Source organism: Cajanus cajan, chromosome 9 (genome assembly GCF_000230855.2).
Source record: "Cajanus cajan strain Asha chromosome 9, NIPB_CcT2T_4, whole genome shotgun sequence".
NCBI classification, from domain to species: domain Eukaryota; kingdom Viridiplantae; phylum Streptophyta; class Magnoliopsida; order Fabales; family Fabaceae; genus Cajanus; species Cajanus cajan.
Window position 1 is genome coordinate 8,387 of NC_138525.1, and position 102,607 is coordinate 110,993.

Below are 102,607 nucleotides of genomic sequence, written 5' to 3' on the forward strand. Positions count from 1 at the left end.
CCCTAAACCCTAAACCCTAAACCCTAAACCCTAAACCCTAAACCCTAAACCCTAAACCCTAAACCCTAAACCCTAAACCCTAAACCCTAAACCCTAAACCCTAAACCCTAAACCCTAAACCCTAAACCCTAAACCCTAAACCCTAAACCCTAAACCCTAAACCCTAAACCCTAAACCCTAAACCCTAAACCCTAAACCCTAAACCCTAAACCCTAAACCCTAAACCCTAAACCCTAAACCCTAAACCCTAAACCCTAAACCCTAAACCCTAAACCCTAAACCCTAAACCCTAAACCCTAAACCCTAAACCCTAAACCCTAAACCCTAAACCCTAAACCCTAAACCCTAAACCCTAAACCCTAAACCCTAAACCCTAAACCCTAAACCCTAAACCCTAAACCCTAAACCCTAAACCCTAAACCCTAAACCCTAAACCCTAAACCCTAAACCCTAAACCCTAAACCCTAAACCCTAAACCCTAAACCCTAAACCCTAAACCCTAAACCCTAAACCCTAAACCCTAAACCCTAAACCCTAAACCCTAAACCCTAAACCCTAAACCCTAAACCCTAAACCCTAAACCCTAAACCCTAAACCCTAAACCCTAAACCCTAAACCCTAAACCCTAAACCCTAAACCCTAAACCCTAAACCCTAAACCCTAAACCCTAAACCCTAAACCCTAAACCCTAAACCCTAAACCCTAAACCCTAAACCCTAAACCCTAAACCCTAAACCCTAAACCCTAAACCCTAAACCCTAAACCCTAAACCCTAAACCCTAAACCCTAAACCCTAAACCCTAAACCCTAAACCCTAAACCCTAAACCCTAAACCCTAAACCCTAAACCCTAAACCCTAAACCCTAAACCCTAAACCCTAAACCCTAAACCCTAAACCCTAAACCCTAAACCCTAAACCCTAAACCCTAAACCCTAAACCCTAAACCCTAAACCCTAAACCCTAAACCCTAAACCCTAAACCCTAAACCCTAAACCCTAAACCCTAAACCCTAAACCCTAAACCCTAAACCCTAAACCCTAAACCCTAAACCCTAAACCCTAAACCCTAAACCCTAAACCCTAAACCCTAAACCCTAAACCCTAAACCCTAAACCCTAAACAAGCAGACTAGGCATAAATTTTTTTTATTTTTAATTTTTAATTTAAGGAAGAGGCAAGCTTATTTATAATCTCACTCACTCCAATCTTATTTATATTTTTTTGGCTTTATTTTTCTGCCTCACTGAGTGCCTGTCTCCCCCTCCCACATCGGTTAAGCATATAATGGTTGCGATGGTCTTTTTAATGACTTGTGTCATCCTCTTCCCTTCAGACAAGCTTTCAGAGTTGAGATGAACCCAATCTGTTCTCAATTATAATATTGTTTCCCATTAGTTATTGGTATTCTGCTTTACTAGTTTAACTGTCTGATGGCAGGTTGAATGTTTTTTTTTTTTGCCTTCGTAAAATCTCTCATTTTTTAAGGAATATCTTATCCTTATTTGTGTTATGTTCCTTCTCATTTCTTCTTTTATTAGAAAAGAGTGAATTGAGTTGTATATTGCAAAATCATAGCATCAGTTTAGTGCTCGTGAGAATGATTGGGGTTTCACTAATTTCATGCCTCTTGGTAACTTCTATGATGATCCTATTAGAGGTTTCTGGGTGAACGATAGATGTATAATTAAGGTTGATGTTGCTGCATGTAACACTCTTTATTACTGGTCACATTTCTCCAAAAAAGAAACTGATATTGTAAGACTGAAAAACCAACTACTTGTTACATGAATTCTCTTATTCAGACACTATCACAATCCTTGTCTTAGATTATAACTTTTTAACAAAATTATTATAAAATCTTTATAGCATAACTATTTTTTAAAATTCATATTGTATAATTAATGTTGCCTTTTTTTCTTTGTTTATAATTGATAATTAGGTAAACTAGATTAGACTAGGAATAAATGTCTTTTATTTTAAATTTTAAATTTAAGGCAGAGGCGAGCTTATTTATAATGTTACTCACTCCAATTTATTTATATTTTTTCGAGCTTTATTTGTTTGCCTCTCTGAATGCTTGTCTCCCCCTCTCACTTCTGTTCAAATTTGTTTGCTTTTTTTCTTTTCTTTTCTTTGTAATCTGAAATTTCTTTATTTCGCCGCACCCAATGCCTCCTTTGTCTTTTGTGTTTCTTTTCTTTTGTTTTCTCTTCAATTCAGAGATAATTGTGGAATGCTTTCGCTTCTCTGATTTTGATTTTGAGTTGAACTCGAGTCTTTTTTCAATATCTCTAATTCTTATTTTCTTATGTTTGGAGTGCAATGAGATTGGACTCCTTTGTTGTCCTTATTGCTGTTTTTGATTCCTCTGTCTGTGTCCAGGTTCTTTCTTGAACTTGTGTGTTCTTGTTTTCAAGACTGGGTGTTTTTTATTTAGGCATATAATGGTTGCAATGTTATTTTTAATGACTTGAGTCATCCTTTTCCCTTCAGACAAGCTTTCGGAGTTGAGATGAACCCAATCTGTTCTCAATTATAATATTGTTTGCCATTAGTTATCGACATTTTGCTTGGTTGTAGTTTAGCTGTCTGATGGCAGGTTGAATGGTAGGTTTTTTTTTTTTTGCCTCTGTAAAATCTCTCATTCTTTAAGGAATATTTATCCTTATTTGTATAATTAATGTTTTTTTTGTCTTTCTATGTTTATAATTGATATTAGGTAAACTACATTAGACTAGGCATAAATGTTTTTTATTTGAAAATTTTAATTTAAGGCACAGACAGCTTATTTATAATCTCACACTCCAATCTTATTCATATTCCTTTGATCTTTGTCTCACTCTGAGTTCCTGTCTCCCCTAATCATTTCTGTCCAAATTTGTTTGCCCGTTTTTTTTCTTCTCTTTTCTTTTTTGTAATCTAAAATTTCTTTATGTCTCCACATCCAATGCCTTGTATGTCTTTTGTGTTTTTTTTTTTCCTTTTTTTTTCTCTTCAATTCAGAGACGATTGTGGATTGCTTTTGCTTCTCTAGTTTTGAATCGAACTCGATTCTTGTTCAATTTATTCTTGTTTTCTTCTGTTTGGAGTGCAATGAGACTAGACTCCTTTGCTGTCTTTATTGCTGTTTTTGATTCCTCTGCTTGTGTCTTGATTCTTTCTTGAACTTGCCTTTTCTTATTTTTAAGACCTGGGTGTTTTTCTTTTATTTAATGATTTTAACAGGGATATTGATTGCATATAAGAAAAAAGATGATGTGGTCATATGTGACAAAGGTAAATATGCTCTGTTTGGGTCGATTCAGTTGCAGCGGGGTCTCTCTTCGAATAACAGATTCCATGGCGCCTATTCAAGGCCCAAGAGTCTGACTCTACTTTTGCACCCTCTCTCGACTCTGATGCCTCCGACAAAACCGCTGCTGCTGGGTCACTCTCACATCCTTTTATCCCTATCTTCTTCCTTCTTTTCCCCTGATTTCCCCTTTTCTTCTTCTCACCGCAGATTCTTCATCATAGAAGGTCCAGAAACGGTGCAAGATTTCGCCAAGATGGAGCTTCAAGAAATTCAAGACAACATTTGAAGCCGGAGGAACAAAATTTTCTTACACATGGAAGAGGTCGCAAACCACATCTTCATATTACTTCTCACCGCTTTTCTTGCTGCCTAGGGTTATATTTTTCCTGTAATGAAGATTATGTTGATTTTTTATTTTCTCTTTATTCACTTTCCAAATTTTGTACAAATAACTTGTTCAAATTGAAATTGCCAATCATGCATTTTACTCTCTGGGAAGTCCTATTTGCAAACAATATCCTCTTATTTTTTTGTAGGTTCGTAGACTTAGGATTCAGCAAAGAATTAAAAATGCTGAACTTGGAATTGTAAAAGAAGAGCAAGAGAATGAACTTCCTAACTTCCCGTCATTCATTCCATTTTTGCCTCCTTTGGTAAGTTTCTTGGAGTTTGTCTTAGTTCCGAATCATCTCAATTTTGCCTTTAATAACAGATCACGTGGATTTCTCATTGTTCTTGATGAGCACGAATAATTTACTTTTCATTGCAAGGGTTTGGCAAATTGGTAATAATACATTTATTATTTGCAGACTTCGGCAAACCTCAAGCAATATTATGCAACCTGTTTTTCTCTTATTGCTGGGATAATTCTTTTTGGTGGTCTCCTTGCACCCAGTGTAAGATTTCTCTGCATGTAGTTCTATGTTTTCAAGCATATATTACCAAATATGAAATTAGCCGGGAATTTCTTACTTGGTTGTTCCCTTTGCAATATTCTTTTGGATTAAATAACTTGGAACAAATTGACTTCATTTACTTTTGCATTAAAAAACATTTTTCTTGATTTGAATCTAAACTCATTGTACTGGTGCAAGAAATGTACCATTAAATATTCAACTCCATTATTACTTCTCATCAATAACAAAAAAAATGAACATCAGTAATTTTTTAAAATCCAAGAGACTTTTCAAAGAGAAAGGAACGAACTCAGGCAAAAATTGTAATATTTCACTCATTATCAATAAATAAGCTGACCTCTCTACCTCATTTTACGCTAATATTTCAAGTGTTTATTCCCTTTGCATTGGGTGCATTACAAGTAGTTAATTACTTAGCCTCATAGCACTATCTTTAACTATGTTCTTTGCAATGACAATACTATGCATAAGAAGTACTGTAAATAGATTGGTACTGCTTTATTTATTTATTTATTTATTTATGCACATGTTACTTTTAATATATCAATCTTAACATAGAAAGAGTTATTACCATGTGCACTATTAGAAATTATAAAATGATAACTGAGAAAATGAGAGAAAGTAGGAGAAAGAGAGAAAATCTCAGAGAGAATTTGATATACAACCTATTCTGATGCAGAGTGAACTATATATAGGACACGTAAAACACATAACTTAGGGTCTTTTTAGATAAACTTCTCTATCAACTTTTAAGAGAATAAAATAAGAATAAATGAAATAAGTTTTTCTAAAAGTTAAAACTAGCTTATGCTCAAGTTAATTTGTAGAAATTCTCTCATATTAATTTCTCCAAAATATTTTTTTAACTTATATATAATTTAATTTTAACTTGTTGAAACTTATTTTATTTTTTCATTTTTTGTCTAAACAAATAATTGACAGCTATAACAGACCGTGCTAACTAATAACAGATAATTGACAGCAAATTTTTTTAGGAAACATAATATCTATTAGTGTTTGTAATAGAGACTGTGTAAGGCACATTGTATACTCTAACATGCACGTATGAAAGTCATAGTTAATGATTTATACATTTCCTACTTTTATCTATCTTTTGTGGCATTTAGTAAACATGAATTTCATCTATTATTATTATTATTATTATTATTTACTTTTCATTTCAGTTGGAGCTTAAACTGGGACTTGGGGGCACATCTTATGCAGATTTTATTCAAAGTGTGCATCTGCCAATGCAGCTGAGGTAGTGCTCTTTCCTGATCCGCTGTTGTCATGTATACTTTCTTCTTGTAAGGAGCAACAGAAAATAGTATTTTTTTCTCAAAATCCTGATAATGTTGAAAATTTATGAATAGAGCTGTGTTATTTGTCTATATGGATATTTATTAGTGTTAGTTCATTACTGCTGAGATGAATATAAGTGCATTCTTATTATTATTTCCTAACTTAATTGAATTTGTTGGATATTGTAGTCAGGTTGACCCCATAGTAGCATCACTCCCTGGAGGAGCAGTTGGAGTAATCTCAGCATTAATGGTTGTTGAGATAAACAATGTAAAACAGCAGGAGCAGAAAAGGTGCAAGTACTGTCTTGGTACTGGTAAGATTTAAAATCGTCTCAAGTTATCTGCATTTTCTGAGTCAAACATCTTGATGATGGAATTGAAGGATTTTGTCATTCTTCTTCTCGTAGCATCCTCTCCTATTCTTACTGCACATTCTTTATACTTTCTAGCTGCAAATGAAGAGGCAGTGAAGCAAAAAAAAAAGATTGTCTATTTCGATTAGCAAGGGAAAACATAAATTATGAAATAAAATGAAGCTTGGAAGCTGGATGGGTTCTTGTGCCATTCCAAGTCATATTTACAATAATCCTTTTTTCTTCACAGTATTACAGAATTCTCCTGATCCATTGTCCACAATGTCATGTGTCAAAATGGGACGCTCTACTTTCTGTAATAATATAACTGCTGAGAATTGTGGCAAAGAATGCATACCTTACGTCCTTGTGAAACACAATGCATAGTCCTGGCAGTAACTATTTATTGCATATCACTCAACATCCAAAGTGTTTGGTTGCGTTTTATCAGGCAATTGGAGATTTTAATCATTTATCTGTTGAAGCTAACTGCTGGAAAGTTGACGTATGTATTATACTTTTGCTGTCAGGATATCTTGCATGTGCTCGCTGTTCAAGCACAGGGGCTCTTGTTCTGATTGAACCAGTGTCCACGGTCAAAGGTGGAAATCAACCTCTATCACCACCAAAAACTGAGAGATGTTCAAATTGCTCTGGATCTGGCAAGGTTAGTGGTTATATAATCGGTGAGTGTGTGTAGAGTGATGTAGACAAATGTCTTTATTTTAATTGATTTTTCTTTTTTATTTTTAAATTTTACAAGTGAGAATTGTGATTTGCGTCTATGTTTGGGATGAGTGGTATTTACAAATTTATTGTATTTGTGAAAGATTTAGGAAGCAATGACTTAATATGATATGGATAATTCTGTTATATCAATGCTGGCCATGTACTTTTAAATAGCTGTATTATATCATATTCATGTTCCTATTGGTATTTGTACTACCGAAAAACTAGCACATTCATAGGATTTCTTGTACACAGAACCAAATACATTAGTAAAGCCTCATGCATTACGTAAAACATTTTTCCCCATTTTACTCAAATTTATGAAGGGACCATTTTAATGCACCACACGCACCAATCATAGGCCAACTAAAAAATGTTAAACAGCCTATCATAACCGATATTGTAAGACTGAAAAACCAACTACTTGTTACATGAATTCTCTTATTCAGACACTATCACAATCCTTGTCTTAGAATATAACTTTTTAACAAAATTATTATAAAATCTTTATAACATAACTATTTTTTTTTTTAAATTCATATTTAATTAATATTGGCTTTTTTTATTTGTTTATAATTGATAATTAGGTTAACTAGATTAGACTAGGAATAAATGTCTTTTATTTTAAACTTTAAATTTAAGGCAGAGGCGAGCTTATTTATAATGTCACTTACTCCAATTTATTTATATTTTTTCGAGCTTTATTTGTCTGCCTCTCTGAATGCTTGTCTCCCCCTCTCACTTCTGTTCAAATTTGTTTGATTTTTTTCTTTTCTTTTCTTTGTAATCTGAAATTTCTTTATTTCTCCGCACCCAATGCCTCCTATGTCTTTTGTGTTTCTTTTCTTTTGTTTTCTCTTCTTTCTTGAACTTGTCTGTTCTTGTTTTCAAGACTGGGTGCTTTTTATTTAGGCATATAATGGTTGCAATGGTCTTTTTAATGACTTGAGTCATCCTTTTCCCTTCAGACAAGCTTTCAGAGTTGAGATGAACCCAATCTGTTGTCAATTATAATATTGTTTCCCATTAGTTATTGACATTTTTCTTGATTGTAGTTTAGCTGTCTGATGGCAGGTTGAATGGTAGGTTTTTTTTTTTTTTTTTTGCCTCTGTAAAATCTCTCATTCTTTAAGGAATATTTATCCTTACTTGTGTTGTATTTCTTCTCTTTTCTTCTTTTATTATAAAAGAGTTAATTGAGTTGCATATTGCAAAATCATAGCATGAGTTCAAAGCTCGTGAGAGTTGATTGGGTTTCACTAATTTCATGCCTCTTGCTGACTTCTATGATGCTGTTAGAGGTTTTTTGGTGAATGATTTATGTATAATTGAGGTTGATGTTGTTGCGTGTAACACTCTTGATTATCGGTCACATTTCTCAAAAAAAAGAAACCGATATTGTCGGACTGAAAACCCAAGGAGTTTTTACATGAATTCTCTTATTCAGATCACAATCCTTGTTTTAGAGTATAACTTTTTAACAAAATTATTATAAAAATCTTATATATAACTAATATTTTTTTAACAGCATATTGTATAATTAATGTTTTTTTTGTCTTTCTATGTTTATAATTTATATTAGGTAAACTACATTAGACTAGGCATAAATGTTTTTTATTTGAAATTTTTAATTTAAGGCAGAGACAGCTTGTTTATAATCTCACACTCCAATCTGATTCATATTCTTTTGATCTTTATTTGTCTCACTCTGAGTTCCTGCCTCCCCTAATCACTTCTGTTCAAATTTGTTTGCCCTTTTTTTTTTCTTCTCTTTTCTTTCTTTGTAATCTGAAATTTCTTTATGTCTCCACATCCAATGCCTTCTATGTCTTTTGTGTTTTTTTTTCTATTTTTTTTTTCAAATCAGAGACGATTGTGGATTGCTTTTGCTTCTCTGGTTTTGAATCGAACTCGATTCTTGTTCAATTTCTCTGATTCTTGTTTTCTTCTATTTTGAGTGCAATGAGACTAGACTCCTTTGTTGTCCTTATTGCTGTTTTTGATTCCTCTGTTTGTGTCTTGGTTCTTTCTTGAACTTGTGTTTTCTTGTTTTCAAGACCTGTGTGTTTTTCTTTTATTTAATGATTTTGACAGGGATATTGATTGCATATAAGAAAAAAAGATGATGTGGTCATATGTGACAAAGGTTAATATCAACTTGATCACTAATGTTTTGCCTGCATTTGTGTGCCCGTTATTTCGCTTTTAGGAGTGTTATTTGGTGGTAATCTGGATTCACTCTGGAGCTCTCTCTGGTACAAAAAAGCAAAAGAAAACAAAAAGTGGATCAATGATTTTTAGAGATAGAGTGAATGGAAAGAAGAATGATGGAGAAGGATACAAATCTGCTGTATGCATAGTTCTTTTAATTCTCTTTGAATTGTGGATTTTTTATTTTGTTAGCATAATGTGTATTGCCTTAGCGATGATCATGTTTATGTAGTTTTTCAGGTGTTGGGACTTGGGTTTGATTTTGCATCTTGACAACAAGTATAACAAGTGCAATCAAATATAAAATAACTTTTGAAATCGTCAAAAATTGGGTAAGATTACGTTTTTTGTTATTGATTATTCTTTGTTAATTGGTGTGTTGATCATAATTTTATAAAAAATGTAGTTATCTTAATTTTTGTTGAAATATTGATTTTTTAAAATATTAATATTGATTAAAATATTACTTCTTTTTTAAATTGAATTTATCTTAAATTATATATTTTAATAAAAATAAAATAAAAATGATAAGTTAGTCCATATAATGAACTAAGGGTGAAGTAAGTTGATTACTAAAATGAATTAAGTTAATTTTTAATAGTTGAATTTATTATTTATTTAAAAAAATTAGCCCATGGACTTACCTAGCCTATACGGTTTAGTGGGCCTTTTGACTTTATGAATTTTTTCATCCATGAACTTTTAAGGTTGTGGGCTTTTTTGGCAGTCTCTTTCGATATAATGGATTCACTTGTCTAAAACACTTAACTGTCTCTCTGCTTTCTTAGGCTTTCCTACCTGTTTCCGAGTTCTCTTGTGTAGCGTCCTCTGCTTCTTCTCTCTTCATAGTTCAAGAGCGAAACTCAAGAAGCCAAAGGACATGCAAAAGTACTAGTAGAATCTCCCCTATGTTAGGTAAACGCTTCTGTCTCTACAACCCTTGTAGTCATTGTCTTCTTCCTCTGCTAAGGCTGCCAAAGGAAAGTTAAGAAAACATTGTTCAACAATTCAATTCTGCACCCCTTCTTGATTGAAATTGAAAAGCTATTCGATGTTTCTAAAGTTGTAATTTCTTTTTTTCCTCAAAATTCAAGAAAAGCCGTTCTTGGTGAAATTCTTGAATGTCTTATTTATTTTTTCTTTGTTGAGTTGCTTTTTAACCACATTTATAAAATACACTCTTCCTAGCTTTTGGTGTAATTGGGAAAATATGGTAAAATCATATTTCAAATATTTTTTCTTTATTTATTTTTTATTTTCATTGTTGAAGTATTTTTTTTAGAGAAGTCGGTTTTTATCTTCACTTTGTGTTTTTCCGCTTTATTTCAATCAGATGCAAGAATCCAAAATTCTTTTTGTCATGTCGAAGAGATGCGAGAGGAAGAAGCAGCCGTGGCATTGCAAGATGCCATCCTACAAGACTGCCTAAGGTTTTGTTCATATTTATTATTCCAATTTCTTTCATTTCTTATATATAATGATAATTATTTTATATTATGTTCTGTGAATGTATTATTTGTGGGTATAACTATACCAGCATACTTACATTTAATGTTAACAAGGTAAAAAGAGGGATAAAATGTCTATAATTTAAATCAGTTTTAACTTGATTATCGTTTCAAACTTGTTTTTAAAACTATTATAATTAAAATTTAGTTTTAAAATTGATTATAGTTTACAACTGGTTTATGATTTGAAACATATTTAAAATTGTTGGTAACTTTGATATTCCTTGCGGCAGAAGCTCAATTTCCCACCAATTGATTTTTTTTTTCCTGCTAGATCATGATTTTCATAAGCTAAGCTTTCGGTTTCGGTCTTTGTGCTAGTAGCCCATTATTAGTTGTACTAGCAAACTGTAACCCATTCTTTATTTCTTTTACACCTTTTTGTCATTAATTGTTTTTGAAGTGTATGTGTGCATGTTGTTTGTGACTCTAGAACTTGATATGTTTTGTATTCTTTCTCACTTTTTTCTTTCTGATTATGTTTAAAGTATGCAAGTCTGTGCCCTATCTCTTTTGTTTATGTCTATGCTCTATCTTTGTGTGTTTTGTGTGTTTGTCTTTGTCTTTGTATGTTTATGAGTGTGCCTGCTTGTATGTCTTTGTGTGAGCATATCTATGCCTTGTATTTGTGTTTGTGTATGCTATGTCTTCATCTCTTTGTTTATGTGTATGCTTGCTGTTTATGTTTGTCTGTGTTTCTCTTTACATGTGATGTGTTTGTGCTGGTGTCTATCTATGCCTATGCCTTGTCTTTGTGTGATTTATCTTGGTCTCCGTGTTTGCCTTTATTTGTGTATGTGTGCTTTATCTGCCTGTTTTTGGATGTGTCTTTATCTCTATGTGTTTGTATCTCTCTCCCTCCCTCTTAAATGCAAAATCACGAATCTTGATGCTATCTATTTTGTGTATTGGTTTCCTAAATATTAAGAGGTCAATTTGTAAAGTTTTATTTTATATTCAGTGGTCATGACTTTTCTTATTTATCACGTAAAAGTTTTAGTGCCTATACATGTCAGTGACTTTTCACTTGCATTACTAATTTATTTGTAGTTTCCTTTTGAGTTGTCTATGAGACTACTAGTAGTAAAAGGCCTTTAATTTAATTATTTGTAAATGTCAAATATATTTTGAATATAGACAGTTTTATGTGCATATCATTCATGTATTTCATATACAATAATAATTTAATACATTTCAATTAATGATATAATATATATCAAAATAAATTTAAAAACTTGGATTAAAATAATTTTTTTATTACTAATAATCATTACATATATGATGGACAATTTCAAATTTATTACGGATAATAATTTAAGGCTAAAAGTTAAATGATTTTTAAAAAAATGAGAAATTAGTAAATTTATTTTTGTTTCAATTATTTACTGATAATTATTTATTAATTAATTGTCATTGATTAATGTAATTAATTACTGATTTTTAAAATAAAAAGTTTTTGAAAATATTGATTTAGGATATCATTCATATATGGAATGAATTTGACTTCTTATATATATTTAAACATTTTCTATAGTAATTTATTGCCAATTGCACTTTTAGCGAACACAAACTTCTATTTAATTATAATATATTATCATTACTATTTCATTTGATTTGAGAATGAGAATATATTATTTCTTGTGTAAATGCTTCTTGACCAGAGGGTATGAAGTTATTAATACCTATATCTCCTTAAATTTTTCTTTAAACTAATTATAGAAATTTTATTCTATTCTTTTACATGTACAAGAAAACAAAATTCAAACCTTTGTTAAGAAATCATTAATCAACAAGTTTGATAACAAGTTTAATCAATTACTTGAAGAAGGTTTTATATCTCATTGAAAACATGTTACTAACTCAAAATAAAATAAAAATTAAAGCAACATTACTTTTAAATAAGATTTTTTGGATGTAAACAAAGAAAATATCTTGATTTATTAGTTGATTTCATATTATATTTCTTAAAATTATTTATCTTTTATATTATATTTGTTAAAATTATTTATATTCTTTATTTTAAATTATAATTTTTGTCACTTATTTTGTTTTTAGATACTATTGGACATGTCCTACAAAAGGATGTCATTAAGGAGAATGAAAAAAAATACAAATTGATGTTCTTGTTCTTCAAGATTTAAAGTATTGATTTATTTATTTGTTTAAATTATATAATATTAATTTATTTAATATTTGACATTTTACTAATATGTTCAAACTTCATATGTTTTGTTCAATAATGTTACTAAAGGTACGTTATTTGGGAAAGTTACATTGATAAAATGCAACATGTATTTGATGAACATAATCTTAATGGTCCGATTATATTAATTTTTCAATAGTTTACCAACAAATACAATATTCATGTTAAGTTTGGTAAATTCTAAATTTTGTTTAGTTTGTTGATATATGTATTGTATTTATGATAAAAAGATATAATTTATTTATGTAGGAGAAAATCATGTGTTATTGTAGAAAAAGTAGAAATTATTTAATGAAGTTGAATATTTGATTTCTTTTAAAATTTTAATTATGTTTTATTCATTTTATACATTTAAATATAAAAATTATAAAAAATAGTTATAAATTTTAAATGTTAATTTTAATTATGATAATGTAAAAATTGTTATTAAATATTTGGTTTAATTTATAAAAAAATTATATCCTTAATTTAATTAATGTGTTTTAAGTTGGATTGAAAACTTTAATTTTTCCCTTTTTATCCAGAATTTTTTATTTTAAAATAAACAAAAAGTATTAGTATAATATACATCATGTTATAAAATACATTAAAAAGTAGTTTTAGTTTTTAATTTAATGATCATATTTTGTAATAAATATATTCATTAAAATGGATCAAATCAATTTTAGAGAATTTAAAAATAAAATTGAATGTTTTATAAAAGTGTTTAATATTTCTATAAATAAATAATTAAAATAAACAATATTTTAAATTAATGAAAAAATTATATGTATTAAATATTAAGATTTTTAATATTATTTTTAATTTATTCTTAATGTCACTATATTTTATATTTATTGATGTAGTTTATATTTATTTATATAATTAATTAAATACTATTTCATCAAATTTATTAAAAGAAATAGTGAAACGTACGGTTCTATTTTTTCAATTATAAAAAGATTTGGCGGGATTGAGAGCTCGAACAAAACAAACACTGTAGGAGGGGATCTTACTTTCTTAATTCTATTTTGCTTTTGATTTTTCTTTTTCCCTCGTTCCCGAAAGCAAAAGGGGATCTTTCTTTCTTAATTTTAATTTATAGCAAGAAATGCGATGGACGACATCGACACATGTTCGGACCAGGTGATTGCAGAAATGATTGAAATGGGTTTTGAGTATTCAAGTATCGTCGAAGCCATAAATGATTGAAACACTGAATGCATAGTTCTTATTAATTCTCTTTGAATTGTGGATTTTTTTTATTTTGTTAATATAATGTGTATTGCCCAAGCAATGATCATCTTTATGTAGTATTTCAGGGGTTGGGACTTGGGGTGTGATTTTGTATCTTGACAAGAAGTACAATAAGTGCAATCAAATATAAAATAACTTTTGATATCTCAAAAATTGGGTAAGGTTAAGTTTTTGTTATTGATTATTCTTTGTTAATCGGTGTGTTTATCAAAATTTTATAAAAAATGTGGTTATCTTAATTTTTGCTAAAATATTAATTTTTTAGAACAAAAATATAGGTTAATATATTACTTATGTTTCTTTTTATATAAATTCATCTTAACTTCTATATTTTTTAATCTATACTAATATATTAAAGGGATACCCTTTTCACTAACCACCTTGGTCTTCACTTTTCTTGACCATTATACTCTTTTATTTTAAAAAATTAAAAAAAATATTTTTAATCAAATTTAAGAATTTAAAATTAATGAATTAATCATAATACCAATTAGATTAATATATTTTTATTATTTAATATTTATCTTTATTTTATTTTTAAAAAAGGCACGAAGTGCCTCAATCCCACTTGTAAAAATAAAATAAAAATGATAAGTTAGTCCATAAAATGTAGTAAGCATGAAGTATGTTGATTTCTAAAACGAATTAACTTAATTTAGTAGTTGAAATAATTATTTATTTGAAAAAAATTAACCTATAAAACACATTCGTATAAGACACCCTAAGGTTTTGCTTATTCGTCCTTGTGTGATTTATCTTTGTCTCTATGTTTGTTTAGGGTTTCTGTTTAGTGGTGTGGTGATACCCTTCTGTTTATGCAGGTTCACATTTGAATTCTGGAATCCAGTAAAGAGAATACATCTACTTTGCTTTTGGGTGTTGAATATCTTATCAACATCTCATATGTAGATGATACCGAAGATTTTAAGGTATAATGATGTTGACATTCATAACTTATAGTTGTCTATTTCTTATGTTATGATTATGATTTATGATTGCTAAAACTTGTGTTTTCAAAGTGTGATAAATGATAGTATACATAGCTAATACATATAAAAATATAACTAAAATCCAGTTAAAAATTTATTTTATAGGTAATTGTATTTTGTTTTAATAAAAGGCACACTAGAGAAGATATAGGCCCGAAGAACCCGACTCCTTTGGTTTTGGAAAATTAAAAAAAAAATTAAGAACACCACAGGTATCTTTGTTTATCTTTTGGTTGTGATTTTTTTGAGACAATTATTACCCACATCATGTTTATGTGGCAGGAATACATACTTTTTGTCATGGTCATTTGGGATGTATTATATCTCTGTGAAATTACAATGGGAAAAGATAACAAAGTTGTTATTGCACGACAGGTATCTTTGTTTATCATTTGGTTGTGATTTTTTTTTTTGAGACAATTATTACTCACATCATGTTTATGTGGCAGAAATATATACTTTTTGTCATCGTCATTTGGGATGTATTATATCTCTGTGAAATCACAACAGGAAAAGATAACAAAGTTGTTATTGCACGTAATATCATGTAAGGGATGTTTTTGTATTGATTTGCTCGATGATAAAGGTTGCTATACCTCTGTTTAATAATATTCCATTGCTTTTGTTGGCAGGTATGTTGTGGGACAGTATCCTCGATTTTTAAGAGCTCATTGGACGTTTCTAAAAGCTGTTACGAATAAGTTTCTTGACTTTTTGCATGAGACTTATCCTGGAGTTCAGGTTATGTTTTCTTTCTAAGTTTTCTGTCCTACTTTTTCCTATATCAACAACTTAGTTTATGTCCTGTGCGTGTGCCTGTGTTTGTGTGCTCTGCGTGCTCATTTCTATGTGCTCTGTGTCTGTACTCTATGCTGTGTGCCTTTGTTTGCCATTGAGTCCTTGTGTGTGCATGCTGTGTTTTGTATGTGTTTCTATGTGCGTGTATCTGTCTTTTTTGTGTTCACAGGTGGCAGGAATACATACTTTCTGTAATGGTCATTTGGGATGTATTATATCTTTGTGTAATCACGACGGAAAAGATAACAAAGTTGTTATTGCACGTAATAACATGTAAGGGATGTTTTTGTATTGATTTGCTCGATGTTAAATGATGTTATACCTCTGTTTAATAATATGCCATTGCTTCTGTTGGCAGGTATGTTGTGGGACAGTATCACCGGTTTTTAAGAGCTCATTGGACGTTTCTAAAAGCTATTGTGAATAAGTTTCTTGAGTTTTTGCATGAGACTCATCCTGGAGTTCAGGTTATGTTTTCTTCCTATGTTTTCTGTCCTACTTTTTCTTATATCAACAGCTTAGTTTATGTCCCTGTGCGTGTACCTGTGTTTGTGTTCTCTGCATGCTCATTTCTGTGTGCTCCATGTCTGTGCTCTGTGTTGTGTGCCTTTGTTTGCCTTTGAGTCCTTGTGTGTGCATGTTGTGTTTTGTATGTGTTTCTATGTGCGTGTATCTGTCTTTTTTGTGTTCACAGGTGGCAACCCTTCAGTTTTGCAACTCTACCAATATTCTTGAGGCATATTCATATGGTTCAAGTGAGGAACAAGTAAGTCTCTGTATTATGGCAAAATTGAATCCGTACATACTACCAAGTTACTTGTGAAGCATCTCTCACAAAATTTTCCCCTTGTTTAGGGTATCATCAAAATTTTGCACTGTTCTTCACCTCATTTTGCAAGGCAGGTTTGTTTTCTTAGCTTTATGTCTTTCTGTGATTGTATGTTGCAAGTATATATTCATGAAATTTTATGGGATCAGGTGAAATAGTGTGACATAGTTATGAGATTTTTTATGCTTTGTGTATGTGTACCATATCATGCCTGTGGCATGTTTGAGAATGGACCCACCTTGCTAGATACTGAATTGTCATGTCAATTAGTTTTTTTTTTCACATCTGTGTAACACCTCTTCCTCTGTTTCTTGCACATAGTTTTTCATTTTGCTTGATTAGTGTTCAAGTCTGTTAACATCTTTATTGGTGTGGTGATACCCTTTCGTTTACGTAGGTTCGCATTTGAATTCTAAAATCCAGTACATGATTGTATTTTGTTTTAATAAAAGACACGCTAGAGAAGATATAGACTAGAAGAACCCAACTCCTTTGTTTTTATAAAATTAATAAAACAAAATTGAGAACACGACATGTACCTTTGTTTATCTTTTGGTTGTGATTTTTTTTGAAACGGTTATTACTCACATCAAGTTTATGTGGCAGGAATACATACTTTTTGTCATGGTCATTTGAGATGTGTTATATCTCTGTGAAATCACAACGGGAAAAGATAACAAAGTTGTTATTGCACGTAATATCATGTAAGGGATGTTTTTGTATTGATTTGCTCGATGTTAAATGATGTTATGCTTCTGTTTAATAATATGCCATTGCTTCTGTTGGCAGGTATGTTGTGGGATAGTATTCTCGATTTTTAAGAGCTCATTGGACATTTCTAAAAGATGTGAATAAGTTTCTTTAGTTTTTGTATGAGACGCACCATGGAGATCAGGTTATGTTTTCTTCCTATGTTTTCTGTCCTACTTTTTCTTATATCAACAACTTAGTTTATGTCCCTGTGCGTGTGCCTATGTTTGAGTGCTCTGCGTGCTCATTTCTGTGTGCTCTGTGTCTGTACTGTGTTGTGTGCCTTTGTTTGCCTTTGAGTCGTTGTGTGCATGTTGTGTTTTGTATGTGTTTCTATGTGCGTGTATCTGTGTTTTTTGTGTTCACAGGTGGCAGCCCTTTAGTTTGGGAACACCACCAATATTCTTGAGGCATATTCATGCGGTTCAAGTGAGGAACAAGTAAGTCTCTATATTATGGCAAAATTGAATCCCGACATACTACTAAGTTACTTGTGAAGCATCTCTGACAAAATTTTCCCCTTGGTTAGGGTATCATGTAGAATTTTGCACTGTTCTTCACCTCATTTTGCAAGGCAGGTTTGTTTTCTCAGCTTTATGTCTATCTATGATTGTATGTTACAAGTATATATTCATGAAATGTCATGGGATTAGGTGAAGTAGTGTGACCTAGTTTTGGGATTTTTTACGCTTTCTGTATGTGTACCTTATTATGCCTGTGGCATGTTTGAGAATGGACCCACCTTGCTATATACTGAATTGTCATGTCAGTTAGTTTTTTTTTTTCACATCTGTGTAGCACCTCTTCCTCTGTTTCTTGCTCATAGTTTTTCATTTTGCTTGATTAGTGTTTAAGTATGTTAACATTTTTATTGGTGTGGTGATACCCTTCTCTTAACGCAGGTTCGCATTTGAATTCTAGAATCCAGTAAAGAGAATACACATGCTTTGCTTTTGGGTCTTGAATGCCTTATCAACATCCCATATGTAGATGATACCGAGGATTTTAAGGTATGATGATGTTGACATTCATGTCTTATGGTTGTCTATTTCTTATGTTATGATTATGATTTATGAATTCTGAAACTTGTGTTTTCAAAGTGTGATATATGATAGTATACATAGCTAATACATACAAAAATATAACTAAAATCCAGTTAAAAATTTATTTTATAGGTAATTGTATTTTGTTTTAATAGAAGGCATACTAGTAAACATATAGGCTCAAAGAACCCGACTCCTTGGTTTTTTGAAAATTAAAAAAACAAATTGAGAACACGACAAGTATTTTTGTTTATCTTTTGGTTGTGATTTTTTTTGAAATAATTATTACTCATATCATGTTTATGTGGCAGGAATACATACTTTCTGTAATGGTCATTTGGGATGTATTATATCTTTGTGTAATCACGACGGAAAAGATAACAAAGTTGTTATTGCACGTAATAACATGTAAGGGATGTTTTTGTATTGATTTGCTCGATGTTAAATGATGTTATACCTCTGTTTAATAATATGTCATTGCTTCTGTTGGCAGGTATGTTGTGGGACAGTATCTCCGGTTTTTAAGAGCTCATTGGACGTTTCTAAAAGCTGTTGCGAATAAGTTTCTTGAGTTTTTGCATGAGACTCATCCTGGAGTTCAGGTTATGTTTTCTTCCTATATTTTCTGTCCTACTTTTTCTTATATAAACAGCTTAGTTTATGTCCCTGTGCGTGTACCTGTGTTTGTGTTCTCTGCGTGCTCATTTCTGTGTGCTCCATGTCTGTGCTCTGTGTTGTGTGCCTTTGTTTGCCTTTGAGTCCTTGTGTGTGCATGTTGTGTTTTGTATGTGTTTCTATGTGCGTGTATCTGTCTTTTTTGTGTTCACAGGTGGCAACCCTTCAGTTTAGCAACTCTACCAATATTCTTGAGGCATATTCATATGGTTCAAGTGAGGAACAAGTAAGTCTCTGTATTATGGCAAAATTGAATTCGTGCATACTACCAAGTTACTTGTGAAGCATCTCTCACAAAATTTTCCCCTTGTTTAGGGTATCATCAAAATTTTGCACTGTTCTTCACCTCATTTTGCAAGGCAGGTTTGTTTTCTTAGCTTTATGTCTATCTATGATTGTATGTTGCAAGTATATATTCATGAAATTTCATGGGATCAGGTGAAATAGTGTGACATAGTTTTGGGATTTTTTATGCTTTGTGTATGTAATCATGCCTGTGGCATGTTTGAGAATGGACCCACCTTGCTATATACTGAATTGTCGTTTCAATTAGTTTTTTTTTCCACATCTGTGTAGCACCTCTTCCTCTGTTTCTTGCACATAGTTTTTCATTTTGTTTGATTAGTGTTCAAGTCTGTTAACATCTTTATTGGTGTGGTGATACCCTTTCGTTTACGTAGGTTCGCATTTGAATTCTAAAATCCAGTACATGATTGTATTTTGTTTTAATAAAAGACACGCTAGAGAAGATATAGACTAGAAGAACCCAACTCCTTTGTTTTTGGAAAATTAATAAAACAAAATTGAGAACACGACATGTACCTTTGTTTATCTTTTGGTTGTGATTTTTTTTGAAACGGTTATTACTCACATCAAGTTTATGTGGCAGGAATACATACTTTTTGTCATGGTCATTTGAGATGTGTTATATCTCTGTGAAATCACAACGAGAAAAGATAACAAAGTTGTTATTGCACGTAATATCATGTAAGGGATGTTTTTGTATTGATTTGCTCGATGTTAAATGATGTTATGCCTCTGTTTAATAATATGTCATTGCTTCTGTTGGCAGGTATGTTGTGGGACAGTATTCTCGATTTTTAAGAGCTCATTGGACATTTCTAAAAGATGTTGTGAATAAGTTTCTTTAGTTTTTGTATGAGACGCAACCTGGAGTTCAGGTTATGTTTTCTTCCTATGTTTTCTGTCCTACTTTTTCTTATATCAACAACTTAGTTTATGTCCCTGTGCGTGTGCCTATGTTTGTGTGCTCTGCGTGCTCATTTCTGTGTGCTCTGTGTCTGTACTATGCTGTGTGCCTTTGTTTGCCTTTGAGTCGTTATGTGTGCATGTTGTGTTTTGTATGTGTTTCTATGTGCGTGTATCTGTCTTTTTTGTGTTCACAGGTGGCAGCCCTTTAGTTTGGGAACACCACCAATATTCTTGAGGCATATTCATGCGGTTCAAGTGAGGAACATGTAAGTCTCTGTATTATGGCAAAATTGAATCCAGACATACTACTAAGTTACTTGTGAAGCATCTCTGACAAAATTTTCCCCTTGGTTAGGGTATCATGTAGAATTTTGCACTGTTCTTCACCTCATTTTGCAAGGCAGGTTTGTTTTCTCAGCTTTATGTCTATCTATGATTGTATGTTACAAGTATATATTCATGAAATGTCATGGGATCAGGTGAAATAGTGTGAGCTAGTTTTGGGATTTTTTATGCTTTGTGTATGTGTACCATATCATGCCTGTGGCATGTTTGAGAATGGACCCACCTTGCTATATACTGAATTGTCATGTCATGTCAGTTAGTTTTTTTTTTCACATCTGTGTAGCACCTCTTCCTCTGTTTCTTGCTCATAGTTTTTCATTTTGCTTGATTAGTGTTCAAGTATGTTAACATCTTTATTGGTGTGGTGATACCCTTCTGTTAACGCAGGTTCGCATTTGAATTCTAGAATCCAGTAAATAGAATACACATGGTTTGCTTTTGGGTCTTGAATGCCTTATCAACATCCCATATGTAGATGATACCGAGGATTTAAAGGCATGATGATGTTGACATTCATGTCTTATGGTTGTCTATTTCTTATGTTATGATTATGATTTATGAATTCTGAAACTTGTGTTTTCAAAGTGTGATATTTGATAGTATACATAGCTAATACGTACAAAAATATAACTAAAATCCAGTTAAAAATTTATTTTATAGGTAATTGTATTTTGTTTTAATAGAAGGCACACTAGTAAACATATAGGCTCAAAGAACCCGACTCCTTGGTTTTTTGAAAATTAAAAAAACAAATTGAGAACACGACAAGTATTTTTGTTTATCTTTTGGTTGTGATTTTTTTTGAAATAATTATTACTCATATCATGTTTATGTGGCAGGAATACATACTTTCTGTAATGGTCATTTGGGATGTATTATATCTTTGTGTAATCACGACGGAAAAGATAACAAAGTTGTTATTGCACGTAATAACATGTAAGGGATGTTTTTGTATTGATTTGCTCGATGTTAAATGATGTTATACCTCTGTTTAATAATATGCCATTGCTTCTGTTGGCAGGTATGTTGTGGGACAGTATCTCCGGTTTTTTAGAGCTCATTGGACGTTTCTAAAAGCTGTTGCGAATAAGTTTCTTGAGTTTTTGCATGAGACTCATCCTGGAGTTCAGGTTATGTTTTCTTCCTATGTTTTCTGTCCTACTTTTTCTTATATCAACAGCTTAGTTTATGTCCCTGTGCGTGTACCTGTGTTTGTGTTCTCTGCGTGCTCATTTCTGTGTGCTCCATGTCTGTGCTCTGTGTTGTGTGCCTTTGTTTGCCTTTGAGTCCTTGTGTGTGCATGTTGTGTTTTGTATGTGTTTCTATGTGCGTGTATCTGTCTTTTTTGTGTTCACAGGTGGCAACCCTTCAGTTTAGCAACTCTACCAATATTCTTGAGGCATATTCATATGGTTCAAGTGAGGAACAAGTAAGTCTCTGTATTATGGCAAAATTGAATCCGTGCATACTACCAAGTTACTTGTGAAGCATCTCTCACAAAATTTTCCCCTTGTTTAGGGTATCATCAAAATTTTGCACTGTTCTTCACCTCATTTTGCAAGGCAGGTTTGTTTTCTTAGCTTTATGTCTATCTATGATTGTATGTTGCAAGTATATATTCATGAAATTTCATGGGATCAGGTGAAATAGTGTGACATAGTTTTGGGATTTTTTATGCTTTGTGTATGTAATCATGCCTGTGGCATGTTTGAGAATGGACCCACCTTGCTATATACTGAATTGTCATTTCAATTAGTTTTTTTTTTCACATCTGTGTAGCACCTCTTCCTCTGTTTCTTGCACATAGTTTTTCATTTTGCTTGATTAGTGTTCAAGTCTGTTAACATCTTTATTGGTGAGGTGATACCCTTTCGTTTACGTAGGTTCGCATTTGAATTCTAAAATCCAGTACATGATTGTATTTTGTTTTAATAAAAGACACGCTAGAGAAGATATAGACTAGAAGAACCCAACTCCTTTGTTTTTGGAAAATTAATAAAACAAAATTGAGAACACGACATGTACCTTTGTTTATCTTTTGGTTGTGATTTTTTTTGAAACGGTTATTACTCACATCAAGTTTATGTGGCAGGAATACATACTTTTTGTCATGGTCATTTGAGATGTGTTATATCTTTGTGAAATCACAACGAGAAAAGATAACAAAGTTGTTATTGCACGTAATATCATGTAAGGGATGTTTTTGTATTGATTTGCTCGATGTTAAATGATGTTATGCCTCTGTTTAATAATATGTCATTGCTTCTGTTGGCAGGTATGTTGTGGGACAGTATTCTCGATTTTTAAGAGCTCATTGGACATTTCTAAAAGATGTTGTGAATAAGTTTCTTTAGTTTTTGTATGAGACGCAACCTGGAGTTCAGGTTATGTTTTCTTCATATGTTTTCTGACCTACTTTTTCTTATATCAACAACTTAGTTTATGTCCCTGTGCGTGTGCCTATGTTTGTGTGCTCTGCGTGCTCATTTCTGTGTGCTCTGTGTCTGTACTGTGCTGTGTGCCTTTGTTTGCCTTTGAGTCGTTATTGTCGCCACCTGCCCGAAACGGGCTTTCGGCATTCGCGAAGGATGGTTGGACTCTTTTATTTGTTTAAAAAAATATGGTTTGCTAGAATGACTTATTCTCAAACTGAGACCTCGTCAAACGAGCAATTTTATTAAAATGATTCACCAATCCATATTAATCCCAAGCGGGACTCTCCATGGATTAGTGGTTTTCGCAAAAGGAGGGTTCTTTGGAGTCGCCACCAATGTTTTACCCAAAACATTGGAAAAAGGGATAAGGCAATCAATTCAAAAATCGACTTCGGCCATTACAACCAGAGTCGGGTAAGGGAGTCGGTTACGCGTGGGGAAGGTGTTAGCACCCCACAGCGCCCCTCTCGGGTTCCCTATGACAGATTATTTCTAAAATAACAGTGTAAAATTACTAAATTACCCCTATTTATTCTAAGCAATTATAAATTAACTATCTACATGATGACAGTTAAATATGCACCAGTAAAAGGAAGGATTTTGAAGAAGAAACCTTTGAAGCGTGCTTTTTATATATTTCGTAAAATTGGGAAGCTTTTTGGCGTTCCCTCGCTCTACAAGCCCGCTCGCTCCCTCCTATAAAATTTTAACTATGGAAATCCGGAGGATTTCCCTTCGACTAGGTTCGATCCTCAAGCAAAATGGCTCGGGGCTCAAGAACTTCGTCGGATCAACTCTCCGAGTGATTTCTAGGGCAGAACACTGCTCAAAAACCCCAGAATACTCAAGGAGAGGGTTGAAACTATCTTCCAAAGTGTGGAATGACGTCAAAATGACGCCATATTTATAGGGAATAGGCGCAATACGGCCTATGAAATCAATACGGCCGTATTGAAATTTTTGAACTTCAATACGGCCGTATTGAGTTCAATACGGCCGTATTGAAATTCAGAAATTTCAATACGGCCGTATTGAGTTCACTGCGGCTGTATTGAAGCTTCAATACGGCCGTATTGATTTCAGTACGGCCGTATTGAAGTTTCAGAAACTTCAATACGGCCGTATTGAGTTCACTGCGGCCGTATTGAAGCTTCAATACGGCCGTATTAAGTTCAGTACGGCCGTATTGGGCTTCATTCCCTCCACTTCCTTATTTTGAGCTATTCTAAGACCTCTAGACCTACAGAGAACCCTCCTAGGGCCTTCCAGGAGTCCTTCTGGCTGATCTTCCTTCAGTCTTCGAGAGTCTTCAAGCTTTATTTCCGACCCGGACAATTTTAGGGGTCTACAGCTGCCCCCCCTTTACTTAGTCAAACGGTCTTTTGGTGTACCGGCTGACAAGTAAAGGAGTTGACCCAATTGTCCGGGTGATGTGCCAACCTTCTGACTTGTAGCGTCTTCCGGTGGAAAATTGTCGAGTAGCCTCTCCAGGTTTTGCTTTGCTTGCTGCCCAAGCTGGAAGCTGTGAGTACCCGCCTCTCCAGGCTTAGCTTCACTCTTTGTTCGAGCCGGAAGCTAAGTACCCTTGTGACAACGGTAGCAGTGTGAGTTTCGCCTCTCCAGGCTTAGCTTCGCTCTTTGTTTGAGCCGGAAACTAAGCACCTTTGTGACGACGGTGAGCAGTGTGAGTTTCGCCTCTCCAGACTTAGTCTCGCTCTTTGTTCGAGCCGGAAACTAAGCACCTTTGTGACGACGGTGAGCAGTGTGAGTTTCGCCTCTCCAGGCTTTGCTTTGCTTGCTGCCCAAGCTGGAAGCTGAGTACCCGCCTCTCCAGGCTTAGCTTCGCTCTTTGCTCGAGCCGAAAGCTAAGTACCTTTGTGACGACGGTGAGCAGTGTGAGTATCTCCTTTCCAGGGATAGCTTCGCTCATTGCTCGAGCCGGAAGCTGCATACCTCCGTGTTTGTGACGACGGGGTAGCGTGAGTATCTCCTTTCCAGGGATTTGTGATGATTTTGTCTCCACAGTCCACGATGCTGCTTCGACGGTTGTTTTTTGATTTTTGTGCCACTGAGGGCTGGATAACGCAGGGATCCGTCTAGGGGATGTGCAGTTACTCATAGGTTCTTGTGTCCCAACTTTCCATTGCGTAGTTGGTGCCCACTGGGGAATTTCTGATTCCTTAGGGGTGCAGACACAAAGATGCTCTTTCTGATGTGAGCGGTGCCTTATGATTGGCTGACGTCCTTTCGACGTTGGTGGAGTATCCCGGTTATCCTTGTTCGGGTGTCTCTTTTGGTTTTCTGATTTTGCTGCCTCTGTGTAGGCTGTTATCCACTGGGGGATTTTGTCGTTGATTTTGATTAGCCTCTTCTGTTAGGCATATCACCTTGATGTTCAATGATTGGCTGAGAACCAGATTCCACTTGGGGAATGATTATTGATTTTTTTATGATTTCTCCTTTTGAAGGAGTGCCTCTTGTGTAGGCGACTGGGGATTTTGAAGTTCAGTGTTCGACTGAGCGCCGGATTCCGCTTGGGGAATATTTATTGATATTTTTTGATTTTTCTCCTTTTGCAGGGATGCCTCTGAGTAGGCGACTGGGGAATGGGGGATCTTATGTATCCCAGAGTATTTTTAGGAAGCCTCTGCAGGCTTAGCCTCACTCAACGCCTGAGTTGAAGAGCTATCTTCACTGAGGAAGTTTTAAAGTCCTTTGACTTGGATATTCTTCTTGGGCGATCGTGTTTCCATTAGGGATTTTGACGATCTTGCTTGATAGCTCTTGCTGGGGATTTTGAGTCCAAGAGCGTGAGTTGAGGTTTCTCTGGGGAGTATTATTTCTGCGAGCCTCTCCAGGCTCAATTATTCTTTGATGTGGAGGATGAGGAGTATTTTGGTAAGCCTCTCCAGGCTCAGTTATTCTGTACAAACTGTTTGTTGGATTTTCTGTATCCTTGCCTTTTTTCATTTTCGGCTTTTTCTGTATTTTGCCTTTTCTTCTGATTTGGCTTTTTCTGTATTTTGCCTTTTTTTATGTTTTTGGCTTTTGCTGTACAGAATTTAAATTGCTAGAGAATTTAAAATCAAACAGTGGAAATTTTCATTAAATAGAAAATAAGTTTGTACGAGAGAAATCAAAAGAAATCAAAAGATGGGACACAGCCCAAACAAACTAAATACATAAAAATTAAAGGAAGCAATCCGGTCTTCACTCATCGGCCGGCGGATCCTGAGGAGGAGTGGGGTAGTGGCTATGGAGCCAGACTGAGAGGTTGTCGAACCCCTGCACCAAGCTGTCTAGTCGTGTATCGGTACTCTGCTGCCATGTACTGACACTATGCTGAAAAGCATCGAATCGCGTGTCGATGCTCTGCTGAAAAGCATCGAATCGCGTGTCAATGCTTTGCTGCAGTGTGTCGAAGCGGGCGTCAAAGTATCCCCTGTCCGACCGTGATGTGCTAGCCTCTGGCTGCGGGGCGTCGCCTCCCTCAGAGTCGAGGTTGTTGAGGAGGTCGTCGAAGGTCTCGAGGCCATCTACTCGCACAAACCCCCCTCCTGGCGATCTAGCGATGATCTTCATGTTAATCAGGGTGGAGGCACCAATCAGCTTCGGCGCCAATGCCCCTGGCTCTGCACCATCGGGACATCCCCATGTCTCCGCCAGCTGTGAGAGGAGTGGGGCAACCAAGATGTACCCCTGTCTGGACTCTCCTCCCTCTCGTACCCCAAGCTTCTTCACGTGCTCGAGGAAGAAATATCCAGGATTGGCTTTCCGGCCGGTGGCCATGCAATATAAGGCCAGCAGATCCGGCCGTGTAATCGACTCCGGACTCTTGGACCTGCCATGAATAGTACTGGTGAGGATCTTGTGACAGATCCTAAGAGCAGTCGGGAGCCGGGAGCCCTTCACCCCTGAATGATAATCCCGTCGGCCAGTGAGCAAACTCCACATCTCAACCGGAGTCCACTGATCAGGCCACTCGCATATGGCATCTCGGAATGCCAGCTGATCAGTGCGGCTGAAAAACCCTGCCTGGACGTTGAACTCGTCCAACGTCAGCGAGCAGTATCCTTCATTCATCCAGAAATCCACCGCGCAAACATCCTCCCCATAGCTGTTAGTCGACTCCGTGACGCCGACTGTAGCCAAGAACTCCTTCGTGGCCGTCAAATATAGCTGGGATGGTGGATTAAGGAGAAATCCCCATCCTATGGCGTCGAAGTAGCTCCTGACATCATTCTCCAAGCCCACTGCTCGGAGAAGCTCAAAGTCGAGCACCCTTGACGGCTCGATGGTGAACGTCTCTATAAGCTGTAGCCGGTCCCGGTGTCGATCTGTCATTACACGTCTGGCCGGGGCTCTCTGCCTTTTGCGAGAAGATTCTGCCATTTCTGATAATCTTTGTAGGAATGCACTCACAAGCAAGGAATGTGGAGAATGAAGAAAGGTATGCAAAATGAGGGAGGGGAGGTCTTATTTATAGGCAAAATTCCGCCAATACGGCCCGTATTGGATTCAATACGGCCGTATTGTCCTTTCCATTGATGTACAAAGTTTACAATCAATATGGACCGTATTGGATTCAATACGACCGTATTGGGGTTCAGTACGGGCGTACTGGATTTTAATACGCCCGTATTGGAGTTGAAACGTTGTACTTAACGTCAATACGGGCGTATTGGATTTTTCGTTAAGTACAACGTTTCAACTCCAATACGGGCATATTAAAATCCAGTACGCCCGTACTGAACCCCAATACGGTCGTATTGAATCCAATACGGTCCATATTGATTGTAAACTTTGTACATCAATGGAAAGGACAATACGGCCGTATTGAATCCAATACGGGCCGTATTGGCGGAATTTTGCCTATAAATAAGACCTCCCCTCCCTCATTTTGCATACCTTTCTTCATTCTCCACATTCCTTGCTTGTGAGTGCATTCCTACAAAGATTATCAGAAATGGCAGAATCTTCTCGCAAAAGGCAGAGAGCCCCGGCCAGACGTGTAATGACAGATCGACACCGGGACCGGCTACAGCTTATAGAGACGTTCACCATCGAGCCGTCAAGGGTGCTCGACTTTGAGCTTCTCCGAGCAGTGGGCTTGGAGAATGATGTCAGGAGCTACTTCGACGCCATAGGATGGGGATTTCTCCTTAATCCACCATCCCAGCTATATTTGACGGCCACGAAGGAGTTCTTGGCTACAGTCGGCGTCACGGAGTCGACTAACAGCTATGGGGAGGATGTTTGCGCGGTGGATTTCTGGATGAATGAAGGATACCGCTCGCTGACGTTGGACGAGTTCAACGTCCAGGCAGGGTTTTTCAGCCGCACTGATCAGCTGGCATTCCGAGATGCCATATGCGAGTGGCCTGATCAGTGGACTCCGGTTGAGATGTGGAGTTTGCTCACTGGCCGACGGGATTATCATTCAGGGGTGAAGGGCTCCCGGCTCCCGACTGCTCTTAGGATCTGTCACAAGATCCTCACCAGTACTATTCATGGCAGGTCCAAGAGTCCGGAGTCGATTACACGGCCGGATCTGCTGGCCTTATATTGCATGGCCACTGGCCGGAAAGCCAATCCTGGATATTTCTTCCTCGAGCACGTGAAGAAGCTTGGGGTACGAGAGGGAGGAGAGTCCAGACAGGGGTACATCTTGGTTGCCCCACTCCTCTCACAGCTGGCGGAGACATGGGGATGTCCCGATGGTGCAGAGCCAGGGGCATTGGCGCCGAAGCTGATTGGTGCCTCCACCCTGATTAACATGAAGATCATTGCTAGATCGCCAGGAGGGGGGTTTGTGCGAGTAGATGGCCTCGAGACCTTCGACGACCTCCTCAACAACCTCGACTCTGAGGGAGGCGACGCCCCGCAGCCAGAGGCTAGCACATCACGGTCGGACAGGGGATACTTTGACGCCCGCTTCGACACACTGCAGCAAAGCATTGACACGCGATTCGATGCTTTTCAGCAGAGCATCGACACGCGATTCGATGCTTTTCAGCATAGTGTCGGTACATGGCAGCAGAGTACCGATACTCGACTAGACAGCTTGGTGCAGGGGTTCGACAACCTCTCAGTCCGGCTCCATAGCCACTACCCCACTCCTCCTCAGGATCCGCCGGCCGATGAGTGAAGACCGGATTGCTTCCTTTAATTTTTATGTATTTAGTTTGTTTGGGCTGTGTCCCATCTTTTGATTTCTTTTGATTTCTCTCGTACAAACTTATTTTCTATTTAATGAAAATTTCCACTGTTTGATTTTAAATTCTCTAGCAATTTAAATTCTGTACAGCAAAAGCCAAAAACATAAAAAAGGCAAAATACAGAAAAAGCCAAATCAGAAGAAAAGGCAAAATACAGAAAAAGCCGAAAATGAAAAAAGGCAAGGATACAGAAAATCCAACAAACAGTTTGTACAGAATAACTGAGCCTGGAGAGGCTTACCAAAATACTCCTCATCCTCCACATCAAAGAATAATTGAGCCTGGAGAGGCTCGCAGAAATAATACTCCCCAGAGAAACCTCAACTCACGCTCTTGGACTCAAAATCCCCAGCAAGAGCTATCAAGCAAGATCGTCAAAATCCCTAATGGAAACACGATCGCCCAAGAAGAATATCCAAGTCAAAGGACTTTAAAACTTCCTCAGTGAAGATAGCTCTTCAACTCAGGCGTTGAGTGAGGCTAAGCCTGCAGAGGCTTCCTAAAAATACTCTGGGATACATAAGATCCCTCATTCCCCAGTCGCCTACTCAGAGGCATCCCTGCAAAAGGAGAAAAATCAAAAAATATCAATAAATATTCCCCAAGCGGAATCCGGCGCTCAGTCGAACACTGAACTTCAAAATCCCCAGTCGCCTACACAAGAGGCACTCCTTCAAAAGGAAAAATCATAAAAAAATCAATAATCATTCCCCAAGTGGAATCTGGCTCTCAGCCAATCATTGAACATCAAGGTGATATGCCTAACAGAAGAGGCTAATCAAAATCAACGACAAAATCCCCCAGTGGATAACAGCCTACACAGAGGCAGCAAAATCAGAAAACCAAAAGAGACACCCGAACAAGGATAACCGGGATACTCCACCAACGTCGAAAGGACGTCAGCCAATCATAAGGCACCGCTCATATCAGAAAGAGCATCTTTGTGTCTGCACCCCTAAGGAATCAGAAATTCCCCAGTGGGCACCAACTACGCAATGGAAAGTTGGGACACAAGAACCTATGAGTAACTGCACATCCCCTAGACGGATCCCTGCGTTATCCAGCCCTCAGTGGCACAAAAATCAAAAAACAACCGTCGAAGCAGCATCGTGGACTGTGGAGACAAAATCATCACAAATCCCTGGAAAGGAGATACTCACGCTACCCCGTCGTCACAAACACGGAGGTATGCAGCTTCCGGCTCGAGCAATGAGCGAAGCTATCCCTGGAAAGGAGATACTCACACTGCTCACCGTCGTCACAAAGGTACTTAGCTTTCGGCTCGAGCAAAGAGCGAAGCTAAGCCTGGAGAGGCGGTACTCACAGCTTCCAGCTTGGGCAGCAAGCAAAGCAAAGCCTGGAGAGGCGAAACTCACACTGCTCACCGTCGTCACAAAGGTGCTTAGTTTCCGGCTCGAACAAAGAGCGAGACTAAGTCTGGAGAGGCGAAACTCACACTGCTCACCGTCGTCACAAAGGTGCTTAGTTTCCGGCTCAAACAAAGAGCGAAGCTAAGCCTGGAGAGGCGAAACTCACACTGCTACCGTTGTCACAAGGGTACTTAGCTTCCGGCTCGAACAAAGAGTGAAGCTAAGCCTGGAGAGGCGGGTACTCACAGCTTCCAGCTTGGGCAGCAAGCAAAGCAAAACCTGGAGAGGCTACTCGACAATTTTCCACCGGAAGACGCTACAAGTCAGAAGGTTGGCACATCACCCGGACAATTGGGTCAACTCCTTTACTTGTCAGCCGGTACACCAAAAGACCGTTTGACTAAGTAAAAGGGGGGCAGCTGTAGACCCCTAAAATTGTCCGGGTCGGAAATAAAGCTTGAAGACTCTCGAAGACTGAAGGAAGATCAGCCAGAAGGACTCCTGGAAGGCCCTAGGAGGGTTCTCTGTGTCGCCACCAGCCCGAAACGGGCTTTCGGCACTCGCGAAGGATGGTTGGACTATTTGTTTAAAAATATGGATTGCTAGAATGACTTATTCTCAAACTGAGACCTCGTCAAACGAGCAATTTTATTAAAAGGCTCACCAATCCATGTTAATCCCAAGCGGGACCCTCCATGGATTAGCGGTTTTCATAAAAAGGAAGGGTTCATGGAGTCGCCACCAATGTTTTACTCAAAACATTGGAAAAGGAAGTTTAAGGCAATCGATTCAAAAATCGACTTCGGCCATTACAACCAGAGTCGGGTAAGGGAGTCGGTTACGTGTGGGGAAGGTGTTAGCACCCCACAACGCCCCTTTCGGGTTCCCTATGACAGATTATTTCTAAAAATAATAGTGCAAAATTACTAAATTACCCCTATTTATTCTAAGCAATTATAAATTAACTATCTACATGATGACAGTTTAATATGCACACAGAAAGCAGTAAAAGAAGGGATTTTTAGAAAAGAAACCTCTTGAAGCGTGCTTTTTATATATCAAGTAAAACTGGGAAGCTTTTTGGCGTTCCCTCGCTCTACAAGCCCGCTCACTCCTTCCTAAAAATAATTTTTGACTTGGAAATCCGACGGATTTCCCTTCGACTTAGTTCGAGACTCAAGCAAAATGCTCAGAACTCAAAAACTTCGTCGGATCAACTCTCCGAGTGATTTCTAGGCAGAGCACTGCTCAAAAAAACCCAGAATACTCAAGAAGAGGGTTAAAACTGTGTGTAAAAAGTGTCCAATGACGTCAAAATGACGCCATATTTATAGGGAACAGGCGCAATACGGGCTATGGAATCAATACGGCCGTATTGAAATTTTTGAACTTCAATACGGCCGTATTGAGTTCAATACGGCCGTATTGAGTTCAATACGGCCGTATTGAAATTCAGAAATTTCAATACGCCCGTATTGAGTTCACTGCGGCTGTATTGAAGCTTCAATACGGCCGTATTGATTTCAGTACGGCCGTATTGAAGTTTCAGAAACTTCAATACGCCGTATTGAGTTCACTGCGGCCGTATTGAAGCTTCAATACGGCCGTATTAAGTTTAGTACGGCCGTATTGGGCTTCATTCCCTCCACTTCCTTATTTTAAGCTACTCTAAGACCTCTAAACCTACAGATAGCCATCCTATGGTCTTCTAGGAGTCCTTCTGGCTGACTTTCCTTCGATCTTTGAGGGTCTTCGAGTTTTATTTCCGACCCGGACAATTTTAGGGGTCTACAGCTGCCCCCCCTTTACTTAGTCAAACGGCCTTTTGGTGTACCGATTGACAAGTAAAGGAGTTGACCCAATTGTCCGGGTAATATGCCAACCTTCTGACTTGTAGCGTCTTCCGATGGAAAATTGTTGAGTAGCCTCTCCAGGTTGTTGCATACCTCGGTGTTTCTGACAACCTCGGTAGCTGAGTTTTACCCTCTCCAGGGTCAACTTCACTCGACGCCCGAGCCGGAAGTTGAACATCGACGTGTCTCTGACGACGCTGATGGTTGAGTACCGCCTCTCCAGGCCTAGCCTCACTCGACGCCCGAGCCGGAAGCTAGACACCAGTGTTTTAACATCACTGATGATTGAGTACCGCCTCTCCAGGCTCTGCTTCGGTTGTTTCTGACGACCTAGGCAGCTGAGTTTGCCCTCTCCAGGGTCTGCGTCTTAACATTCGGCAGTTGAGTTTACCCTCTCCAGGGTCTGCGTCTTAACATTCGGCAGTGTGAGTTTACCCTCTCCAGGGTCTGCGTCTTAACATTCGGCAGTTGAGTTTACCCTCTCCAGGGTCTGCGTCTTAACATTCGGCAGTTGAGTTTACCCTCTCCAGGGTCTGCGTCTTAACATTCGGCAGTGTGAGTTTACCCTCTCCAGGGTCTGCGTCTTAACATTCGGCAGTTGAGTTTACCCTCTCCAGGGTCTGCGTCTTAACATTCGGCAGTTGAGTTTACCCTCTCCAGGGTCTGCGTCTTAACATTCGGCAGTGCGAGTTTACCCTCTCCAGGGTCTGCGTCTTAACATTCGGCAGTTGAGTTTACCCTCTCCAGGGTCTGCGTCTTAACATTCGGCAGTGTGAGTTTACCCTCTCCAGGGTCTGCGTCTTAACATTCGGCAGTTGAGTTTACCCTCTCCAGGGTCTGCGTCTTAACATTCGGCAGTTGAGTTTACCCTCTCCAGGGTCTGCGTCTTAACATTCGGCAGTTGAGTTTACCCTCTCCAGGGTCTGCGTCTTAACATTCGGCAGTGCGAGTTTACCCTCTCCAGGGTCTGCGTCTTAACATTCGGCAGTTGAGTTTACCCTCTCCAGGGTTCTGAGATGATTTTTGTCTCCACAGTCCACGATGCTGCTTCGACGGTTTTTTCTGATTTTGTGCCGCTGAGGGCTGGATAACGCAGAGATCCGTCTAGGGGATGTGCAGTCATTCACAGGTTCCTGTGCCCCAACTTGCATTGCATTGTTGGTACCCTTGGGGTATTTCTGACTCCTTGGGGTGTAGACACAGATGCTCTCTCTCTGAGTTGAGCGATGCCTTATGTTTGGTTGACGTCCTTTTGACGTAGGTGGAGTATCCCGGTTGTCCTTATTCGGGTATCTCTTTTGGGTTTTCTGATTTTTGTCGCCTCTGTGTAGGCTGTTTATCCACTGGGGATTTTGTCATTCATTTCTTGACAGGCCTCTTTTGTTAGGCAAATAACCTTGATGTTCAATGATTGGCTAAAAAGCCAAATTCCGTTTGGGGAATTGTTATTGATTTTTTCTTCTTTTTTTTTGGTTTTCCTTTTTGAAGGAGTGCCTCTTGTGTAGGCGACTGGGGATTTGAAGTTCAGTGTTCGGCTGAGTGCCAGATTCCGCTTGGGGAATACTTATTGATATTTTTGATTTTTCTCTTTTTGCAGGGATGCCTCTGAGTAGGCGATTGGGGAATGAGGGATCTTATGTATCCCAGAGTATTATTTAGGAAGCCTCTACAGGCTTAGCCTCACTCAACACTTGAGTTGGAGAGCTATCTTCACTGAGGAAGTTTAAGTCCTTTGACTTGGATATTCTGCTTGGGAGATCGTACTTCCATTGGGGATTTTGACGATTTTGCTTTGATAGCTCTCGCTGGGGATTTGTTCCGTGAGCTTGAGTTGAGGTTTCTCTGGGGAGTATTATTTCTGCGAGCCTCTCCGGGCTCATTTATTCTGTACAGTTGGGGGGAGTATTATTTCTGCAAGCCTCTCCAGGCTTAGTTATTCTGAAAGAGTATTATTTCGGCAAGCCTCTCCAGGCTCAATTATTCTGTATGAGTATTGTTTCGGCAAGCCTCTCCAGGCTCAGTTATTCTGTATGATGCGGAGTTTTTGTCTTTTTTGTCGACTTTTGACTTTTTCTGTATTTTTTTGCCTTTTCTGTTGACTGCTGTCATACACAAGCAATTTTCTATTTTTTTCTATTTTATGCAATTGCCTCATGATAAGGTCTTTGAATGTGCAACTAATGTGTGTGTGATGCACAAATGCAAGTTTGATTATTTTATTAACGCTTTTTAGAAAAATGAATGGCTCTCCCTATCCTCCTCTTCTTGGAGGAATTTCTGTCATCGACGTGAGGGAATATTTTTGTGAGCCTTTTATGCAGGAGATTACGGATTTTAGGAACCCCTCCAATTTTCTTTATTTGACCGATTATTAAGAGAGTTTCGTACAATTTTTGAAACATCAATTTAGAGGCATAATCACATGGTCAAGAGAGAAAAGAAACAAATGGATATTTTATTTGATATTCAAAAATATTTTTACAGAAAGATTTGCAAAGGGAAATTTATGAAGAATGGCTGGCCAGGGTAGGCTATATACATTGGGCTTAACAATTATATCTGTAATTGTTGCTCTTTACGTTCCCTTAACTGCTTCGGCCTGAGCCAGGAGTGTAGATGCTGCAAGACGCTTGCTTCTAGAAGATAATCACTTGAACCGCCTTTCGGTTTTCGATTCAAGAGATTGTTGCTTGCTTTGCTTTTACATCTTATTCTTTTGCCCCTAACTTTTGCCTAGGACGTATCCTAGCGGGGACGATTTTGCCTTTGTTTTGCCTAGTACCCTTGTACTGGCGGGCTTTTTATTTTGCCCTAACTTTTACCTAGGACGCCCTTTTCGGGTTTTCATCCTAGTGGGCCTATGCAAGCAACGTCTTCAAGCATAGTACTTCTTTACCACGTCAGCGTTGGCTGGGTATCGAAGTTCTTCTCCACCCATGTCTGTGAGGATTAATGTTCCTCCTGAGAAAGCTCGTTTTACCACGTACGGTCCTTCGTGATTTAGGGCCTACTTTCCGATTTTGTCCTTTTGAGCTGGTAGTAATTTCTTCATTACCAGCTTTCCCTCATGGTAGACTCGAGGGTGGACTTTCTTGTCAAAAGCCTTTTTTGATCTTCCTCTGATAGGCTTGACCATGGCATATGGCGTTCAGCCGTTTCTCTTTGATAAGGTTCAACCGATCGTATCGGCTCTGAACCCTTTCTGCCTCGGAAAGTTTTGCTTCCATGATTACCCTTAGAGGAGGTATCTTGACTTCGACAGGTAGAACTGCCTCCATCCCATAAACGAGGGAGAATGGAGTAGCTCCTGTAAATGTACGTACTGAAGTCCTATAGCCCTGAAAAGCGAAGGGTAACATCTCGTGCCAGTCTTTAAATGAGACAACCATCTTTTGCACTATTTCCTTGATATTCTTATTGGTTGCCTCGACTGCCCCATTCATCTTTGGCCGATATGGGGAAGAGTTGTGGTGTTGGATCTTGAATTCTTGGCACGGTTCTTCCACCATTTTGCTGTTCAGATTAGATCCATTATCAGTGATGATTTATTTCTCCATGCTTCCACTAGATTACTCTAAAATCTTTTGGGACAAGAGAGAAAAGAAGAGAAAGATATTTTTGTTTTGAAGTTTGTGTTTTAGAGGGGATTTATTTTTCAAAAATGGTTTTTGTAAGAATGTCTTGGCCAATGGTAGGCTTATGTGTTTAGGCTTGTTTGATTAAACACTTATGAAGTTAAGAAAATCTTTGTTTATTGACGTTGTGATTTTGACAACTTGGATAGCTTCTCTTGAACCTTTCTTTTTGAATTCGGTTCATGGTACCATCATGGATTTCTTTTACTTTTGATTGTCTTTATTTTTGCCTAAAACACCCTTTTGTGGCGTTTTAGCGGACTTTTGTTTTTGCAACCCTAACTTTTGCCTAGGTCACCCTTTCATGGGATTCCTAGCGGGTCTTTTGCTCTTATTTTTACGCAGCCCCTTTTTTGGGGTTTCCTGCCGAGCTTCTTTTATTTTAAAGGATTTCTTTTTATCCATGATGGCACTTGTCGAGGCCAAGGGAAGGTGCTCCAAGTTGTCACACATACTTCCACATAAAAATGATGTGGGTTTATTATTATTAAGATGATTTTAACCTCATTCATGTTTATTCAAACAGGGTTAAAAAAAAATGTGGTTTAGAATTTTATTATAAGCAAGAAAAGAAGCAATGAGAAAGAATGATTTTATTATAATCATAGTGGAAACATATGTCCTCATTTCATCACTGATATGGGTCCCAATATTGACCTCTTTTATTTCTCGGCCTTGCCCCAAATTCACGGTCTCTAATTTCTCTTGACACGGTTGGAGTAGACGAGTTTCTTGATCTAGCAGTCTTTGCAGATCCGGAGAGATGGTCTCCTCATCACTGTCCAACTCAACCCGTTTATCCTCAACTTTCGGATCCCGGTCAGAGCGAACAATTACAGACATAATTATTTTATTGGTTCTGTTTAGGTTTAGAATTATTAATGTTAATGAGGAAAGAGAGAAAAGAACAAAAGAGAGAGTAATGTATGAAAAATGCCTCTTTATTGATATATGTATGTAAAACTGTACAAAACCCTTATTTACATGAAAAGGTCCTCATGATCTCGGGTACTGATCATGAGTCCCTAAAAGAAAAAAGTGGAGGGACCCTATCATGGCTTGTTATTCTCTCTAATCCTGCTTTAGCCGAGGATTCTTGCTCACGTCGGGCGCTATCGAATCAAAAGTGATCCACCCGGCATCAATAAGGTCTTGTACCTTATATTTGAGAGCTCTGCAGTTCTCCGTTGAATGCCCCGATGCCCCCGAATGGTATAAACATTTGTCTTGTGGTTTGTACCAACTGGGATGAGGTGGATCAATCTTCTTTAGTGGAACGTAAGCTAGAAGACGTGCTTCCACTAGCTTCGGCAGGATGTCGCTATATGTGGTCGGAAGTTTATCAAACTTCTTCACAGGTTTGAATTGCGATCTTCCTGACTTCGAAGTGGAAGAAGACGAAGAGATGGTTATGGCACTGACTTCTCTCTCCTTCTTCTTCCCAAAGGTCTTCTTAGCTTTAAATGATTGGGAAGGTTTAGCTAGCTTCCCGCTTTTCAGCTCTTGTTCCACTCTTCCTCCAACATGATGGGACTCATGGTCACTGTGCTCAGCCCCTTGTATGTTGTGGTGACGCATGAGTTCCATCATTTGCGCCATTTGCTCTTTGAGCTGTGAGAGCTCGGCTGTAAGCTCCTTATTTCGTTCCTCCAACGCGTCCATTTTCTTGTTGAGCTGAGAGAGCTCGGTTGTGAGCTTCTTATTTTGCTCCCCCAGCGCTTCCATTTTCTTGATTTTCTGCGCGCGCGTGAGGACAGAGAGATGACCAGCCACTTTCTAAAATGAATGTTTATTCTAATTAGCTTATTTATGATATGAATACACTCTTGATGTGAGCTTGATAACCCTCCATTTTTAAGGCGCTGCCTTTTTAAGATGAAGGTTTATCACCCTCCCTAGCCTATGATCTCTCCCCAACGGAGAATCTCAATAGTCATGGGTCCCTTTTACTCACATCGAGAGGGTATTGGTGAACCTAAAATGCATGGTCTATGAGGATGCATGATGTCTTATTGGTAATGATGTACATGCTCCTCACTTTTATTATATTTCCACACATGGTCTTTCCTCTCATGTCATGGTATTTTCATGCATGGGGATTATTCTTAGACCTTATCACGAGGTTTATTATTAATGCACAAACAATGTCACATAAACCTATACACAAACAATTCACTCATCCACGAACAGTCACGAGCGAATCACGAGGTAGGGGTATCCTGCAGAAAGGTGCATATTCAAGGTAGGTTCTAACTGTTCTCACCAGTCCAAGGCCCCCAAGGTGCCCCCATTATAGGGACCCAATTCCTCTCGTCGTGGGTCGATGGAAAGTTCCAACGCACCGTCGGACTTAAGTTCATGGTTATCACCTTGAGTGATGCTTTCCGACAACGGTCTACGGGCACCTATAGACCCATTCGACAACCGGCCGTACTAACATCCACTCCCTATGGCTTATCACTCATGCCCCCGGGTATAGAGGGAACTGTTGTGTGCAAAGGTTTGTGTGCAGTTTTTATTTCAAACAATTGCGGAAATTTAAACATACAACAGTTATTAAAGCCATATAAATAAAGCATGTTTATACAAACAAGGGGTAATGAAGTAATTTTAACTATTATTTGTTAAAATAATCTGTCACTAAATGGGACTGACTCTCGAAGCTTCCCCAGTGGAGTCGCCATCTGTCGCCACCAGCCCGAAACGGGCTTTCGGCACTCGCGAAGGATGGTTGGACTATTTGTTTAAAAATATGGATTGCTAGAATGACTTATTCTCAAACTGAGACCTCGTCAAACGAGCAATTTTATTAAAAGGCTCACCAATCCATGTTAATCCCAAGCGGGACCCTCCATGGATTAGCGGTTTTCATAAAAAGGAAGGGTTCATGGAGTCGCCACCAATGTTTTACTCAAAACATTGGAAAAAGAAGTTTAAGGCAATCGATTCAAAAATCGACTTCGGCCATTACAACCAGAGTCGGGTAAGGGAGTCGGTTACGTGTGGGGAAGGTGTTAGCACCCCACAACGCCCCTTTCGGGTTCCCTATGACAGATTATTTCTAAAAATAATAGTGCAAAATTACTAAATTACCCCTATTTATTCTAAGCAATTATAAATTAACTATCTACATGATGACAGTTTAATATGCACACAGAAAGCAGTAAAAGAAGGGATTTTTAGAAAAGAAACCTCTTGAAGCGTGCTTTTTATATATCAAGTAAAACTGGGAAGCTTTTTGGCGTTCCCTCGCTCTACAAGCCCGCTCACTCCTTCCTAAAAATAATTTTTGACTTGGAAATCCGACGGATTTCCCTTCGACTTAGTTCGAGACTCAAGCAAAATGCTCAGAACTCAAAAACTTCGTCGGATCAACTCTCCGAGTGATTTCTAGGCAGAGCACTGCTCAAAAACCCCAGAATACTCAAGGAGAGGGTTGAAACTATCTTCCAAAGTGTGGAATGACGTCAAAATGACGCCATATTTATAGGGAATAGGCGCAATACGGCCTATGAAATCAATACGGCCGTATTGAAATTTTTGAACTTCAATACGGCCGTATTGAGTTCAATACGGCCGTATTGAAATTCAGAAATTTCAATACGGCCGTATTGAGTTCACTGCGGCTGTATTGAAGCTTCAATACGGCCGTATTGATTTCAGTACGGCCGTATTGAAGTTTCAGAAACTTCAATACGGCCGTATTGAGTTCACTGCGGCCGTATTGAAGCTTCAATACGGCCGTATTAAGTTCAGTACGGCCGTATTGGGCTTCATTCCCTCCACTTCCTTATTTTGAGCTATTCTAAGACCTCTAGACCTACAGAGAACCCTCCTAGGGCCTTCCAGGAGTCCTTCTGGCTGATCTTCCTTCAGTCTTCGAGAGTCTTCAAGCTTTATTTCCGACCCGGACAATTTTAGGGGTCTACAGTTATGTGTGCATGTTGTGTTTTGTATGTGTTTCTATGTGCGTGTATCTGTCTTTTTTGTGTTCACAGGTGGCAGCCCTTTAGTTTGGGAACACCACCAATATTCTTGAGGAATATTCATGCGGTTCAAGTGAGGAACATGTTAGTCTCTGTATTATGGCAAAATTGAATCCAGACATACTACTAAGTTACTTGTGAAGCATCTCTGACAAAATTTTCCCCTTGGTTAGGGTATCATGTAGAATTTTGCACTGTTCTTCACCTCATTTTGCAAGGCAGGTTTGTTTTCTCAGCTTCATGTCTATCTATGATTGTATGTTACAAGTATATATTCATGAAATGTCATGGGATCAGGTGAAATAGTGTGAGCTAGTTTTGGGATTTTTTATGCTTTGTGTATGTGTACCATATCATGCCTGTGGCATGTTTGAGAATGGACCCACCTTGCTATATACTGAATTGTCATGTCAGTTAGTTTTTTTTTTCACATCTGTGTAGCACCTCTTCCTCTGTTTCTTGCTCATAGTTTTTCATTTTGCTTGATTAGTGTTCAAGTATGTTAACATCTTTATTGGTGTGGTGATACCCTTCTGTTAACGCAGGTTCGCATTTGAATTCTAGAATCCAGTAAAGAGAATACACATGGTTTGCTTTTGGGTCTTGAATGCCTTATCAACATCCCATATGTAGATGATACCGAGGATTTAAAGGTATGATGATGTTGACATTCATGTCTTATGGTTGTCTATTTCTTATGTTATGATTATGATTTATGAATTCTGAAACTTGTGTTTTCAAAGTGTGATATTTGATAGTATACATAGCTAATACGTACAAAAATATAACTAAAATCCAGTTAAAAATTTATTTTATAGGTAATTGTATTTTGTTTTAATAGAAGGCACACTAGTAAACATATAGGCTCAAAGAACCCGACTCCTTGGTTTTTTGAAAATTAAAAAAACAAATTGAGAACACGACAAGTATTTTTGTTTATCTTTTGGTTGTGATTTTTTTTGAAATAATTATTACTCATATCATGTTTATGTGGCAGGAATACATACTTTCTGTAATGGTCATTTGGGATGTATTATATCTTTGTGTAATCACGACGGAAAAGATAACAAAGTTGTTATTGCACGTAATAACATGTAAGGGATGTTTTTGTATTGATTTGCTCGATGTTAAATGATGTTATACCTCTGTTTAATAATATGCCATTGCTTCTGTTGGCAGGTATGTTGTGGGACAGTATCTCCGGTTTTTAAGAGCTCATTGGACGTTTCTAAAAGCTGTTGCGAATAAGTTTCTTGAGTTTTTGCATGAGACTCATCCTGGAGTTCAGGTTATGTTTTCTTCCTATGTTTTCTGTCCTACTTTTTCTTATATCAACAGCTTAGTTTATGTCCCTGTGCGTGTACCTGTGTTTGTGTTCTCTGCGTGCTCATTTCTGTGTGCTCCATGTCTGTGCTCTGTGTTGTGTGCCTTTGTTTGCCTTTGAGTCCTTGTGTGTGCATGTTGTGTTTTGTATGTGTTTCTATGTGCGTGTATCTGTCTTTTTTGTGTTCACAGGTGGCAACCCTTCAGTTTAGCAACTCTACCAATATTCTTGAGGCATATTCATATGGTTCAAGTGAGGAACAAGTAAGTCTCTGTATTATGGCAAAATTGAATCCGTGCATACTACCAAGTTACTTGTGAAGCATCTCTCACAAAATTTTCCCCTTGTTTAGGGTATCATCAAAATTTTGCACTGTTCTTCACCTCATTTTGCAAGGCAGGTTTGTTTTCTTAGCTTTATGTCTATCTATGATTGTATGTTGCAAGTATATATTCATGAAATTTCATGGGATCAGGTGAAATAGTGTGACATAGTTTTGGGATTTTTTATGCTTTGTGTATGTAATCATGCCTGTGGCATGTTTGAGAATGGACCCACCTTGCTATATACTGAATTGTCATTTCAATTAGTTTTTTTTTTCACATCTGTGTAGCACCTCTTCCTCTGTTTCTTGCACATAGTTTTTCATTTTGCTTGATTAGTGTTCAAGTCTGTTAACATCTTTATTGGTGTGGTGATACACTTTTGTTTACGTAGGTTCGCATTTGAATTCTAAAATCCAGTACATGATTGTATTTTGTTTTAATAAAAGACACGCTAGAGAAGATGTAGACTAGAAGAACCCAACTCCTTTGTTTTTGGAAAATTAATAAAACAAAATTGAGAACACGACATGTACCTTTGTTTATCTTTTGGTTGTGATTTTTTTTGAAACGGTTATTACTCACATCAAGTTTATGTGGCAGGAATACATACTTTTTGTCATGGTCATTTGAGATGTGTTATATCTCTGTGAAATCACAACGAGAAAAGATAACAAAGTTGTTATTGCACGTAATATCATGTAAGGGATGTTTTTGTATTGATTTGCTCGATGTTAAATGATGTTATGCCTCTGTTTAATAATATGTCATTGCTTCTGTTGGCAGGTATGTTGTGGGACAGTATTCTCGATTTTTAAGAGCTCATTGGACATTTCTAAAAGATGTTGTGAATAAGTTTCTTTAGTTTTTGTATGAGACGCAACCTGGAGTTCAGGTTATGTTTTCTTCCTATGTTTTCTGTCTTACTTTTTCTTATATCAACAACTTAGTTTATGTCCCTGTGCGTGTGCCTATGTTTGTGTGCTCTGCGTGCTCATTTCTGTGTGCTCTGTGTCTGTACTGTGCTGTGTGCCTTTGTTTGCCTTTGAGTCGTTATGTGTGCATGTTGTGTTTTGTATGTGTTTCTATGTGCGTGTATCTGTCTTTTTTGTGTTCACAGGTGGCAGCCCTTTAGTTTGGGAACACCACCAATATTCTTGAGGCATATTCATGCGGTTCAAGTGAGGAACATGTAAGTCTCTGTATTATGGCAAAATTGAATTCAGACATACTACTAAGTTACTTGTGAAGCATCTCTGACAAAATTTTCCCCTTGGTTAGGGTATCATGTAGAATTTTGCACTGTTCTTCACCTCATTTTGCAAGGCAGGTTTGTTTTCTCAGCTTTATGTCTATCTATGATTGTATGTTACAAGTATATATTCATGAAATGTCATGGGATCAGGTGAAATAGTGTGAGCTAGTTTTGGGATTTTTTATGCTTTGTGTATGTGTACCATATCATGCCTGTGGCATGTTTGAGAATGGACCCACCTTGCTATATATTGAATTGTCATGTCAGTTAGTTTTTTTTTTCACATCTGTGTAGCACCTCTTCCTCTGTTTCTTGCTCATAGTTTTTCATTTTGCTTGATTAGTGTTCAAGTATGTTAACATCTTTATTGGTGTGGTGATACCCTTCTGTTAACGCAGGTTCGCATTTGAATTCTAGAATCCAGTAAAGAGAATACACATGGTTTGCTTTTGGGTCTTGAATGCCTTATCAACATCCCATATGTAGATGATACCGAGGATTTAAAGGTATGATGATGTTGACATTCATGTCTTATGGTTGTCTATTTCTTATGTTATGATTATGATTTATGAATTCTGAAACTTGTGTTTTCAAAGTGTGATATTTGATAGTATACATAGCTAATACGTACAAAAATATAACTAAAATCCAGTTAAAAATTTATTTTATAGGTAATTGTATTTTGTTTTAATAGAAGGCACACTAGTAAACATATAGGCTCAAAGAACCCGACTCCTTGGTTTTTTGAAAATTAAAAAAACAAATTGAGAACACGACAAGTATTTTTGTTTATCTTTTGGTTGTGATTTTTTTTTAAATAATTATTACTCATATCATGTTTATGTGGCAGGAATACATACTTTCTGTAATGGTCATTTGGGATGTATTATATCTTTGTGTAATCACGACGGAAAAGATAACAAAGTTGTTATTGCACGTAATAACATGTAAGGGATGTTTTTGTATTGATTTGCTCGATGTTAAATGATGTTATACCTCTGTTTAATAATATGTCATTGCTTCTGTTGGCAGGTATGTTGTGGGACAGTATCTCCGGTTTTTAAGAGCTCATTGGACGTTTCTAAAAGCTGTTGCGAATAAGTTTCTTGAGTTTTTGCATGAGACTCATCCTGGAGTTCAGGTTATGTTTTCTTCCTATGTTTTCTGTCCTACTTTTTCTTATATCAACAGCTTAGTTTATGTCCCTGTGCGTGTACCTGTGTTTGTGTTCTCTGCGTGCTCATTTCTGTGTGCTGCATGTCTGTGCTCTGTGTTGTGTGCCTTTGTTTGCCTTTGAGTCCTTGTGTGTGCATGTTGTGTTTTGTATGTGTTTCTATGTGCGTGTATCTGTCTTTTTTGTGTTCACAGGTGGCAACCCTTCAGTTTAGCAACTCTACCAATATTCTTGAGGCATATTGATGGAGCTACTTGGAGGAGATTGAAGTTCCTTCAAGCTCTCCATGCTTAGGACCGAAAATGCTCTTGAGTTGACCTTGAAAGAGATCCGAAACTCCTTGAAGAAATCTCCAATGGAGTAGAAGTCTTTGAAGATGATTCGGTTCTCCTTAGCTTGTTGTAGAAGCTTGAGGAACCAAGACAAAGTTTGAATAAACTTTGAGGGAAACCTAGAGTGGAAGTTCTCTACGGTTTAGGGACTCTTGAGTTGAGAAAAATCTGAAGATTTAATCTCATTTATGTTCAAAAGTGAGTACAAGTGTAGGAAAATCAAATATATAGGGTATAGTAGCTTGTAGGAGAAGTTATCCCTAACCATGGTTCATTAAGAACCATGGTAGGATTAACTTAAACTCCTACGGTTTAGCTAGCTTCTAGGAGAAGCTAAACCTTGACCATGGTTCTTTTAGGAACCAAGGTAAGGTTAAGCTAACCTTGCTTGAGTATAGAAGCTTGCAAGACAAGCTTCAAACTCAAGCAAGAATGCTTGAAAAATTCGGCCAAGGAGAAGGAAGTAAGCTAGGCGGCCCATGGTTCAAATTGCTCCTTGATTTAATTTGAAATTCTTTGATTTGGTTTAGTTAGGTTCATCATATGATGATGAAACCTAGCTAAATCAAATCTATGAAAAATTAGGAGCAAAATGAGTCCAATATGTAAAATTTTGCCTAGGCCCAACTCTGGCCCAATTTCTAAGCACACTCCCTAACTTTGCTAAATGTCACCCCCTTTTTCCTACTGAAAAAATAAAGAATGAGTGTGTCAACTAGGGAGGTTAAATGGAGTTAAACACTCCAAGTAACCTACCTCAAAATCAATATACAAACACTAGAAAAAGCTAGTAAAGTGCCTCACAAATACAAAGGCAAAAATAACCTATACACAAGACTATGTATAAACTGTACAATATAAACAAGTAGAACTAAGGCCTTCTCTTCATGATAGAGCATTCCAAGTGAAGATTATCTTGGGCCTGACAAGCCCATTAGTCTTCTCTAGATCCAGCTCTTCTTGTATCCTCCTAGCCATAGCTCTGGTCACTGGGCCCTTGGCCCATGGTCTATCATCCCCTCCTTCTTGAGAAGGATTTGTCCTCAAATCTGTAGGTTCATCTTCTTCACCATACCCTGTAAAAGGAATAAGATCACTCACATTAAAAGTGTTACTCACTCCATAATCACTGGGAAGATCTAACCTATAAGCATTATCATTTATTCTTTGGAGGACTTGGAAGGGACCATCTCCTCTTGGGTTGAGTTTAGACTTCCTTTGAGAAGGAAATCTTTCCTTTCTCAAATGAAGCCAAACCCAATCCCCTTCCTCAAAAATGAGGGCTTTCTTTCCCTTGCTTCTATCTAAAGCAGTTCTCTCATTTTGTTGTTGTATTTGAGTTTTAACCTTCTCATGCAATTTCTTAACAAATTCAGCCCTTGATACCCCTTCTTTATGAAAATAATGAGAAGAATCTGGTAGGGGTATTAGGTCTAAAGGAGTAAGAGGGTTAAAACCATATACAACCTCAAAAGGTGAGATTTTGGTAGTCTTATGGACTACCCTGTTGTAAGCAAATTCAATGTGGGGCAAGTACTCATCCCAAGATTTATGGTTACCCTTAAGGACTGCCCTTAACATTGTAGATAGGGATCTATTAACTACTTCCGTTTGCCCATCAGTTTGTGGGTGACAAGTAGTAGAGAAAAGTAATTTAGTTCCTAGCCTACTCCAAAGAGTTTTCCAGAAATGACTAAGGAACTTAGTATCCCTATCTGAGACAATAGTTTTGGGTAGACCATGAAGTCTAACCACTTCCTTGAAGAAGAGTCTTGCTATGTTGCTTGCATCATCTATTTTGTGGCAGGGTATAAAGTGGGCCATTTTACTAAATCTGTCCACTACCACAAAAATAGAATCCATGCCTCTCTGGGTCTTGGGCAAGCCCAAAATAAAATCCATACTAATATCAACCCATGGAGAGTTAGCAACAGGTAAGGGTGTATAGATGCCATGAGGCATTACTTTAGACTTTGCTTGTAAACAAGCTATACATCTAGAGCAAAACCTCTCAACATCCCTTCTCATATGGGGCCAAAAGAATTTCTCTTTTAAAAAACTTAGAGTCTTTTCAACTCCAAAGTGCCCCATGAGACCACCCTCATGACTTTCTTGAATAAGGAGTTTTCTTATAGATCCTTGGGGTATACAAATTCTTCCCTCTTTATACAAGTACCCCTCAGAAATATAGAAACCTCCTTGAGGCTTTGCTAAGCATTGGGTATAGTTTTCTTTGAATTCGAGATCATTAGTATACAATTCCTTAATGTGATTAAATCCCAAGATTTGAGATCCAAGAGAGACTAACAAAGTATGTCTCCTAGAAAGGGCATCAGCCACAACATTATTTTTCCCTTTCTTGTATTTAATCACATATGGAAATTGTTCTAAGAACTCTACCCACTTAGCATGCCTTTTGTTTAGTTTGCCTTGACCCCTCAGATACTTAAGTGACTCATGGTCACTATGAATGACAAATTCTTTGGGAATAAGGTAGTGTTCCCAAGTTTGAAGGGCCCTAACCAAAGCATAAAGCTCCTTGTCATAGGTAGGGTAGTTAAGAGAGGCACCTTTGAGTTTTTCACTGAAATATGCAATAGGGTGCCCACCCTGTAACAAAACCGCACCTATGCCAACTCCAGAAGCATCACATTCTAACTCAAAAGTTTTTGAAAAATCTGGTAGAGCTAGAAGTGGTGCATGAGTAAGCTTATGCTTTAAAGTTATGAAGGCATTTTCTTGTTTCTCTCCCCATATAAATTCCACATTTTTCTTGACTAAATCATTTAATGGGGAGGCAAGTGTGGAGAAATTAGGAACAAACCTCCTATAGAAGCTTGCCAAACCATGGAAGCTCCTAATATCTCCAACACTTTTAGGAGTGGGCCATTCTTGGATGGCCTTGATTTTCTCGGGGTCCACATGAACTCCTTTTTTACTAATTATAAACCCTAGAAAAACTACACTATCTACACAAAAGGTACATTTTTCTAAATTTCCAAAAAGTTGATTTTTTCTAAGAATATCAAAAACTTGCCTTAAGTGTCCTATGTGATCACTTAGGCTCCTACTATATATGAGAATATCATCAAAATAAACTACTACAAATCTACCTATACAATCCCTAAGGACATGATTCATGAGACGCATGAATGTACTAGGAGCATTGGTGAGCCCAAAGGGCATCACTAACCACTCATATAATCCAAACTTGGTCTTGAAAGCGGTTTTCCATTCATCTCCTTCCTTGATTCTAATTTGATTGTATCCGCTTTTAAGATCAACTTTAGAAAATATGATGGCTCCATGAAGCTCATCTAACATGTCATCAAGCCTAGGGATGGGGTGTCTATATTTCACAGTGATGTTGTTGATGGCTCTACTATCACAACACATTCTCCACTTGCCATCTTTTTTTGGAACCAACAACACTGGAACAGCACAAGGACTTAAGCTCTTTCGAACCCAGCCCTTCTCCAACAAATCTTGGACCTGAGACTCAATTTCTTTAGTTTCTTGGGGGTTGGTCCTATAGGCAGGCCTATTAGGTAGGCTAGCTCCAGGCACCAAATCAATTTGATGTTCTATTCCTCTAGAAGGAGGAAGGCCCATTGGACCCTCGGGAGGAAATAGATCATCAAATTCTTTCAAAAGTGTTTTTACCCCCTTAGGTAAAGTCTCATGTCCACTAGATGTGGCAGTGCAAGAAAGAGTTCCTTTACAGAGAAGGAAATAAAAGGGTTGTTGAATCAAGAGGGTTTGTTTGGAAATTTTATTCTCTTGATTAACGACCTCTAGGGAGGGAACTCCTTTCTCCCTAGATTCCTCTCTATCCTTAAGTTTCACATACTTTTTTTTTTCTCTCTTTTCTTCTTTTTTTATAAATCTCTTTTCACTATCTCTTTTGAGTTTCATTTGTGCTTGATCCTCAGCCACCTGTTGAGGAGAAAGAGGATGAAGCACAAACTTTCTTTCCTTATGAGTAAAGGTAATCTCGTTAGTAAGGCCATTGTGCATGGTTCTCTTATCAAATTGCCATGGCCTTCCTAATAAGATGTGACAAGCTTCCATTGGTACTACATCACATAGCACCTCATCTTCATAGTTCCCAATGGAAATTTTGACCTTTACTTGTTGGTCAACTGCTAAATCACCATCCTCATTAATCCAATGGAGTTGATAAGGTTTAGGATGGGAATTAGTAGTTAAACCCAACTTCTCAACCAGCCTAGTGCTACAACAATTACACCATGAGCCACTATCAACAATGAGAGAACATGCACTGTTTGAAACTTTGCATCGAGTATGAAATATGTTCTCTCTTTGTGATAGAGTATCACTAGGTTGGTTGTTGAGGAGTCTCCTAATCATTAAGAGCTCCCCTTCATAAGGAAAAGTAGACTCTACACCTTTCTCTTGATCACTTGCTTCTTCCTCACTATTACTAGAGGAAGTAGTAACCTCATCTTGGCTACTATAAATGTCATGCCCCCTCATGATCATTACCTTCTTTGTGGGGCATTGGGAGGCAATGTGGCCCCTCCCTAAACATTTAAAGCACTTAATATCACTAGTCCTAGAACTAGTGTGTGTAGTGTCCTTTCCCTTTCCCTTATCTTTTTCTGTGGCTAGATTTTTGGAGGGTTCAAAAGATTTCTTCTTTTCAAAAGTTTTTCCCTCCTTCTTGGAATCTTTCTTTAGAAATGAAGAGTTGGAGCTATTTTTGTAAGATTTTCTCATTCTTTGTTGTTCTACCCTTACACAAAGTTGGACCAAGTCATTTAGGTCCCTGTAGGGTAGTAGCTCCACTTGGTCTCTTATTTCTAAATTAAGACCACTCAAAAATCTAGCTACAGTAATAGCTTCCTCTTCCCTGATACAAGCCCTCATCATTAATAGCTCCATTTGTTGCCTGTACTGTTCTACAGACATGTCTCTTTGTTGGAGCCTTTGGAGCTTATTCATAAGCTCCCTCCCATAGTAGGTAGGAATGTGCCTCCTCCTCATTGCACTTTTAAGATCATTCCAATATTGAATTGGAGGATCATTGTGGAGGCGTCTCTCTCTCTCTAGGGCTGTCCACCAATACATGGCATGCCCTTGGAAGCTAAGGGCAGCCAAAGGTACTTTCCTCTCTTCACTTACCCTATGGCAAGCAAAGAGTTGCTCAACCTTCATTTCCCATTCTAAATAAGACTCCACATCATCTTTGCCAAAGAATTGTGGGAGGTCAACCTTGACTTCCCTTGGCCTAGTAGTTCTCCTAGGAGTATGTTGGTAGTGATCCCCTTGATTCATGCTTTCATTAGGGGATGTGTATTGGGAATGTGAGCTCCTACTCTTTTTCCTATGTTTCTTCATATCTTCTTTCAATTTTTCCTCCTCTTGTCTTAAAATTCTCAACTCTTCCTCAAGATAAGCAAGTTGTCCTTCTCTTTCAATTCTTTCCTTCTCTCTTTGAATGGACTCTTGCTTTTTCCATAGTTTAAGTGATTTGAGCTCTTTAGTAATGTAAGAAAGACTTTTTGGAGAGCCATCACTTTCACTATGGGAGGAATCTTGAGACATTTTAATTCAAGAGATATTTTTCACACAAAAATAGTTTTTATGAAAATAAGGTTTTGGAGTGCTTTAGACTTGGCACTTAGAGGTCTAAGAGTACAAATTGAACTTTGGAGGGAGGTGAGCTACTAAAGAACCACTTAATAACCAAGCCTCTTCAAGTAAAAATCTCTAAACCCCCTTGTACTTTTGTCTTGCACAAAACAATTTTCACAAAGAACTTTTCTTAAAGGAAAAATAACAAGCAAGTGCCTATGTGTACAATTTATAAAATGCTTGAAAACATAAAGAGCATGAAAACATAAATTGCTTGAAAACTTAAATGACAAGAAAACTTAAACTAGACGTTTAAAGCAATAAAACCTAAGTGAGAGCTTGAAAGGCACCAAAGACCTTCAAGGACCACTCTCACAAGTACTACACGTGGATTACTATAAAAGTTCTTAAGGAGAGATGGAGATACACCAAAGGCACTCCAAGACACTCCTTAATAAAGGCCTTGTACAAAAATTTAGAAAACAAAAATTACAAGGTAAATGAAATTCAAATTTGCTTCAAATGAAATGTAAATTTACACTCCAAATGAAATGTAAATTTACTCTCAAATGAATTTAGTGGCTGCACCTAATTTCAAGGAAAACAAATTAGCCACTAATTTAGAACAAATTTAGAGACGGATTTTGTAATGAAAAACTAGGTTTTAGAAACCAAAATTTCCGTCACTAAATTTAGTTCTAGATTTTCACAAAAATTTTTCACAATTGGTTTAGTTTCTTGTTGCTCCAAATCAGCCACCAACTGCAGCCTCACAAGGTGTTTCACTCCTCTCTTTAGAAGCAACTTTGATGTTAGTCACTTCTAGGTGTTTCCAAGAGCCTAGCCACCAAGAGAGAACAAACTCCCTAAGCAACCACCAAAGCCTTCAAGTGGATGTCCTTTGCCTTGGCCTCCTACACCTTTCAAGAAGCACTCAACCACCTTCAAGACTGAATATTAGTGCTAAAACTGAAAATGAACAATTTAGGAAAGCTACACCAATTGGTAGAAGAGAAATGAGACAAGACTAGAAAGAGTTCCACAAAATTTGACAAGCAAAAATTAAGGCAAATTTTAGAAAGCTAGCACACAAAAGAATAACCTAGGAATGGTACTAGAATGGATTAACAAATCAAAAGCTAAGATTAGAAAACAAAATAAGACTCAAAGATATGGCTGGACCAAAGCAAACAAGTCACAAAAATTTTCCAAATCCGAGAGCACACAACACCAGATTTTCACTCCTATGGCTTTTTCTTTTGCTATTTTCTTTCTTTTTCTTTTGCAAAATATTTTTCTCTTATTTTTATTTTGATATTCAGGAGTTTCAATGCCTTTTAAAAACTTATAAGTCTCGGATTTAATGTAGAAAAACTGCAGCAAAATTTCTACACAAAACAAAGGTGTTCACATGCATGTTTCTTTTCTAGTGCTTCACAATTTTGTAGTATTTTAGGTCAAATTTTTAAGCACTATTTCCTTTGTTTTTCTCATGCATATAAGACACTCTGATGGAACTAGTTGAAGTAGATTGAGATTTCTTCAATAGCTCCATGCTTAGGACCGAATATGCTCTTGAGATAAACCTTCAAGGACTCTTTGAAGCTCCATGAAGCATCTCCAATGGAGAAGAAGTCTTGCTAGAGGTTCGGTTACTTCTCTTGGATGGAGAAGCTTGAAGAACCTAGGCTTAGGTTTGAAGAACTTTGGAGAATTTCTTAGAGTAGAAATTCTTCACGGTTTTGGACTCTTGAGTTGAGAGAAAAATCTGAAGATTGATTCTCATTTATGTCAAAAGTGATTACAAATGTAGTGTTTAGGAATTTATAGGGAAAGGTAGCTTGTAGGAGAAGCTATCCTAAACCATGGTTCACTAGGAACCATGGTAGGGTAAGCTTTAACCCCCACGGTTTAGGAAGCTTGTAGGAGAAGCCATCCTTGACCATGGTTCACTTAAGAACCATGGTAAGGTTGCCTTAACCTTCCAAGGTTTAGAAGCTTGCAAGGCAAGCTTCAAACCTTGAAGAGTAACAAGTGAATTTCGGCCAAAGAACAAGTAGGAGAGCTAGGCGGCCTTGGTTCATATTTGCTCCTTGAATTAATTCAAAAATGTTTGATTTGGTTTAGTTAGGTTCATCATATGATGATGAGACCTAGCTAAATCAAATCTATGAAAAATTAGGAGCAAAATGAGTCCAATATGTAAAATTTTGCCTAGGCCCAGTTCTGGCCCAATTACTTGTCACACCCCAAGCTTTGCTAAATGTCACCCCCTTTTCCCTACTAAAAAAATAAAGAATGAGTGTGTCAACTAGGGAGGTTAAATGGAGTTAAACTCTCCAAGTAACCTACCTCAAAATCAATATACAAACACTAGAAAAAGCTAGTAAAGTGCCTCACAAATACAAAGGCAAAAATAACCTATACACAAGACTATGTATAAACTGTACAATATAAACAAGTAGAACTAAGGCCTTCTCTTCATGATAGAGCATTCCAAGTGAAGATTATCTTGGGCCTAACAAGCCCATTAGTCTTCTCAAGATCCAGCTCTTCCTGTATCCTCCTAGCCATAGCTCTGGTCACTGGGCCCTTGGCCCATGGTCTATCACACTCACACCTCTGTTTTGGCTCTGTTTTAAGGCTAAAAAAATTGCACAAAGTTTCAGCCACAACACAAGACACAAGGAAACCTAATAGGAGAAGTGTTTAACAATTTTTTTTGACAAAAACTTTTAACAAGACATAATAGAAACCTAACTCTAGGAAATTTGCTAGAACTAATAGCAAATTAAGAACTCAAACATGTAAAGCAAAAGCACATATAGGAAGGTTCAGATTTAATAAGAAAATACACAACAAATTTCGGACTCAATCAACACAACACAAAAACTAGGTCAAAACAAGCTAGTCTAGGAATCAATGACATTCAAAGGACTACACATGACTCTAGACAAAACATATGATTCAAAAGCAAAATCTAAACAATATGAATGTTGTCCAATCACGGACACATGTTATAGAATGAAGAGACTCAAGCAAAATTAAAAGCACAAGTATAGGAACCTGTCGCCACCGGCCCGAAACGGGCTTTCGGCATTCGCGAAGGATGGTTGGACTCGTTTATTTGTTTAAAAATATGGATTGCTAGAATGACTTATTCTCAAACTGAGACCTCGTCAAACGAGCAATTTTATTAAAAGTCTCACTAATCCATATTAATCCCAAGCGGGACCCTCCATGGATTAGTGGTTTTCGCAAAAGGAGGGTTCGTGGAGTCGCCACCAATGTTTTACTCAAAACATTGGAAAAAGGGATAAGGCAATTGATTTTATAAATCAACTTTGGCCATTACAACCAGAGTTGGGTAAGGGAGTCGGTTACGCGTGGGGAAGGTGTTAGCACCCCACAGCGCCCCTTTCGGGTTCCCTATGACAGATTATTTCTAAAAGAACAGCGTAAAATTACTAAATTACCCCTATTTATTATAAGCGATTATAAATTAACTATCTACATGATGACAGTTTAAATATACACACAGAAAGCAGTAAAAGGAAGGATTGAAGGGAAACCTCTTGAAGCGTGCTTTTATATATTGCAAAGAACTGGGAAGCGTTTTGGCGTTCCCTCGCTCTACAAGCCCGCTCCTCGCTCTCCTAGAACAAAATTTTAACTAAGGGAATCAAAAAGATTTCCCCTCGACTAGGTTCGATCCTCAAGCAAAATGGCTTGGGGCTCAAGAACTTCGTCGGATCAACTCTCCGAGTGATTTCTAGGGCAGAACACTGCTCAAAAACCCCAGAATACTCAAGGAGAGGGTTGAAACTCTCTAAAAAGTGTGGAATGACGTCCAATTGACGTCATATTTATAGGGAATAGGCGCAATACGGCCTACAGGGGCAATACGGCCGTATTGAAATTTTTGAACTTCAATACGGTCGTATTGAAGTTCAATACGGTCGTATTGAAATTCAGAAATTTCAATACGCCCGTATTGAGTTCGCTGCGGTTGTATTGAAGTGTCAATACGGTCGTATTGACTTCAGTACGACCGTATTGAAGTGTCAATACGGTCGTATTGACTTTAGTACGGCCGTATTGGGCTTTTTCCCTCCACTTCCTTATTTTGAGCTATTCTAAGACCTCTAGACCTACAGAGAACCCTCCTAGGGCCTTCGAGGAGTCCTTCTGGCTGATTATCCTTCAGTCTTTGAGAGTCTTCAAGCTTTATTTCCGACCCGGACAATTTTAGGGGTCTACAGCTGCCCCCCCTTTACTTGGTCGGACGGCCTTTTGGTGTACCGGCTGACAAGTAAAGGAGTTGACCCAATTGTCCGGGTGATGTGCCGACCTTCTGACTTGTAATGTCTTCCGGTGGAAAATTGTTGAGTAGCCTCTCCAAGTGGGTGCATACCTCGGCGCTTCTGACATCCTCGGTAGCTGAGTTTAACACCAACGTGCCTCTGACGACGCTGATGGCTGAGTATTGTCTCTCCAGACCTTGAGTATTGTCTCTCCAGACCTTGAGTATTGTCTCTCCAGACCTTGAGTACTGTCTCTCCAGACCTTGAGTACCGTCTCTCCAGACTTTGTTTGAGTACCGTCTCTCCAGACTTTGTTCGAGTACCGTCTCTCCAGACTTTGTTTGAGTACTGTCTCTCCAGACTTCGTTTGAGTATTGTCTCTCCAGACCTTGTTTGAGTACCGTCTCTCCAGACCTTGTTTGAGTACCGTCTCTCCAGACCTTGTTTGAGTACTGTCTCTCCAGACTTTGTTCGAGTACCGTCTCTCCAGACTTTGTTTGAGTACTGTCTCTCCAGACTTCGTTTGAGTATTGTCTCTCCAGACCTTGTTTGAGTACCGTCTCTCCAGACCTTGTTTGAGTACCGTCTCTCCAGACCTTGTTTGAGTACTGTCTCTCCAGACTTCGTTTGAGTATCGTCTCTCCAGACTTTGCCTCTCAAAAATGAGGTAGTTGAGTATAGTTTGTCTCCACAGTCCACAATGCTGCTTCGACGGTTTGTTTTTCTGATTTTGTGCCGCTGAGGGCTGGATAACGCAGGGATCCGTCTAGGGGATGTGCAGTCATTCATAGGTTCTTGTGTCCCAACTTGCATTGCTTAGTTGGTACCCATGGGAATTTTTGACTCCTTGGGGTGTAGAAACAGATGCTCTCTCTCTGAGTTGAGCGATGCCTTATGTTTGGCTGACGTCTTTTGACGTTGGTGGAGTATCCCGGTTATCCTTATTCGGGTGACTCTTTTGGGTTTTCTGATTTTTGTCGCCTCTGTGTAGGCTATTATCCGCTGGGGGATTTTGTCATTCATTTTGATTAGCCTCTTCTGTTAGGCGTATCATCTTGACGCTTGATGTTTGGCTAAGAGCCGGATTCCACTTGGGGAATTATTATTGATCTTTTCGATTTTCTCTTTTTGAAGAAGTGCCTCTAAGTAGGCGAATTATCTTGATGTTCAGTGTTTGGCTGAGTGCCGCATTCCGCTTGGGGAATATTTATTGAAATTTTTGATCCTTTCTTTTTGTAGGAATGCCTCTTGAGTAGGCGACTGGGGATTTGGGGATCTTACGTATCCCAGAGTATTTTTTAGGAAGCCTCTACAGGCTTAGCCTCGCTCAGCGCTTTGAGTCGGAGAGCTATCTTCCACTGAGGAAGTGTTAAGTCCTTTGACTTGTATATACTATTTGGATGATCGCACTTCCATTGGGGATTGTGTCGATTTTGCTTTGATAGCTCTCGCTGGGGATTTTTCCGTGAGCTTGAGCTGAGGTTCCCTCTGGGGAGTATTATTTCTGTGAGCCTCTCCAGGCTCAGTTATTCTGCATACTGTGGAGGATGTGGAGTATTATTTTGGTAAGCCTCTCCAGGCTTAGTTATTCTGTACAAACTGTTTGTTGGATTTTCTATATCCTTGCCTTTTTTCATTTTTGGCTTTTTCTGTATTTTGCCTTTTCTTCTGATTTGGCTTTTTCTGTATTTTGCCTTTTTTATGTTTTTGGCTTTTGCTGTACAGAAATTAAAAGTGCTAAAGAAATTAAATTCAGTTTTTATGAAAGAGTATTATTTCGGCAAGCCTCTCCAGGCTCAGTTATTCTGAAGGAGTATTATTTCGACAAGCCTCTCCAGGCTCAATTATTCTTGTGGGAGTATTGTTTCGGCAAGCCTCTCCAGGCTCAGTTATTCTGAGAGTATTCTTTCGGCAAGCCTCTCCAGGCTCAGTTATTCTGAGAGAGTATTATTTCGACAAGCCTCTCCAGGCTCAGTTATTCTGTGGGAGTATTGTTTCGGCAAGCCTCTCCAGGCTCAGTTATTCTGTGGGAGTATTGTTTCGGCAAGCCTCTCCAGGCTCAATTATTCTGAGAGTATTCTTTCGGCAAGCCTCTCCAGGCTCAGTTATTCTGTATGATGCTGTTGATTTTCTGAATCTTTGCATTTTGCTTGCTGCTGTCATACACAAGCAATTTTCTATTTTTCTATTTTATGTAATTGCCTCATGATAAGGTCTTTGAATGTGCAACTAATATGTGTGATGCATGCAATACAATTTTTTATTTTTGTTCATTTATTTAGAAAAGTGAGTGGCTCTCCCTATCCTCTTCTTCTTGGAGGACTTTCTGTCATTGACGCGAGGGAGTATTTTTATGAGCCTTTATGCAGGAGATCTATGGATTTTATAGGAACCCCTCCAATTTTCTTTATTTGACCAATTATTAAGAGAGTTTCGTACAATTTTTGAAACATCAATTTAGAGGCATAATCACATGGTCAAGAGAGAAAAGAAATGAATAGATATTTTATTGATATTCGCAAATGTTTTTACAGAAAGATATACAGAAGGAAATTTATGAAGAATGGCTGGCCAGGGTAGGCTATATACATTGGGCTTAACAATTATATCTGTAATTGTTGCTCTTTACGTTCCCCTAATTGCTTCGGCCTGAGCCAGGAGTGTAGATGCTGCAAGATGCTTGCTTCTAGAAGATAATCACTTGAATCGCCTTTCGGTTTTCGATTCAAGCGATCGTTACTTGCTTTGCTTTTACATCTTATTCTTTTGCCCCTAACTTTTGCCTAGGACGTATCCTAGCGGGGATGATTTTGCCGTTGTTTTGCCTAGTACCCTTGTACTGGCGGGCTTTTTATTTTACCCTAACTTTTGCCTAGGACGCCCTTTTTGGGTTTTCATCCTAGCGGGCCTATGCAAGCAACGTCTTCAAGCATAGTACTTCTTTACCTCGTCAGTGTTGACTGGGTATCGAAGTTCTTTTCCATCCATGTCTGTGAGGATCAATGCTCCTCCTGAGAAGGCTCGTTTTTCCACGTATGGTCCTCCGTGATTTGGGGCATACTTTCCGATTTTGTCCTTTTGAGTTGGTAGTAATTTCTTCATTGCCAACTCTCCCTCATGGTAGACTCGAGGGTGGACTTTCTTGTCAAAAGCCTTTTTGATCTTCCTCTGATAGGCTTGACCATGGCATATGGCGTTCAGCCGTTTCTCTTCAATGAGGTTCAACTGGTCATACCGGCTTTGAACCCATTCTACCTCGGAAAGTTTTGCTTCCATGATTACTCTCAGAGAAGGTATTTCGACTTCAACAGGCAGAACTGCCTCCATTCCATAAACAAGGGAAAATGGAGTAGCTCCTGTGGATGTACGTGCTGAAGTCCTATAACCATGGAGAGCGAAGGGTAGCATCTCATGCCAGTCTTTGAATGAGACAACCATCTTTTGTACTATCTTCTTGATATTCTTATTGGCTGCCTCGACTGCCCCATTCATTTTTGGTCGGTATGGGGAAGAGTTGTGGTGTTGGATCTTGAACTCTTGGCACCGTTCTTCCACCATCTTGTTATTTAGATTGGATCCATTATCAGTGATGATTTATTTCTCCATGCTTCCACTAGATTATTCTAAAATCTTTTGGGACAAGAGAGAAAAGAAGGGAAAGATATTTTTGTTTTGAAGTTTGTGTTTTAGAAGGGATTTATTTTTCAAAAATGGTTTTTGTAAGAATGTTTGGCCAAGGTAGGCTTATGTGTTTAGGCTTGTTTGATTAAACACTTATGAAGTTAAGAAAATCTTGTTGTGATTCGACAACTTGGATAGCTTCCCTTGAACCTTTCTTTTTGAATTTGGTTCATGGTACCATCATGGATTTCTTTTGTTTTTTGATTGTCCTTATTTTTGCCTAAAACACCCTTTTGTGGCGTTTTAGCGGACCTTTGTTTTTGTTTATTATTGTAACCCTAACTTTTGCCTAGGTCACCCTTTCGTGGGATTCCTAGCGGGTCTTTTGCTCTTATTTTTGCGCAGTCCCCTTTTTGGGTTTCCTGCCGAGCTTCTTTTATTTTGAAAGATTTCTTTTTACCCATGATGGCACTTGTCGAGGCCAAGGGAAGGTGCTCCAAGTTGTCACACACACCTCCACATAAAAATGATGTGGGTTTATTATCATTAAGATGATTTTAACCTCATTCATGTTTATTCAAATAGGGTTAAAAATAATGTGGTCTAGAATTTTATTATAAGCAAGAAAAGAAACAATGAAGAATGATTTTATTATAATCATAGCGGAAACATGTGTCCTTATTTCATCACCGATATGGGTCCCAATATTGACCTTTTTTATCTTTCGGCCCTGCCCCAAATTCACGGTCTCCAATTCCTCTTGACATGGTTGGAGTAGACGAGTTTCTTGATCTAGCAATCTTTGCAGATCCGGAGAGATGGTCTCCTCATCACTGTCCAACTCAACCCGTTTATCCTCAACTTTCGGACCCCGGTCAGAGCGAACAATTACAGACATAATTATTTTATTGGTTCTATTTAGGTTTAGAATTTATTAATGTTAATGGGGAAAGAGAGAAAAGAACAAAAAAGAGAGTAATGTGAAAAATGCCTCTTTATTGATATTTTAAAAAAAACTGTAAAACCCTTATTTACATGAAAAGGTTCTCATGATCTCGGGTACTGATCATGAGTCCCTTAAAAGAAAAGAAAAATATGAAGGGGCCCTATTGTGGCTTGCCATTCTCTACTCCTGCTTTGGTAGAGGATTCTTGCTCACGTCGGGCGCTGTCGAATCGAAGGTGACCCACCCGGCATCAATAAGATTTTGGACCTTGTATTTGAGAGCTAGGCATCTCTCTGTTGAATGCCCTGGTGCCCCCGAATGGTATAAACATTTGTCTTGTGGCTTGTACCAATCGGGGTAAGGTGGGTCGATCTTCCTTGGTGGAACATGAGCTAGAAGTTTGGCTTCTACTAGCTTCGGAAGGAGATCGCTATAAGTGGTCGGAAGTTTATCAAACTTCTTCACAGGGATGAATTGCGATCTTCCTGACTTCGAAGTGGAAGAAGCCGAGGATATGGTTATAGCATTGACTCCTCCCTCATTCTTCTTCCTGAAGGTCTTCTTAGCCTCGAATGATTGGGAAGGCTTAGCTAGCTTCCCACTTTTCAATCCTTGTTCCACTCTCTCCCCAATAGTGATGATGTCCGAGAAGAGTGTCGTTGTGTTCCCTATCATTTTATCGTAATAGGGACCAGTCAACGAGTTGATGAATATGGACACCATCTCCTTATTTGACAGCGGGGGTTCTATCTGTGCCGCCAACTCCCTCCAACGTTGGGCGTACGCCTTGAAAGATTCATCATTATTCTTGCTCAAGGCTTGAAGATCTGACCTATCGGGTGTTAGGTCGATGTTGTATTTGTAGCGCTTGAGAAAGGCGTCGGCCAACTGCCTCCATGTGTGTACTAGATTTCCATCTAGCTGCATATACCAGTTGAGTGCAGTTTCAGCCAAGCTCTCTTGAAAGCAATGAATCAAGAGCTTTTCATTTGTGGCATATGCAGCCATCTTTCGGCAGTACATGGTGAGATGACTCTTGGGGCAAGTCGATCCCACGTATCTCGAGAAATCTGGCACTTTAAATTTGGGAGGGAATTGAATATCCCTCACTAAGCACATGTCGGCGGCATCTTTGATGTCAAAATCATGCCCCTCCATAGCCCTTAGCCGATCCTCTAGGGCGTGGAATTGTTCTTTTGAAACCTCGGGCTCTTTGATCATAATTCCGGCCCCAAGAGGTATGGCATGTGGAGGATCTTCTTTATGCTCTTCCTCCTCTCCCTCATGATGGGACCCATGGTCACTGTGATGAGATCCATGAATGTTATGGTGACGCATGAGTTCCAACATTTGCGCCATCTGCTCTTTGAGCTGTGAAAGCTCGGTCGTGAGCTTCTTGTTTTGTTCCTCTAGCGCTTCCATTTTCTTGATTTTCTTTGCGCGTGTGAGGACAGAGAGATGACCAGCCACTTTCTAAAATGAATGTTTATTCTAATTAGCTTATTTATGATATGAATACACTCTTGATGTGAGCTTGATAATCTTTCATCTTTGAGGCGCTGCCTTTTTAAGATGAAAGTTTATCACCCTCCCTAGGCTATTATCTCTCCACAACGGAGAATCTCAATAGTCACGGGTCTCTTTCACTCACATCAAGAGGGTATTAGTGAACCTATAAATGATGATGAGGATGCATGAGGTATTATTGATAATGATGCCTATGCTCCTTACTTTTATTATATTTTCACACATTGATTTTTCCTCTCATGTCATGGTTTTTTATGCATGGGGATTATTTTTAGACCTTATCACAAGGTTATTTATTAATGCACAAACAATTGCACATAAGCATTTACACAAACAATTCACTCATCCACGAACAGTCACGAGCGAATCACGAGGTAGGGGTCTCCTGCAGAAAAGTGCATATTCAAGGAGGATCTAACTGTTCTCACTTGGTCAAAGGCCCCCAAGGTGCCCCCATTATAGGGACCCAATTCCTCTCGTCGTAGGTCGATGGAAAGTTCCAACGCACCGTCGGACTTAAGTTCATGGTTATCACCTTGAGTGATGCTTTCCGACAACGGTCTACGGGCACCTATAGACCCATTCGACAACCGGCCGTACTAACATCCACTCCCTATGGTTAATCACTCATGCCCCCGGGTATAGAGGGAACTGTTGTGTGCAAAGGTTTGTGTGCAGTTTTTATTTCAAACAATTGCGGAAATTTAAACATACAACAGTTATTAAAGCCAAATAGATAAACATGTTATCATACAAGTGAGGGGTAATAAAGTAATTTTAACTATTATTTGTTAAAAATAATCTGTCACTAAATGGGACTGACTCTCGAAGCGTCCCCAGCGGAGTCGCCATCTGTCGCCACTGGCCCGAAACGGGCTTTCGGCATTCGCGAAGGATGGTTGGACTCGTTTATTTGTTTAAAAATATGGATTGCTAGAATGACTTATTCTCAAACTGAGACCTCGTCAAACGAGCAATTTTATTAAAAGTCTCACTAATCCATATTAATCCCAAGCGGGACCCTCCATGGATTAGTGGTTTTCGCAAAAGGAGGGTTCGTGGAGTCGCCACCAATGTTTTACTCAAAACATTGGAAAAAGGGATAAGGCAATTGATTTTATAAATCAACTTTGGCCATTACAACCAGAGTTGGGTAAGGGAGTCGGTTACGCGTGGGGAAGGTGTTAGCACCCCACAGCGCCCCTTTCGGGTTCCCTATGACAGATTATTTCTAAAAGAACAGCGTAAAATTACTAAATTACCCCTATTTATTATAAGCGATTATAAATTAACTATCTACATGATGACAGTTTAAATATACACACAGAAAGCAGTAAAAGGAAGGATTGAAAGGAAACCTCTTGAAGCGTGCTTTTATATATTGCAAAGAACTGGGAAGCGTTTTGGCGTTCCCTCGCTCTACAAGCCCGCTCCTCGCTCTCCTAGAACAAAATTTTAACTAAGGGAATCAAAAAGATTTCCCCTCGACTAGGTTCGATCCTCAAGCAAAATGGCTTGGGGCTCAAGAACTTCGTCGGATCAACTCTCCGAGTGATTTCTAGGGCAGAACACTGCTCAAAAACCCCAGAATACTCAAGGAGAGGGTTGAAACTCTCTAAAAAGTGTGGAATGACGTCCAATTGACGTCATATTTATAGGGAATAGGCGCAATACGGCCTACAGGGGCAATACGGCCGTATTGAAATTTTTGAACTTCAATACGGTCGTATTGAAGTTCAATACGGTCGTATTGAAATTCAGAAATTTCAATACGCCCGTATTGAGTTCGCTGCGGTTGTATTGAAGTGTCAATACGGTCGTATTGACTTCAGTACGACCGTATTGAAGTGTCAATACGGTCGTATTGACTTTAGTACGGCCGTATTGGGCTTTTTCCCTCCACTTCCTTATTTTGAGCTATTCTAAGACCTCTAGACCTACAGAGAACCCTCCTAGGGCCTTCGAGGAGTCCTTCTGGCTGATTATCCTTCAGTCTTTGAGAGTCTTCAAGCTTTATTTCCGACCCGGACAATTTTAGGGGTCTACAGAACCTAAAGCACAACAAAACCGGTTTGATTCAAGAATTAGGAGACAAGCAAATATGAATCAAACAATTATTATGTGACATTTTGGATCCATCAAAGTGTGAATAAAATCTAGATCCATTCAGCAAACATAAGAAGACATGTAATAGAAGGAAGATACAACACGGATTCAAGTAGAAAAGTTTGGAAACAAAACCTCAAGAGCACTAGGCTCTGATACCAAAAATGATGGAGCTACTTGGAGGAGATTGAAGTTCCTTCAAGCTCTCCATGCTTAGGACCGAAAATGCTCTTGAGTTGACCTTGAAAGAGATCCGAAACTCCTTGAAGAAAGCTCCAATGGAGTAGAAGTCTTTGAAGATGATTCGGTTCTCCTTAGCTTGTTGTAGAAGCTTGAGGAACCAAGACAAAGTTTGAATAAACTTTGAGGGAAACCTAGAGTGGAAGTTCTCTACGGTTTAGGGACTCTTGAGTTGAGAGAAATCTGAAGATTTAATCTCATTTATGTTCAAAAGTGAGTACAAGTGTAGGAAAATCAAATATATAGGGTATAGTAGCTTGTAGGAGAAGTTATCCCTAACCATGGTTCATTAAGAACCATGGTAGGATTAACTTAAACTCCTACGGTTTAGCTAGCTTCTAGGAGAAGCTAAAAATTGACCATGGTTCTTTTAGGAACCAAGGTAAGGTTAAGCTAACCTTGCTTGAGTTTAGAAGCTTGCAAGACAAGCTTCAAACTCAAGCAAGAATGCTTGAAAAATTCGGCCAAGGAGAAGAAAGTAAGCTAGGCGGCCCATGGTTCAAATTGCTCCTTGATTTAATTTGAAATTCTTTGATTTGGTTTAGTTAGGTTCATCATATGATGATGAAACCTAGCTAAATCAAATCTATGAAAAATTAGGAGCAAAATGAGTCCAATATGTAAAATTTTGCCTAGGCCCAACTCTGGCCCAATTTCTAAGCACACTCCCTAACTTTGCTAAATGTCACCCCCTTTTTCCTACTGAAAATATAAAGAATGAGTGTGTCAACTAGGGAGGTTAAATGGAGTTAAACTCTCCAAGTAACCTACCTCAAAATCAATATACAAACACTAGAAAAAGCTAGTAAAGTGCCTCACAAATACAAAGGCAAAAATAACCTATACACAAGACTATGTATAAACTGTACAATATAAACAAGTAGAACTAAGGCCTTCTCTTCATGATAGAGCATTCCAAGTGAAGATTATCTTGGGCCTGACAAGCCCATTAGTCTTCTCTAGATTCAGCTCTTCCTGTATCCTCCTAGCCATAGCTCTGGTCACTGGGCCCTTGGCCCATGGTCTATCACATATTCATATGGTTCAAGTGAGGAACAAGTAAGTCTCTGTATTATGGCAAAATTGAATCCGTGCATACTACCAAGTTACTTGTGAAGCATCTCTCACAAAATTTTCCCCTTGTTTAGGGTATCATCAAAATTTTGCACTGTTCTTCACCTCATTTTGCAAGGCAGGTTTGTTTTCTTAGCTTTATGTCTATCTATGATTGTATGTTGCAAGTATATATTCATGAAATTTCATGGGATCAGGTGAAATAGTGTGACATAGTTTTGGGATTTTTTATGCTTTGTGTATGTAATCATGCCTGTGGCATGTTTGAGAATGGACCCACCTTGCTATATACTGAATTGTCATTTCAATTAGTTTTTTTTTTCACATCTGTGTAGCACCTCTTCCTCTGTTTCTTGCACATAGTTTTTCATTTTGCTTGATTAGTGTTCAAGTCTGTTAACATCTTTATTGGTGTGGTGATACCCTTTCGTTTATGTAGGTTCGCATTTGAATTCTAAAATCCAGTACATGATTGTATTTTGTTTTAATAAAAGACACGCTAGAGAAGATATAGACTAGAAGAACCCAACTCCTTTGTTTTTGGAAAATTAATAAAACAAAATTGAGAACACGACATGTACCTTTGTTTATCTTTTGGTTGTGATTTTTTTTGAAACGGTTATTACTCACATCAAGTTTATGTGGCAGGAATACATACTTTTTGTCATGGTCATTTGAGATGTGTTATATCTCTGTGAAATCACAACGAGAAAAGATAACAAAGTTGTTATTGCACGTAATATCATGTAAGGGATGTTTTTGTATTGATTTGCTCGATGTTAAATGATGTTATGCCTCTGTTTAATAATATGTCATTGCTTCTGTTGGCAGGTATGTTGTGGGACAGTATTCTCGATTTTTAAGAGCTCATTGGACATTTCTAAAAGATGTTGTGAATAAGTTTCTTTAGTTTTTGTATGAGACGCAACCTGGAGTTCAGGTTATGTTTTCTTCCTATGTTTTCTGTCCTATTTTTTCTTATATCAACAACTTAGTTTATGTCCCTGTGGGTGTGCCTATGTTTGTGTGCTCTGCGTGCTCATTTCTGTGTGCTCTGTGTCTGTACTGTGCTGTGTGCCTTTGTTTGCCTTTGAGTCGTTATGTGTGCATGTTGTATTTTGTATGTGTTTCTATGTGCGTGTATCTGTCTTTTTTGTGTTCACAGGTGGCAGCCCTTTAGTTTGGGAACACCACCAATATTCTTGAGGCATATTCATGCAGTTCAAGTGAGGAACATGTAAGTCTCTGTATTATGGCAAAATTGAATCCAGACATACTACTATGTTACTTGTGAAGCATCTCTGACAAAATTTTCCCCTTGGTTAGGGTATCATGTAGAATTTTGCACTGTTCTTCACCTCATTTTGCAAGGCAGGTTTGTTTTCTCAGCTTTATGTCTATCTATGATTGTATGTTACAAGTATATATTCATGAAATGTCATGGGATCAGGTGAAATAGTGTGAGCTAGTTTTGGGATTTTTTATGCTTTGTGTATGTGTACCATATCATGCCTATGGCATGTTTGAGAATGGACTCACCTTGCTCTATACTGAATTGTCATGTCAGTTAGTTTTTTTTTTCACATCTGTGTAGCACCTCTTCCTCTGTTTCTTGCTCATAGTTTTTCATTTTGCTTGATTAGTGTTCAAGTATGTTAACATCTTTATTGGTGTGGTGATACCCTTCTGTTAACGCAGGTTCGCATTTGAATTCTAGAATCCAGTAAAGAGAATACACATGGTTTGCTTTTGGGTCTTGAATGCCTTATCAACATCCCATATGTAGATGATACCGAGGATTTAAAGGTATGATGATGTTGACATTCATGTCTTATGGTTGTCTATTTCTTATGTTATGATTATGATTTATGAATTCTGAAACTTGTGTTTTCAAAGTGTGATATATGATAGTATACATAGCTAATACATACAAAAATATAACTAAAATCTAGTTAAAAATTTATTTTATAGGTAATTGTATTTTGTTTTAATAGAAGGCACACTAGTAAACATATAGGCTCAAAGAACCCGACTCCTTGGTTTTTTGAAAATTAAAAAAACAAATTGAGAACACGACAAATATTTTTGTTTATCTTTCGGTTGTGATTTTTTTTGAAATAATTATTACTCACATCATGTTTATGTGGCAGGAATACATACTTTCTGTAATGGTCATTTGGGATGTATTATATCTTTGTGTAATCACGACGGAGAAGATAACAAAGTTGTTATTGCACGTAATAACATGTAAGGGATGTTTTTGTATTGATTTGCTCGATGTTAAATGATGTTATACCTCTGTTTAATAATATGCCATTGCTTCTGTTGGCAGGTATGTTGTGGGACAGTATCTCCGGTTTTTAAGAGCTCATTGGACGTTTCTAAAAGCTGTTGTGAATAAGTTTCTTGAGTTTTTGCATGAGACTCATCCTGGAGTTCAGGTTATGTTTTCTTCCTATGTTTTCTGTCCTACTTTTTCTTATATCAACAGCTTAGTTTATGTCCCTGTGCGTGTACCTGTGTTTGTGTTCTCTGCGTGCTCATTTCTGTGTGCTCTGCGTGCTCATTTCGGTGTGCTCCATGTTTGTGCTCTGTGTTGTGTGCCTTTGTTTGCCTTTGAGTCCTTGTGTGTGCATGTTGTGTTTTGTATGTGTTTCTATGTGCGTGTATCTGTCCTTTTTGTGTTCACAGGTGGCAACCCTTCAGTTTAGGAACTCTACCAATATTCTTGAGGAATATTCATATGGTTCAACTGAAGAACAAGTATATCTCTGTATTATGAAAAAATTGAATCCGTACTTACTACTAAGTTACTGTGAAGCATCTCTGACAAAATTTTTCCCTTGTTTAGGGTATCATGCAGAATTTTGCACTATTCTTCGCCTCATTTTGCAAGGCAGGTTTGTTTTCTCAGCTTTATGTCTATCTGTGATTGTATGTTGCAAGTATATATTAATGAAATGTCATGGGATCAGGTGAAATAGTGTGACCTAGTTTTGGGATTTTTTATGCTTTGTGTATGTGTACCATATCATGTCTGTGGCATATATGAGAAAGGACCCACCTTGCTATAAACTGAATGTGTAGCACCTCTTCCTCTGTTTCTTGCTCATAGTTTTTCATTTTGCTTGATTAGTGTTCAAGTCTGTTAACATCTTTATTGGTGTGGTGATACGCTTCTGTTTTCGTAGATTCGCATTTGAATTCTAGAATCCAGTAATGGGAATACACATGCTTTGCTTTTGGGTCTTGAATGCCTTATCAACATCCCATATGTAGATGATACCGAGGATTTTAAGGTATGATGATGTTGACATTCATGTCTTATGATTGTTTATTTCTTATGTTATGATTATGTTTTATGATTGCTGAAACTTTTGTTTTGAAAGTGTGATAAATGATAGTATACATAGCTAATACATATAAAAATATAACTAAAATCCAATTAAAAATTTATTGTACTAGTAATTGTATTTTGTTTGATAAAAGACACGCTAGAGAAGATATAGGCCAGAAGAACCCAACTCATTGGACGTTTCTAAAAGCTGTTGTGAATAAGTTTCTTGAATTTTTGTATGAGACTCATCCTGGAGTTTAGGTTATGTTTTCTTCTTATGTTTTCTGTCCTACTTTTTCTGATATCAACAACTTGGTTTATGTCCCTATGCGTGTGCCTGTGTCTGTGTGCTCTGCGTTCTAATTTCTGTGTGCTCCGTGTCTGTGCTCTGTGTTGTGTGCCTTTGTTTTCCTTTGAGTCTTTGTGTGTGCATGCTGTGTTTTGTATGTGTTTCTATGTGTGTGTATCTGTCCTTTTTGTGTTCACAGGTGGCAACCCTTCAGTTTAGGAACTCTACCAATATTCTTGAGGCATATTCATATGGTTCAAGTCAGGAACAAGTAAGTCTCTGTATTATGGCAAAATTGAATCCGTACATGCTACCAAGTTACTTGTGAAGCATCTCTCACAAAATTTTCCCCTTGTTTAGGGTATCATCAAAATTTTGCACTGTTCTTCACCTCATTTTGCAAGGCAGGTTTGTTTTCTTAGCTTTATGTCTATCTATGATTGTATGTTGCAAGTATATATTCATGAAATTTCATGGGATCAGGTGAAATAGTGTGACATAGTTTTGGGATTTTTTATGCTTTGTGTATGTAATCATGCCTGTGGCATGTTTGAGAATGGACCCACCTTGCTATATACTGAATTGTCATTTCAATTAGTTTTGTTTTTTCACATCTGTGTAGCACCTCTTCCTCTGTTTCTTGCACATAATTTTTCATTTTGCTTGATTAGTGTTCAAGTCTGTTAACGTCTTTATTGGTGTGGTGAAACCCTTTCGTTTACGTAGGTTCGCATTTGAATTCTAAAATCCAGTACATGATTGTATTTTGTTTTAATAAAAGACACGCTAGAGAAGATATAGACTAGAAGAACCCAACTCCTTTGTTTTTGGAAAATTAATAAAACAAAATTGAGAACACGACATGTACCTTTGTTTATCTTTTGGTTGTGATTTTTTTTGAAACGGTTATTACTCACATCAACTTTATGTGGCAGGAATACATACTTTTTGTCATGGTCATTTGAGATGTGTTATATCTCTGTGAAATCACAACGGGAAAAGATAACAAAGTTGTTATTGCACGTAATATCATGTAAGGGATGTTTTTGTATTGATTTGCTCGATGTTAATGATGTTATGCCTCTGTTTAATAATATGCCATTGCTTCTGTTGGCAGGTATGTTGTGGGACAGTATTCTCGATTTTTAAGAGCTCATTGGACATTTCTAAAAGATGTTGTGAATAAGTTTCTTTAGTTTTTGTATGAGACGCACCCTGGAAGGTATTGTAGACCCCTAAAATTGTCCGGGTCGGAAATAAAGCTTGAAGACTCTCGAAGACTAAAGGAAAGTCAGCCGGAAGGACTCCTGGAAGACCCTGGAAGACCCTAGGATGATTATCTGTAGGTTTAGAGGTCTTAGAGTAGCAAAAAATAAGAAAGTGGAGGGAATGAAGCCCAATACGGCCTCCCAAGAGTTCAGTACGGCCGTATTGAACATTTTAAACTACAATACGGCCGCACTGAACACAATACGGCCGTATTGATGTTCAATACGGCTGCATTGAACTCAATACGGCTGCACTGAACTTCAATACGGCCGTATTGAGGTTTTTGAACTTCAATATGGCCGTATTGAATTCAATACGGCCGTATTGTAGTTCAAAACTTCAATACGGACCGTATTGACCCCCAGAAACCGTATTGAGCCTCTTCCCTATAAATATGACGCCAATGGGATGTCATTTGACACTTTCACACACAGTTTTAACCCTCTTCTTGAGTATTCTGGGTTTTTTTGAGCAGTGTTCTGCCTAGAAATCACTCGGAGAGTTGATCCGACGAAGTTCTTGAGTCACGAGCCATTTGCTTGAGTCTCGAACCTAGTCGAAGGGAAATCCTCCGGATTTCCATAGTTAAAATTTTATAGAAGGGAGCGAGCGGTCTTGTAGAGGGAGGGAACGCCAAAACGCTTCCCAATTTCTGTCAAGATATATAAGAAAGCACGCTTCAAAGGTTTATCTCTTTAAAGTCCCTTCTTTTACCGCTTTCTGTGTGTACATATTTAAACTGTCATCATGTAGATAGTTAATTTATAATTGCTTAGAATAAATAGGGGTAATTTAGTAATTTTGCACTATTATTTTTAAATAATCTGTCATAGGGAACCCGAAAGGGGCGCTGTGGGGTGCTAACACCTTCCCCACGCGTAACCGACTCCCTTACCCGACTCTGGTTGTAATGGCCGAAGTCGATTTTTGAATCGATTGCCTTAAACTTCTTTTTCCAATGTTTTGAGTAAAACATTGGTGGCGACTCCATGAACCCTTCCTTTTTATGAAAACCGCTAATCTATGGAGGGTCCCGCTTGGGATTAACATGGATTGGTGAGCCTTTTAATAAAATTGCTCGTTTGACAAGGTCTCAGTTTGAGAATAAGTCATTCTAGCAATCCATATTTTTAAACAAATAAAAGAGTCCAACCATCCTTCGCGAATGCCGAAAGCCCGTTTCGGGCCGGTGGCGACAGATGGCGACTCCACTGGGGAAGCCTCGAGAGTCAGTCCCATTTAGTGACAGATTATTTTTAACAAATAATAGTTAAAATTACTTCATTACCCCTTTGTTTGTATGATAACATGCTTTATTTATATGGATTTAATAACTGTTGTATGTTTAAATTTTCGCAAATGTTTGAAATAAAAACTGCACACGAACCTTTGCACACAACAGTTCCCTCTATACCCGGGGGCATGAGTGGTAAGCCATAGGGAGTGGATGTTAGTACGGCCGGTTGTCGAATGGGTCTATAGGTGCCCGTAAACCGTTGTCGGAAAGCATCACTCAAGGTGATAACCATGAACTCGAGTCCGACAGTGCGTTGGAGCTTTCCATCGACTTACGACGAGAGGAATTGGGTCCCTATAATGGAGGCACCTTGGGGGCCTCAGACCGGTGAGAACAGTTAGAACCACCTTGAATATGCACCTTTCTGCAGGAAACCCCTACCTCGTGATTCGCTCGTGATTGTTCGTGGATGAGTGAATTGTTTGTGTAAATGCTTATGTGCAATTGTTTGTGCATTAATAAATAACCTCGTGATAAGGTCTAAAGAATAATCCCCATGCATGAAAATGTCATGACATGAGAGGAAAAACCAATGTGTGAAAATATAATAAAAGTAAGGAGCATAGGCATCATTATCAATAATACCTCATGCATCCTCATCAATTATTCATTTTAGGATCACCAATACCCTCTCGATGTGAGTAAAAGGGACCCATGACTATTGAGATTCTCCGTTGGGGAGAGATCATAGGCTAGGGAGGGTGATAAACCTTCATCTTAAAAAGGCAGCGCCTTAAAGATGGAGTCTTATCAAGCTCACATCGAGAGTGTATTCATACCATGAATAAAACTAATTAGAATAAAACATTCATTTTAGAAAGTGGCTGGTCATCTCTCTGTCCTCACACGCGCGCAGAAAATCAAGAAGATGGAAGCGCTGGAGGACCAAAATAAGAAGCTTACAGCCGAGCTCTCACAGCTCAAAGAACAAATGGCGCAAATGATGGAACTCATGCGTCACCATAATGTACATGGGTCTCACCACAGTGACCATGAGGAACATGAGGAAGAACCTCCACGAGCTGTACCCCTTGGGGCGGGGATCATGATTAAAGAGCCCGAGGTTTCAAAGGAACAATTCCATGCTCTTGAGGATCGGCTAAGGGTTATGGAGGGGCATGATTTTGACATCAAAGATGCCGCCGACATGTGCTTGGTGAGGGACATCCAATTCCCTCCCAAATTTAAAGTGCCAGATTTCCCAAAATATGTGGGATCGACTTGCCCTAAGAGTCATCTCACCATGTACTGTCGCAAAATGGCTGCATATGCCACAAATGAAAAGCTCTTGATCCATTGCTTCCAAGAGAGCTTAGCCGATATTGCGCTCAATTGGTATATGCAGCTAGATGGAAATCTAGTACATACATGGAGGCAGTTGGCCGACGCCTTTCTCAAGCGCTATAAATACAACATCGACCTAACACCCGATAGGTCAGATCTTCAAGCCTTGAGTAAGAAAAGTGACGAATCTTTCAAGGCGTACGCCCAACGATGGAGGGAGTTGGCGGCACAGATAGAGCCCCCGCTGTCGGATAAGGAGACGGTGTCCTTATTCATCAACTCGTTGACTGGTCCCTATTACGATAAAATGATAGGGAACACAACGACACTCTTCTCGGACATCATCACCATTGGGGAGAGAGTGGAACAAGGACTCAAAAGTGGGAAGCTGGCTAAGCCTTCCCAATCATATGAAGCTAAGAAGACCTTCGGGAAGAAGAAAGAGGGAGGAGTCAATGCTATAACCATACCCTCGGCTACTTTCACTTCGAAGTCGGGAAGATCGCAATTCACCCCTGTGAAGAAGTTTGATAAACTTCTGACCACTTATAGCGATCTCCTGCCGAAGCTAGTAGAAGCCAAACTTCTAGCTCATGTTCCACCAAGGAAGATCGACCCACCTTACCCCGATTGGTACAAGCCACAAGACAAATGTTTATACCATTCGGGGGCACCAGGGCATTCAACAGAGAAATTCCTAGCTCTCAAATACAAGGTCCAAAACCTTATTGATGTCGGGTGGGTCACCTTCGATTCGACAGCGCCCGACGTGAGCAAGAATCCTCTGCCAAAGCAGGAGTAGAGAGAAGAACAAGCCACGATAGGGCCCCTTCATTTTTCTCTTTTAGGGACTCATGATCAGTACCCGAGATCATGAGAACCTTTTCATGTAAATAAGGGTTTTTGTACAGTTTTAATACATATCAATAAAGAGGCATTTTTCGCACATTACTCTCTTTTTTGTTTTTTTCTCTCTTTCCTCATTAACATTAATAATTCTAAACCTAAACAGAACCAATAAAATAATTATGTCTGTAATTGTTCGCTCTGACCGGGATCCAAAGGTGAATGGGTTGAGTTGGACAGTGATGAGGAGACCATCTCTCCGGATCTGCAAAGACTGCTAGAACGAGAAGCTCGCCTACTCCAACTCGTCAAGAGAAATTGGAGACTGTGAATTTGGGGCATGGCCGAGAGATATAAGAGGTCAACATTGGGACCCATATCAGTGATGAAATAAGGACACATGTTTCCGCTATAATTATGATAAAATCATTCTCCATTGCTTCTTTTCTTGCTTATAATAAAATTCTAAACCACATCATTTTTAACCCTGTTTGAATAAACATGAATGAGGTTAAAATCATCTTAATAATAATAAACCCACATCATTTTCATGTGGAGGTGTGTGTGACAACTTGGAGCACCTTCCCTTGGCCTTGACAAGTGCCATCATGGGTAAAAAGAAATCTTTCAAAATAAAAGAAGCTCGGCAGGAAACTCAAAAAGGGGACTGCGCAAAAATAAGAGCAAAAGACCCGCTAGGAATCCCACGAAAGGGTAACCTAGGAAAAAGTTAGGGTTACAAAAATAAACAAAAACAAAGGTCCGCTAAAACGCCACAAAAGGGTGTTTTAGGCAAAAATAAGGACAATCAAAAAACAAAAATAAATCCATGATGGTACCATGAACCGAATTCAAAAAGAAAGGTTCAAGGGAAGCTATCCAAGTTGTCGAATCACAACACGACTTTTTAACTTCATAAGTGTTTAATCAAACAAGCCTAAACACATAAGCCTACCTCGGCCATCCATTCTTATAAAAACCATTTTTGAAAAATAAATCCTCTCTAAAACACAAACTTCAGAACAAAAATATCTTTCCTTTCTCTTCTCTCTTGTCCCAAAAGATTTTAGAATAATCTAGTGGAAGCATGGAGAAATGAATCATCACTGATAATGGATCTAATCTGAACAACAAAATGGTGGAAGAACTGTGCCAAGAATTCAAGATCCAACACCATAACTCTTCCCCATATCGGCCAAAGATGAATGGGGCAGTCGAGGCAACCAATAAGAACATCAAGAAAATAGTGCAAAAGATGGTTGTCTCATTTAAAGACTGGCACGAGATGTTACCCTTCGCTCTCCATGGTTATAAGACTTCTGTACGCACATCTACAGGAGCTACTCCATTCTCCCTCGTCTATGGGATGGAGGCAGTTCTACCCGTCGAAGTCGAAATACCTTCCCTAAGGGTAATCATGGAAGCAAAAACTTTCTGAAGCAGAATGGGTTCAAAGCCGGTATGACCAGTTGAACCTCATTGAAGAAAAACGGCTGAACGCCATATGCCATGGTCAAGCCTATCAAAGGAAGATCAAAAAGGCTTTTGACAAGAAAGTCCACCCTCGAGTCTACCATGAGGGAGAGTTGGTAATGAAGAAATTGCTACCAACTCGAAAGGACAAAACCGGAAAGTGGGCCCCGAATCACGGAGGACCATACATGGTAAAACGAGCCTTCTCAGGAGGAGCATTGATCCTCACAGACATGGATGGAAAAGAACTTCGATACCCAGTCAACGCTGACGTGGTAAAGAAGTACTATGCTTGAAGACGTTGCTTGCATAGGCCCGCTAGGATGAAAACCCAAAAAGGGCGTCCTAGGCAAAAGTTAGGGCAAAATAAAAAGCCCGCCAGTACAAGGGTACTAGGCAAAACAAAGGCGAAATTATCCCCGCTAGGATACGTCCTAGGCAAAAGATAGGGGCAAAAGAATAAGATGTAAAAGCAAAGCAAGCAACGGTCACTTGAATCGAAAACCGAAAGGCGGTTCAAGTGATTATCTTCTAGAAGCAAGCGTCTTGCAGCATCTACGCTCCTGGCTCAGGCATCTCACCCGAAGCAACTAGGGGAATGTAAAGAGCAACAATTACAGATATAATTGTTAAGCCCAATGTATATAGCCTACCCTGGCCAGCCATTCTTCAGAAAATCCTTCTGTATATCTTTCTGTAAAAACACTTGTGAATATTAATAAAATATCTATTCATTTCTTTTCTCTCTTGACCATGTGATTATGCCTCTAAATTGGTATTTCTAAAAAATTGTATGAAATTCCTTAATAATCGGTCAATAAAGAAAATTGGAGGGGTTCCTATAAAATCCATAATCTCCTGCATAAAAGGCTCACAAAAATATTCCCTCACGTCGATGACAGAAATTCCTCCAAGAAAAGGAGGATAGGGAGAGCCATTCATTTTTCTAAAAACATTAAATAATAAAACTTGCATTTGTGCATCACACACATTAGTTGCACATTCAAAGACCTTATCATGAGGCAATTGCATAAAATAGAAAAAATAGAAAATTGCTTGTGTATGACAGCAGTCAACAAAAGCCGAAAACGAAAAAAGGCAAGGATACAAACAATACTCCTCAGTTTGTACAGAATAATTGAGCCTGGAGAGGCTTGCTGAAAAAATACTTCCTCAGAATAATTAAGCCTGGAGAGGCTTGCAGAAACAATACTCTCTCACCATACAGAATAACCGAGCCTGGAGAGGCTTGCCGAAATAATACTCTCTCAGAAATAACTGAGCCTGGAGAGGCTCGCCGAAATAATACTCTCACAGAATAATTGAGCCTGGAGAGGCTCGCCGAAATAATACTCTCTCAGAATAACTGAGCCTGAAGAGGCTTGCCAAAATAATACTCCTCAGAGACATTTCTGTACAGAAAAAGCCGAAATCAACCAAAAAAGGCAAAAACACAGAAAAAGCCAAAATCAACAAAAAGGCAAAATACAGAAAATCCAAAAAATTATACAGAATAACTGAGCCTGGAGAGGCTTGCCAAAATAATACTCTCCAAAAAGACATCTCAGCTTGCATTCTTGGGCTGAACAAAAAAAAAACCAATTCATCATGCAGAATAACTGAGCCTGGAGAGGCTTGCCGAAACAATACTCCCACAGAATAACTGAGCCTGGAGAGGCTTGCCGAAATAATACTCCCACAGAATAATTGAGCCTGGAGAGGCTTGCTGAAAAAATACTCCCACAAAATAATTAAGCCTGGAGAGGCTTGCCGAAATAATACTCTCCAAAAGACGTCTCAGCTCGCATTCTCGGGCTGAACAAAAAAACAATACTGAGCCTGGAGAGGCTTGCCGAAACAATACTCCCACAGAATAACTGAGCCTGGAGAGGCTTGCCGAAATAATACTCTCTCAGAATAATTGAGCCTGGAGAGGCTCGCCGAAATAATACTCCCCAGAGATATCTCAGCTTCCACTCACGGGCCAAATTCCCCAGTGAAAGCTATCAAAGCGAGATCAGCAAAATTTCCCAACGGAAGCATGATCCAAACAAAATATCCAAGTCAAAGGACTTAGACTTCCTTAGTGGAAGATAGCTTTCCAACTCAAACGAAGAGTGAAGCTAAGCCTGAAGAGGCTTTCTAAATAATACTCTGGGATACATAAGATCCCCAAATCCCCAGTCGCCTACTCAAGAGGCATTCCTACAAAAAGAAAAAAAAAATAAAATAAAATAAAAAATCAAAAGATCAATAATCATCCCCCAAGTGGAATCCGGCTCTTGGCCAAACATCAAGCGTCAAGATGATCTGCCTAACAGAAGAGGCTAATCACAATCAATGACAAAATCCCCCAGCGGATAACAGCCTACACAGAGGCGACAAAACCAGAAAAATCAAAAAGAGTCACCCGAATAAGGATAACCGGGATACTCCACTTACGTCAAAAGGACGTCAGCCAAACATAAGGCATCGCTCAAATCAAGAAGAGCATCTGTGTCTACACCCCAAGGAGTCAGAAATTCCCCATGGGTACCAACTATGCAAATGCAAGTTTGGGCACAAGAACCTATGAATGAATGCACATCCCCTAGACGGATCCCTGCGTTATCCAGCCCACAGTGGCACAAAATCAAAAAAACGTCGAAGCAGCATAGTGGACTGTGGAGACAAAAAAAATCATCTCAGATCCCTGGAGAGGGTAAACTCGCATTGCCGAAGTGATCATAAGACACGGACGCAGACCCTGGAGAGGGCAAACTCAGTTTCCTAGGTCGTCAGAGACCAAACAAAGTCTGGAGAGACGGTACTCAAACAAAGTCTGGAGAGACGGTACTCAAACAAAGTCTGGAGAGACGGTACTCAAACAAGGTCTGGAGAGACGATACTCAAACAAAGTCTGGAGAGACGGTACTCAAACAAGGTCTGGAGAGACGGTACTCAAACAAGGTCTGGAGAGACGGTACTCAAACAAGGTCTGGAGAGACGGTACTCAAACAAAGTCTGGAGAGACGGTACTCAAACAAGGTCTGGAGAGATGGTACTCAAACAAAGTCTGGAGAGACGGTACTCAAACAAAGTCTGGAGAGACGGTACTCAAACAAAGTCTGGAGAGACGGTACTCAAACAAGGTCTGGAGAGACGGTACTCAAACAAAGTCTGGAGAGACGGTACTCAAACAAGGTCTGGAGAGACGGTACTCAAACAAGGTCTGGAGAGACGGTACTCAAACAAAGTCTGGAGAGACGGTACTCAAACAAAGTCTGGAGAGACGGTACTCAAACAAGGTCTGGAGAGACGGTACTCAAACAAGGTCTGGAGAGACGGTACTCAAACAAGGTCTGGAGAGACGGTACTCAAACAAGGTCTGGAGAGACGGTACTCAAACAAGGTCTGGAGAGACGGTACTCAAACAAAGTCTGGAGAGACGGTACTCAAACAAGGTCTGGAGAGACGGTACTCAAACAAGGTCTGGAGAGACGGTACTCAAACAAGTTCTGGAGAGACGGTACTCAAACAAGGTCTGGAGAGACGGTACTCAAACAAAGTCTGGAGAGATGGTACTCAAAGAAAGTCTGGAGAGACGGTACTCAATCAAAGTCTGGAGAGACGGTACTCAAAGTCTGGAGAGACGATACTCAAAGTCTGGAGAGACAGTACTCAAGGTCTGGAGAGACAGTACTCAACCATCATCGTCGTCAGAGGCACGTTGGTGTTCAACTTCCGGCTCGGGCGTCGAGTGAAGTTGACCCTGGAGAGGGTAAACTTAGCTACCGAGGTTGTCAGAAGCGCCGAGGTATGCAACAACCTGGAGAGGCTACTTAACAATTTTCCACCGGAAGACGCTACAAGTCAGAAGGTTGGCACATCACCCGGACAATTGGGTCAACTCCTTTACTTGTCAGCCGGTACACCAAAAGGCCGTCCGACTAAGTAAAGGGGGGGCAGCTGTAGACCCCTAAAATTGTCCGGGTCGGAAATAAAGCTTGAAGACTCTCGAAGACTAAAGGAAAGTCAGCCGGAAGGACTCCTGGAAGACCCTGGAAGACCCTAGGATGATTATCTGTAGGTTTAGAGGTCTTAGAGTTGCAAAAAATAAGAAAGTGGAGGGAATGAAGCCCAATACGGCCTCCCAAGAGTTCAGTACGGCCGTATTGAACATTTTAAACTACAATACGGCCGCACTGAACACAATACGGCCGTATTGAAGTTCAATACGGCTGCATTGAACTCAATACGGCTGCACTGAACTTCAATACGGCCGTATTGAGGTTTTTGAACTTCAATACGGCCGTATTGAATTCAATACGGCCGTATTGTAGTTCAAAACTTCAATACGGACCGTATTGACCCCCAGAAACCGTATTGAGCCTCTTCCCTATAAATATGACGCCAATGGGATGTCATTTGACACTTTCACACACAGTTTTAACCCTCTTCTTGAGTATTCTGGGTTTTTTTGAGCAGTGCTCTGCCTAGAAAACACTCGGAGAGTTGATCCGACGAAGTTCTTGAGTCACGAGCCATTTGCTTGAGTCTTGAACCTAGTCGAAGGGAAATCCTCCGGATTTCCATAGTTAAAATTTTATAGAAGGGAGCGAGCGGTCTTGTAGAGGGAGGGAACGCCAAAACGCTTCCCAATTTCTGTCAAGATATATAAGAAAGCACGCTTCAAAGGTTTATCTCTTTAAAGTCCCTTCTTTTACCGCTTTCTGTGTGTACATATTTAAACTGTCATCATGTAGATAGTTAATTTATAATTGCTTAGAATAAATAGGGGTAATTTAGTAATTTTGCACTATTATTTTTAAATAATCTGTCATAGGGAACCCGAAAGGGGCGCTGTGGGGTGCTAACACCTTCCCCACGCGTAACCGACTCCCTTACCCGACTCTGGTTGTAATGGCCGAAGTCGATTTTTGAATCGATTGCCTTAAACTTCTTTTTCCAATGTTTTGAGTAAAACATTGGTGGCGACTCCATGAACCCTTCCTTTTTATGAAAACCGCTAATCTATGGAGGGTCCCGCTTGGGATTAACATGGATTGGTGAGCCTTTTAATAAAATTGCTCGTTTGACAAGGTCTCAGTTTGAGAATAAGTCATTCTAGCAATCCATATTTTTAAACAAATAAAAGAGTCCAACCATCCTTCGCGAATGCCGAAAGCCCGTTTCGGGCCGGTGGCGACAGGTATGTTGTGGGACAGTATCTCCGGTTTTTAAGAGCTCATTGGATGTTTCTAAAAGCTGTTGTGAATAAGTTTCTTGAGTTTTTGCATGAGACTCATCCTGGAGTTCAGGTTATGTTTTCTTCCTATGTTTTCTGTCCTACTTTTTCTTATATCAACAGCATAGTTTATGTCCCTGTGCGTGTACCTGTGTTTGTGTTCTCTGCGTGCTCATTTCTGTGTGCTCTGCGTGCTCATTTCGGTGTGCTCCATGTTTGTGCTCTGTGTTGTGTGCCTTTGTTTGCCTTTGAGTCCTTGTGTGTGCATGTTGTGTTTTGTATGTGTTTCTATGTGCGTGTATCTGTCCTTTTTGTGTTCACAGGTGGCAACCCTTCAGTTTAGGAACTCTACCAATATTCTTGAGGAATATTCATATGGTTCAACTGAAGAACAAGTATGTCTCTGTATTATGAAAAAATTGAATCCGTACTTACTACTAAGTTACTGTGAAGCATCTCTGACAAAATTTTCCCCTTGTTTAGGGTATCATGCAGAATTTTGCACTATTCTTCACCTCATTTTGCAAGGCAGGTTTGTTTTCTCAGCTTTATGTCTATCTGTGATTGTATGTTGCAAGTATATATTAATGAAATGTCATGGGATCAGGTGAAATAGTGTGACCTAGTTTTGGGATTTTTTATGCTTTGTGTATGTGTACCATATCATGTCTGTGGCATATATGAGAAAGGACCCAACTTGCTATAAACTAAATGTGTAGCACCTCTTCCTCTGTTTCTTGCTCATAGTTTTTCATATTGCTTGATTAGTGTTCAAGTCTGTTAACATCTTTATTGGTGTGGTGATACGCTTCTGTTTACGTAGATTCGCATTTGAATTCTAGAATCCAGTAATGGGAATACACATGCTTTGCTTTTGGGTCTTGAATGCCTTATCAACATCCCATATGTAGATGATACCGAGGATTTTAAGGTATGATGATGTTGACATTCATGTCTTATGATTGTTTATTTCTTATGTTATGATTATGTTTTATGATTGCTGAAACTTTTGTTTTGAAAGTGTGATAAATGATAGTATACATAGCTAATACATATAAAAATATAACTAAAATCCAATTAAAAATTTATTGTACTAGTAATTGTATTTTGTTTGATAAAAGACACGCTAGAGAAGATATAGGCCAGAAGAACCCAACTCCTTTGTTTTTGGAAAATTAAAAAAACAAAATTGAGAACACGACATGTACCTTTGTTTATCTTTTGGTTGTGATTTTTTTTGAAACGGTTATTACTCACATCATGTTTATGTGGCAGGAATACATACTTTTTGTCATGGTCATTTGAGATGTGTTATATCTCTGTGAAATCACAATGGGAAAAGATAACAAAGTTGTTATTGCACGTAATATCATGTAAGGGATGTTTTTGTATTGATTTGCTCGATGTTAAATGATGTTATGCCTCTGTTTAATAATATGTCATTGCTTCTGTTGGCAGGTATGTTGTGGGACAGTATCTTCGGTTTTGAAGAGCTCATTGGACGTTTCTAAAAGCTGTTGTGAATAAGTTTCTTGAATTTTTGTATGAGACTCATCCTGGAGTTTAGGTTATGTTTTCTTCTTATGTTTTCTGTCCTACTTTTTCTGATATCAACAACTTGGTTTATGTCCCTATGCGTGTGCTTGTGTCTGTGTGCTCTGCATTCTAATTTCTGTGTGCTCCGTGTCTGTGCTCTGTGTTGTGTGCCTTTGTTTTCCTTTGAGTCCTTGTGTGTGCATGTTGTGTTTTGTATGTGTTTCTATGTGTGTGTATCTGTCCTTTTTGTGTTCACAGGTGGCAACCCTTCAGTTTAGGAACTCTACCAATATTCTTGAGGCATATTCATATGGTTCAAGTGAGGAACAATTAAGTCTCTGTATTATGGCAAAATTGAATCCGTACATGCTACCAAGTTACTTGTGAAGCATCTCTCACAAAATTTTCCCCTTGTTTAGGGTATCATCAAAATTTTGCACTGTTCTTCACCTCATTTTGCAAGGCAGGTTTGTTTTCTTAGCTTTATGTCTATCTGTGATTGTATGTTGCAAGTATATATTCATGAAATGTCATGGGATCAGGTAAAATAGTGTGAGACTCGTCCTGGAGTTCAGGATATGTTTTCTTCCTATGTTTTCTGTCCTACTTTTTCTTATATCAACAACTTAGTTTATGTCCCTGTGCGTGTGCCTGTGTTTGTGTGCTCTGCGTGCTCATTTATGTGTGCTCTGTGTCTGTACTTTGTTGTGTGCCTTTGTTTTCCTTTGAGTCCTTGTGTGTGCATGATGTGCTTTGTATGTGTTTTTATGTGCGTGTATCTGTCATTTTTGTGTTCACAGGTGGCAGCCCTTCAGTTTGGGAACACTACCAATATTCTTGAGGCATATTCATATGGTTCAAGTGAGGAACAAGTAAGTTTCTATATTATGGCAAAATTGAATCCGGACATACTACTAAGTTACTTGTTAAGCATCTTTGACAAAATTTCCCCCTTGTTTAGGGTATCATGCAGAATTTTGCTTTGTTCTTTGCCTCATTTTGCAAGTATATATTCATGAAATGTCATGGGATCAGGTGAAATAATGTGACCTAGTTGGGATTTTTTATGCTTTGTGTATGTGTACAATATCATGCGTGTGGCATGTTTGAGAATGGACCCACATTGCTATATGCTAAATTGTCCTGACAATTAGTTTTTTTTCCACATCTGTGTAGCACCTCTTCCTCTGTTTCTTGCTCATAGTTTTTCAATTTGCTTGATTAGTGTTCATGCCCGTTAACATCTTTATTGGTGTGGTGATACATTTCTGTTTATGCAGGTTAACTTTTGAATTCTGAAATCCAGTAAAGAAAATACATCTGCTTTGCTTTTGGGTCTTGATTGTCTTATCAGCATCCCATAAGTAGATGATACTGAGGATTTTAAGGTTGGATGATGTTGACATTCATGTCTTATGGTTGTCTATTTCTTATGTTATGATTATGATTTATGATTGCTGAAAATTGTGTTTTCAATGTGTGATAAATGATAGTATACATAGCTAATACATATAAGAATATAACTAAAATCCAGTTAAAATTTTATTTTCTAGGTGATTGTATTTTGTTTTAATCAAAGACACGCTAGAGAAGATATTGGCCAGAAGAACTCAACTCCTTTGTTTTTGGAAAATTAAAAAAACAAAATTGAGAACACGACATGTATCTTTGTTTATCTTTTGGTTGTGATTTTTTTTGAAATAATTATTACTCACATCATGTTTATGTGGCGCAGGAATACATACTTTTTGTCATGGCCATTTAGGATGTATTATATCTCTGGGAAATCACAACGGGAAATGATAACAGTTGTTATTGCACGTAATATCATGTAAGGGATGTTTTTGTATTGATTTGCTCGATGTTAAATGATGTTATACGTCTGTTTAATAATATGTTGTTGCTTCTGGTGGCAGGTATGTTGTAGGACAATATCCTCGGTTTTTAAGTGCTCATTGGACGTTTCTAAAAGCTGTTGCGAAGAAGTTTCTTGAGTTTTTGCATGAGACTCATCCTGGAGTTCAGGTTATGTTTTCTTCCTATGTTCCTTCTTTTTCTTATATCAACAGCTTAGTTTGTGTCCATGTGCGTGTGCTTGTGTTTGTGTGCTCTACGTGCTCATTTCTGTTTGCTCCGTGTTTGTACTCTGTGTTGTGTGCCTTTGTTTGCCATTGAGACATTGTGTGCTGTATATTGTATGTGTTTTTATGTGTGTGTATCTGTTTTTTTTTAGTTCACAGGTGGTAACCCTTCAGTTTGGGAACACTACCAATATTCTTGAGGCATATTCATATGGTTCAAGTCAGGAACAAGTAAGTCCCTGTATTATGGCAAAATTGAATCCGGACATACTATTAAGTTACTTGTGAAGCATCTCTGACAAATTTCCCCCCTTGTTTAGGGTATGATGCAAAATTTTGCACTATTCTTCATCTCATTTTGCAAGGCAGGTTTGTTTTCTCAACTTTATGTCTATCTGTGATTGTATGTTGCAAGTTTATATTCATGAAATGTCATGGGTTCAGGTGAAATAAGGTGACCTAGTTTTGGTATTTTTTATGCTTTGTGTATGTGAACCATATCATGCGTGTGGCATGTTTGAGAATGGACCCAACTTGCTATATACTGAATTGTCATGTCAATTAGTTTTTTTTTACATCTGTGTAGCACCTCTTCCTCTGTTTCTTGCTCATAGTTTTTCAGTTTGCTTGATTGGTGTTCAAGTCTGTTAACATCTTTATTTGTGTGGTGATAACCTTCTGTTTATGCAGGTTCACATTTGAATTCTGGGATCCAGTAAAGAGAATAGATCTACTTTGCTTTTGGGTCTTGAATGTCTTATCAACGTCCCATATGTAGATGATACTGAGGATTTTAAGGTATGATGATACTGACATTCATGTCTTATGGTTGTCTATTTCTTATGTTATGATTATGATTTATGATTGTTGAAACTTGTGTTTTCAAAGTGTGATAAGTGATAGTATACATAGCTAATACATATAAAAATAGAACTATAATCCAGTTAAATATTAGTTTTATAGGTAATTTTATGTGGCAGGAATACATATTTTTTGTAATGGTCATTTGGGATGTATTATATCTTTGTGTAATCACAACGGGAAAAGATAACAAAGTTGTTATTGCACGTAATATCATGTAAGGGATGTTTTTGTATTGATTTGCTCGATGTTAAATGATGTTATACCTCTGTTTAATAATATGCCATTGCTTCTGTTGGTAGGTATGTTGTGGGACAGTATCTCCGATTTTTAAGAGCTCATTGGACGTTTCTAAAAGCTGTTGTGAATAAGTTTCTTGAGTTTTTGCATGAGACTCATCCTGGAGTTCAGGTTATGTTTTCTTCCTATGTTTTCTGTCCTACTTTTTCTTATATCAACAGCTTAGTTTATGTCCCTGTGCGTGTGCCTGTGTTTGTGTGCTCTACGTGCTCATTTCTGTGTGCGCCGTGTCTATGCTCTGTGTTGTTTGCCTTTGTTTGCCTTTGAGTCCTTGTGTGTGCATGTTGTGTTTTGTATGTGTTTCTATGTGCGTGTATCTGTCTTTTTTGTGTTCACAGGTGGCAACCCTTCAGTTTAGGAACTCTATCAATATTCTTGAGGCATATTCATATGGTTCAAGTGAGGAACAAGTAAGTCTCTGTATTATGGCAAAATTGAATCCGTACATACTACTAAGTTACTTGTGAAGCATCTCTGACAAAATTTTCCCCTTGTTTAAGGTATCATGCAGAATTTTGCACTGTTCTTCACCTCATTTTGCAAGGCAGGTTTGCTTTCTCAGCTTTATGTCTATCTGTGATTGTATGTTGCAAGTATATATTCATGAAATGTCATGGGATCAGGTGAAATAGTGTGACCTAGTTTTGGGATTTTTTATGCTTTGTGTATGTGTACCATATCATGCCTGTGGCATGTTTGAGAATGGACCCACCTTGCTATAAACTGAATTGTCATGTCAATTGTTTTTTTTTTCACATCTGTGTAGCACCTCTTCCTCTGTTTCTTGCTCATAGTTTTTCATTTTGCTTGATTAGTGTTCAAGTCTGTTAACATCTTTATTGGTGTGGTGATACGCTTCTGTTTACGCAGGTTCGCATTTGAATTCTAGAATCCAGTAAAGGGAATACACATGCTTTGCTTTTGGGTCTTGAATGCCTTATCAACATCCCATATGTAGATGATAACGAGGATTTTAAGGTATGATGATGTTGACATTCATGTCTTATGATTGTTTATTTCTTATGTTATGATTATGATTTATGATTGCTGAAACTTTTGTTTTCAAAGTGTGATAAATGATAGTATACATAGCTAATACATATAAATCTTTAACTAAAATCCAGTTAAAAATTTATTTTACTGGTAATTGTATTTTGTTTTAATAAAATGCACACTAGAGAAGATATAGACTCGAAGAACCCGACTTCTTTGTTTTTTGAAAATTAAAAAAAAAATTGAGAACACGACAAGTATTTTTGTTTATCTTTTGGTTGTGATTTTTTTTTAAATAATTATTACTCACATCATGTTTATGTGGCAGGAATACATACTTTTTGTAATGGTCATTTGGGATGTATTATATCTCTGTGTAATCACAACAGGAAAAGATAACAAAGTTGTTATTGCACGTAATATCATGTAAGGGATGTTTTTGTATTGATTTGCTCGATGTTAAAAGATGTTATACCTCTGTTTAATAATATGCCATTGCTTCTGTTGGCAGGTATGTTGTGGGACAGTATCTTCGGTTTTGAAGAGCTTATTGGACGTTTCTAAAAGCTGTTGTGAATAAGTTTCTTGAGTTTTTGCATGAGACTCATCCTGGAGTTTAGGTTATGTTTTCTTCCTATGTTTTATGTCCTACTTTTTCTTATATCAACAGCTTAGTTTATGTCCCTAAACGTGTGCCTATGTTTGTGTGCTCTGCGTGCTCATTTATGTGTGCTCCATGTCTGTGCTCTGTGTTGTGTGCCTTTGTTTTCCTTTGAGTCCTTGTGTGTGCATGTTGTGTTTTGTATGTGTTTCTATGTGCGTGTATCTGTCTTTTTTGTGTTCACAGGTGGCAACCCTTCAGTTTAGGAACTCTATCAATATTCTTGAGGCATATTCATATGGTTCAAGTGAGGAACAAGTAAATCTCTGTATTATGGCAAAATTGAATCCGTACATACTACTAAGTTACTTGTGAAACATCTCTGACAAAATTTTCCCCTTGTTTAGGGTATCATGCAGAATTTTGCATTGTTCTTCACCTCATTTTGCGAGGCAGGTTTGTTTTCTCGGCTTTATGTCTATCTGTGATTGTATGTTGCATGTATATATTCATGAAATGTCATGGGATCAGGTGAAATAGTATGACATAGTTTTGGGATTTTTTTTGCTTTGTGTATGTAATCATGCCTGTGGCATGTTTGAGAATGGACCCACCTTGCTATATACTGAATTGTCATGTCAATTAGTTTTTTTTTCACATCTGTGTAGCATCTCTTCCTCTGTTTCTTGCTCATAGTTTTTCATTTTGCTTGATTAGTGTTCAAGTCTGTTAACATCTTTATTGGTGTGATGATACCCTTTTGTTTATGCAGGTTCACATTTGAATTCTGGAATCTAATAAAGAGATTACATCTGCTTTGCTTTTGGGTCTTGAATGTCTTATTAACGTCCCATATATAGATGATACCGATGATTTTAAGGTATGATGATGTTGACATTCATGTCTTATGGTTGTCTATTTCTTATGTTATGATTATGATTTATGATTGCTGAAACTTGTGTTTTCAAAGTGTGATAAATGATAGTATAGATAGCTAATACATGTAAAAATATAACTAAAATCCAGTTAATAATTTATTTTATAGGTAATTGTATTTTGTTTTAATAAAAGGCACACTAGAGAAGATATAGGCCCGAAGAACCCGACTCCTTTGTTTTTGGAAAATTTAAAAAAAATTGAGAACACGACAGGTATCTTTGTTTATCTTTTGGATGTGATTTTTTTTGGAACAATTATTATTCACATCATGTTTATGTGGCAGGAATACATATTTTTTGTCATGGTCATTTGGGGTCTATCTCTGTTGAATAATATGCCATTGTTTCTGTTGGCAAGTATGTTGTGGGACAGTATTCTCGGTTTTTAAGAGCTCATTGGAAGTTTCTAATAGCTATTGTGAATAAGTTGTTTGAGTTTATGCATGAGACTCATCCTGGAGTTTCTGTTTTGTTTTCTTCCTATGTTTTCTGTCCTACTTTTTCTTATATCATAAGCTTTGTTTATGTCCATGCACGTGTGCCTGTGTTTGTGTGCTCTGTGTCTGTACTCTGTGCTGTGTGTCTTTGTTTGCCTTTGTGTCCTTGTGTGTGCATGTTGTGTTTTGTATGTGTTTCTATGTGCATGTATCTGTCTTTTTTGTGTTCACAGGTGGCAGCCCTTTAGTTTGGGAACACTACCAATATTCTTGAGGCATATTCATATGGTTCAAGTGAGGAACAAGTAAGTCTCTGTATTATGGCAAAACCGAATCCTGACATACTACTAAGTTACTTGTGAAGCATCTTTGACAAAATTTCCCCCTTGTTTAGGCTATCATACAAAATTTTGCACCGTTCCTGACCTCATTTTATAAGGCAGGTTTGTTTTCTCATCTTTATGTCTATCTGTGATTGTATGTTGCAATTATATATTCATGAAAAGTCATGGGATCAAGTGAAATAATGTGTCCTAGTTTTGGGATTTTTTATGCTTTGTGTATGTGTACCGTATCATGCATGTGGCATGTTTGAGAATGGGCCCACCTTTCTATATACTGAATTGCCATGTCAATTAGTTTTTGTTCACATTTTTGTAGCTGATAGAACTACTTGGAGAAGATTGATATTTCTTCAAGTTGAACCATGCTAAGTCCCTTCTTCTCTTGAGGTTCTTCACGCCAATGGAAGATTTGGATGAGTTCAAGCTCCAAAAGCTTGAAGATGCTTCCCCAAAGTGGTTAAGTTTCTCTTGAAGGAGAGAAACTTGAGGCACCAAACACAAAGGAAGCTTCTAGGAGAAGGAGATTCTCCACAAAATTGGACTCTTGAAATGAGAGAGAATTTATGAATTCTAAGTCTCATAAATGTCAAAAGTGATTACAAGAGTAGAAATTACAAATATATAGAGGTAGGTAGCTTAAGGAGGAAGCTAACCTTAACCATGGCTCACTAGGAAGCATGGTAAGGTTAGTTGACCTTCTAGGTGAGTTTAGAAACTTATGGAGCAAGCTTCTCACTTAGCTTGCTTCGAAAGCAAGCTAAGGAGAAGCTTATAGCACAAGCTTCTCATCTCCTTAAAGGTTAGAAAAGCAATTCGGTCAAAGAAAGGAGACTAGGCAAGGTGGGCGGATTTGGTCTCTTTTGGCTCCTTGAATTAATTTCAAAAATGTTTGATTTGGTTTTGTTAGGTTCATCCAATGATGATGAAACCTAGCTAAATCAAATATATGAAAAATTAGGAGCAAAATGAGTCTAATATGTAAAATTTTGTCTAGGCCCAATTCTAGCCCAATTACTAGTCACACCCTCAAGCATTGCTAAATGCCACCCCTCTTTTCCTACTAAAAAAATAGAAAATGAGTGTATCAACAAAAGAGGTTAAATGGAGTCAAACTCTCCAAGTAACCCACCCTAGAATCAATATACAATGACTAATAAAAGAAACTAAAGTGTCTCACAAATACAAAGGCAAAAATAAGCCTATACAAGAGAACTATGTACAAGATATTTACAACTAGAACTATGTCTTCTCTTCATGATAGAGTGGTCCAAATTGAAGAGTTCCTTGGGCTTGGAAAGCCCACTGGTCTTCAAGGTGTCCACTGGTCTTCAAGGTGGCCATAGCTCTAGAGATTGGGCCCTTGGCCCATGGTCCATCATCCCATTCCTCTTGGTTCCTTCAATGTATCACTTCTTGGATTCCTTGGCCTTGGCCATAGTCTATCAGTAGCACATCTTCCTCTGTTTTTTGCTCATAGTTTTTCAATTTGCTTGATTAGTGTTCAAGTCTGTTAACATTTATAGTGGTGTGGTGATACCTTTCTATTTATGCAGGTTCACATTTGAATTCTGGAATTCAATAAAAAGAATACATTTGCTTTGCTTTTGGGTCTTGAATATCTTATCCAATATGAGAAGTTTATCCATTTTGGGAAAATGTAACACATATGAACCCTAAAATGATGCCTTTGTTCCTAAATTCGAGAAAGCTTAGTTACTTTTATTTGACGATTAGTTTGGTCGACAAATGATGAATATGGTAGTCTAAACCTTTTAAGGTTGTTTTCGATCTTGATGTCAAAAAAATGTGGTTGTCTTATTGGTATGATATTTCTATTGGTCATGAAAAATTGTTGGGTATATGAACCCTAAAATGTAGTCTCTATTCATGAATTTGGAAAAACTTGGTTGTTCTTATTTGATGAGTAGTTTGATTGACATATGATGAACATGAGAGTATAAATCTTTTAAGATTATTCTTAATGCTGATGTCGAAAAAAGTAGTTGCTTTAATTATATCAATAATTTATGCAACATGAGAAAATGTAAGGTATGTGAACACTAAAATGATGTCCCTTTGTATGACTTAAAAAAAAACTTAGGTTTCTTTTATTTGATGAGTAGTTTGATCGACATATGATGAACATAGGTGTATAAGCCTTTTAAGGTTATTCCTAACCCTGATGTTGAAAAAACGTGGTTGCTTTATTAATGAGAAGTTTTTCCATTGTGGGAAAATGTAACACATATGAACCCTAAAATGATGCCTTTGTCCCTAAATTCGAGAAAACTTAGTTGCTTTTATTTGATGAGTAGTTTGATCGACAAATGATGAATATGGTAGTCTAAACCTTTTAAGGTTGTTTCCGATCCTGATGGCAAAAAAATGTCATTGTTTTATTTATGTGATTTTTCTATTGATCATGAAAAATTGTAGGGTATATGAACCCTAAAATATAGTCTCTATTCTTGACTTTGGAAAAACTTGGTTGTTCTTATTTGATGAGTAGTTTGATCGACGTATGATGAACATGAGAGCATAAATCTTTTAAGGTTATCCTTAATCCTGATGTTGAAAAAAGTAGTTGCTTTATTGATATAAATAAATTATGCAACTTGAGAAAATGTAGAGTATGTAAACTCTAAAATGTTGTCCCCATCTTTGACTTAAAAAAAAAGCTTGGTTTCTTTTATTTGATGAGTAGTTTGATCAACATATGATGAATATAGGTGTATAAGCCTTTTAAGGTTATTCCTAATCTTGATGTTGAAAAAACGTGGTTGCTTTATTAATATGAGAAGTTTTACCATTATGGGAAAATGTAACACATATGAACCCTAAAATGATGTCTTTGTCCCTAAATTCGAGAAAACTTCGTTGCTCTTATTTGATGATAGTTTTATCTACAATTGATGAATATGGGAGTATAAACCTTTTAAGGTTATTTTCGATCCTGATGTCAAAAAAATGTGGTTGTCTTATTGGTATGATATTTCTATAGATCATGAAAAATTGTTGGGTATATGAACCCTAAAATGTAGTCACTATTCCTGAATTTGGAAAAACTTGGTTGTTCTTATTTGAATAGTAGTTTGATCGAAATATGATGAACATGAGAGCATAAATCTTTTAAGGTTATTCTTAATCCTGATGTCGAAAAAAGTAGTTGCTTTAATTATATCAATAATTTATGCAACATGAGAAAATGTAGGGTATGTGAACTCTAAAATGTTGCCTCGTCTATGACTTAAAAAAAACTTAAGTTTCTTTTATTTGATGAGTAGTTTGATCGACATATGATAAACATAGGTGTTGATGAGTATCACTAGTAAGCCTTTTAAGTTTATTCCTAATCCTGATGTTAAAAAATCATGGTTGCTTTAATAATATGAGATGTTTTTCCATTATGGGAAAATGTAACACATATGAACCCTAAAATGATGTCTTTGTCCCTAAATTCTAGAAAACTTAGTTGCTTTAATAATATGATAATTAGTTGATGTTTTATATTGCAGAATCAGTTCAATGCTTGTGAGAGTGATTGGGGTTTCACTAATTTCGTGTCTCCACTTGTTCACTTATATGATCATGCTAGAAGTTTTCTGGTGAATGATAGATGTATAATTAAGGCTGATGTTGTTGTACATAACTCAAAGGAGCTACTTGTTACATGAATTCTCTCATTCAAACACTGTATCACATTCCTTATTTTAGAAAAATTGGCCAATTTTTAATATTCAAGCTTTTATGAAAGGAATCACCCTAACATGAACTATTGTTATAGGCCTGTGTACCATATCCCTATGATTGAGAATGACATGCCATCAGGGAGCATTCCTTTGACATTGTAGAGTTTATTCTACTAGCTGCAGCATAGCGACATTAATGTATGTACTAAAGAGTTAACCAAGTCTTTTGGATGGGATACAGATGATTCATTCTTGCAGCATGATTTCCAAAAACTTAATAGAGTTCTTTGTGATAAGTTAGAAGATAAAATAAAGTTGCATTGTTTTTTATGATAAAATGATTTACTACCCTCTACATGAACTTTGATAGTGGCAATGGTATAGCAACATGAATGGTTCATGTTTATCATCAAAACATTAACTTGTAGTGGTCTCAGAATTTGGATTTTAGAGCATAAGTCAACTCACAAAACCAGCTTCTAATGTGGATACCGATAAAAAAAAATTTAAATTCGTATTTCTAGTTAATGAAGGACTAAATATCAACCTTGACAAAAGAAAAACTGACAAAAGATGTGTGTCTCATATGCTTGCTCTGCAAGTGCATAGTTCCCATCTTTAATATCACTAGCATTGCAAGGGTCGTCAAGTATTTGTTGCATACCTAGTGCCATACCTGCGTGCTGCTAGGCCTCTAAAATTAATGATAAATAAAATTACAAAAAAAAAAAAATCATTGATGACGGCCTAGATGCCAACCCTACAGCCGTTTGTTGCCCTTTTCTCAAGTGCAATTTGTTTATCCCCTTTTTTGAAAATAATAAATTAAAGCATCAATATTAGATTTAAGTAAATAATTTTAACCATTCACATATGGCTTATGAAAATTAACTCCCCACTAGATACACCATTGTATAAATAATCTTTAAATATAACACCTTTGAGATTTTGGCTGTCGGTAAAAAAATTATCTTTCATTTTTTATTTTTATTTATGTTGCAGAAAACATATGGTTTATTGCGATTTGTTAAGGATTTTCCTAATTTCCTATGGTTCGGTGCTATCTCACAAACACTCTTTGATTATGTGAGTCTGATTCAAGTTGCATACGCAAGTTTATCGTTATGATTATTACGCATTAATAACTGAGTTATTTTGATTGACTCCAACTACTTATTAGGTTTTTAAACTACTGAAATTAAACTTTGCTATTTTATGATGCTTACTCGTTCTGTCACAAGTTGCAGGAGAGAAGTATGTAGTTTGCAATTTTTACATTTTTTTTTTTTGTTTATTGTTATATGGAGGTGGAGGGTCTCGGGAGATTGGTGAATTTTAAGATTTTAGGGGTAGTTTCACTTTTGCATTTGAAGGTAATTTTAAGATAGTTATTGACTTACCTTTTGCACTTGAATTAGATTTCAGCTTTGGAATTTCAAACATGGGCACAGTTTTGACGCATGTAAAGACAATCTCAAGAAGCTTCAGTTAAGTCATCTAGGTTCACTTTCTTATTGTCAAAAGGCATACTGGTATATTTGTTTCTTATTTGTCCCTCAAATATAACTTTTTGTGCATTATCAAAGGAGTGATTTGATTAGGCAGAGTATTTTGACCTTACACATAGAATCAATATACACATGATCAAATATACACATGAATTATGAGTACATGTATACTTATTAAATATCTTATCTAATTGCATGATTTTACTTCCTTATTTTATATACTTGTGGGCAGATAGTGATACTATGCAGGCCTCCATATACTTACATGAAGGTAGGCGACACTACTTGTATACCTGGTCTTCTTTTGACACGAAAGTTGCTGCTATGTCTAGTCATTGAAGACTCTCTTCATACTTAGTTCATACTAATGTTTACTCATAAGTACAGGGTGACACAAAACAATAATTTTATCTTTGGTTTGACCCAAGTCCAACTTTCTAATTACCATAGATATTTCGGTTAAGGAAATCTTGTATTGGGCTTTGAACAAGTGATCATCATTTTATCCTTTTGACCCTTTTATGTTATCTCTTAACTAGTATTTTTTACTTCAAATTTAATTTTGCGAATTTGTTTAGTTAGATCAGATGAAAATCAACATTCATAATACTTATACATATAATCAAGGTAGTCAAAATGGGGATTTTAGTTCGACTCGAAACTAGGTGACAAAATCATAAATCATGAAATCGGAACACAAAATGTAAGATTCTACTAAAATTATAAAATCCAAATATATGGATATAAGTTCTTATATATATGCATCTAAAATAGTATAAATAAGAGGGTAAAAGGCCATCATAACATAAAGAATACTTAATTTAACCTTAAATTCATAATAACATATTTATAATTATAAAAAGTCAAAACAAACTTAAACCAACAAAAAAATAAGAAATTTGCCAATGTTTGCAATTATCATGTCGACTTATAAGAGATGTAATGCCTTATTCATCCAAAGAGGGAAGGAAGTCGATGCTAAACTTAAGGTTGACCAACTTTATACTAAAATAATCAATAGGGTCATGAGTGATGCAGAATCAAAGGTTAATAGTCATCATATCCTCGAATTTGATCGTCATAATACATATTTTCTGGTGCAAGAGACCATTAATCCAAGGGAAACATGACCGACTGGAAATTTCACGATTAGACTACATGACAAGTAGTGTGACTGTGGAAAATTCCAGAAGTTACACATGCCACGCTCCCATGTTGTTGCTGCATGTAAGCATGTTCACCACAATTACAAATCTTACATAGATCAAGTATACACATTACAATATGTTTCAAATGTGCATAACGAATTATTTGGTGGAACTGGCCAATGAATCTTATTGGTCAGATTCTGAAGAACCATAAATCATACTAAATTCAGAAAAGATTATAAATAAAAAAAAGGTTGTACAAAGTCATTCAGAATACGCACTGAAATGGATATGGTTGAACCAGGACAATCAAAAAAATGTTCTCTATGCAAGAATGTAGGTCACTCATACAATTAGTAGAAAAAAAGTTCATATCTTTATATATTTATTTTTTTAAAATTTTGAAAGAAAAATTTTTGTCAAATCCAAAGATAATGGTGTCCAATATAAACTGGGAATTTATTTTTAGAAAAAGAATTTTTGTTAAATCTAAGGATAATGGTGTCAAATATAAAAATTGAAACAAAAAAAATTTACTAAAATCTATTCTTTTTATAATAGGTATAGATATAGATAATTGAACAACTTTCATAATATGTAAACATGAATTTAATTTTTTTAAAATACAATATAGATTTAATTATATTATTTATTAATAATGACATAATTTTCATTATTATTAACATAGAAAATATAATTTATATATAACTTTAAATGGTATTCATGACTAAATTTTACTTGAGATTTACTATTTAATAATTTTTGTATGACTTTCTTCTTTTTCAAATTTTGTGAGGATTTTATATTTTTTTATAGAAATTTTGAATATTTTGAGCACACAATTTATTTTAAAATAGTTTCTCATGTTTAAAAGTTAATTATGTCTTTCTAATTTAAAATTAAATTAATTTTTTTTATTTATCCATTTTCTTCTATTTAAAATCTTCATCTTCATATTTATATATAAAATATTCAAAAAATTAAATATATTTAATTATTATAAATATTTTTTACTCCATGGTTATCTATTGAAACATCAAGTTTCACTTAAATTACAAAAAAAATCAAAATTATCATCATTATCCTAATTTCTATCACGTACAACAAAGAAAATCTTAAATATTTATTAATTGTCTCAAATATATTCTATTGTAGGGTGTGTTTGATAGAGAGGAAAGAAATGGAGAAAAGAAAGAAATAGAAGAGTGAAAATAGATAAGGAATAAAGTAAAAATTTGATTGTTTGGTTGAAAAGAAATAGGTGAGAAATTATATTATATATGTTTAATAAGTTAGAAAGAAATGTGCGAGAAATAATATATATATATATATATATATATATATATATAAAAGAGAAGAAAAAAAAATATAAATAATAGAATCAAAATATTTATGAAATAAATAATTAATTAATTAAAAAAAATAGTTTTGAACTATCATTATTTGGGATGAAAATTAGTTAAAATAATATTTTTAAATTAAATAAGTAAAATATATTAATTAAAATTTAAAGTTTTATTCAAATAAATAAAAATTCTATTACAATGGCGAAATTTATTTATTCAAATGAAAGTATATTTTTTAAAGAAAACGTATTTGAATAAATTGTTTATTTATTCAAATAAACTAAAAAAATGTGTTTTGAAAGACAATATTCTGGAATAAAAGTTTAATTTATTCAAATAAATAATTTTTTCATGTTTTGAAAAAAAAAATGAATAGTAGTTTACTTATTCAAATGAATGAAGGGAAAAAAAAACAAATGAGCAATAAAAATGTTATTTGAATGAACGTACCTTTTATTCAAATTCATTTAACATTATGGCATACACTCTTTATGGTTGAATACCTTTCTTTTTTATTATTTTAATTATTCATTATAGATATCTTGTACATGACAATCAAAGTAATATAATTATTTTTTAAAAGTATTAAAAAATTGTCCTAAATTATTCAATTACTTATATATGTTTCTCCTATCTTTACCTTATTAAATATACAAAATTGGTCATATATATATATATATATATATATATATATATATATATGAAAAATGTTAAATATTAATATTAATTAATTATTATTTTTCCTAAACTTTAAAAGATACAATATATACGATGACGAGGCCTACTTCTTTATATATGATTGTTTTTTCAAGCCATTGAACATATGACTACCTTTTGACCTATTCACTATTAGGGTGTTGTCATTTCTCAACATGGCCTTGACACAGTTTCATCTCAATAGGTGGGTTCTCTTGTAGCAATTTCAGTTTGTTTGAGAGACATTAGGCATAAAATCCACTCCAACAATGTTTTACATTTTTTAACGAAACAAGGTTAAAGGAAGTTGTTGTGAAAGAGCAACTTGTGAATCTCATTCATGTGCTAGTCATTATATAGATATTCCAAATAAAAAAAATATGCACAAGATAAGATAGAAACAGAAAATCACACAAAACAGAAATGCAACAGGATAACAAACTATCCTATCATAAATAATTAATCAATCTTATCCTAATACTCCCCCTCAAGTTGGAGCATGGAGGGAGGAGATGCCCAACTTGGACAATAGAAATTCAAACTGCTTTTTTCCAAGAGTTTTAGTTAGGAGATCTGCAGGTTGAGAAGAAGTTTGAATGTGCTCTGTGGAAATAGTTTTGGCCATCACATGTTCACGAACAAAATGACAGTCAAGTTCAATGAGTTTCGTACGTTCCTGAAAAACTAGATTGGAGGCAATATGAATAGCAGATTGACTGTCATAATATAATTTCATGGGCATGGAGTGAGGAACACCAATATCTTGCAATAAAGCTTTGATCCATAAGAGTTCTAAAGTAGCGACTGCCATAGAGCGATACTTAGCTTTTGCGGAGGAACGAGAGATGGTAGGTTGCTTTTTAGATTTCCACGAGACAGAAGATTGCCCAAGTGTAATAAAGTAGCCAATGATGGATCGTCGAGTAACGGGACTGTCGCCACCGGCCCGAAACGGGCTTTCGGCATTCGCGAAGGATGGTTGGACTCTTTTATTTGTTTAAAAATATGGATTGCTAGAATGACTTATTCTCAAACTGAGACCTCGTCAAACAAGCAATTTTATTAAAAGGCTCACCAATCCATGTTAATCCCAAGCGGGACCCTCCATGGATTAGCGGTTTTCATAAAAAGGAAGGGTTCATGGAGTCGCCACCAATGTTTTACTCAAAACATTGGAAAAAGAAGTTTAAGGCAATCGATTCAAAAATCGACTTCGGCCATTACAACCAGAGTCGGGTAAGGGAGTCGGTTACGCGTGGGGAAGGTGTTAGCACCCCACAGCGCCCCTTTCGGGTTCCCTATGACAGATTATTTAAAAATAATAGTGCGAAATTACTAAATTACCCCTATTTATTCTAAGCAATTATAAATTAACTATCTACATGATGACAGTTTAAATATGTACACACAGAAAGCGGTAAAAGAAGGGACTTTAAAGAGATAAACCTTTGAAGCGTGCTTTCTTATATATCTTGACAGAAATTGGGAAGCGTTTTGGCGTTCCCTCCCTCTACAAGACCGCTCGCTCCTATAAAATTTTAACTATGGAAATCCGGAGGATTTCCCTTCGACTAGGTTCGAGACTCAAGCAAATGGCTCGTGACTCAAAAACTTCGTCGGATCAACTCTCCGAGTGATTTTTAGGCAGAGCACTGCTCAAAAAAACCCAGAATACTCAAGAAGAGGGTTAAAACTCAGTCCAAAAGTGTCAAATGACGTCCAATTGACGTCATATTTATAGGGATGAGGCGCAATACGGCCTCTGGGGGTCAATACGGTCCGTATTGAAGTTTTGAACTACAATACGGCCGTATTGAATTCAATACGGCCGTATTGAAGTTCAAAAAACCTCAATACGGCCGTATTGAAGTTCAGTGCAGCCGTATTGAATTCAATGCAGCCGTATTGAAGTTCAGAAACTTCAATACGGCCGTATTGAGTTCAGTGCGGCCGTATTGTAGTTTAAAATGTTCAATACGGCCGTACTGAACTTCTGGGAGGCCGTATTGGGCTTCATTCCCTCCACTTTCTTATTTTTTGCTACTCTAAGACCTCTAAACCTACAGATTGTCGTCCTAGGGTCTTCCAGGGTCTTCCAGGAGTCCTTCCGGCTGACTTTCCTTTGATCTTCGAGAGTCTTCGAGTCTTATTTCCGACCCGGACAATTTTAGGGGTCTACAGCTACCCCCCCTTTACTTAGTCAAACGGCCTTTTAGTGTACCGGTTGATAAGTAAAGGAGTTGACCCAATTGTCCGGGGAATAAGGCCATCCTTCCGACTTGTAGTGTCTTCTGGTGGAAAATTGCTGAGTAGCCTCTCCAGGTTTTGCTTCGCTCGTCGTCCGAGCCGGAAGCTGCATACCTCCGTGCTTCTGAACACTCTGGTAGCGTGAGTACCGCCTCTCCAGGCTCAACTTCACTCGATGCCCGAGCTGGAAGTTGTGAGTACCGCCTCTCCAGGCTTAGCTTCGCTTGCCGCCCAAGCTGGAAGCTGTGAGTACCGCCTCTCCAGGCTCTGCTTCGGTGCTTCTGACATCCTAGGCAGTTGAGTTTGCCCTCTCCAGGGTTAGCTTCGCTTGCTGCCCAAGCTGGAAGCTGTGAGTACCGCCTCTCCAGGCTCAACTTCACCCGACGCCCGAGCTGGAAGTTGTGAGTACCGCCTCTCCAGGCTTTGCTTCGCTCGCCGCCCGAGCTGGAAGCTACATACCTCCGTGCTTCTGAACACTTTGGTAGCGTGAGTACCGCCTCTCCAGGCTTTGCTTCGCTCGCCGCCCGAGCTGGAAGCTGCATACCTCCGTGCTTCTGAACACTTTGGTAGCGTGAGTACCGCCTCTCCAGGCTCTGCTTTGGTGTTTCTGACAACCTAGGCAGTTGAGTTTGCCCTCTCCAGGGTCTGCGGTTTGCCCTCCCCAGGGTCTGCCTCCGTGTTCTTGACGACATTGGCAATGTGAGTTTGCCCTCTCCAGGGATTTGTGATAGTTTTGTCTCCACAGTCCACGATGCTGCTTCGACGATTGTTTTTGATTTTGGTGCCGCTGAGGGCTGGATAACGCAGGGATCCGTCTAGGGGATGTGCAGTTACTCATAGGTTCTTGTGTCCCAATTTTGCATTGCGTAATTGGTGCCCATTGAGGAATTTCTGTTTCCTTGGGGTGTAGACACAAAGATGCTCTTTCTGAGATGAGCGGTGCCTTATGGTTGGCTGACGTCCTTTTGACGGTGGTGGAGTATCCCGGTTATCCTTATTCGGGCGACTCTTTTGGATTTTTTGATTTTTGCTGCCTCTGTGTAGGCTGTTATCCGCTGGGGATTCTGGATGTTGATTTTGATTAGCCTCTTCTGTTAGGCATATCATCTTGATGTTCAATGATTGGCTGAAAAGCCAAATTCCGCTTGGGGAATTGTTTATTGATCTTTTGGATTTTTTTTCTTTTTTGAAAGAGTGCCTCTGAGTAGGCGAATTATCTTGATGTTTGGTGTTCGGCTGAGTGCCGGATTCCGCTTGGGGAATGATTATTTGTCTTTTGTGATTTTTCTTGAGGGGGTGCCTCTAAGTAGGCGAGTGGGGATTTAAAGTTTATTTATCCCAGAGTATTATTTAGAAAGCCTCTTCAGGCTTAGCTTCACTCATCGCTTGAGTTGGAAAGCTACCTTCCACTGAGGAAGTTTAAGTCCTTTCGACTTGGATATTCTGTTTAGATGATCAAGCCTCCCTTGGGGAATTTTGCTGATCTTGGTTTGATAGCTTTTACTGGGGAATTTGGCCCATGAGTGGAAGCTGAGATATCTCTGGGGAGTATTATTTCGGCGAGCCTCTCCAGGCTCATTTATTCTGTACAGTTGGGGAGTATTATTTCAGCAAGCCTCTCCAGGCTCAATTATTTTAAGAGGGAGTATTGTTTCGGCAAGCCTCTCCAGGCTCAATTATTCTGAGAGAGTATTATTTCAGCAAGCCTCTCCAGGCTCAGTTATTCTGAAGGAGTATTATTTCGGCGAGCCTCTCCAGGCTCAATTATTCTGAAGGAGTATTATTTCGGCAAGCCTCTCCAGGCTCAGTTATTCTGAAGGAGTATTATTTCGGCAAGCCTCTCCAGGCTCAATTATTCTGAGAAAGTATTATTTCGGCGAGCCTCTCCAGGCTCAATTATTCTGTGAGAGTATTATTTCGGCGAGCCTCTCCAGGCTCAATTATTCTGTGAGAGTATTATTTCGGCAAGCCTCTCCAGGCTCAGTTATTCTGTATAATTTGTTGGATTTTCTGTATTTTGCCTTTTTGTTGATTTTGGCTTTTTCTGTGTTTTTGCCTTTTTTGTTGATTTTGGCTTTTTCTGTGTTTTTGCCTTTTTTGTTGATTTCGGCTTTTTCTGTATTTTTTGTTGATTTTGGCTTTTTCTGTATTTTTGCCTTTTTTGTTGGTTTTGGCTTTTTCTGTACAGAAATGTCTCTGAGGAGTATTATTTTGGCAAGCCTCTTCAGGCTCAGTTATTCTGAGAGAGTATTATTTCGGCGAGCCTCTCCAGGCTCAATTATTCTGAGAGAGTATTATTTCGGCAAGCCTCTCCAGGCTCAGTTATTCTGAGAGAGTATTATTTCGGCAAGCCTCTCCAGGCTCAATTATTCTGTACGTTTTATTGATTTTCTGAATTTCTGCATTTTATTTGCTGCTGTCATACACAAGCAATTTTTCTATTTTTTCTATTTTATGCGACTGCCTCATGATGAGGTCTTTGAATATTTCTTTGTGGCCAATACGGCCATATCTATTTCAGTACGCCCGTACTGAGTTGAAAATTTGTTCATAACCCTGTTTTTAGTACGGGTGTACTGAACATGATACGGGCGCATTGTTTTTTCTGAAGTTTATATTTTTTTGTTTTTTTTTTTTTTCAATAAACAGAGAATAAGTGATCTTCCATTACACCTATCATCTGTATGCATGTATGCAGTATGATGCACCTAATTCTATTTGATTCACTTTTCAAAAGAATTAACCGATGCGTTTCTCTGTTTGGATTTTTGCCATTCCTCTAGACGGGCTGTGTGCTGCCGATTTCTGTAACCGAGGAATGATGCATGTTATATTGAGATTTGGTGTCATCAACCAAATGATTTTCCTTTCCTTTAGAAGATGTGTCAACCCTCCTATTGACTACTATATCTCCATGTTTCCACTAGATTATTCAAAAATCGTTTGGGACAAGAGAGAAAAGAAGGAAAGGATATATATTTTTTTTTTCGAAAGTTTGTGTTTTAGAGGGGATTATTTATTTTTTGAAAAATGGATTTTGTAAGAATGGCTTGGCCAATGGTAGGCTTAAATGTTTAGGCTTGTTTGATTAAACACTTATGAAGTTAAGCACGTCTTGGTTATTAACGTTTGTGATTTGACAACTTGGATAGCTTTTCTTGAGCCCCTTTTGTTGAATTCAGTTGGTGGTACCATCATGGATTTATTCTGTTTTTCGATTGCCCTAACTTTTGCCTAAAACACCCATTTGTGGAGTTTTAGCGGGCTTTTGTTTTTGTTCATTATTTTGCAACCCTAATTTTTGCCTAGGTCACCCTTTTGTGGGATTCCTAGCGGGTCTTTTGCTCTTATTTTTGCGCAGTCCCCTTTTTGGGTTTCCTGCCGAGCTTTTTGCTTTTTAGGATTTTTGTCCTGAATGGATTTCTTTTTATCCATGACGGCACTTATTGAGGCCAAGGAAAGGTGCTCCAAGTTGTCACACACTTCCACATAAAAAAGATGCGGGTTTATTTTTATTAAGACAATCTTAACCTCATTCATGCTTATTCAAACAGGGTTAAATACTGCGGTTTAGAATTTTATTGTAAGCAAGAAAAGAAGCAATAAGAAATAATGAAGAATGATTTTATTATAATCATAGTGGAAACATGTGCCCTATCGAGGCTCGGGGGTCGGGCTGTCCCCGAGGAGTAATCTCTAATAGTCATCAGGTTTACACATCCCTATCGGAAGGAGGAGAACACTTGATGACAACGACCGGCCTTGACGCTTGTGAACCGGCCTTCCTAAAGATCTGGCTTAAAGAACGTCGAGAAGGATCTTGATTCCTCTTTGTTCTTTGATCTTTGTTAGGTTTGTATCCTAACCCTTGTTTCCCCGGATTATCCTTGATGATGGGTAGCTCCGGAATTCCTTGGGAGTCCTTGCCAAGTCCTTGTCCCGGCAAGTATCCATTCTTGGTGAGCATGTAGGCTACCTTCTTCATTTCTCGGGGAAACGTTTCAACATTGGCAATCTCCAATGCTTGGAAGGCGGTTTCTAAAGCTTCCTCTGCTGCATCCACGTAAGGTATAGCAGCTGGCTTGCTGATGAGTATGTCATCTTCAGCTTGCACAGTCACCAGTTTGTCACCCACTATGAACTTGACTTTCTGGTGGAGCGTAGAAGGAACAGCTTTTGCATCATGAATCCAAGGTCGGCCGAGGAGACAGCTGTATGCAGGAGTAATATCCATTACTTGGAATTCGACATTAAAGATAGTGGGCCCAATTTGGATTGGAAGACTGATTTCTCCCACCACTTCTCTTTTAGAGCCGTCGAAAGCTCGAACGATCATGTTGCTCGGGCGCATTTGGACTCCCTTGATTGTCATTTGGTCGAACGTTCTCTTTGGCATTACGTTCAAGGAAGATCCATTATCCACCAAGACCTTTGCGATGTGATACTCCTTGCACTTTACAGAGATGTGCAAGGGCTTGTTGTGGTTCGGTCCCTCAGCGGGGATCTCTTCATCGGTGAAAGAGAGGTGATCATTAGCCGTGATGTGACTAACAATCCCCTCAAATTTGTCTTGGGAGATAGTGTGCGACACGTATGCTTCGTTCAAGACTTTCAACAGAGCTTGCCGATGCGGTTCGGAGCTTAGGATCAACGACAACAAAGTGATCTTTGCTGATGTCTTGTGAAGTTGATCCACAATGGAATACTCGCTTTGTTTGATGATTTTTAACAGCTCATCAGTCTCCTCCTCGGATTCTTTATCTTCCTCGGTTTTCTCCTTTTCTTTTCCTTTATTCTTGGGAGCTTTATCGTGAAGATCTTCGGGAGTGTAGATCCTGCCACTCCTAGTCATGCCCCCAAGTCCAGCGATGTTAGAGATATCGCTGTCGGCAGAAGAATGGATGTCGTATATCCACGGCACAGCCTTATTTGATTCGTAGGGAAAAGGCCTTGGAGTAGTGATCCTTAATGGTGTTGGACCTTCCCCCTTGTTTGTCTTGATTACCAACAACGGAGTTGACGTGTGTTCGCTTGGTGCGGTTGTTGGCTTACACTTAATAACAAATGGCGTGTGATCCATTCTGAACATACGCATCGCTTAATCCTTTCTTTTTATTACTATTATTAATGAATTACTAGGAG

At 37.8% G+C, this 102,607-nt stretch overlaps 1 protein-coding gene and 2 long non-coding RNA genes across 6 annotated transcripts; all 3 read left to right on the forward strand.

Annotated features, from left to right (window-relative positions):
• Positions 1–3,103: 3,103 nt before the first annotated feature.
• Positions 3,104–69,306, forward strand: LOC109794403 (protein ORANGE, chloroplastic-like). 3 transcript variants are annotated; one of them, XM_083064018.1, is made up of 56 exons: positions 3,104–3,276; positions 3,503–3,617; positions 3,832–3,948; positions 4,105–4,191; positions 5,397–5,473; positions 5,703–5,830; positions 6,400–6,536; positions 8,808–8,948; positions 9,042–9,141; positions 9,598–9,724; positions 10,143–10,239; positions 14,578–14,685; positions 15,028–15,120; positions 15,195–15,292; positions 15,378–15,816; positions 15,902–16,309; positions 16,399–16,446; positions 16,979–17,076; positions 17,162–17,562; positions 17,652–17,700; positions 18,025–18,132; positions 18,477–18,573; positions 18,659–19,066; positions 19,156–19,203; positions 19,730–19,827; positions 19,913–20,318; positions 20,408–20,456; positions 21,237–21,333; positions 21,419–21,826; positions 21,916–21,963; positions 22,490–22,587; positions 22,673–22,781; positions 33,871–39,978; positions 40,068–40,116; positions 40,440–40,547; positions 40,892–40,988; positions 41,074–41,481; positions 41,571–41,618; positions 42,145–42,242; positions 42,328–42,733; positions 42,823–42,871; positions 43,195–43,302; positions 43,647–43,743; positions 43,829–63,703; positions 63,793–63,840; positions 64,367–64,464; positions 64,550–64,955; positions 65,045–65,093; positions 65,417–65,524; positions 65,869–65,965; positions 66,051–66,481; positions 66,570–66,618; positions 66,910–67,615; positions 67,705–67,752; positions 68,280–68,377; positions 68,462–69,306. In XM_083064018.1, exons 2-9 carry the CDS (start codon positions 3,609–3,611, stop codon positions 9,111–9,113), a joined length of 768 nt encoding a protein of 255 aa, XP_082920144.1. In that variant the 5' UTR covers positions 3,104–3,276; positions 3,503–3,608; the 3' UTR covers positions 9,114–9,141; positions 9,598–9,724; positions 10,143–10,239; positions 14,578–14,685; positions 15,028–15,120; positions 15,195–15,292; positions 15,378–15,816; positions 15,902–16,309; positions 16,399–16,446; positions 16,979–17,076; positions 17,162–17,562; positions 17,652–17,700; positions 18,025–18,132; positions 18,477–18,573; positions 18,659–19,066; positions 19,156–19,203; positions 19,730–19,827; positions 19,913–20,318; positions 20,408–20,456; positions 21,237–21,333; positions 21,419–21,826; positions 21,916–21,963; positions 22,490–22,587; positions 22,673–22,781; positions 33,871–39,978; positions 40,068–40,116; positions 40,440–40,547; positions 40,892–40,988; positions 41,074–41,481; positions 41,571–41,618; positions 42,145–42,242; positions 42,328–42,733; positions 42,823–42,871; positions 43,195–43,302; positions 43,647–43,743; positions 43,829–63,703; positions 63,793–63,840; positions 64,367–64,464; positions 64,550–64,955; positions 65,045–65,093; positions 65,417–65,524; positions 65,869–65,965; positions 66,051–66,481; positions 66,570–66,618; positions 66,910–67,615; positions 67,705–67,752; positions 68,280–68,377; positions 68,462–69,306. The 3 variants fall into 3 exon arrangements, with proteins under 3 accessions (XP_082920144.1, XP_082920143.1, XP_082920142.1); XM_083064017.1 differs by lacking the exon at positions 3,104–3,276 and adding an exon at positions 3,284–3,426; XM_083064016.1 differs by lacking the exon at positions 3,104–3,276 and having other exon boundaries at positions 3,284–3,617.
• A 9,270-nt stretch (positions 69,307–78,576) lies between these two features.
• On the forward strand, positions 78,577–80,740 carry LOC145951788 (uncharacterized). Its single transcript, XR_014429716.1, has 3 exons — positions 78,577–79,135; positions 79,224–79,272; positions 79,564–80,740. It is a non-coding gene; the product is annotated as an uncharacterized LOC145951788 (long non-coding RNA).
• A 2,704-nt stretch (positions 80,741–83,444) lies between these two features.
• On the forward strand, positions 83,445–92,670 carry LOC109803928 (uncharacterized). 2 transcript variants are annotated; one of them, XR_014429717.1, is made up of 11 exons: positions 83,445–83,928; positions 84,019–84,066; positions 84,389–84,496; positions 84,840–84,937; positions 85,023–85,430; positions 85,520–85,568; positions 85,885–85,992; positions 86,721–86,792; positions 86,882–86,930; positions 91,939–92,007; positions 92,261–92,670. It is a non-coding gene; the product is annotated as an uncharacterized LOC109803928 (long non-coding RNA). The 2 variants fall into 2 exon arrangements; XR_014429718.1 differs by lacking the exons at positions 91,939–92,007; positions 92,261–92,670 and adding an exon at positions 88,385–91,151 and having other exon boundaries at positions 83,446–83,928.
• The last annotated feature ends 9,937 nt before the right edge of the window (positions 92,671–102,607 follow it).

Bases quoted from the DNA above. Each gene is read 5' to 3' on its own strand.
- LOC109794403 (XM_083064018.1), top strand. The intron at 3,949-4,104 runs GTAAGTTTCTTG...TATTATTTGCAG, and splicing joins TTCCATTTTTGCCTCCTTTG to ACTTCGGCAAACCTCAAGCA. The intron at 8,949-9,041 runs GTATGCATAGTT...ATGTTTATGTAG, and splicing joins GAGAAGGATACAAATCTGCT to TTTTTCAGGTGTTGGGACTT.